This window comes from Strix aluco, chromosome 5 (assembly GCF_031877795.1).
Source record: "Strix aluco isolate bStrAlu1 chromosome 5, bStrAlu1.hap1, whole genome shotgun sequence".
Classification (NCBI taxonomy): domain Eukaryota; kingdom Metazoa; phylum Chordata; class Aves; order Strigiformes; family Strigidae; genus Strix; species Strix aluco.
In genome coordinates, this window is record NC_133935.1 from 37,755,299 (window position 1) to 37,881,363 (window position 126,065).

A 126,065-nucleotide genomic window follows, 5' to 3' on the forward strand; every position below is an offset into this window, starting at 1 on the left:
CAACTTTGCACCATGCCCAGGCCCCCCGCCACCTTGCCATCCCCCCTGCCCTGGCTTCAGCACTGCACCAGCCCTGCACCCAACCCGCTGTCCACCGAAGTGGCCCGCAGGATTTGGTGTGCTGCGGACTGTATTTCCCTCCTGGCAGCACTCCTGTGGTTGTTCTGTGCTGCCAGAACAATTGCTGTGTGAAGGCGACCAGCCCCAGACTATAAATTACAGCGCTGCCCCTTTGCACACACACACCGGTACCGTGGAAATCCTGTGCACGTACACATGCACACACACTTGGCAGCCAGGAGTGTGGCGATGTGGGCTGTCCAACCGTGCTGTCCCTGCTTGTCCCTGGCCATCCCCCTCAGATGAGGCATACGCCAGACACAGGCTTTTAGCTTTTGCAGAGTGTTGCTGTTTGCCAGTAGTGAAGAAGTGCAGGGTGAAGTCATGCTAGGAGAAAGTTGCTTAAGGTGAGGCATGCCGAAGAGGAAAAAACACAAAGATCCATGTTGGGTGGTTTCTTTGGCGCTTCTCCGCCTTTAACCTGTTCCTGGTTGTAATTGCCTTAGTGAGATTATTTCCTTCGTTGATTTTGGGGTGGATCCTGGCACCTCTTTCTAACTGAGGAAAAGGTCTTGGACAGTGATCATGGCCCAGCCTGGGCCAGGGCAGGTCAGGATGCCTCACTGGGACTCCCACCCAGGGCAAGGAAGTGCTGCCATGTGCCGGGACACCCTGGCTGGCAGCAGTGGGGAGGCTCTGCAAGCAGGGGCAATCATCCAGCCTCCCCAGCATCTGCTTACCAGCCTCAGCATGTGGAGAGCACCAGAGGTTGTGCCCTCAGGGCACCAGCCAGGGAGGAAAGTTGCTCTATTTTAGAAAAGCACTCAAGCTTGCTCCCCGCAAAGTGCCATAGCCTGGCTCTGTGGCACAGAGCTTGGGTCCTCCCTGTGTCTTAGCTCTAGAGTCAGGCTTGCCCTTCTGCCCATGACAGGTATTTTCTCCCCATGTTCAGAAGGATTTAGCATGGCTGACTGAGTTTAATTCTGGCCTAGATAGTTCCTTGTCTTATTAAAGGATCTTTGCTTCTCTATCAGCACAGCTCACTCAGCAGGTATATGCTGATACCCCCAGCAGCAGCCATGTAATGGTCCCTGCCCTGGTCCCACGAGAGGAGCATGAGCAGGGCTTGTCTTCATGGGTCCCCCCCGGCAGCATGAGGTGGATAAGGGCCAGGAGGGATGACCAAGGTGCTTAGCTGGGATGTGGTGCAAAGATCCGCCCTTGCCTCTGCGTTTGGGCTGTAGCGATTCTGCAGGTTAAATACTGTCTCTGACCTGAGTCCCATGAGCTTTTTCTTTCTCTTCTGTAGCCTGTGAATGTAGCTGTTCACTAAAATTCTTTTTAAATAATGCTCTGCAGGTTCTGTGTTGTCCCCCTTCAACTCTATCCACAAATAACGTACTTGCTCTCTGCCAGGAGTTAGATTTCATCCATATCTGTAAAAACATCAAGACAAAACACACTCAGCTCAAACAGTTGCCAGAGCTGGCACCAGACCCACTGTGTCCCCAGGCAGAGGCTCAGAGAAGCCTTCTTCTTCCCCCTTTCACATCGTGGATACATTGCACTGCTGTTTGATTTCCCACTTATTGCCCCCTCCTTGATTCCTAGTGGCCTGGAGCTCAACTTCTCTAGGCTGTGGGTTGCTAAAACTAGTTTAGCATACAATTGCAGAGGCATTTTAAGACAGGAAAATCAAGGACTGGAAGGTACTCCTTGTGCTAGCAATGCAAACAGGGGTGAACATGCAATAGACACTCAGTCCCCGCACCTCTGGAGCATACCCGCTTCACATCTTCTTAAATGTTGCAAGTCTTCTCCATTTGAAAAATTCAAAGTGTTTTTTCAAGGAGAAACTAAAATCACTGCCCCTCTTTACTGGTGAGCCGAGAGGTCTGAAGGGAAGCTATACTGAGCTCACAGCCGCCAGGGCACCCAGGCCACCAACTCCAAACTAGAACCCCCCCAACAAAGAAGACCATGGCACTCATGGCTGTTCATCCCATTACAAACACAGGAACCAACTGTGAAGTTTAGCCCAAAATGAGGACTTTTCCCAGAGCTGGGACAAGGAATGAAATGAAAGGTTTATTTTAGAGAAACCCTTTCAAAGGGAGAAAGTTGTAGCCCTTCTGAGCAGAGAACAGGAGCACGCCTTTACTCTTAGGCTTTACTCTTTACCTCCAAAGTGTGGGACTGAGGAACACTTCTCCCAGAGACACCCTCTTGGGTGGATATGGATGCCTGCTGCAGCAAGTCAGGATGAGCTTCCCTCCCTCCTTCCCTTGCCCCAGTCCCTTGGGTCCTCTCATCTACTGAAGATAACCCCAGGCACGCACGCATGGTAGACCTACTGCCATATTTCTCTAAATTCCACAGCTTGCTGTGGGATGCACCTGCTCTGTAACATTGACAAAGCTGTGGTTTTCCAAATCTATTCCTTCTAGTTCTTTTTTCATGCATTAATAAACATCTCAAATCTTCATTTGTTACTGACTTAATTACTGGTTGTCACCACTCAGCAAACATTTCAAAGAGCTGACAGGGGGAAACACCCTGTCATGTGCAGTATAAAAGACAAGCTCTCAAAAAAAAATCTCTAAAATAAAAAAGGAGTCGTTCATAGGGACACTTTTTGGGGTCCTTGCCTCCTAGTGGGTGGACATGCAGAAAAAAGTGCAAAAATCCTTTATCCAGCATTCATTCATTCATTCATTCAGAAAAAATCTTCTCAGAGACTTCGCATAATTTTCAGAAGCTCACGGATGCCTGTGGGACCATGCCTTCCCTGGGGTCTGGGGCTCCCCCCGTGGCAGGGGGAGGCTGAGGCTCCATGGTCCTCCAGGCTAGTGCAGAGCAGAGCGGTGGGAGGACTGCCTGGAGGTGGAGGCTTTCCAGGGCCATGTCAGGCTGAAGAACACACCTTTCACCTGATCTTCATGAGATCACTTTCTTCAACGTGAGACTTGCCAAGTCTGCAGTTTATGGCTAAATGCAAATAGGTTGGGGTAAGAGCGGGGAAGAGGTATAGCAGAATGGGACAGGTTGTGGTTTTTTGAGTACCTGCAGGAGAACTCATCCTCCTCTGGCTGAGAAAGAAATCCTAGCTTACCATTTGGGACAGGATTCACATGGAAGATATATCTTTTAAATCATACAGTGTTTATTAATAGAATATGCTCTTCTTCCCTAAACCTAGATTCCCTATAGCTTAGTGTCTGCTGACAAGTAGCTAACAGTCAGTGTTGCTTTGTCATTTTTGTTCAGAACTGTGGTTTTTTTAGAAGCTATTTAGAAATGTCTCTTCCATTTTACTTGCCTGTGTATCATCTCCCTGCTGTCTGGCCAGCTTGTGGCTGATAATTCTCAGTGACTCACAGATAAAAACTATTAAAAAAATCCCTAAGCAGTGATGCACCAGATGTGCAGTGAAATTTTAAAAACATGCTATGAGTTTTTAGGAATACATGCAATTAATATTAAACAGATGCCTGAAGTTTCCTGCACAGCTGTTTCTCTATTACGTGTCATGACTTTTAATGGCACTGAGGTGAGACACACAGACACGAGGAAATGCAAGACTATTCCAAATTCAAGCTTTTAAAATTCTAGCAACAAAGAGGGGAAAAAAAAGCGCCAAACAACCAAACCTCTCACAAGGCACAAAATGGAACATTTTTTTCTCTGGTGCTTCACAAAGCAGACAGTGAAGTATCTTGGTAAAGGTAATGTATATGATCTGCTGCTTGGTCATTTATCACCTTTGTTAGGCACCCTTGTCTTTATTGGCTTCCTCTGATATATCTATTCTTGTAGCAGAGATCCACTCTGTGTTTATACACAGCTAGAACTAGAACTGGATTACAAGTTTCTGTTTTGTTCCAGAATCCCTCTTGCTGTGTGTGAACTGTTTATACAAACTGAGTAGGTTTTTTTCCAGAGAAGCTTGTCTACCAAGTTCCAATTTCCTTTTATTGGATACATGATCCATTTATTACCCTCTGAAAGGCCTCCCTGAAACTCACATTGTCAGAACCTCCACAGCTGGCAAGGTGGCAGCGTTACTGCAGGGGTTGTCCATGTTGCCAGTCAGAACCATCAAGCTCCTGACGGAACACATTGTCTCAAGAAATCTGGACTTTGGGGTGGAATTCATTTAATCTGACATGAGCGATGCGATTCATCTCAATTAATGTACATACCTACAGCTGAGCTAGGCACCAATTATAGTCACTGGGGTGTGAGTTCATCTCATCCTAGCAAAAACATACAGAAAGGTAGATGAATTGCACTCAAAAGGTGCCTGCTTCTCTCCCTTGACTATAAAAGGATGTGACAGGGATCAGCTCTGATGTAGGTGTCTCTACAGTAGATGTCTAAAGCTAGATGGATCCTTCTCTGGCTTTCTAACGCTAAATGGTTGGCCAGATGAAAGCCAGAAGGGATGAAGTCAGGTCCCCATCTCATAGGGTTACTCTGCTTCAGGATCACACCCTCACTCACAACTTCATCAAGGCCTGAGCTCACCTTTTGGCTGGCATGTTGCAAATGCATCGGTGCTTTCATGTTTCCTCAGATAGCTTTTCTGACTCCAGGATTAAGCAGTTAAAAGTGACACAGGAAAGCTTCTGGATGCTAAGCAGCTCCACCCCAGGCACCCTACATGTCCTTACCTGTAGGGTGCAGTTCCCTCTCCCACCCATTGCCCTCCCTCCTAAGAGGATCCCCTGCAGCCCCAAATTCCTCCGGCAGCAGCTGCTGTCGCTCTGTGTGTCCCTTTAGAGGCTCATTATAGTTCTGATATTTGCTCTCTTGCTATTCATCGTGCTGCCTCTGGGGAGTCACAGCCAGTTTATCAGCTACCAGGAGCATGCTTTCTGGGCTGAAAAGCAATTTCCTTTTCTCCTCTTATTGCAGGAGCCTAAGAAGGGTTTGATTTATGCCATCAGTTTTAGATTTAAAAATCTTCAGTTTCACCTAGGTACATTTCCTGGAGATCGGCAATGCTTAGTATAGTAAGCATTTAGTAATGCTTAACAGATGAGCAATTCTGTTATGCCATATGATCATCTCTTACACACCAGGTCTGGATTTTTCCTACCATGTCAGTTATAGCCACTGTCAAATGGTGCCATTCATCTTTTTCTCTTTCTCTTAACAAACTTATGTTGCCAGGAGAGTTCACAGCAGCAAACATGGCAGCTCTTTGATGCTGCTTCTGATCAGCTGCGCTTCTGGCATACTTTTGTGCAGCACTCCTACTTTGTTGCTGTAATAGCCCTTAAAAACATAAGCGTTTGCCAACATGCTCAAGTACAGGAGAACACAATGGCACTATTTGAGAAATGATGGCTTTTTAATGAAAAACACTGCTGTTTGCCAGGGGAAGTGGCATTCACCACCACATGTATAGCTCCAACTCAACAGGCCACACTCGTTGTTGCTGTATTTCTACTGGGCTCATCAGCACCATGAGGGCAGTTACTCTGGCCATGCCCATACCATGACCCGGGTATGGAGCAGTGCTCCTGCGTGCTCCAGGGTGCTTGCACAGCTCACCCAGCCACCAGCTTCCATGTTGTTAAGATCAGTGAAGCCCAGGCTGCCTGCACAGTCGGTCTGTCCCACCTCGGGTGTCCAGCAAAGGGATGCCCTGAGGAGCGAGCAGGAGCATGGGCCTCTGTGTTGGGCCAAGCACTCACCCATTCCTTGTCTCTATGCTCAAGGTGCTTTATTTATAACATTTAAGAGGACAAACCTGCATTTCTTAGACACTTGAGAGAGGTTTTGAAGCAGCTGATGCTTCTGTTGACTTATTTCGGTTCCCAAGGAACCAGCTATTCAGTTGCCAGTTTGTTGAAGCAAGGCTCACAGCCCCACACCAGAGCTGGGCAAGCCCCTTCCAGCCTCAGAGCAGCAGGCAGGTTTCTCCAGCCGATGAGGCCTGATCTTCTCATGATGATCTCCACCTCCACCAAAGCTGCACCCAATGGCCTGTGTGGTTAAACAGGTCCCAAAACTGAGGCCCAAAAGCCAGCATGAGGCCTTGGATGAGGTGTCCAGGGCTCATCATCCAGCCTTGCACGGCGCATGTCTGGACATTGGCCCAGTGCTCACGTCCCTCACGTGGGGAGGCGGTGGTGGCCACACACCCCTCAGGCGGCACTGGGTGGGTGGCAGCCGTGGCCAGAAGTGTTTGCTGTTGGCCATGCTTGGCCAGGTGCCTGCTGGCGCTTCTTTCGGGTGACAACTTTGCTTCAGTCACTCATGGCTTGTCACCTCGCCAGGAGGCACGCCTGATGGGATTAGCTTTTGGAAATCGCAGTTGTGTGCCCTGTGAGCAATGTCCCTTCTAGGAAAGCATGTTAAACCTGGAACCAGCCCATCACCTGAATTTCACAGTGAAATCTGATGTCAGTTATGTCTGCCTGGGGGAAAAAAAAAAAAAAAGAGAAAGAAAAATCCTACCTGCTGTGGCGTCTGCTGGCGTCAGAGGACACGTCTCCCAGCACATGGCCTCGTGGCAGCAATGGGAAGCCAGCAGGCAGGGACCTGGGGCACTGCTGAGGACGGGGTGGTGCTGGGAGCAAGCCCTCCAGGAGCTCCGGAGGTCATTCTCTCCCAATCCCTTTATTCTTGTCCTCTACATGTTCACACACACATGTCCCTCTCTGACCTGTTTGCTTTTCCCTGTCTTTACCAGGTGCCCAGGGACTGACTCTCCAGAGCCCTGTGCTCACATGGAAGTGGAGAAGCTGACAACCCATGACACAAAGCCCAGTCTGCAGCTGAAACAGAAAAATCACAGTCCTCAAATTCACAACAGGCTGGTCAGCCAGACTCAGGGCTTTGTTTCCAGTCTGGTTTTCTTCAGATCTTTGCTATTACTCTTGCCTGCTTCTACGATCTGGCTCTTGCTTTAGGTACCTAGTTTCAGGGTTTTTTGTTGTTTCTTTTTTCAGAGTTCTGTGGGACCCAAATACTTGGTGTTGGGTAAGAAAACCTGTGTGTATCACAAGGAGGAAAACCTCTAGTTGCCTCTTCAAGGCTGGCGTAGACATGCTTTGCACCATGGCTGAGAAGCATGCCCATGCTCCTCAGAGCTCTCTCTGCTCTGCAGAGGTTTCAGTGCTCCACCCTGCTTGCCGCACGACAGCCGCTTGCTCAGACAGCAACCCCCAAGCATGCATTAAGTAAATAATCTCAGGCTCGCTACACCTTCATCGAACTCTGCTCATCAGAAGGCTGCATCGCTCTACAAGTTGCAGCCTGAAGTGGTTTCTCAAATGTTGCAAAGTCAGGACCAGCAATGGAGAAGAAGAATATGTAATTAGGCTCATTTCACATGCAGACATCAGACCCAACAGCACAGTGAGCCCAGCGCGAGGCAAGTAAAATTCCCTCAGAAGGGTTGATTTCCCAGGTCCCTACGTGGCTTGTTTGTTAATCCTGAGATTTTTCTCAGAAGTCTTTATTATCCAGAACAGGGGTGTGTGCTGTTCGCATGCTGCTTCTTGGAAATTACTGGGAGGCAACTTACTGGGAGGTAATTCTAGATGGGAATTTGAACAAAAGGTGTTGCTTAAGCATTTTGAAGAATAATTGAGCACTTGCTATGCAGTTTGTTTAATAACCTGAAAGACGGATCCTTATCAGGAGTCTCCACATGCTCTAGTTATTCAATTGCTTTCTTATTTAAATAAAGCCTAGCAAGTGTGTCCATAAAAATAAAATTACCTCATAAAAGGCAGTATCACTGAGGTCTGCCTGCTCAGATAATTGGAAGTTATATTTTTCTGTTAGTATGTCTTTATATCCTTTTTTTTACAGGGGTGTTGGGTGCTCATTGAGCTTTCAAAGGCGATGACTGTGCCATGCATCCCCAGCATGGTTCCTGTTAAGGTGCCAGGAAGGCAAATGTGGTTATGGGCTCGTCTTGATGAGCTCCTGGAGTTCACAGGGTTGTGAGCTGGGAAGTATCACCCTCCCGGCAGAGAAAGTATCACTAAAAAATCAAAATGAACATCAAAGGAGTGTAAGTCTCTCCACGTGTCTGCTTCCTCGGGAACAGTTTTCAGTGTGCGTGCAAAAAAATACCCCCACTCTAGTTTGCAATGATTCCCTTCAGGATAATCCAAATTTAATGGTGCAAAGATGTAAGATTAGAGTCAATAAAGTTCCTAATGATTGAAATCAGTGAACAGCAACATGCAGACGTCCCAGGTGCTAGAAGAGTTTGCATATTTTAAAAGTCAGAAGGGCTAATTTTGAGGCCCGGGCTTGAGCTGCATGCCATGGGGCAGGCTGACTTACAGCTGCATGGGGCAAAACTCACCCTACCAGCACAAAAATCAAACCAGGAAGCAAGTGCTGGGTCAGCTCTGAATTTAAGAAAAAAACCCCAGCATTGTTAAACAGAGAATGACTCTGGAAATGTATCTTTAACTAGAAACATTGCTGATGGGATCTGCACTTGACATCCTACTGTGCCCTGAGCCTGCTCATAGAGGAAACTCTGTCATGCAGAAACAGGACTTTGGGCAGTTAAATATTACGGCTAGACACACATTCCTCAGGAAGTGCTATGACAGCACTCACAGGAGAGTAATAGCAAGCCAGCAAATGAAAATATACCCTCTGAGTGTGTTGCTGCAAGGAGTTGTTAAGGAGGTCTCTGTGTGTCCTCCTCTGTGAATGAGCTTGCTGCTGATGCAGAGGAGGTCTGGGTGACATCCTGGGAAGCTGATGGCCTCTCTACACACACCATGTGAACATTAATACTGGCTGTGGCAATTCACATTGCCTACTTTGGGTCTAATGGGTTTGTCCCTATTCTGGGCAGAAGGCAGTTCAAGTACTTGGTTCATTCAATCCTCTATGCCCTTGTCCAAGTCTGATAGCAAAGCCTGGTGATGCGTAGGTCAGAAATGAAAGTCCTAAAGAAAGAAAATGCGTAGTTCATTTTGCACAGACTGCCATTCAGTTGCGTTTCTTTTGGGTCAGTGTGGGTTTGGATCCTTGATCTCAAGGTGGAAAACTCCATGAGTCTATTAACAGTCTCCTGAGCCATCAAATCCCACTTCTTAGGGGATTATTCACATTCCAGAACTCAAAATGATCTTGGTTTTGGAAGCATACTGATATCCTTTGCTGAATAGCTCCGCTCCTCTGTTCTTTTTCCTTCCTCATGACGCTTACTTTGAAGTGAATAGTGCAAAGTAGCACTTGAGGCAGTGAAAAGAGGACCCCATAACCTAGAGTGCTTACTACACCCACAAAAACCCCTTTCCTTTTTATTGCCCCAAATCCATAAAGACTGCTTTTCAAAGGGAGGTAGTAAAAGTACCACGCTTCAGCAGGTTCCAATTAAAGAAGGCCTAATCCAAAGCGCATTGAAGTTAATAAGAGACTTTTTGTCTCTTTGCTGTTGGGGCTTGGACCAGACATCAGTGTCAGAAATGGTATCTGTAACACGTGCAGACATTTTAATGCAGTCACTGCTGCAGGAGTGCCGGGAGTCTTCCTGCACCACTATCAGCCCTGCTGATCATTCAGCTCTCCCCAACAGCTTCAAAGGGAAATTGAAAATTCATCTTGTTTCACAACTAAAAAGCTAGGTTCAGAAATGAATTCTGCTAAAACACATACTCCTTTTTTTAATCTGGAAAGATATTTTGAAAGATTATTTCCATTTCCGGCAAATGTTCCTTTTTCTCAGGAAATCAGTTAAAAAAGACACTGTATTCAGGCCAAAAAAAGCCAAATCACTGGATTTATTTTTAGGTCTATTTATCAGGTGATAGAAAGACACCCTGAAAGTCAAAATTCTTTTCATTTAGTGAAATCTGGACAAAGCTTCTGAATTGCAAATACAGCAAGCTTTTATGAACTGCCTTTTCAGCTCTACTTCTACTATGCCTTGACATTAGTCTATTGCTATGGAGAATATGGAAGCTTATAAACCAATTAGCTCTCAGAGACTGTTTTTATTTCCAGTAAGAAACAAAACTGTCAGCATGACCACATTTAGCATCAGATGAGCGTGCCTTTTATGTTCTTTGAATATAATATGACTTTGTTTATTTTTCCAGCCTTTTACAAAATGTTTTATTCCACAGATCAATGACTGTCATAACATATGACTCAAGATGGAAATTTCCCCCACATCATCTGGGAGAAGCGGCTCAAAGATGACTGCATTTTCATTTTACTCTACAGTCCAGCCACTGTTCAACACAGCCTAAAGCCTCCTTGACATGGTTCTGCCCTGAGGACATCCCTCCTTTGTGATCATCCCTGCTCCTTTATACAGGTGGGAAGCAGTGTTCTTAGACTTTGCCTATTGCTATGCTAAGAGTCCACCTGTACTTGCAGAGTACAAAACAGCTTTTAGAAAGCCTACTTTCCACTTAGGAGAGTTAAATGGGAACTCAAAGTCTCCTTTATAGACCAAGGAAGAAAATGAACAACTACTTTTTCCAAGGACTAGAAGTTAAGCCATTCCATTTCAGTGGAAGGTCCAGCATGAGCCACTTTTATGCCTTCCTCGCTCAGGGCTCCTAAAAACTGCCACAAATAAGTCGATAGCAATAATATCATTTTCACTAGAAAGGCTTTTTCATCATCAGTTAAGAAACCCAAACACATCAGAGAGCAGTTGCTGCTGGCTAACCTTTGCCCCTGAGCCCATGCGCTATCCTGAAGCCCAGAGTGGCCACGCACCTAGATGCAAGCTGTCAGAAGTGGAAGACACATGAGTCCTTGCTCCTGGCTGTCAGCCTGCTCTGTGCACCGGTTCTGGGGGCAGGGAGGACAGGAGCCCCTGCGCAAGCCCACTGTCATCATCCAAAGTGGAGGCGTAAGGGAGTTGAGGCGAAGGGAGACATGGGGAAATTCGCTGAGTTGCTTCACTCCTGAACAATACTGAAGTTGCAGGCTTGTCTATGAGTGAGGTTGAAATAAATAACATTTGCTCCCAAATTAGCCAGAGAAGAATAAACATTTTAAGACCTTTTGGCTGTCCTAAGAGAGAATAAGAGGCTTTGCTATACATCTGAAGAATTAAATTGTCTTAATTGCATCCTTGTGCAAAATAAAGCATTACATACAGAAGAAAAATATTTTTAAGTGGATGGAAAAACCCACTGGGTTAAAGGAATACTACTGTCAAGTTAAATGTGTCCCTGCATTTGTGTGGTGCAAAAACAAGCTTTAATAAAACTGAAGAGTCTACTAGGAACATTTCCATGAATTTAAAAATAACAGCAATGGAAACAATCTCATAAAATAAGTAAACCTCTCCCTTCAATATTTGCAACTCAAGTATTACAACATTAATTTAGGGCCTGGGAATGTGAAAGTGACTATAAATTATGAATTAAGTGCTTTGTTCTACAATGCGAGAGGCCAGGTTTTAAATTCCTTGTCTAGCTGTGGCTCCTGTAATTTCAGTACCACTGCTGGGATGCAGAATTTAGCCCACCTAAAGGCCAATTTAATGGAGAAATTACCTGTTTGATACTCACCCATCAGGTTGCCAGGGGCCCACAGTAGATACACAGAAGGATGCCTGACTTGTAAGGAACACTTCTTTGGCATGACACTTCATACCTTCTCCAGACTGTCTTCTTAACCATTAAAAGGACTCTAAATATATTAGCTATGGATAACCTGACATTGGTCTTACAAATGAAGAACATGAAATACGAAGTCCACCCAAAGAAGAAGGTACCAGGGCCCTGTGGGTGTGCCCATTATACTGCTTTACCACCCGGACTGGTTGCCTTCCCAGAGCACTGCGCTCATGCTGGGGATGACTCCCTTGGAGACCAGTCTGTGTTAAGACTCGGAACAAGATAAAGTACTTGCATTTATGTTGCCAGAAGCCAGATTCTTCCTCTAAATCATGTTTTCAGTAGTTTCTCCTGCTCCCCATCTCCAGCTTTTGTTCCTCCAAACTGCTGCCACGGACACTGCTTTGCCTCTCTTCCCTAACATGCAGACAATGTTCTTGCCCATCCCACTGGCAGAATTGCTTCATAGAATTATAGAATCATTTAGGCTGGAAAAGACCTTTAAGATCATCAAGTCCAAACATAGAGAGTTTGTGACCATGCTGAATACAGAGGCTGAGTTTTGCTCTTACTAAAGAGTCCTCATCACACTACCTATGCTGGACCATGTTCATATGAATTTGACAAATGTCTGTACACATGCTCTAGGATGGTTTTCAACCAAAAAAAAGGAATATGCTGGCATTAAAGCATCATGAAACAGAAAAAATAAATAAATCCCAAGGACTAAATTGATTTATATTGTTTATTTGGGATTTGTTGATAGACTTAAACTCTGTAAGTAGCCATAATACGATATAATTAGTTAAGATCTGAGTAAGGTATAACAGGATCATGATTTACTGAAGGTTAGAACTGTATACAGAAGATTAAAAGCAAAATACCACCAGATTGCTTCAGGACCTGCAGAAGCTGATCCTGCCAGGATATGTTTTCTGTTTCCATACTTCTGAAAATCAAGGCAGACAGGATTTCCTTAAAATCTCTTTGCCCTTCCTAATTTCCTAGACATGTTCCAAAATCTGGGTATAGGAAGAATTAAAAAAAAAAAAAAAAAAAAGGCAGTAAAGTTCATTCTTGCCCCAGTAAAGACTTCTGACAAGGCTGTTAGCTGTTAAACTATATGGGGCAGATCTTGTAGGATAGGAAGTTACTTGGCAATGACTCTGTAGATGAAACAGTCTACCGTAACTTGCTCATAAATAGACCTGGAAAGCCTGTGTCCAAACTTTGTTCATCATTTACCGTACAGCAAACTGCTCAGGGAGAATTAAAACGTATTCTGTCTCTTATCATCAGGCCTCAGAGAGCAGCTGGTCACTTCCATCGTCTTTGGATACATACCCTGTGGACTGATCGCTACTTACCTGGTCAGCAAAAACCTCAGTGGGTTCTTCCAGCAGGAAGAAAATCTCCTTTACAGGAGGCAAGGAGAAAAGCCCAAGCTTTACTGTTCTTCTGAATAAAATCTAATCATCACTGGTGGTACAATTACGGCTAGCAAAGAACTGGAGACGGAAGTGTCAAAGCTGCCCCCATTAGGTGCAGAAAAGTTGGTAGAAAACAAACGAGCCTGGTGGATGGCACAAGCTGGAAGGAGAGCAGCAGGGAGTTCATCTTGACCAGAAAAGACCTGCAAGCTTCAGTACCCTGTTGGGCATGCGGTGATCAGAGAAAGGTGCCTATGGACATTTGACCTAAAACTTCTGTGAAACAAGATTGCCTGGATCCAGAGCACAGTACAAAGACCCTTACGGCACCAGGTTGTCTCCCAGTTTATTAGCAAAGACAAACATGGACAACTTAGAAGTTGTCTTATTTTTTAGGCCCCTTCTCACTTTGTTTGCCTGTTCCTGTCTATCTTCTGGTCACTTTTCTACTGCATGTCTTCCCTGAGAACTTCCCACCCATGTTATGCTAAAAGATGGCATATGAGCACAGTGCCTGTTTCCTTGCAGAAACCTACACCCATTAAATAATAACAGGAGAAACCCTCACAGGCACACTAGGTTCCTGTTACTTCCACTTAGGGCCAGTTTCAAAGGCAGACTAAGGTGGCAGCCATCTATCCTAGCAAGAAACTGTATGTGCTAAAACTTTTATAAACGTGAAATTAGCCACCTGCAATAACTGTTGTAAAATTGTTAAATTAGTAAGAGTGATTATTTGCATTTCTTGCTGGGATATCAGGGAACTAGCATGGAACGGCAGTAATAAAGGCTCCTACACAGTCCAGAAAATAGGTTAAACCAAGTGTTGCTCCCGCAATGAAACCAGACACCTTGCTGAACTCACTGCAGGGCCTCCTGCTTGCAAGGACTTTAAGTGTCACCCTATATCCCCACTGGAATAGTACAAAAGCAAACAGGAAAGAGTGATGCATTTTTTAATGCCTGCTAAAAATTAATCTGGCATGAAAAGAATTACAAGTCACAAGATGTCACAGAAAACTGGAATGTTTAATAAAACCACAGCTCCCAACCTCATTTTTTTCCAGTTTGATGCGTCAGATCTTCAACATACATTTCAGTGAAACCTTTTTATTTAATTTAATGAAGTACTTGATAGCTCCCAATCAACAGCAAGGCTTCATTCAAGCATGTAGTGTATCACAGAAGGATCCACTTCTTCTGCCATCAGACTGGCTTGTAGACTTTGGATTGTTGCTTTTTTCCCCAAACGCTGTCTCCACAGGACAAATGCAGCTACTATCTGTGACTGCAAGTTGTGAGGGTGATTGACTTTACATCGATAGATGTCAGTATGGGACAAACCCAAGCACAGAACTATATGCTCCCATTCGGGTCCCAGTCTTCTTGCAAGCTTGTTCAGCTGCTGATCTGTTGGTGAAGTCTTCAAAATACATGGTGCAATTTCAGTTATATCTGTAAAAAAAGGAAAAGAAAATGTTTTCACATGTCACTAGGCAATGCTGCAAATATTAACGTAAGACCCTGACAAAGGAGGGAATAAACAAAGTTGAGGTGAAAGAATTAATTGATAAATAGAATACATACTCACCTAGAGAAACTGATTACATAATCAACCAGAAGATTAATTAGAGGAAAACTAATGCTCAGTGGACCATACTAGGGAGCCTTGAGTTTCTGGGTGTCAATAAACCAGATACTGGATTCTACTACAAAGCAAAGACTTCCAACAGTAATTATAGAGTATGGGGTAGTGAACAAGAAAGGTTCTCAAGGACATGTTTCCAGCAGCCATCACCCTCTGAAAATCAATCTGCTTCCACCAGTATGATATAGTGACAAACGACAAATATGGGACCAATAATAACTTATTACTTCTATTCTGATTTTATTTATACAGTTCAGAAATAATCTTGATTCCTCAGTTACTAGGTATTACTAGTACTAGTACAGCTGAGGGCTGATCACAGGAAATTCTTCTGTCTCCTAAGACGCTACTTACCCTTTGTGCCCTGTCATACGGCAAACTCTTCTTGAGGAGATCAGCTCTGGGGGCTTTTCTTCTATTTAAATGAACGCATAAGCATGGTTCAGGTGAACCCAAGTAATGCGTGCTTCAACACTGTTCCCCAGTACAAATTATGCTTCCTTATTCCTTATCCTAGTTGTAGTAACACTCCTGAAAACAGGCACATACGTGCTACAGACCCATTCATCCGGCCTCCTTGAAGCTGTTTTCAGGAGAGTGAAAGGAAGTCATACATTCTCTGAGATTCCTGCCCTATATCCCTCAGTATTGCCAAAGTATTCAACATGCCCCAGAATGCACTCTTCATCTGAGAAGATGTATAGCATTGAACCTGAGGTATGGAGGACAGGATCAATACAACTACCAAAACAGTTTTCACAGGAAGCATTAAGGTAGCTGTAACTATCAGTGGTAAAAACCTCTTAGGGATGGAACCAAGTATTTCTTACAAACACAAATGATCTCTGTGTATTCCCTATGATAATCTGATAATTTTGAAGACAAAAAAAAAAAAAACATTAATACAAACAGCGTTAATAGCAGAGTGAGAATACAGTGCTATTCAGAAACATGCTGCATGCAATCCATCTCACCTAACCACAGATAGCCCCTCCTGAACTAATTATACTAGGATTAATTATTGCTAAGGAGAGAAATAGGCTCTTCTAGAATACAATCTAGCTCGCTGGAAAGAAGATGTCTAAAATAATCAGATGAATTACTCCTCTAAACACCAACATTTCTCTCCATTGACTGTAAAAGGTCTGCTGGGTATAAGCTCAGATGTTGACGTTGACACTGTAAACAGTCAGTGCTGGTGAAATGATTCTCTGCCTGTACATTCAAACCACATACCAGTTGCTTTAAAAAAGTGCATTTAGAAAAGCAGCTTATTATAAATTTAAGATATCTATAAAGCATATTTGCTTTTTGATACCCTTTGCGATCACAAACTGAAATGAAGGGTCAATGCAGCCTGCAATTGCTGCTCTACTTTTGTTGCTGAAGATACTGTGTCAAAACAGAGCAAAAATATCCCCAAGAAAATGCTAATTATAGCCTGTCGGTCTGAAGCAGCAGACTCCCTGCAGAAGAGCTGCTTTGTAAAATCTAATTTATAGCTCCAATATCATGCTCACAGGCTCCACTCCAGCAGAACAGCAACACTAGAAAGCACCACTCCTTCATTTTATCAAAAGTAATTGTTTTTGCATAGATTACCCAGAGCCTACAAACGTTTGTACAATTTTAGCCCAATCATACATAAGTACTATACAAAGCTGCTTTGAGTAAAGGGAAAATTGCTTTCTGAAGAGTGTTTAGGTCCCTTTGATCTTTTTGTCTTCAGATTGCCAAAGGAACCGAACCTGAGGCAAGTGGCTGGTTCAGGGACTGGGCTGAGGATGCACAGCTCCTGAAGAAGGCTGAGCAATATTGATGGGGCTGCTCTACACTGTCACATCACGTCGGATATCAGCTCCACAGGTAAGTCAGGCCAAGGGAGTGCCTCTCACGAATGCAAATACTTGAGAATAACTAAAATTTAAAATAAATATAGCTACACCGTGCTGTTGTCAACACTACTTTTTGTATTGTCTTATGGTCAGCCACTAAGCATAAAGCAGTGTGCCCAAAGGAGCGCTACCTGCCAGCCTGGGCTTTTTGCTCTCATGCTGGAATTTTTATACCTTGTGTTCACTAGCAGAATTATTTTATGATGCTGAAATGTGATCAAGCAGGGAGGCCTAACAATAATACATGTCAGCTTGTCCATCCAGCCTTTGATATTAGGCAGATTTTTTTACTACAACAAGTATCTTGCCTTTAGCCTGTTATCAGCCCTTTAATAAGAATAAGAATAAAACCCATCCAGGAAATCTTTTCATCTTACGCTACCATCTGATTCTAATATGGATGTGGAAGATTCTGGGACAGAAGCCAAATGTTAAATTTAATACAAAGGACTGTTATTTTAGTCCCACTTTATTTTCTGTGATAGCTCTTTTTCAGCTCTGATACAAAGTCACTGAGGAAAACCTGAGACAAATATTACATGATGGGCAATATTATTTAGAGGTACAGAGAAATATGTAGTGAGATCTTTTAGTTATGACAAATGCAAAATCACAAAAAGACCTAGGTATGTTCTAGGATTAATGCCACTCAATTTAATAAACATAATGGCATTTCAGGTAAAAGGGAAATGAGTTTGCTGTGCTCAGCACCCAAGCTGCTTTGAACACACTGTGAAAACATTAAAGAGGCCTTTTTTCAGTTATGTTTACTACAGACCCTCAGTTATAATCTCCATTTGTCAGGAACTGCCTGAAGGAGGTAACGAGCTTAGAGCAAAAGTTTCAATTATGCAGATCCTGCCGTTGCATTTGAAAGGTACGTTTAGGATACTGAGACCTCAATTTTGCAAAAGATGTGAAGCTCTTCTTGCTTTAGGTCAACCTGATGTGGAGGTGTACGTGCTTATGTTAGATATATGCTTCAGCTTCGCAAAACGAGGACTGTAGTTAGAAACAGGAAGAAGCGGGGCTTGGGGCACCACTGGAGGGTGTCGAGGGTTTCCCCAGAGAACCCAATTTGTGGTGCCATCACCTCCAGGGAGCACACCGAGTGAAACACCATGTCCAGCTGTTGACACAGTCTACGGCGCAAAGCGCCAGGGCCACGTGCTGCAGAGGTTTAGAGGCTAAAGTCTCGCTGCTTGCACTGAAGCCACGAGGAATGGGGAGCCGACATCTTTTGTGCTGGGGAGTGAGCCAGGCTGGTACAGAGCTGCTCTTCTGGGACTGCCAGCCAGCTTGCTGGCACAGTGCTTGGGAAAATCCCCTTTCTCTGGGCTGAAGGTGGAGAGGATGCTTCCTACCCTGGTTTTGGAGCTGAAACCAACCCAGAGAAAGACACACAGCTCCTTCTATTCAAAGCTGCAGCACGGGGGAACGCGCTTCTCCCTGTCTACAGCTCTCACTGGTCAAGGAAGTTCATCCACCCCAAGTCTCTCTTCTAGCCATACTAGTTAAAAAAAATGGGAGATGTTGACAATTTCTGGCCTGCGTGTACATGTGTGCTTCCAGACCACTGCACAGACCAGGAGATATGACAGTGCTGGAGAGTGTGGACAGGAAACAGAACTGGATATAAATAGACAGTATCACAGATACGTACCAGACAAAACAGAGTAAGCCAGATACCAAAGCTATATATGGGGCAAAGGCAGCTGGTTGCCACTTTTGCATTTATTTTTCTTCAGGACCTCTCCAGCTTTAAGTAGGAGACTCCAAGAAGATGTTGCAACAATCAGGGGGATGGAAAATAAACTCACCCCAGCTCTGTCCCGCTTGGCGCAAGTGGGAGGATGCAAGATAAAGTCCAGTGAAAATGGGCTTTGAATCACTGAAATACTTTCTTTTGGGTTTTGCTTTCTCATCACCATCTCTAGGTGATGAAAAAAGCCGAGATCATCTCTTAGGCTGCCTTGTACCATGGGAAAATCTTTATCGACATTGATGAACTGACCTCCCACCCTCCATGTTCCTGGAAAGCAGTGGGGAGCAAGTGAGCTTGGCTTCAACACAGGACACAGCAGTAAAAAGTGCGTAGGCATTTTTGGGTGATCTGCAAAGTACCCAGCTGATTCCTCAGAACTGACGGCAGCCCGAAATGCCTTACAGTTTTGTCTGAAGGACCCCTCTCCATGTAAGTGTGACTTCTCTGTGCATGACCAAAAGCATCTGTTGGAGTTTCAGGGAGCCTTCTCCCTTACGCAGTCAATACATTTTTACATGATGCAACACAAAAACAACCTTTTGGCTTTTGCTCTTCGCTCTGTAAAAGGGACTTTGATGGAAATGATGCACCTGAATCCAAAGTGCTGAAAAAGTCTCAGTCAGCTGCTGTCTAATCCTGCAAGGACAACTCCACAGGCAGTTCAGGAGACAGTTTGGGAGCCAGGGATACAATGACCCATCTCTTATCTAATAACTATCGAATAAAGCTGTCCTTTGAGGAAGGATGTTCTGGGGACTGGTCTCTGCTTCCAGCCCTGCCTCTTTATTTTATCCTTTTAAATGACCATGTGTATACTCATTGGATAAAAAGACAGAAGCAGCCCTGGAAGAGGAGATGGGAATCCAGATCTCTCTGAGCTACACATCCTAATGCTGAGGTGCACAGTCATGCTCCTCTTCATTCCCATTCTTCTGATAAATCATTCCAGCAAAAAATACAGAGTTCCCTGGGAAGGGTCAAGAATGCTTCCTCGTCTCTAGAATGGAGCCTGGCGGAGAGAAAACTCTCCTGGGAATCAAGTGGTATGCTGAAACAGAGCAAAACTGAATGCAAGAGCCCTTGGCAGAAACAATGCTAGGCAAATACTCTAATTTTTATATAATCACATCAGAAACAGGTAGGTGATTCCAGGCTTCAGATCCTGCATAGCTGGAATGGGACTGTAAAAAGGGGTAATTGCTTAGGCAGGCATCTGGCCTCAGCATCTCCTACTGATAGGTGTACAAGAGTCCTTCAGTGATCTGGACTCAAGTCAGTAACTGTTGTTTACTTGATCCTCTTACCAGATCCTGCTCATAATTTCTGAAGAGTTCAAAGCAAGCATTTCAGAGTCCTCTTTAATTGTCCTTCCTGGCATCTGGAGTACAGTTCTTCCCTGAGAAGTGCTAAAGTTAGATCAAGCAGTTCCATAAGCAGCAAACCAAATAAGCCTTGTTTCCCCCAGGTGTGAGTCCTACAGCTGACTTGTGCTTCAGGACTTCTCTCCTCCAGCTGCTTACCGATTCCCAAGGCACTCATGAAACTGCTCCTCTCCACAACAGCAGCTAGGCAGGCCAGGTTCAGAAGCTACTAGGGGTAGATGCAAACACACAACAACCTGCAGCAGAGGAGCACACAGCCTTGGTTACTGCAGGAAATTATGCTAAAGGGGCTTTGAAGCTCCACAGAACCATCATGGCTAATGTGCCAGCAGCCAGTGACATTCGGGGCACTTCAGCTAAAGGGAAACATATATAATAAAGAATCTAGTGCCAGGCTCTGCTTCCTTTCAGGCCCATTAGAGTGCAGTGCACTTGTTAACTAGCCTGAGGCACAGACCCAGCAGCGCGTACTGAATGGGCATGGTCATGGTTGCCAGACTGTGTGCTGTGTGTTTTGACAGCTGTGTTATGTTCCAGAAATTATTTAATGACTGTCACAATAGCAAACAACTTGCACATATCCAGGTATATTTGCTTTACAGTGAAATCCCCTTGGCCTGAGCAGAACAATAGAAGTGGGTCATGAAGCAGAACAACACTTGGTGGATCAGGTTGGGGCAGGCTTTCAAGAGCAGTGAGGTGGCGTGGCAGAATCTGAACTAGAAGGCAAGTATGCAACACTCCCACTAATAGAGAGATCAGAGACTTCTGAGAGCTGCAGCCCCCCCTTGAGCCACCAGAGATGCTGGATGAAAGTGAAAGCAGAGAATAAGTGTTTTGAGGGATCCCAGTGGGTGCTGTAGATCACTGAGGTCAAAGACCAGATCATAGTGGAGGTCCTTGTGAGAAAGGCGGAATAAACAGAAGGTGCTGGGCAACTGCAGGGGGTGGCTTGGTTCGATTAGTTAGAAAATGGGATGGGAGGTGACAGTGTGCCTCCATTTGTACAGCTGCTCTTCTGCTTTCTTGTTCAGCTGTTCTCTTCCAACCCTGTCCTAACAGGAAGAACTGCAGGCAAATGCCTGCCGTCTTCCTACAGCACATCCAAATTCATGAGCTCTAAGCCAACCTGCAGCAAGGAATGCCTGGAGTGCCAGATGGGAAAGTATCACGCTGGATATATGACACTTGGCAGGCCCGCATGGAGAATGCAGTACTTACTCCCTCCTGTGCAAGTTACAAATGATCATGAAGCATTGTAATAAGGTTATTTTGTTGTGTGAACTTTAGAAGGGCCTGATTTAGACCTGTTTAAACACAAGAAACAAGTTCAAATCGCTGATCAGTGAAAAAAGTAGAACAGACCATCCAGAAACCAACCTCTACTATATAATTTGGGTGTTGTTTTTTTTCTTGTTGTTGTTGCTAATTAAACGTCAGACTGATTCAAAGGCTGGGAAGGGAACAGTAGTGTTTTGCAACAGCTCCAAATAATCATGCTCCAGGGAACAAGGAAAAATATTTCTCTTCTATGTATCACCATATACATATCTTTTCTATACATCTGCAAACAGCACAGATTACGCAGCTCATCCAAAGTCTATTCAAAACCAGCAGGTCACCTCTTGGTATCAGTGCATTTCAAATAGTGTTTGACCAAGGAGCAAGAAAAATTACTGTAAATCCTGTACTATTTGAAGACAGATAGCTGACCCCATTATAGCTATCTTTCCATATATAAAGTTAATACACTCAGATTAAAATAATTTACAGAACAAGATTAAAATAACTTGAATAAGATGTATAGCCTTCTGCTTTTAGCACGTGCATAGCTGTTTCTCTGCCTCTCCTGCCAAACGCAAGTGGTGAGTTACATGGGTAGCTGTGAGGTGGAAGCCTGTGGCAGCTGTTCCACTCATCTGCACTGGTTGCCTCTGTAGGCTTCTGCTCACTACCAAAGAGATGCCCACCTCCTTCATCCCATTTGAGGCTATCAGAGGATACCATTTAACAATGACTGCCAAGTGTGCACTGATCTCTCTTCTCTGCTTGGGAACTCCTGCTTCCTCCTTCCATAGAGCTGACTCAGCATGGGGAAATCCTGGTGACGGAAAACCTGCACCTTTGTAGGAACAACAGGCCCAGTTACCTTCCGAAGAATAAACAGTATCTTCTATAATGCAATCAAACTCAAATCTTGGTCAGTTAAATACACAGACTAAACTACAGAATGGAATCTGTACCATAAGCACATTAAAAGAACACCTAAAACAAAGGTTTAGAAAGCGGCATATTTTTTTCAACTGACCATGTTACAGTAAAAAAAATCTAACTGAGAATTTTATGTTCATCTGAGTATATGTTGCAGTTATGCTTCACAAATGCAGGGCTGTAAAGTTTCTGTCGCCTGATAACTTCTGATCTGGTGAACGCAAACAGTCATTAAGATATAGAATGTGCATGAATAAAAGCAACCTCTGTCAATTAGTGATTATAAAACACTCATAAGCGTACTTCTATCATGGTAATTTACATTTCCATGTCTCATAATTAAAATATGAAAGGCACCAATCAAAATGAAAGTATATATGAAATAAATTTTTAAGATTGGTTGCATTCTTCCACATTGTGCTGTCTTTTATGACTTATATTAAAAGACAGGAAGTTCTCTGTCTTATTTTAAATAAAATATTATGACAGCCAATGTACAGAATAAATTGTGGCCATGATCCTGTGATAATCAAATCTATGGCAACTTTAAACAGTCTCCCTCAAGCGAATCAGAAACCACCCATGGCACCAAATTCAGCTCTTTCCTGACAAAAGCTTGCTGGGACTCTGCATTACTGGTGTAATTAAAAAGTACATATATCTTCATTCGTTGGCAATCCCTTCTCCTGTGTGAGCTATGAAGCATCACGCTTTGTGACATTAAAAACATTTTGGGTATTAGGGTAGGAAGAAAAGACAGCATAAAACTTTGTAAATCTACAAGGCAATTCAAGAATGCAGATGTTTCTATTTTGGCTCAATACCAGCAGCTAATTCGTGTATTCTTTATCACTTGCTAATGACTGCCTAGTAGCTGTGGATGTGGCAGCAGACTGCTAAAACCTGAAACATAAATATTCAGATTTTACAACAAAAGTTTTAAATTGTATTCCCACTATTCAGTTCCAGTAGCTACGCAGTTTTCCTGAACTTTTTAAAATCTGTTTTACAGATTTTGTACCTCCACAGATCTCTGCTATACTGATGGCCTTCAGTATTAATCCATGTTAAACAGATTGACTGAGAAGTCCCTAAACAAATTCATGCTATCTTAAGTTTCCACCCATTTCAAGCCATAGGGAAGAGCAGGGAGGAAGTTTCAGCAGTTAATAGTGTGCATGTTATTCTGTTTCCCATGCAAAAAATTAATTACAATCCCACCTAGTATTTCTCTGCTGTTGCATACCATGAAATCAAATAATTAACATAATAAATAAAATGGTGACTGCAGATGCATGCAAGGAAAAGAATACCTATGCAAAGAAAACACAAACACAACATACTATAATATCTGCTCTCTTTTCAAGCAGAATTACCCTATTACAGACAGGATTGGACTTAAACATACTGTATTTTTATACTTTTTTATTTTTAGCAGCATTTGATGCTGCTGTAGACACTGAAGTGGAAGTAAAATTTGCTTGGTATTTCCTATGAGTTTCTATATTGTTACATGTAAATAAGCTATATGCATCAGCACTGAAGCCACAGCTAGCGAAGGCATCCTTGCAGTGATAAATGCATGAACAGGTTCAGCATGCAGCATTACACTAAGGTAAAGAGAAATACGTACTCAGTTAGGAGGTTCTGAGGAACACCTGAGCTTTTAGGTATTATTTGGAAGAACTGCTTAAACCGAGCATTCAGACCTCGGCCAAAGATCCTTTTCCCAAATGAACAAATATGATTTGAAAAGCTATATGGAAAGAAGACATGTGACCATTTTTTGGAAGCCAGGTGCAACTAGTTGTTAGACAGGACAAAGCTACCTAATAGCCTGACAGAGCAAAGACGAGAGTCTCTGGTTTACATGCAGGCAGTCACACCAAGAGTCAACTCTAAAAATAATGCTGGAAAAATCAAATTCTGAAGTACGTGGGTGGATTTCTATATACTTCTGAATGCTCTGCAGTTCTTAGTGAATTCAGTTGAGTTTGATAATACTCATGGCACTTTCAACCATTAATTATTGGTCTGAAGCACACAGAGCCATCATTTCCCTCAGTCAAGTTTCTTCTCCAAGCTATCACAAAGAATAATTTACAATCAGTGGATGGTTGTACGAAGTCATGACAATCATAAAGCACATTCATATTTGCAGTAGACTTCTCATGGTTTCATAGGAGGCAAATGTTTACCTGGTGGCCCAGGCAGCTCTGACAGAGTAATTCATCCACTCTAAGTGCAAAACTGGAGCAATTTATTATTTTGTCAACTAGGTGACAAACTCATCACACAACTTTTGTCAGGTGATTGGAAGTTAACTTCTTTGGACAGACACTATTTGAATACTTACTTCAAATAGCCTGAGTTGTCTTTCAAAGAGCTGAGGTAAGCCTTAATCTTGCTGCTCCCTTGCATGCAAGAACCATGGCAGACTCCTTGGGCTTTTTATCTGCCGAGAACAGTAAGTGAGTAAATTTTTCACTAGCAACTTTCCTACCAAGAAATCTTTCTAAAAGCTGCAGCATTTCAACAGTGAAATCATGTGCTTGGACTTTAGCTATTGTTGTTCCTTTCACGCAACAACAAAAATCATACTGCCAGTATGAAGGATTGTTTTGTTATATAACACAACAAATCGTACATGCTTCCCTTACAGGGCTTAAACCAAGTATGACAACAAGCCATTATATTTAGCCTTGATAAAACTGTTTATTGCTCCTAGAGATTTTTTTTCTTCAAGTTGGCTCTTCATTTTGCTTTGGCTCAGATAGTTAGAAATATCAGAACCGAAGATCTGTGCAACAGATGGAGCTCGGTTGAGAAGAATGCCTTTGGCTGGTAAGGATCTTTGCCTGGCAGGTGTCAAACCAAAATTAATACTGCACATACTACTCTTTACCGAGTTTCAGATTTTAGCAAAGTGAGACTGCATTCCTTCCTGACCACAAACATATATTAATAGAACAAGCCATGCAGAGCAAGCTAAAACAGTACTATCATTATGCTGAATCCTCCACTGCTTGGCACTTTATTTAATCATTTACACCCATTCAAAGCAAGTAAACAAAATGCAATGGGTTAGGATAGTGTCTCTTTACAGACATTTTGCTCAGCTGTAAAAGTCTTCACAGAATTCTGTAAGCAATATGGACTTAGACCCCTCCTGCTTTCTTTTTTTCCTCCTTTTCTTGTGTCAGTGCCTTAAAGGCTTATGACTATTCGACATTTCAAAATCCACAGGAAAAAACAGGTACTGGTACTAAAATACACTGCTCAGCTACAGCCAGTCACTATGCCTGGCTTGCCAAGTGCAATTCAACAGGCCAAGTCAGGAGGCAGGGCTTTTCATAGGTGTTGGGAAACTGAGCTTCAGGTGGCATCCACCTGCTTCTCTCTATTTCACAGAATCACAGAATCATCAAGGTTGGAAAAGACCTTGAAGATCATCTAGTCCAACCCTAGTCTTAAACACCTCCAGGGATGGGGACTCCACCACTGCCCTGGGCAGCCCATTCCAATGCCTAACAACCCGTTCTGTAAAGAAATGCTTCCTAATATCCAGTCTAAACCTTCCCTGGCACAACTTGAGGCCATTACCTCTTGTCCTGTTGCTTGTTACTTGGTTGAAGAGACTCATCCCCATCTCTCTGTAACCTCCTTTCAGGTAGTTGTAGAGGGCGATGAGGTCTCCTCTCAGCCTCCTCTTCTCCAGACTAAACAACCCCAGTTCCCTCAGCCGCTCCTCGTACGACATGTGCTCCAGACCCTTCACCACCTTCGTTGCCCTTCTTTGGACACGCTCGAGTAATTCAATGTCCTTTTTGTAGTGAGGGGCCCAAAACTGAACACAGTCATCGAGGTGCGGCCTCACCAGTGCCGAGTACAGGGGTAAGATCACTTCCCTGTCCCTGCTGGCCACGTTATTTCTGATATAAGCCAGGATGCCATTGGCCTTCTTGGCCACCTGGGCACACTGCTGGCTCATGTTCAGCCGGCTGTCAATCAACACCCCCAGGTCCCTCTCTGACTGGCAGCTCTCCAGCCACTCCTCCCCAAGCCTGTAGCGCTGCTGGGGGTTGTTGTGGCAGAATTGCAGAACCCAGCATTTGGCCTTATTGAAACTCCTACAGTTGGCCTTAGCCCATTGCTCCAGCCTGTCCAGATCTCTCTGCAGAGCCTCCCTACCCTCGAGCAGATCAACACTCCCACCCAACTTGGTGTCATCTGCAAACTTACTGAGGGTGCACTCAATCCCCTCGTCTAGATCATCAATAAAGATGTTAAACAGGAGTGGCCCCAAACCCGAGCCCTGGGGGACAACACTCGTGACCGGCCGCCAACCAGATTTAACTCCGTTCACCACAACTCTTTGGGCCCGGCCATCCAGCCAGTTTTCTACTCAGCGAAGCGTGTGCCCATCCAAGCCACGAGCAGCCAGACTAGTGAGAGGCTTAGCACCACAACTAGCCCTCTCAAGTGCCAAGTCACTTGATGATCTGAAAGAAATCATTTTGGAATCTCATGGCTGGTTTGACAGATCGGTACAGTCCAAAAGCAATTTTAGCTGACCAATAGGGCAGTAATTTTAGAAGGTCACAGTCACAGGACTTTTAATTATCTGTAAAGCAAATTTAAGAATATATTTGTGTGTTTAAACATATATACACACACACACACATACATTTTCAAAATCTTAGTAAAAAAATATGAAAGTCCTAAGACTGCAAATCTAAGATATCTGCAAGTCAAATTCATCCCCCTTTTGATTTCATTTCCACAAATTCAGGTTAGCGAACTGTCACACCATCCTGTGAGAAGAAGGATGGAAATGGGAGCGTGGGTGAAGTCATTTCATAAAACAGAGGTCCTAATTCACAGAGCACTTTACACTACACCACGGGTTTGGTGAATTCTCCTTTCCCCTCTGAGTCAGCACTGACCTAACATCCCCTGCAATGTGCTCACCGGCGTGGCTCGTGGCTGCCCTGTGGCATGGCTTGTACCGAGTGACACGGCACGCTGACCAGCTGCAGTCATTAGAGATCCCAAGGCAGTACTGAAAGTAATGAGGTGACTCACAGCTGCTGCCACGCACATGAAGGCTGGGGACCCAATTACTCTTTTACTCAGTAATAGTATTTTGCCAAAGCAACTGAGGCAAGTTCAAAATCAAACAAGTTATTAGCAAGCATCTGGATTATTATGGTATTTGTAGAAGATTTATGCTGATTCTAGTGGGACAATTCATAAGCAAAACCTAAACATCTGAAAAAATCTTTTGCTTAAACAATTAATTTTCATGTCTCATGCATACAGAACAATGTTTTCCCTCATAATTTTGTAGTCTACTAGCTGCCAGATTTGATCCAGAATTGAAATTTCAGTCATTTTGGCTTTTGTACATAGTGAATCAGAAATAAAAATGTTTTAACATCAGAAATGAAAAGACTGGAAGATCAGACAGACCATAAAAGATTTGTTTTACTTGGTTTGGGATTTTTACACAGCTATGCCTAACCTAAGTAAGACTGAAACAAAAACAAAAGGCAAAACAAACAACTAGACAAATCTGTTTTGTCCCAGAGATGCAGAAATACAAACGACGTTCGCATCCCTGGGGGAGCCAAATCTGAAATCCTGCTACGAACAAGAAAGAAGGGCTGTTATTTCCTCAACAACTGTTCCTGACATCACAGCTACCTCCCAGAGGTAACAATGGAAAGGCAATCTTAAAAAAGGATTATTTTTTTTTTCTTAAGCAAACATCTTTTTAGTTCTACAAACTCAGAAAAAAAGAGATCAGGGGTTTCTTTTATAACGCTGGAAATTTTAGTGCCAGAACTGTAAACATCAACATCTTTCTCTTCCTTCCTTCTTCAGATGTAACTGCTATGTGTTGGTTGACTTCATTAACCTTCTAATTGATTTTAGTGTTAGACAGGGCTAAGTATTTTGAGCTTCACATTCAACGTGTTACCTAATTTTGTGTGTAAGCTCCTCAGAGAAGAGCAAAATGATCTGGCAATTCAAGGTTAACACATTCTGTGAAAGTGGCATCAAACTTCCATTTGTGGAAATGCACCATACCACATCAGCGCATGCAAACCCAACTTTGCTGTGTACAAACCACACAAACAGTGCCCAGCTACCTAACCTGACCTTCCACTTGCACTTTAGTGTGTGTAAATATGCTAATGACAGGCACGGAGGGTTCATGTCCAAGTTTACAAGTTCAAGTGCAGAAGACGGATGAAAATTGGCTGCAATGCTTTGTTTCACCCTCATTTTGGGAGATTCCAGCTTTATCTAAGTCTGTTAGCCTATGAGTTGCATCCTAAAGCCACAAGACTGACCTATTTAAATATCTTTATTCAATTTTTTAGACTGAAAACGAGGGCTTCTTGTCTACTCAAAAGAAGTTGACAAGAACATGAAGGTATCGCTATGACTCAGGCTTTTCGAGACACATTATTTACTAGACATTATTTAGTGATACTTTGCTGTATTTGAATAATTTGAGAACTTTAGGCACCCTACGAAAAGACCTTGCTCGAGGCATCCTGGAATTTAAAGATTTATGGAGGCTTTCACTTCCAAAAATTCCCAAGTGAATGGGGACAGTCAAGCTGAAAACTGTGAAGAGTCTCAATGTTTTTAGTTAGCTCTGTGCAGGCAGATTGTGAGACTTAGGGCAAGAATCCCTGGATCACCACAAGAATCCACTAGTCCTTTTTAAACAACCCAGGTCCAAAGCATTTCTCAAACAGACTCAAAAGACCCCTTCTGTAAACCAAGCAAGGAAAGCAGAAGCAATTTTTAATACTGTTCATTGTGTCATGCAATTATTTCCACATGCAAGTAGAGAAACTCAGTCAACCAGACGCTTTGTCTGTAAGTGCAGCAGGAGCACACCTTTTACAGGGAACAGAAGTGTGTTTGGATCAGCTGAACATAAGCTTAATGGAGTAGTTTCAAACAACATATAAAATTGTCTCAGATGATACACAACTGTAAAAAATTTGTAGCTCTGTAAACCCACGGATTGCTATTTTAAAGACAGCTTCATTAAGAAACACAGCTTGAGAATATCTATCAAATAAGATCAGAGCTACATGCGGGGACAGCAGGAGACAGCTGAAGCAATCTGCAGCACAGCTCTGGTGCTCATCGGTCTCTGACCCTGAGAAAAAATATAATTATTGCATGAATACACATATTAGACCAAAAGAGAAAGTGTAGGAAAAGACAAAACTCTACTAGAAAGAGATGGTGAGAACTCCTCGGGTTTTATGCAATGGTCTACAGCTCTGTATGTCCCAATCCGATATAATTTGTTAGACTGACAACAGAGCTGTGGCTTTAATTTTGAAGTCCACGTTTTTCTACAGAAGTCATTAAATATGACACACTTGTCCTGTTCAACAGAAAAACAAATCTTCTTCTACTTTTATTCCTCTGAAGCCTTAATTTAATTGTGCAACATTTGCTTTAGAAACATATTTGAAGATGTTTTAGATATTACCTCATTTGTACACCATCTCAGGCTTTCCAGGAACTCTGAACCAACAGTCTCCTAGCCTTTCTTATATCCGAACTACTGTATTTTATGGCTTCCACACTGTACTGTCTGGAAACTCCCCATGAGACTGGCCTCGTTGTGTTAAATACAAACATGTACGGAGAAGAGACACTGTGCCAGAGAGTTTGTAATCTCAGGCACGGGTTGTGAAAAAGGCTTTGCATGTATTAATTTATGTACACAGAGACTGCCATGATTATGTTCAAAGAACTCCAAAGAGTTGAGCCTACACAGGTAAAAGAGGAAAAGCACCAGAGGAGCCAAAAGTCCAGCTGCAGATCCATGCTGGATTTCCTAGTCATGACCACTGCTTTGAAAGGTGCCCATCTTCAGCTGCTGATGAAGCCCTACTACACCTCTGCAGTCTTAATCAGAGTAGCTTATTTACCAGGTCCCAGAAATGTAAATAATAAATTGTCTCAAATAATTTCAAGTATGGAATTAAGCATACTGGAATTTGGAAATCCGCTGAGGTACTGATAACCAAAGGGAGCAGACAACCAAGGGGGTCAGTAGCTATTGGAGCCAGGAAGGCTGAAATGTTATGGAGACAAATCCCACACGTATGTTTGGGACAAGGCTGGGGCTCTGACCTCACAGCTCTGTACAGAGTGCATCCTCCTGAAGCTTCTGACCTGCAGAGGTAGGAAAGCTCTGCACAGAGGAGCTCTCATGCATTTAAGATGGAGACAGTGAAGTTTTACCCTGTTCTGTTTTCAGGCATCCAATGACCACAGGTAACTCACGAAAGTATCTGAAAATATCTCCTATCTGTGCTCTGTGCATGCAGGTGCTGTCATGACCATTTCTTGAAAACTCAAAAGCTACACCAAGACCACAGCTGATCCACTGTCACTGCTTACCAAAGCATCCTCCAACGTCTGCACCTCACGTCTATACTGCCTTCACATGGAATTCAAGGCATTTGGTTTAATCTGGAAAAAAGAACACCCTTGAGTCAAATTCTGATGTCTGCATTTATGCAAAGTGATAGATTTTCCCAGACACTTCACAGTGGATTCCTTCTGGTCGCCCACTCTTAGCACTGACTTAGTCTATTCCCACCATCTGCCATTTTCTCCATCTCTCTTCTCTTCCCTGCCTTGTGCTGTGGCTACTGGAGGACCCTGGAGCTGGTGCAGCCTGCTACCACCGTGTCCCTCCATCACAGAAAGGCATCTCATCTGTATCCTAACCCACACCGGGCAGGCGTACAGCTTTCCCCCTGGACAGGTGACCTTCACTGTGTCAAAGGTATGTTGCAAGTTTTTCTGCAACAAAAATCCCCTCCTACTTTCAAATAATGAATTTGGGGTTTTTTATTTTTCTTCCCTTTCAGATTTTTCTCTCCTTCCCTGCCCTTTTCAAGCAGGAAGGAGAGTGACAGGGAGAATAATGATTTCCTCAGCTTCTGCTGGAAAAAAAAACACAAAAATTTTCCACCAAGACAGAATTTTTTTCTGTTTTTTTTTTTTTTTTTCCAGTGAGGTTCAGGAGCCATTTTTTTATTTAAAATGTCCTAAATAAGTGTCCAGTTAATACTAGCATTTGGTGTGGAAGGTAGCGGGGAGCTGGTACCTCTGTTTCATTTAGCACAGATCCCAGCCTTAAGTGTGGCAAGAGGTTAGCTTGAATTTTTCTCTTGAATTCTATCTTTGCAAACCGCTTTTGAGGGTTTCAGCTGTATAAATCAAACCCCACAGCCCAGTGTGGATGCACAGCTTGTGATGCTTTCCTCCTGCCAGTTGGCTTTGCACGCTTACGGTGTTAAACCCCACTGCCTCCACATATTCGGGAAGGAGAGAGGAAAGCACTGGTGAGCGAGGAGAGGACCAGAGCGCCCAAGAGCCAGGACAGCCTTCCCATGCACAGAGAGAGCAGCAGAGACCAGAGTGGCCAGTAAAAGAGAAAAAGGCTACTGATATTCCAATAACATTGATGGGCAGGGGTCTGAGCAGGTTTGGGACCCTACAGTCACTGATGAGAACAGAGTGCGTGTATACATCGCACGCTGTCTCTGTTTCTGCTCAAGAGTCAACCTTGTTTAAGCCGTACTTTGTCTGAGCAGATGGCAAAGCCCGATGGCTGCTGGGTTAAGATTTTGCTGCCAAACCAGCCCCCGGCTGTTTTCAAAAATAAAGACTGCTGCTCTCTTTACCAATGCAAAAATAGCCGTCTCTCCAATTCCCTCTTTCAAACTATTATTTTATGTATTACAGGAGCATGCGTCTAGCCAGACTATGTAATTAACATTACACAATTTTTAATTAACTACCTACAACAATCTTCCTGCTTTAACTGGTGGTTAATTTGAGTGGGGGTTTTTTGAGGCTACTACGAAAATCCAAATTCCCAGCTAGAAATTCACACAGTTCAGAGCAAAGCCTGCACCACCAGGTGCAGAAGGCAACCCATTGCTCTGGCTATACCATATCTCCCATGAAAAAAAAAATGCCTGTGACACAGGAACAAGCCCAAACCTCATTTGTGATAGCAAGTTCATAAGGCAGGACTGTGCCAGAAAAGACAGTGACAGAAACACATACTGATTTAGTTTATTCCTTTGGCAGCTTTTTTTTTTTTCATTTATTTTTGGCCAGGAACCTCCTATAAGGCTTGGCTGTTAACTGACCAGGTCCTTTCCAGAAGAGTCTCCAAGAGCATGCTGCGACCACAAGGCAGCATGCCTTCCTTTGGGTATCCCTCCTTCCGACAGCGTGTCAGGGCTCATCGGCACACCAAGATGTAACTCAATGCTGCCCTGACCCAGCAGCAGGGCGCTGGCCTCCTAAAACTCAACAACTATCTACAAAACATGAAATAAGTGAAAATCCAGTGACCATCACTGGCACAAGTAAGTTCCATGCAAACCAACACAAATAACAGCTCTTGGAAACATGACGGATTCTGGGGACAAACAACCATCATCCTCTTTTTCTCTGTGACTCTGAGTCTGCTTGCAACTTGAAATAGGAGTGGAAGAAACACCCCAACCGCACACACAAACACACGCAACTTCTCAGCAGACCACAGGCAACTGTTGATCCAGCAACTGCAGCTGGAACACAGCAACCCTACAGCAGTGATAAAGAGCCGATGGGTCAGATTTTATGGTGTCAGCCCAAATTCAGTATCACGGAGCATGCATCAGCCAAGCCAGCTGTTCTTTCCAGCTTCAGTGAGCCTTGAGCTGTGCTGTGTGGAATTGCTGCTTTCCACATGCAATGTCTCATTAAGAGCAGTGTCTGTCATGGCAACTGCAACAGCACCGCGCGTTTTTGGTGTGATAAGATGTATTTAGAGTGGGAAAGTATTGTTTTGTGAGCTGAAAAGCAAATCGAACAAAGAGCAATAAAGTCCAGAGCTTCAGGCCAAAGGTTTTAATATTTGGTGTCAGTCCAGTTTCCCAAAACAAAGGATAGTTTATGCACACTGTAGACATTTTCTGTCTGGAGCAATGCTAACTCATTATCTCTTTATTTACACTGCATATAAAGTGTCCTGCACCCCTACCCACATGATGGCCTGAATCTAGATCCACCCTGCTCTGGTTTGTGGGAGGAAATCTAGGTGTGTTGCAGAGCTGATGTGTCCTGATATTCTGCAACATCAGACAGGAAAGACAAGATGGGTCCTTCCTCACAAGGCTCCAGGGTCTTCCCAGGCTGATTTTAATATCGCCTGTGGCAAAGAGAGGGGGGAATGTTAGACAGATCTGTGGCAGAGCTAAAAGCTCAGGATTTCTGGAGTATCCGTCATATGCCGTAATTGCAAAATCATGCTTCCTGTCTTCCACATACACATCCCCGTCATGCTGGAGGGGATGAGATGATTAGAAAATTCCCTAAGCCTCCCTTACTTTGGTTTCTTCCCTCATTTCAGAACCTGACTTCAAAAATATCAGGCCATTGAACGCAGTCTGGACTTTTGCTTCCAAATACTTCTTTCAGCATGGAAAGGACCAACCATGGAATAACCAAACAAGTCATCCTATTATGCAACAGATGGGAAAACTATTTGTGCCGGTACGCTGTGGTTTTCATTCCTCTGAAGACTGCTTTCCTCCAGGGAATTCCAGTAACTGGACTAATTGAAGTGTGTTTGGGCAAGTTATAACAGCCCAGAAAACCCACCTGTGGAATTACATCCCGGTAGCATCTTCCAAAGTAAACTGAAATCTCGGTATCACAGCTCACTTGGGAAACTACTATGCCATAGCTTTCATTTGTTATGAGAACATAGCTTGAGCTTTTTGTAGATAATAGGTGGTGTTATACCTAATGACGTGGTTTAATCTTCCCCCATACCAGGTTTCTGTACCAACAGGGGCCTCACAGATCATCTCCTGAAACTCTAATCAGAATAAAAACATAAGGTCTTAATTTATTCTTATTTCATATGCTTTTTTTCACTTTAGATGACTCCCTCACAAAATCATCAGCTCACCCCTAAGGTTGTCTGTTTATCTCAAATAGGCAAAGTAATTGAAGAAAATCAGAAAAAGCTGCCAGCGTAGATACTGACCTGTTGGGAAGATGGGGACACTGGCAGAGTACAAGGACCAGGCAATGTTACTTCGAGAAAGCCTTCTTACTACTAAAACCAGCAGTGCCCGTGAATCCCAGCCATGTGCCACATGCCAGGCACAGCGCACGGTTCCCATCGCTTAGGTTTTCTTGGTTTATTCCACTATTCCACAAGCCTACTGGTCTCACACCGCCTTTTGCTTGCCACTGCCACGGGGAGAAAATATTTGTCTGGGGGGGAAGTTCTTATATACAAATAATTTAGGATTCAGAGGGCAGAAGCTTTAAAATGCTAGAGGTCAGAATGTTTTGGAAAGTGAGCCACAAGAAGTATGGATGGACCAACTCCGTTCCGGCTCCTGGGCTCCGCTGCAGCCTGGACGAGTTAGCACATTCTGGAGATATCTACCAGGAAGACAAAGGAGACAGAGGCAGTGAAAAGGAAGGAAGTCCCAGATTAAAATATTTCATTTTTCCATATTTTTCTTCCTGAATATCCCAAAACAGAAAGCAGACAGATTTTTTGCAGAAGTGACCAGGGTTTATTAAAGACAGGATATTGATATGAAACATTCATGACCCTCAACTTAGCAGTATTTCTCTTGGATGGGGTAACGAAGCAAATTTATTACATATCAGTGCCAAGAAGCTTATAATAAAAATACAGATTATAGTTCTCAGATTCATCAACTCAAACCAGATATTTTTGAAAAAACACTCCAGCAGGAAGAATGTAAGTCTCACAAGATACTTGAGCTACCAAAGCAGCATATGAAATACATATTTTATCCAACAATAGGATACAAAGTAAATTATTTGATTTAAAGACCCTGAAACAAAGGCAGTCTGTGAAGACATGAGAAGGAGTTCCCTTGTCATGTTATCCCAGGTGTGGGGCATGCGGAGGAAGATATATATATAAGTGCTAGACATAAACAAAGCAAGTAGAGATTTTATTGCATTGCGAGCTGATGATTTTACAAGACTTGAAATAAAATAATTAAAGCATGGATGAAGCAAGATAGAGAAATACTGCAACTTCTTGGGAAGTCAGGCTTCAGCAAAGGTTCAGACAGACCACTGCCACAGCAAAACTTCACATCAATTCTACCCTGAACATTTGGTCCCCTCTTCCCTTCCGTTTCTGACCTTAATTTCTTTCTTTACTGGGACATATCTAGAGGAGATTCAGCCAAGGAGAACCCACTTATTACATTCCTAAGAGTGAACTTCTGAATATTTCATTCTGCTTCTGCTTCTGCCACACTCCCTGCAAAAAGGAAAGATCTCTCTTCAGAATGCTCCCAGAGCTTGCCTGCGTCACATCTGCATGGTCTGTATGGCTTCGGGAAGACCTAACACATCAGCATGCTGTGAAAGAAGGAACTTGTATGTCCCTAGGTACAACTGAAGGCATTGTAATTCCCAAAAGTTTCCATAAATCAGAGTATAATGGACCAACTCTTTAACAACTCATCTCTCCTCATTTCCAGACATACTACCAAGGGGAAAAAATTATTTTTATTTTACTGCCAAGGATTTCCAGGGTTTCCAGTTCCTCACTTCTCCCAGCCCATCCTCAGGAAAAAAGAAGCAAAAAAATTAAAAAAAATCCCCCCTAAAATCCCCAAAACCCCAAAGCAAAGAAAAATAAAACAAACCAAACAAGTAAGTACCATAGTGTTTCTAATTGTCTTCCAAAATACAGCAAACAAAATAGCATTTTAAATTGCTTTAGTTTGGGGAAATTACTAATCAGGAGATCCCTAGTGTGTGTCTATGTTTAATAGAGAATGTAATGGAAAAAAAAATAGAGCATTAGTGACCATCCAAGAAAGGTTTCATGAAAAACAGGGTGGAAGGGAGTTTGTTTGGATTTAATGTTTCCCCAGAAGCATTTCTAGTCCAAACATTACACCACAGGTCAAATGGAGGGAAGCCAGGAAGTGAAACATTTTTAAAATAGCCCTTAAAAAGGAAAGTGAAAGTGGCTGGTCTAGTTCCACCTTTTGTGACCATGAAATGCAAATTTTGTCATGAAAACCAAATTTGGGCTCTGGTACCATCACTGAGTGTCAGTAAATACTGTAACCTACACATGGGAAGTTCAACAGAAAAATATAGGTCATCTTCTAAAATTCTTCCAGACTTAGCAATCCAAGCTGGTGCTACTACTTATAAGAAAGGTTACATTGAGATATTTCAGTTTGGAACTGACAGTTTAAAATACTATGACTGTCCTCAGCCCTCTATTGTAGCTCTCCCACAAGACCGACTGCCACCAAGATCAGAAAAATGGCATGCAGATGCCCTGGTAATATTTTATAGCTGTAAGGTTAGTCTTGCCAGCCTGTTTCACACATTGCAATGCTCACTTTACTTCAGATGTTCCTTCCAACAGAAGGAAAGTAACCTTTTTAATGTTTGGTAATGCTCAGACTTTGCATCCTGATGCTCACGTAGGTTCATTTCTCCTTTACAGCATTTCCCTGCGCCTCAAGGTTGGAGATGCTGAGGAAAGAGAGAAGGATGGTGATGAGCATTATGGCAATGGAAAGCACTCATGTCACCCCTAGTAAATTCTAACAGACAATCCCTGCAATACCCCTCAATGCCTCTGAAATTGGCAAGATCGCAAAATGCCTGTAAGGCAATTTTTCTCTCTTCTCCAGGTGCTCTTTGAGAAAGAGACGTGTACCACTAAACAGGGAAACAGAAGGTTAAGCATTAAATTGCCCAAAAGACAGAGCACTTGAGGCCCAAACAAGCTAAACATCTTAGTCAAAGAAAAGGCAATTCCAAACTTCTTGTCATGCGTCACTGAGAAAGAAGTGATCTTACTAGACAATGAAATGACCAGCAGTTCGCAGCACTGAAGCAAGAAATACAAGCTTTGGGAGAAAAGTCTGACACGTTCTCAGAAGGTGCTGCCAAGAGCTTTGAAAAGCTAATCTCTCCTGAGGCTCATGATGCTGAAGGGAAACCCCCTGAGAAGGCAGGGGAGGTGGCACCTATCTACTCTGACATGTTATCTTGTGGGAAAAACCATAGCCCGATAAAGTAGCAACTGAAAAAAAGACAAGTTCTGTATTTTGGAATTGACCCAGAGGGGGAGACCTGGTCCAATACTGCAAGCTGAGCATTTCAGGCTTCAGAAGCAAGCAAGCTCTGCATTTCTTAAGAGGAACAGGCAAATGTAAACAACGCTGCAGGGAAAAGTCGCTGATGAAAGGTATTGTGCTGTGTGCTTAAAAAGAAAAAGAGAAAACTGCTCCAAACAGCTAAGGGCTCCACAGAGGTCTGAACAAATGGAAAGTGGGAAGTGCAAACTTGGAAGATTTCAAAGACTGGGTTTTCATGGGACCTTCAGATGCCTTCCTGAAGGCTGAGGTTCCTTCTATGCCTTGCATGGGGCGAGTGAGACTTCTGAGAGCATGACCCACAATACCTGGCAGACTGAGCAAGAAACAAAGAAATGAGAAATGCCAAGCCATATTCCCCTCGATTACGTGAGAGCCTAACACAGGGCCACAAGGAGGTATGTCTCCATTCATGGTTCCCAGCCTAGAATCCTCTTCCAGACATGGATAAATCCTTCATTTCAAAAGCAAGCAATGTCACAGTCCTTGCAATGAGATCTGAGGACTAGTGCTACTGCTGTCCCACTCCACCTAACATTCCTAGGCACCCACAATTAATTTCTAAGAAGGTTTGAATCCACACCTCTCAGTTCCCAGAAGACTGCTCTAACCTCTTCAACGCTCCTAGTGAAGTTTTTCTTCTGGCTGCCCTCAGGCACCAAAAGAATGCAGGGCTTTCTAGTCTCCTGCCTCGGTGTTCACAATCAGTGATCATTTGAGGGTCTGCAAATAACTAGTGAAACTCAGCCTGAGCTGCAAAAGGAGATGAGTTTCGAGCAGGGCACAGCAGAACTTCCTGTCCCAGCGCAGGCAGCGGAAGCCAGGGAGGAAATGGGAAAATTGAGTCAGCTGAGGAAGCAGTCCTGCCCAGGAACGTCTTTGGTTTCTAAACTGTCTGATTTAAAAAGAAAAAGGAAAAACAGAAGAAAAAATAAAGGGGGAAAAAAAAAGGCTGTGGTAGAAAAAGCTCAGTCAATCAATTAGTCAGTCATTTCCAGTTCAAATATTTCCATAAGTGCTTGGCAGTGTTTTCTATGTAAAGGATGTCTACTGCTGGTGAAAGATTTCTTAGATGGCAGAGAATTCCCCTTGATGACAAACTCTCCTCAGACAAGCTCCAGTCTGGGCAATTTCCCTCTGGAAGCCCTCACAACTTGTTAATTTGCTCAAGCTTTCTGAGTTGTCTTAAAAGAAAAGCCAGTTGGCTATCAGTTGCATTTCCAAACCTGATACACTGAAAGAGACAGTGCTGACATGTAGGAAAATTCCTAAATTTAAGACACCAGGAGCATACTATGTAACTGACCTGAATACTCTACCTTCACAGAAAACATTTACACAAGTCCTTGATGTGACCCAAACAGATCTACAAACAAGTTGTGTTTGAGAATAATTTTGTCTGTTACTGAAATTGAGCCTCATCTGAATTATAACTTGGCAGCTGAAAGCTGGCAGTTCTTACACAGAAAAGTATATAGCTGTAAGTAAAAAGAAATATTGAAATCTTTTATATTCTGATAACCTAAACTCCCCCTGAAGTTCTAAAATTTAAATAATTTGAGACTTGGCTGTGGATTTGAATTTAGGCATCTTTTCTTACAGAAAATATTCTGGTCTTTTAGTCAGCCCTGGGAGCTCAGTAGAGATTCACAACATAAGGAGTTCATGATCTGGCTCTCCAAGCAGACAGCAGTATGTTTCACTTATTAAAGCTATTAAAGCATATATGAACATCACAGCAGTTTTGCCATCTTCTGCTCTGCTGCTGAAGGGCTATGCGCTTTGAGATCACCTTCTATACTTTGCATGTTAATCAAATTGGCCTTGCAGGTTTGCTGAAAATCTAGAAGGCTTTGCCAAGAAACTAGAAGCTGTTCTCCCCAGTCCACATCTTCCCTCCAATTCTTTATCACAGCCAGCCAGCTGCCTTACATAGTCAAGTGATGCACATATGAACACAACGCTCCTGAGTCCAAACTGGAGAGCAGGGCACAGCCAAACTCTGATTATTAATGCCAGAACAGACCATGCTTGTACAAAGGGATGTACAGGCCAGCCAGCATGCAGGTAGGATTATGATCACTAATGCCACAAAAGCAAACTTTAATTATGGTACATAAGTGTCTCCACTGTGCAACAATGTCTAAAAATATCTACTCATTTACTCCCAAACTTCAAAAAGTGGTTACAATGCCAGTAATGGAGGATCTGCAATCACAGCATTTGGTGTCTTTGTCTTGTTTTTCCTTATTGGTTATGCCGGCAAATCACATATGAGAACAGATGATAAATATTCCTCATACTGGAGAATGGTCTAAGGCTTTCTTATAAAAAGAGCTAAATGATGCAGTTTCTCTTTTTTTTTTTTTTGTTGAGGTTTTTTTAGCTTTGAAATGGGAAGTGAAGTGCTCATCAGCTGCAAAATGCTACTTTAATATCACCCATGCAACAATTACTTCTGCAATAACCTTCATTATATTAAATTACATGCTATCCTTCCTCAGCTCAGTGTGAAGACTAGCTGGAGAATAAAACAAGAAAAAAACTCAACCCACTGAAAAGCCATTGTACAATACTGTGCCTAAACAACAAAGGTGAATATACTTCCTGCAGGGAAACTAAGTATCATGTAAGAACTGGCTGCCTTTGTCTGAAGTCTTAAATAAAACCTAAGTGAAGTCCCCTCACCTATTCCAATACTCATTTCACCATAATGATGCAGTGGTATTGCTGAAAATGCATACATATTACTGTGTAATTCAAGAGTGCTACAATATGCAGTCATGAGGAGTTAAACAATGAAGACAACTTTGCTTTCAGCATTTTCTTAATTTTTAATAATTCTCTTAGAAACCCAAATATTCTCATGAGGTCTCTTTCAGTACAGAGCAGAGTTTATATATTCCATTACTTTCTCTGAATAACCAGTACTAGTTGTTTCTTTCTATTCCATTCTAAAGATATGTCTCTACTTGCTGGCTTTTAACAAACATATTTACCTATTGACATTCTGAGATTTTAAAGTGAAATTTATTCTGACAAGTGGCTTATTGAAAGGACATTAGAATTCTGCACTTATGTCTCAGTGACTTCCAGGCAAAATTAATTCCATTTACAAAGTGTAGGCTTAGGGGAATTTTTTGGTGGTGTCTTTTCTTAACTCTCAGCCTTATTTGACTGCCCAGGAGCTGAACACTCAGCTTTACTCATTTTGATTCATTTATTAACACTGGTAGTAACAACTGTGCAGGATAAGACATGCATTCAAGAGAACAGGGCAGCGTAACTAGAGGCAGAATGTAATAACTCAGAAAAGAGTTAATTCGGTGACACTGAACAGAAAACAGTTCATAGCTATGCAAAAAAATCAGCATTCTGAAAAAAAAGAAACAAAAAAGTAACTAGTGAGTTTCAAGATGTTGTGGGCAAGGCATGTTCCTCGTTGATAGATAACTCTGCAGTAAGGCCATGAACAACCGCAGCACCATGAGTGGAGGTAGAGAGAGACTGCACAACAGAAGTGGGCTCTGACAGAGCTGAATGGGAAGAGTTCTGCTCCAGATCTGCAGCCCTAGAGCACAGCTTGAATACTGAATGACAAATCTCTGTGTCCTTTGGTAGAGAAGGTGGGGTGGAGGGCAGAGGCCCTGGGGCTCTCCAACGGGGACCCTGTCTGTGGCACCATCCTGCTCCACGCTGGGCTCTGCACTGCCGAAGCCTTGGGCTTGGACTATTCAGTTATAACTTTGTGAAGTCCCAACTAAGTTGGACCAGTAATAATGATCATGTGTATAACCAATATGTTTGCTCGAAAGAACATGGAACGGGAGCTGTGGGAAATGCTCCTTGGGCGGCACAGCCCCGCCAGGACGTTGGTGCAGGGAGCCCGGTGCTGAGGGAGCCCTTGCAGTGGGGCCAGGCCGAGCTGCCCGTGGATGGGGCCCACCGAGGAGGGGCCAGCGTGCCCCGCCAAAGGTGGTCCCACCAGCAGCCCTGTCCCTGCTCTAGCTGGGGGATGTTCCTGGGCACAGGCCACCCTCGTCTCTGAGAGGAGAGAGAGGAGAAGAGCCCATCACCCTCCTGTCAGCTCATTCTCACCCGGGTGGTGCTGAGGAGCTGGACAAGTGTTGCTTGACTAACAGTTGGACTAGATGATCTTCAAGGTCTTTTCCAACCTAGATGATTCTGTGATTCTGTGAACTGCTTATGCTCTTTGACATATATTTATGCTGCGAAGCAAGCACCACCTGCTGAAGTCTCAATGGAGAGAGGGTTTTTCCAACTCCACCCCAGCCAGTTTGGATCTCTGAAAGTGGTCATGGCTTTTTCTCTTTAGCCTTTAGAAATCTTGTTGAAAATTGGGGGAACTGGTTGAGAAAGAAAAGGAGACCAAAAGCAACAAGACACTGATCAGTGTCCCTGGAATTAAAATGTTGCTATTGTTAACACCTTTGGCAGCAATGAGATCCACCACATGAAGCCCCACTGATGTTTATCAGCTCTCTATCAGCTTCTCATGAATTGCCCTTCTACTCTGAAAGTTCACAAGTTCATTTTTACCTCCTGAAAGTGAAGAGCTAACAGAGATCCTCCATCCTGAGAGCATCATTTTGGGAGTTTGAGAGCTCCTATGTTTCCAGTGAAAGGGCATCTAACTGGATTTTCTTGTCAAGCATCACAGAGACAATGTCCATGGGGCTCTGCACTGTTGATTTTTGATGAAAGTGAGAATACAGTACCATATTTATGATTCAGAGTTCTAAAGCATTCATAGGATGTGATGTCTTCTAAATGCCATGTCTGAAACCACATATTCAGCTAGGGTCCCCAAATTATTCTGGAAACATCAATGATCAAATCCTCTACTGGGGGGCTGGTGAGCTAAGAAGGAAAACCTGCTGTGGGAGGATAACTCATCTGTCAACTAGAGGACATGAACCAGCCTGAACTGTTTTCTGTATATCTACTGTTAAAATAAGGAAAAGGAGCACTACAGCCAGAGCTTTAAGAAATAGATAGTGTCTAGCAAACAGCAGCAAATTCATGAACATAAAAGTATCTTACAGCACAACAAAGCATATCGAGATTGTCATAAGTGGATTTTATTTCAGGCCATGTAGCACTAACAGCAACAATCCTTAAGAATACTTTTTAATCTGCATGTTTTTCATAGCTCCTATAAAATTTGTCATCATTGGTTGCATCAGAGATGACATTACTGCATTTTTTTAGGACACACCACAAAACCCAAGAAGAGAACATATTCTAGGCTATTTACATTTTCTCTTTCTCTTGGGCAGAATTTTCAATTACAATATTGTAAGACAGTAGGAATTTAATTGTATTATATTTGAAACCATGTTGAGGAATCATACACAAAAGTGTACCGTGGAGAAGTTGATTAGTACTTTCATTTACTTATTTGCAACATCCAAAAATAAGCAGATGAAACAAGAAAGGAGGATAATCTTTACTCATGAAACAAATGTAGAAAGGACAAATTTGAAGTCTGATAAAAACAACTGGTTCGATACATTTCAAGGTCCATCTCACTACTACAGAAAGAAAAGGGGAGCTGTAGTAGGACCACATTCACTTTATTCTTTCATATCCTCATTGGAAAGACAAGCAGACAAACAGAACATGAGTGATCCTGACAAACAGTATCATTAAAAAAAGCTTTCCCAAGTTGACACACACCTACTGCAGGATGGGACATCGATGCATGCACTGAACCTATCTTTTTGTCATCCACATACTACCGACGCTAACTGCCCTTAACACACATCAAGCTTGACACTGACTGGAATATATAAATGCACCCTGGGTGAAGTCTTGGCATAACTGAAGGGTCCTAAGATCATAGAATAATTTAGACTGGAAGGGACCTCAGAAAATCTCCAGTCCAACCTCCTGCTCAAAGCAGGATCAGCTGTGAGATCAGATCAGGGCTTTATCCAGGTGAGTCCTGAAAACTTCCAAGGATGAAGACTGCATAGCCTCTCTGGGCAACCACTGCTTGACTGTCCTGGTGGAGAAAAAGTTTCTCCCTACATCCAGTCTGAACCCCTCTTGTTTCAGCTAATGCCTGTTGACTCTTACCCTACCACTGCGCATTGCTGTGAACAGCCTGGTTCCCTCTCCTCAATTATTCCCATGTAAGCATTGAGGGGCTGCTGTCAGGTCTCTCCGAAGTCATCTTTTCTGCAGGCTGAACCAGCCCTGAGCCCTCAGTCTCTCTTCACACGGCAGGTGCTCCTGTCCCCAGTCATCTTGGTGGGCCTTCACTGAACTTGTTCCAGTTTATTGATGTCTTTCCTGTGCTCACAGGGCCAAAACTAGCTGCGGTATCTAGATGTGCCCTTGTGAGTGCTGAGGGAGATAATCACTTCCCTCGATCTACTGGCTCTGGTCCTCTTAAAAAAGCCCAGGATGCTATAGGCCCTCTTTGCTGCCAGGGCACAGCGCTGGCTCATGTTTGCTTGCTGTCTATAACATCCCTATGTTCTTTTTCAGCACGGCTGCTCCTCACAGTCAGTCCCCAGCCTGTATGTCTTCTTTTCTAGGTGCAGGACTGCACATTTGTCTCTACTGAATTTCCTAAGGCTCCTGTTGGCCCATTTCTCCAGTCTGCCCAGGTCTCTCTGAACGGTAACCTTGTGCTTTAGCTTATTGACTGGTTCCCCCAGTTTGATGTCATCTGTAAACCTGGTGAATGTACACTTGCTCTCCTCCCTCAGGTTGCTGATGTTAAACAGGGCATGTCCCAGCACACACCCTGTGCTACTCCACTTGTCACAGGCTTCCAGATTGAGTACGACCTCTTAACCACTAAAAGAGTCCATTCCAACCTCATACCACCACAGAACAAGAGCATACATCACTTATGTAAAAATGAGTGTTTTCACAACAGCAATATCTCAAACTGCTTTGTGGGCTACAGTAAGTTTCAAAAGATCATAAAAAAAGTATGTTCTTATCTTATATGAAACTGAGTCTGTGAACACTAAAAAGCCACCATCTGTGCAGAGAATATATAATCTTCTTGAAAAGATTATTTGGCCTCATACTTCCCATTTGGTAATAATTTTTTATATTTAGTACCTATCACCATGTCAGCAACACTCACTGAAAACAAAGGAACAGAAAGACAGATGCGAGCCACCCTTGAGCACAGGTGCTTACCATACAGACCTTAATGGACTGCTTGTAAGGAAAAAAATTAGCTTTTTTCCTCACTCTACAATTTGCCAAACTCATAGGCACAGAATGTTCTAGAGGCTAAAGTAAAATCTGGTCCAAAACAGAGCAGACAAATTCAGAGGATAAAGAGTCTCCAGTGACTACAAAACACAGTGATCCAGATACAGCCTTTGGACACACTGAGGACCTGTACGTCTCCATCAGTATCTCCTACCAGCCTCTTTCAGAAAAGCAACACTGCACTAGGTAGGCTCTTTTACCAAGCTAGTCCACAGCTTCTATCAGGCCTCTCTAACAAAGAGTAATGCTTAAAAATAGGGTCTTCCATAAAAAAAAACAACTTCCCATCAATTGCCTCAGAATTTTATCTTAAGCTCTAGTGGCAAGATCCTACCATTTTGTCTCAGCTGCCACGGTACTCCAGGCTAGTGCTAAATACCCCTACCAGGCTATCATGCAGTATTAGGCACTGTGACACATGAAACGAATCAATCCAAAGATCCCAGTCCAGATCATCTGAATGCCCTGAGTAATTTTAAGAATGCCTGCAGAACTTCTAGAAATGGGTATCTCTATTAACAAGTTAAGTTAGCATCTTCTAACAGACAGTATCCATTTCTCAAGGAGCTGGCTAACCTGGAGAGAAAATCTGTCATTTGCTTCAGATAATCTTCTTCTAACTTCTTCTCCAAAATCATACCTTGTTATGCTGCCTATAAAACTTCAGCAATATTCAGAGCACAGAGGTGCTGAGTTCAGTGCATACCATCTTGCTGACAAATATAATTTTATAATGCACTGTGGACCATGGTAGTTGGTTTGCTTGTTTGCTGAGTAATTGCAGTGGTGTAAATAAAGGTTGGGATTTCTGAGAGGCCCAGCAGATTAAGATCTCTGTTGGCTGACCTAAAAGACAAATAATTTATTTTTCTGTAAGTCAGAAGAAGGAATTGTTTCCTGCTAATTAGGTAAGAGGCAATGAAATGTGTGATGTGCTAATTGGGCAGCTTGGAATGTATTGAGAAGGTGGAGAAGATGATGTGATAGAGGATAATGAGAGTATCTGGGTATGACATTATGAGATAAAAAGTTTGAATAAGATATTTGTAAGGTCACTGTGACACTGATTATATTCCAAATTCAAAAGCAGGGTAAATGTAATAAAAGTAGGGTTCACATAATAAAAATAAAATCTGATGGTTTGATTTATATGGTTTATAAAAAGCCATGCATGTGGAGCTTCCTCCAAAATGGTGACTCTACCTCTTTATCTCAACAGAACAAGATGACCAAAATATAAGTATGAAAGTGACCTCAAAGCACTGCTGGAGTTATGCATTTCAAGAGCACCTCTTTGTAGTAACAAAGAATGTTTCTGCTTACACAACCTAATAACTTTCCTTTAATTATCAAATTATTTATTCTGTGCTATAGCAATTTATGTCAAGTATGACTTAGAGCAGGTACCATCTGCAAAATGAAGATGACATTTTGCATTTGCATAATGGTCCCTGGTTAGTCCCTAAGCCCACAATAAAATGTATATAATAAAAATAACAACAAAACCACACCACTTAAAGCAATGTTTCACAGTCAAAAAATAAATCTCACAACAAATACCAATTTCCCAACAACATATTACTTCCCATCATCTTCCCAGCCCTGCACAGAAGGATCAGAGCTGCTCCTGTGTTCTGAACCCAAGTTCCCAGGAATTATAATTGACTGATTTCTGAAATGCATTATAAATGCAGTTTTATTTTTAGGTCAGTTATTTGAATAAACAACTTTTCTCATAGTTGGAGTTTCTATAGCTGGGTCAGATAACAGCAGGTAATCTGCTCAGAAATTCATGCCTGAGATTTCTAGAGAAGACTAGTGGAGTTCAGTGGGAACTGAACCCTGATGCACTAACATGCCTTTGGAAGTCTCAGACTTGGTTCACAATAGTCTGCTATATCTGATTCATGGGACTGTGGACACAATTCAGCACGATGTCAAACACTGTCACTGCCACAGTGATTTAAATGGGAGGATCACAAGTGGTGACAGAGCTATGACCTAGCAGCAGGAGTCTCAGTGTACATTCTGCTGTCATAAGAAGATAATTTCACTAAATTACATGGGTTTCTTAATTGCTGCACGCATTATTAATTCATAGCTGACTCATCTGCAAGGCCTTACACACGCCCAGGATCACAAGAAAAAAACCACCACATTGTATTTGTTGTACCTTCCATCTGAGGATCAGAGGGTACCCTATCCACACAGCTATTCCTTTGTGAATCAGCCAAATGTTTTCTCCATTTTGTAAATGGACATGTTGAGCCACAGTACTTTTGCTCCTTGCCCAACCTTACCATGCACCTATTTTTCCAGAAAAGTCTGACTGAGTTCAACAGAAGTTATGAGGTTCAGAGAAGAATTACTGTGCAGAATATGTGAGTTACAATGTGGGAGGGCAGGCTAAACAATACCTTATAACTCCCCACTTCCCCTGCCAACTCCAGCCTTAAAATTACATTGACAGGATCCTTATCTCTGTTTCTTTCCTAGGCCTTAATCGCAGGACTGTTTTCTATCTCTTAAGGGGAGTTATGGAGTCCTTCAGCTCCATTCCTGTGTGGTTACACTATGCTGGTGATGAGAACTTTCCTAAGGCAATTGTTACTAGTTTCTCCCAGATTTTCCAGTCTTCAAATTTTGACTGTGGGTAGATCACCTTGTCTCTCTAAATAATTGTATCCACATCTGCTCTCTTCAATGTTTTCTGCATATCTAATCCCAGACTCCAAGCAGACATCATACAAGTGTGATACTAGCTGAACTTCAAGAGCCAGTGCAGGAGTGATTTTGCAGTGATACAGCTAGGCTCCCACATACTCTTGACTGTCCTCAGACAGTGGAACCTGGGGACAGGTTACCTCTGGTGAAACCTCAGGAGCAGATGCAAAGTGGTCTACAGGCTGGACAATTGTGTGTCTTAGCAGAAGTAGCTATTGGCCACAACCTTCCCAGACACGTGCTACTTTTCACCTCATCTCATGATGGATGAGTGCTATAGCAATAGAGAGTGGCAGGCTGGATGAGGGGCCACGTATGATCTAGACTTAGATGCTGAACCCCTAATGGTTTCATCTAACCTTTTGCATTATCACAGGCCATTTTATTTCAGATTGCTGCTCTTGCACTAGGTTCAACTGTGTTTGAATACATGACAAATTTATTTTTGGCTACTGTGCATCTTCCAGATAATCTTTCAGTCTTTACTAAAAAGAAAGATTTAATTTGTCAACCAGCAGTTTCCTCCAAAGGTTAGTTACCTCTCTTATTAAAAATATGAACGCTGCATCTACTTTGAAATTTTCTGATCTCAGCTTCCAGCCACGGATTGCTGTTATGCCTTCTACTCCTGTTAAAGTGACCTTTTAGTAACACCCTATTTTAACATCAAGTATTTTCTCCCCATGAAAGTACTTACACATTACAAATGACCGACACTCCAGTTTCATTTTAACAAAAGAACTCAAACTGTTAAGTTTAACTCTCTCCGTAAGTAATTGGAGGTCATGTAAAAAAATATCTTGTTTTCCCTCATTTCTTCATTCTCTTAATTAGAGCCAAATGTTAGAAATATCCTTAGAAAGACAGAAATAGGCAAGACATCCCTGCTTGGCCTAGTTACACAGCATGACTCAACAGTGGCCACAGAGTTGCAACACATTAAAACTTAAAAAAAAAAAAAAAAAGAAAAAGAAAAAGCACTACTTACGCAGGCAGTGAGCCAAAGTTACTCCCTGTAAATCTAGTATAGTATTGAACACGCTTATAAATTATTAACTAGCACAGAAGTTAAAAAGTTAAAGTACAACTAGAGAAAAAAAAGACCCCAACCAGAATAGCAAAACAGCATACAAAACTGCAAACTTCAGATTTCACTGATTTAGCTTACAGTATGAAAAAATGAAGTCACATTTGAAAAGCCATAATATTGCAGTGTTACCATCTTGATCCAAAGTTCAAGAATAATTTTTGCACTGAATTTATGTCCTTTTTTTGCAACTAGAATTTAAAAAAAAAAGGTTGAAAAGTTTTACTAAGTATTTGTTAAATTAAAATACATTTTTCCATCTTAAAAGTAGCCAACTTCAGGCTTAAAATTGCATCTGAGTTTCACAGTCTATTGAGATTTGGACAGCCAGCTAGCAAATTCACTGGCCGAGAAAGTAATGCCACAGTGTATTAGCTGCTGCTGTTATCCGCAATCCTTTCATGGCAACCTGATAGCCTTCTGTGATGACATGACTGCTTGGTGATGAGGGGAGAGCAGCGGATGTTGTTTATCTCAACTTCAGTAATGCTTTTGATACTGTCTTCCATAACATCCTAGTAGACAAGCGATGTGTTTTGGTGACAATGAAAGAAGCTGTTGGGCTTCAGGGGTTAGGGTTAGCAGCACAAAGTCCAGCTAGAGGCAAGTCACGAGCGGTGTACCGGAAGGAAGATATTGGGGCCAAGACTATTTAACCTCTTCATCAGTGATTTGAACAATGGGACAGCAGGCACCCTCAGCAAGTCTGCAGATGATACAAAACTGGAAGCAGTGTCTGACACACCAGAGGGTCTTGATGCCATCCAGAGGGACCTAACAGGTTGGCTAGGCAGGGCCAAGAAACCTCATGCAGTTCAACAAAGGGAAATACCAAGTCTTGCACCTGGGCAGAAATAACCCCAGGCACCAGTACAGGCTGGGAAACAGGTCCCCAGAGAGGGACCTTGGGGTCTTGATGAAGAAGCTGACCATGCGCCAGCAATGCACCCCTGCAGCAAAGCAGGCCGACAGCCTCCAGGGCTGTGTTAGGCAGAGCACTGCCAGCAGGTTGAGGGAAGTGACCCTTTCCCTCTACTGAGCCCTGGTAAGAGGGCTGGAGGGCTGGGTCCAGTGCTGAGCTCCCCAGAAAAAGAGAGACATAGGCCAAGTCCACCAAAGGGCCAGGAAGATGACGAAAGTTCTTGGAGCATCTGACATACAAGGAGAGGCTGAGAGAGCTGGGAGTGTTCAGCCTGGAGAAGAGATGCTCAGGGGGATCCTATCCACGTGGGTAAATAACTGATGGGGGGAAGTAAAAAAGATGTACCCAGGCTCTTCTCAGTGGTGCCCAGTGACAGGATGACAGGCAAGGGGCACAAATTCAAATACAGGAAACTCAAACAGAAGAAAAATTTTTACTGAGAGAGTGATCAAACACTGGACCAGGTTGCCCAGAGAGATTGTGGGGTCTCCATCCTTAGAGATGATCAAAATCTGATGAGTCACAGTCCTGAGCAACCTGCCCTGGCTGACCCTGATCTGAGCAGGAGGGTTGGACTAAATGATGTACAAAGGTCCCTGCCAGACTCAACCATTTTGTGATGCTGCGACTGTGCATGTGAAAGCAGAAATTCTTTTCATTAGGGATACAATTTTGCCACTCTGAGAAGTCATGTGCCCCTCATTGCAAACGAATGTGTTTTGAAACTTCCATGCTCTAGAATTTTGTTCTCTTGGCCTTTTTGATAAACATTTCGTTTTTGGTGCCTCATCCACTCTGTTAAGAGGAATGAAATCCTTTCTGTCTGAAAAAGCCTAATGTGTTCTGGGGATGAAAAAGCAGGAAGAGGAAGACAATACAGGAGGAACAGTCAAATATCACTTCTTATGCTAGCAGGAAATACAACAGGCTATATTTAGAGAAGTCAGCAAATGGACTCTTGGAGACGGCTTTGTCAACACCCATGATAAGTGGGACTATCCATATGCTTGAAGTTAGACTTGTGATTAAGATCTCCATTGAATAAGGGCCAGAGTATCGAACAAGGAAGCCCCTTGAATTCTGCTTAGCATATGGACAAAGTTTAGAGCAATAAAATCAGCCAAACAAGCCAGACTAACTCAAAAGCAGCCATATCCCTTGCTGACTTTTCACTAATTGTTCCTACTAATGAGGATATACACATTAGCCCTTGAAGCTACACCTAATTTACTTACAGAGTTTCTATGCCACAGATACCAAGTCACAATCAGTTTGGACTATGTTCATAAAGCTGCTAAGAAATTATTTCCATTTCAAACTCCTAAACACAAGTAATTGGAAAAAGACATGAAGGTTCCTGGACATGTCCAGATAGAGCCAAAATGGCAAAATAGCTTTTCTACCAGGAAACTGATGTCATTCTCAAACACACACATACCTGCCTTACAATGCAAATCGTCCTGAGACATAAACTGATGTGCACCAGTCATATGACAAATAGAACAGGCCATGCATGCATCACATGTACAACATGCCATAGCGGAAGTACCACAAGTAGTTTTATTCATTATACAGACATTTTAGCAGAAATGGGGCATCAGGGAATCACAAATGTTAATTTCCATTGTGCTTTAACATAAAATTGGCCCTTAAGGTCAAGAGGACTGTGTGAAGAAGCACAGGAGATTTCTAACCAGTTTCAACAGTGCTCACTAATGCATCAGCTTAGCAACTTGTCCTCATTTTAATTTAGACATTCTGGAGAGAAAATAATATTATAATTTGGGGATAGAACATTTCAGAACAGGTAGCTGTGTTGCTAGGGAGTCCCACTCTGGCTGCAGTTTGGTTTGGAGAGTTGGATGTTTTGGGTTTGTTGGGTTGTTTTGAGTGTGCATGTTGCTTTTCTTGTAACTCTGAGAGAAGTACCTGAGAACTGTGTGTTTTTATGCCACACAGAAAATACCACTTCCTACAGGGCCTACAAATATGCCCTAACCACACTCAGAGAGCTCTTTTTTATTATTATCTTGAACCACATTTGAAGAGCTCTTTCTTATTATTATCTTGAATAAAAGAAATACGGGAGGAATCAGTTTCTCCCTTGCTTGTTTTCTCTCCTTCACATAAAAAAATAAGACAGCCTCAAGATTAATTTTACCATTTAACACACAAATCAAAAGTGTAGCTCAGGTTCCTTATCAAACACCAGGAAATTTCCTAAAGAAAGGACTGATCAGTCTTCCCCACCTTCCACAGGCAGCAAAGGGCCCCAAGGGGCCTCCAGTTCCCCTTATACTCTGGTAAAAGCAAACTCCAGTTCAGAGAGGAAGAAGAGAGATATTCAGTATTCTGGCCTTGATATACGGATTCTATTAAAATGAGCAAACAAACCCCAGGGAAAAAAGAATAACAGGAATGGGGGGGATGCTCCGAACACCTGCTCTAGTCTCTCTAACCTCAATGAATGCACCTAAATTTCAAAGATTTCTTTATTAATGCTGGCTTTAGAAAGCTCTGATTTACTAGAGATAAAAAGTACTTCAAGTCACTTCAAAAGCCTAACCGTATAATAAAAACAAAAAGCAGAGCAGAAACTATGGCTGACAGTCCCTGGTTTCTGCAAGCCCCTCTGCTATTTGTATCACTCCACCAAGCAAAGCTCACACCAAATGGATGTTCTGGCAGAGGTCCCAGATACACATGCTACCAAGTCACAAGCAGCTCACCCTCACACCACTCTTACTAATGAGAAGGAGAAAACTACAGCAGCAGTTCTTCAACATCCTTTCCTCTCTGCTCTCCTGCGATACATTCCTCTCCTGCCTTCCCCAGCCAGCTGGAGAGCTGCTGACCCTGGGAGAAATACGAATGGGAGAGATGGGGAACTGCAGACTGTCCTATGAGGAAGAAGCTGCTCTTGCAAGGAAAACCATGGGGAGGGCATCTAGCATTGACTGGACACGGGTGGCAGGAGATAGGCAGCCAGAACTGACCATAGCTAGAGGAGGGTAGGCTGGCAGCCTCCAGACGAAAGACTGATACTGCATTAGCCACTAGTTACCATGCGCTCCTGCTTCTGCTCGCTGTGTTGTCTACCCTCCTCCTTCATCTTCCTCATACAATTGAAGACGCCCCCACCCCTCCACCAGCCACTTCTACTCAGGTACTCCCTTTGCTCTGCTCCATGAAGCACAACACAGCACAACCCGCCCCAGTCCCCGCCAATATATTCCACATTGCCTGTCAGACAGAGGTGTGTCCCGGCTTGGCAAGCCACTGTGCTGCATCGCTGGGAAAGGAGAACAGCAAAATATTATATGGTGTGAAAAGCTGCTTGGATGGGAGGGTAGGCAGCTGGTATGTGAGAGTAGGAAGATTCAGAGGGAAAAGTTGCAGAGCAAAGCCAAGCCCAGATGAGACACTGAGTGGCAGGCACAGTAACAGCAGGAGAGAGAAAAAGTAAAGACAAAGATCTTCCTTCAAAAGAGTTGGAAAGGATTATGTAGGATTGTGACCACATCTTCCCTCAATCATCCAGGCCTGCCTTCCAGCTAAGCAGAAAAAAGGAGAGCTTATTTTTTATTATGCACGTGGAAGCTCTGGGAAGTTTCTTTTGAGAAGAGTGGCTATTCCTCATTCAGGGGAGAAGAAACAGACTTTTCTTTTGCAGATTGCTTCAAGCACTGAGAGAATCCAGGTGTTGGTTTCTTCCTGAAGTCCAGGAAGAGGCCTAAGCATGTACAAAATATTCACGAGCAGTATGGTTAGCTCATTCTAGAAAGCAATGGGAAGGAAGAACAAACAGATCCACCAGACTGTGACGGCATCTGTGCATGCTGGGAAGTGAAGTGGATGCTTTTGGGAGCAGCCAGAAATGGGGATGGGTGAGGACAGAGGCTTTGGCCACACTCAGGGCACAGAAAAAATCTAATAGAAGGGATCGAGAGTTTGAAAGCCAGGGAATGGGAAGCATGAGCAGCTTGAGGTTTCTAAGAGGGGAATCATGAAGAGAGTCATGACTGGGGAAAAATTGAGAGAGGTCTCTAAAGAAGGCACTGAAACAAATATATATTCATCACACCATTGTCTTCCCCTCTAGGCAATTAGCATCTCTTCTCTATGCTTCATGCTGGGTACCCAGGTGGGGTTGGGGGTACACCGTATCACCAAGAGGTGGGAGATCCCGATGCTGAGTAAGCAGGATCCAGCACAGGTCTCACTGTGCAGTAGAAGTCACCACAGCTCTGAAGCCAGATTCATCATTCTGCTAAATAAGTGCAATTTATGCTACATACAGGGCAAAGACAAAGGAAGAGGAAGGCAGTTTCTCAATGCTGTTTTAGGGTGTGGCATGAGCCATGTTATACAGCCTTGAATCAGCCTCTCTCCTGCAGAAAAGAGGTCCCTCTTCCCCACAGGCTCACTACTTGAAGGGACTGGCAGATGAACTCGCTGGCACAGTCTGGGGAGGGTGGCAGCCATTCAGAGGATAGGCAGCATGAAAAATCACTGGGCACCTCTGGGTTACAAGATTTTGGATGGTTTACCCTATCCACCTCTGTGGTCAACATTGCTGAATGAGAGAAAAAGCTGTGGTGTGTTCCAAGGAAAGGAAGGCTCCAGGAGAAGAAGGGGATGACAAGCTCCAGACAGACATAGTAGGTGCCAGCAGAGGTACCGTCAGCACAGGGACATTGTAAGAGTAGTGATTCACTGCCTTTTCCTATGCATGTGCAAGCCTAGCAGGGCTATGGCAATGGCAGCCAGCATCGAGTCCTGTACGAGGCGCTCAGGAGTGGTACAGCTTCAAGGATCCAGCATGTCCCACCCTTGAAAGGTGTTGTGCAGATTACATCACATTTTAAACACATTTCATTTCCGGGGCATACCCTCATTTTCAGTTATCTATCAATAAGTCATTCAAATAAAAAATTACTCTCCAAGAGAGCACAGGCACTTGCCATGCCCAACTTCAATGCCTGCTCCCAGCAACACAAGCACAGAGACATTTTACAGGTAGATCTTTTTTCTTTTGTTATTTTTATGCATTCCAGCTAGCCAGAGACTTCTGACCAGAATCATGATATGTGAGAAAACTCTTAAGGTTTAAATAATTAATCTTAAATATTAGAAGTTTAGTACTCAAAGGGAACCTGATGGGAAAAGCAAAAAACTGGTATGAGCATTATAAGTAAATCTGCGCTAAAAGGCTGACTCTGCTGCTCCTCGGCAGGCAGAAAATTGCAGGTTAGGAAGAAGAAATGCCTTGCAAATACAGAGCTTCATTCAAGTTACCTGTTACAATGAAGTGAGAAAATGGTTGTTACTCCTGTCACCTGTAACTGCTACAGAGTGGACTCAAGCCAGTCTCTACACACAAGTCCAAGTGCCAACACGTCAAGCTAAAGCATGCGTATCAACAGGAAAGTAGTTTTCTCAGCACTGAGAAAACTATAATTTAATTTACTATGGTCAGCATAAAGCAAACACCAGCTATCAGAAAGGAGATTGCCTGTATCATTAGAATGTACTGAAGAAATTCAGCTGGAGAAAAGGAAAAGCTTTTACCCAGGAAAATGCAAGTGAAGAATAAGAAGAGCAAGGCAATATTCAAGATGGCAGTAAGATCAATTATCTGGCCCATCAGTCTAAAAGAGCAGTGTTAAATCTTGAAGTGAGTAATTACATATCTGGTTCTGAAGGTATGCTGCAGAACTTCAAAGAAATGCAGGTATTACATACTGCTTACTTACTGTTCGCTTGGCTAACAGCACACAGCCAGTACATGCTATAGAACTGGCCCTCAAATGGGAGGTGTGGAATGTATCCCAGGATGCACGCCAGGACAAGGCGTAGCAAGGTATTGCTTTGGGAGGCAGCAAGTCTTAGGTTTTTGAGGGCCATTTTAGGGACGTGGGATACAGGCTCAAATGAGCAGCCCGTGCCTGCTGGAGGAGAAGCTGCTAAGACCCAGGTCTGATGCAGAAGGAAACGGTCAACCTTCTGCGGAGCTGTGGGAGAGATGATTTTGCTACCAGTTGTTGTCTGTTTTGGACCCGCTCTCCCCTTACAGACTGTCAGAAAAGATTATCAGTAATTCTTACTCATAAAATAAACTGGGCTGTGATAAATAAACTATTTGTCACCGCGCACTGACTGACTACTGGGAGAGCACTTGTACTCTTGATTGACGACTCAATTAAACTGAGCTCACAGTCTTTCACCAAAGACATTATTCACTTCTCTCAGATGGCAGAAACTGTTGTAATCCCAAACAGGATTAGCAGAGCTATATTGTTTAACATCATGTGGGAGTCAGCCTATTTACCTTAACCTGCATTTAACTTCATATGCTACTTATTTCATCTTTTCCCAGGAGTGATTATTATGATCCTGAAAAGAGAAGGAGGAAAGCTACACTGGATATTAAAACCCAACAAGATATGTCTGGCAGCTAAGAGATACATTCTAAGATAACAGGGCAAGTGAATTTCAGTTCCTAAAACCAAACTTGAATTCTGCTGATGCGATACCTGCTTGTGTTTCACATTTACAAGCCCACTGCTTCCTTTACTCTCTTTTTTTTTCATTTAAAATAATTTTTAAAATAGTAGGCATTAATAATAGATTTCTGTTTGCAGCCTCCAGTGCTGGTGACTGAGGGAGGGATGTTTTCTACTCTTCCACACTAAGAACAGGATGGGACCTGCAAGCCTAAGGAAAATACTGCCATGGTTTCCTCTGAATACTGAGCATCACTGGACTTAGGCCCTGAGAAAAGAAGGATGAGGGTGGAGAAAATATGAAAAATGCAGAAAAGGACTAAAGATAGAATACTTCTACAGAAACAGCTGGAAAAGGAAAAGAATAAAATGAAAGAAAGGCCAAGTTTTGGCATGTTTAACGTGAAAAATAATAGGAAAATGATAGGGAAGAAGGAACATCCTACTTTCACAGAAGTCAGTGAGAATAAAAGGCAGATATGTTTAATTCAGGCACAGAGGAGAATGGCAACAAACTAGTACATAATTTCTGTGTTTTAAAAAAATCAACTTTTATTATTTAGTTACCCCTTCCTTTTTTCGTTTTGTTATTAAAATCACTCTCTTTCGGAGGGCAATGTTTGTTTGTTTAATGTAGCAAGAATGTATCTGCAATTACTGTTTGCGGTTTTTTGCTCCATGAAGTGCAATTAAATTATATTAAACAAGTTTATAAGATAGCACACAAAGTAACAAATTAGAAACCTCTATTTCACTGCTTCCACACTTAAAAACAAACTCACTGAACTGAAAGCTTTAGGTTTTCAAATTCTAAGTAGAACATTTCTTAGTTCCAGAATTCCTGGAAAACAGAAAGAGTAACTGAGAAAAAAAAATAGGAACAGCAAAAGCTCAACAAACAGCAACTGTAACTTAATTAAAATTTACTTAATTTCATACTGACCTGCAGGAAACACCTGCAATTGCAACAGAAATCTTGGTCTCTTATTCAACTATCAGACTGAAATAATTCATCAATATTCTATACTTTAATATGATTTTAACATAGGTTTTGCTGAAGAGGGAGGATCATCCATGAATTTTTCAAAATTTTTAAACTATGATGTTCTGTAGCTAGAAAAAATTCCTCAGTCTTGAGAAAGAATAAAAATGTAAAGCTCTATGACTCCACCAACAAACAAGCTTTAATAATTTCCCAATTACTGTAAAAGATTTGTATGAATAATAAATTATTCTGAACGTAGCCTGCACTTTTTTGATGCTCAAACATACAATAAGAATTTAATCTTGTTAGAATCAGCCATATTAAAGGAATATGCTCCTTTCGTCTACTACTTCGATTTTTCGACAGCTTCAACCAGAAGAAGTTATAGAAGCATCTTCATTCTTCAGGAAAAGAAAACATTCTTTGAAATTGCAGCTTTAAAGTATCTCTGTTAATATGCACAGTCAAATATTAAAATGCTTTCCTGCAATGCTGCTATGCTGGGTTTTTTGGTATGCATTGTAGTCAGATGTTCCTTTAATACAATAACAAGAAATATTAAATTCATCAACTTTTACTAAGCTGCGTGCAAGTCCTCAATGCAAGTCTTTCTATTAAGCAATTCACCAACTGATTACAGTATGTATTTTCTCGAGAAAGAAGCCGTGGACCAGATCCAGCAGCCTTGGAGCCAGCAGTGGAGAGCAGGAAAGAGGGCAGGCTGCTCAGGAGCTTGGGAGGGGAAGGTTTTTCTCATTGGTTTTGTTGTTACAAGCTCAGGGCAGGAATGAGAAAACAACGGTGACTACAGCAGCAGTGGGGCAGACCCAAATAATTACAAAGACAACAGAGATGACTGCATATAGAAAGTGAGGTGACCCGCACCCTTGACGGGGTATTTTACAGGTGCTTTTTTTACCAGCACAGCGCAATACCATGGCAGGGACTGGGCACAGATTTGCCAAAATAAAACAAAACAAAAATCCCCTAGATAAGGGTGACCATGTAAGCAGAGAATGAGACCTATGAGCAGCAGAGGGAAAGGGAATGAGCCAAATAGCATTACAAGAAGAAGAAAGAAAAGAAATATCAGGGGACTGGATGCTGACAGTGTACTGAAGACTGCAGCTAACACAGCAAGCAGGATGCTCCACTAACAAGAGAAAGGATGGAAGAGAAAGGAGTCAGATTTGTACCAACACCAGGCAGAAGAAGAAGGTACACACAATGGGAGACTGTCCTTAACAAGAGCTGAAAATCTGTCATCTGACTGGATCAACAAATATGAATGGTGTAGCAATTGGATATAGGATATGGAGTTAGGTTTAAAAATTATTCTGAAAAATCTTGCACTTAAAAGATACGGCAATGGGCAAAGGAATGTCAATGAGTAAAAATATGAGAAAGAAAACAGATTCAATACTGCAGAGTGCAGTAATTCAGAGGAAACACAGGATTATGCCTAATCCAGTAAGGGAAATGGATGTGGTTAGTGAGAAACAAGTAAAATGTTTGTGTACTAATACTTAGGCCACAGACCAGAAAAGAAAAAGTGGAATTTTAATTGCTGGTGCAAAATGTGAAGCAATATGTTGTAGGAATAACAGAAAATGCAATCAGGATTAGAACATGACTGTGTTCGGGAAAGGTAAAAACAGAAGTAACAGTAACAGATGGACAAGAACCGAACATGAATAATATCAATGGCAAAGTGATAAGAAGGAATAGCATCAATAATACAAAATCCATTTAGGAGAAAGACACTCTCCAGTAGACTCTCAGTTCCTTTGCAGCAGATTTCTTCCATTTTTCCTCAGAGAAATTTTTTACCTGCCACTTGAAAGACGCAATTCCTAGTAGAAAACAGGACTTTAAATTATGAGATACAGATACCAGAACAATGGATCTAGTAACAGCAGGGGCCCAGTTATTTCTGGATGTGAGATTCTATGTATTTCTTTACCAAACACTGGTTAAACAAGAGGGTATGAGTGTATTCTCAAGGTTGATTTTGGGAGTAGCAAAGACAACTTTAATACTATTAGATTAAGACAATAATCATGAGTTGCAAGACCATTATTTGCTTTTGTTTAAACTAAACAGAGAGATAAGCAAAATGCCTGTAATAAAAGTTCAGGACTTCAAAGAGGCAAGTTTGATAGACTAAAAGAAACCAGTTTATTAAATAATCACCTGGCCTGAGGAGATATCAAATAGAAAGAACTGAGCTCATGAAGCATTGCTATAGAAATGCAACTGAAAAAGCTAGATCATGAACAAATGAACTGAAAGCAAAATTTCTGCCATAAACTGGAAATTCATCAGCTGCAAATGTCAAAGAAGATAACCCATAAAATCACAGAGAGAGTCTCCCTGATATAATCATAAAAGACAAAAACACTGCTAAAGTGTATCAGATGTGCTTCTGCTAGATAAAGATCACTGCAGTGCTCTTGCTCAACGAAGCAAGAGCTCATCTGGAGCACTGAACATAGGTTTTCATTACCCATATTGAAGGAAACTGGTCTCAAACTGGTGCAGAGAAGGGTTATTGGGGTGGTCAAGAGAACAGACAAGCTTCTTCTACATGAGAAGAGACCCTGAGGAGCTTGGCTTGGTTAGCCTTGGAAGATGTAGGCTGAGAGGGCTACAAGATTTGTTTCTATAAATATATTCCAGAGGAAGTAAAACAGCTATTTAAGCAAAATGACAATGTTAACTCAAGAACAAGTGGATATAAACAGGCCACAATGAAATTCAGGCTGAAGTTAGAAGAAGGCTTCTAGCCTGACCGCACTGAGGTTTTGGAACATATTTTTAATGACAGTAGTGAAGACAAAGAACTTAACGGGATTTTGATCACTTTGCAAATGGCATAGCAGGAGGAGGTTGCCTGAAACAGTAAGAAAACGAATGCTAGGTTCAGGAAATCTTTTCCATTCCTAATTTAAATAAAAATTTGTTCACTGAAACTTGGCAGAAGTTATTCAATGCTGTCTTTTAATGGCTGTCTTTGTTACTTCATTAAATACACTTAAAAGGATTGTTAAAAGGAAAACCTTTCTGTTGAAAGACAGCATGGTGTTTTTATGATGTACAAACAATAAGTATCTTGGAATCCTAGCCAACACACTGAAAGCCTTTAAAATAAGTTGCAGAAAGTTCATTAGGAACAGTGATAACTAGAAAAATGAGGAATTATTGAAACAGCTTAAAGTTCATGCATTCTAAAATTATGTATTTTGGTAAAATTTTCCAAATCCAATTCCAGATTCCAAGTGAAAATTCAATGTAAATAATCTGATACCTATTCTTCATGCCCACTGGAATCTAATGTTCAGACATGTACAACTGTACTGCAGAAGAATTTATCTTTTTTTAACACATTCATCTCTGTACCACCTAATCTCCAGAGCAGAAATAAGACCCTGAATTTACAAGGAAGGGAGCAAGAGCAATAGGAAGAAAAATATTTAGAGCTAATATAGTGTTGCAATCTTTTGGGATTTTAAAGAATTGCTTTACCAGGTTTTCTAGAAAACATACACACTGATGGTTTTGAAATACCACCTCAAGTAATTCTCTACAGGGGAAACAGCAATTTCTATCTTCTTTTGAGGACTATGGAAGAATTCAAAAGTGAGCTAGTAAGAGACTTACATCTCAGAAGTTAAATTCCTGAGAATTTTTAAGTAAAATAGATACCAGACATTAAAGCACTCAGAGGTTAAGATGGACCAGCACCATCAGCTCTGAGGTGTCCCTGAAAAATAGCCCTGAAAGCTTTCAAATTATTTCATTTAATTGATGATAGGAAAAACCATCTGTGGTTAGGACAGTGGACTGGGACTTAATAGTTCAGTTCCTGAATCTGCCATAAACTTTAGGGAAACTATTCATTCTGCTGCTTAATTTGTTAGCTGTAAAAGTAAAACAATAATCTTTTCTTTTCCTTGGCCTACATATCGAGGCCTCCACACCTGGAGACAGTGACTGCTGGGAACAACAGGGCCAGTTGTCATTTTACATTTCTCACATTACTGCGACCAGCAAGCTGATCATGCAGGACGACTTTGGCTCCATAGGCTCATTCCCACTGTGCCAGCTTCTAGTGACTGACCGGGATGCGCTTTTACAAGTAAAATCGTGCAATGACCTGGAACCCAACAGAAGTTGACATATCAACCATATCAGGTGTATATCAACCTGAAAGATCAAAGCACTGGCTTGTAAATGAATTATATGTAAATGAAAGGCAATGCAATTATAACCAAACTTCACGCAGTCAGTCACAAACCCTCACACTAATAACCCCTAGTCTTCAAGTTCAAAGGTCAAACTCAGTCATACTGTTAATATTTAAGTAAAAATAAAATGTACATTTTAACTTCAACTTTAATATCTTTTCTCTTCACAGAACATACTCTACATTTTAAGGCGTCTCTCTGCAAACACTAGTTTTATTCAACTTCAGCACCTCTCAGCAACGGAACAAAAGGAAACGGGATAAAAACCAAGGATCTCAGTGTGAGCAGAAAACCCTGCTGCGTGCCTGAAGAAGTTTTTGTGAAAACAAGGATTACCATATTTGCATAAAAGTTGACTTGTTTTGATCCATATTTTGTAATGGGAGGCCTTTCATAATTTTCTTGCTGATTATTATTCTTCTTACAACTGATAGGGCAACACAGAAACCCATTCTACCTCCTGTGAATTAAACACCTTCAAATTTTCACCTTCATTTAAAAAAAACCCAGCAGCTATGAATTAATAAGCACTACTTAATATGACGCAGGACAAATTCTATGTGTCTGGTATGCAGAGAGCACAGTTTTATTATCTTCCTTCTGACTGCCAAGAAATTCAGCGAAGAGATGAAGCGGCAGAATAGACGAAGCGGCTCTTTCGATAGATCTGGAAGACCGCCCGTGTTAAGCAACTTCCACATCACAGAACATATTATTTTGCATTACTGCTGAACGACTACACAAACAGCACAGACTAATCCTACGCAGAAAAGAAATAACCAGTGCTGAAAGTTGCGCCAGCCAGAAGGCAGCTGCTCACAGTAACACTGCTGGAGACTATTTTATACAGGGGAGACAGACATTGCCCCTTTGCCCATGAAGCTGGTTTGTCATGCATTGCACATGACAAAAGGAAATGCTTCAAGTCTTTGATCGAGGTTTTATGTAAATAACACCAAACTGACATCCTCAGGCAGCTGGGTGCCATTATTCTTTATCAGAAGCGTTTGTCAAGACTAAACCAGTCTCACTACATGAATTTACAGAGCCAATCCTAAAAGCAAAAAAGGCTCACTTTGGTCTTCTAAGCCTAGAAAGAGCCCTGGTGAATGAAGAGGAGAGGACGACTAAAGAGAAAGGGTCTTCTTGCATGCATCTCTTTGTAGAACTTTGGAATGTGCCTTTGTGCTTGAACGTAGAGGGCTTTATAGCATGGTCTACACAGGCTACATCCTTACAGAGAGCACGCTGCTTTCTCTCCTTCAAGCCAACCATGTTTGGGGAACAAAAGTGCACCAAATGCAACCGAATGGGAGAGTAGGTCAAAAGTTAAATCTGTTACAATATTCAGGCTCCAGATTTCAACAAGCACATTCTCAAATTAAGTGCGAGAAAAATCCATGAAGGGCTATACAACACCAAGATACAAATTGCAGCTCATGAAGCCTCCAAGCCCTAGCATGCAGGAAGAGCATGGCAAGTACCTACTGCTATGGGCAGGTCCTGTTCTTGCAGCTTTCCCTTGGCCACTGGGTTACTGAGACAGATAGGCTTTGGTCTGGCTTCATATGGCCATCCTTAGACTATCTTTATGCTCATGTTTTCTCAATGTCTGTTCACACAAAAAAATATACACACTATATGCCATTTCAAATAGTTAACACACCGATTATAAGAAATCAGTGATACTTTGTACAACACTGACAACCCTGAGCAGCTTACACACCAGGATGACGACAGAAAAATCTGGAAATGGCAGGGATGGGAGAGGAAGTTTATTTTGCAGATTTTTGACCCAGTAGCCAATTTGTGTTTCAAAGTTTGTTTCCATAATTGATAGGGGCAACATTTTGACATTATCAAGAATTCTTTGTGGGATTCAAGTACCTTTGCAAAAGGAAAATGAAACCAGAAGCTCTCAAATTGCTACAAATCTGAGCAACACAGTATTCAGCATGTTAATATCCTCTAAAATCAGAACTTCCTTGTTCTTTTTTCTCTCCCAGCACCCCTCAATATCAGGTCATCTAATGCACACTGCAAGCATAACCTGAACCTGCTGATGAAATGGATGCAGAGCTCTCCCTACTATATAAAACCCAGGAAGGAAGGTTTAGGAAGAAAGTCAGGGCAGTGATTTATCTACCGCGGCATGAGATTTGCTTCCTTCAGTTTATATGGGATGAACAGCTGTCCCTAAAGAAGATTCCCCAAAATATTTCCTTGATCTTGGAAAATCTCTAAAGTGCCATGACATCCCATTCTGGTGTTGAGCCCACAAACTACCAATTTCATAGCCATAAGCCTAAAACATGAGCGTGACTCTAAGGGAGCTGCACCTTCCCTGGCTTGGCAGCAGGATTCTTGATGGTACACCTACAACTGTTTGCTAAATTTTCTTTCCTAAGCTGTATGGCTCCAGGGGTGGGGGGCGGACCAAGAACATATAATATAGGGCAATGCTAAATCTCTGCTCCCGCCATGTGAATCTGAGATCCTTTTGGCCTACTCAGGGACCCGGAGAGGATACAGGTCAGCCTTTGATATTCTCCCTGCCTTTACACAGTAATGAAAAAAACTCAATGACCAGAGGACAAGTATCAGCCTATCAGGATATTCTGTACCACAACAAGAACGAAGTTCCTGAAAATCTCTTCCCATGCCAGGCAAACTACAGACAAAGACAGAAGAGCCTGCTGGTTATAAAGCATACAGTTAATATTTGCTTTTCCCTTCCTCTTGCGGACGAAAGAGTCACAACTCTGGGAATTTTACTTAATTCTTTTTATGGCCAATTAACACAAAGTTTTAATTATGGATTCAGATGTTGGGGGGCAGGGGAAAGGGACATGGACTTCTCCCCCTTCGTACCTTCAATTTCCCTTGTTTTCCCCATGTGCCATGCTCGGTCTGTGGGAGGACAGGCAGCACAGGCAGCAGGGGACAGGCAGATGTTCCTTCCTGCTGTGCCTCCCTTACCCCTTCTCCTCCACATATCATGTTCTCCTCTGCCCCGCCAAGGACCAAGAGTGGGTCCCCAGCCATGTCCCCAGTGATGGTCCCCTTCCAGATGTCTCCTGCTCGCTCGCGGCGGCTGCTCTTCCCCCAGCACATGTGGGCCAGGTGGCGGGGACTGCTCAGGGATCGGCAGCGGACGGTCGACTGACACCCCTCCGTGGAGCACCCCACAGCTCCCTCTGCCCAAACCCTGCAACTTACACCCCAAACCCTCAGGGCCAACAAAACCCCAGAATCCAGGGCTGTTGTCATTTCAGAAATCACACTGTGAACTCTTTTTTTGAACTAGCAAAATGAGGAAAAGAAACAGCGAGAGGCCAAAACATGCATTGCCCAGGCATCTCCTAAAGCTGCAGCAGCACGGCTGCTAACACGCACACAGCTGACATCAGCCAGGCTGGCTTTTTGCAAGCAACTCATTCTATTTTTTTCCAGACAAAATCAGTTGCTCAGGTGGGTGTCTCCGGTTTGGGGGGAGGAAGGGGGTGTTTCAAGCATGGGGAAAACGCTCTGACAGGGTTTGGGAAGCGTTGCATCTGCGGGGGTTGCAGCTGGCACAGCCACACCGGCAGGAGTGTGAATTTTGTGCCAGTTAAAACTTTCAGGGTAATGCTCCAAAAGTAATAGCTGTAAATATTTATCTTCTATGCTTAAAAAACCTGACTGCACAGAACTGCTAGATGCTGGTGCATGCACTGGAGGGACAGAAGAAGGAGAGGAGAGTCAAGGCCCTGAAGGTTGTCTCTGCTAAGCTCCTTCTAAGGTAAATTTTCTGTAGCCTGTTAGCAAGAAATCATCTGCTTTAGAGAGAAGCACGCATTGGCGTGTTTTGTTTTCTCAGAGAAGTGTGGAATTTGAAGCCAGATCCTTTGGCTTATCTGTTGTAAACCATGACTGCTTCTCAGCGCCACACCACTCAGTATTTCCTAGAGAAGGGATTCTGAGAAAAAAGAAAGAGCCCCAGTTCCCTAGAAGCATTAAATTAACACAAGGGATCTGTAAACGAAACAGCAGAGGTTTGAAAGCCTTACCCTTTACTGTTTCCTGCTTTCTTGGAAAAATCTCAGTATTAAAACAGATTGGATTACATTACAGGACTATTTGCTGCTGAAGAATTTTATTTTGGGTTATAAAACACAATGTTTGCTGTTTTTCTAATTCAATTTGCTTTTACCTTCGTTATGTCACACTGTTACTAAGGTTCCTGTGAGAAAATGCAGGTTGTTATTGCCTGCAAACTACCGCAATTATCATCTGCGCTCACTTTGCAAAGTAATAGTGGGTAGAAACTGTGTAGTAAGTATAATGCTGACCTAAAGAAGTATGTCATAATTTCATATCCATTTACAGCTTTTGCTTTGGACATATAAAAAAAAGTACATTAAGAACTTGTTTCCCCAAAAAAAACCTTAAAAGGTTAACAGATCTCTAAATTAAAACAAACACTGATCATAACACTTACCAACCAGTTCACATCTTTTGAATTATAAAATGTAAACAAGTGATCTTTCAAACTTAATTTTCAAGGACTTGTGCCTTTGTAGTGAAGTTTTCAGCTAGAATAACAACACCAGCAGCCTCGAACAGGCTCAGAATAATTTCACCATGAAGGGCTGACTGTAACTCCAGCCCTACTCCTGCAGTCCTGACATAAGGAAGACTTGCATTTAATACAGTGGGAGTTTTTGCCAGGTGATAGCCACAGGATCAAGCTTCCTGGGTAGGATAAAAATCCAAAGCAAATTTTTATATTCACGTTTAAACATTTTAAGTAGGTGAAGTGAAAATTCTTGGCACTCCCAAATGACATCAAAGATTGAGGGAGGAAAAAACCAGAAGATTCTTGGTAGCAATATATTTAGCACCTTTCTTGGAATGTAATTGTTACTGGAAACTTTGGGGGTGTATCCATATGCGTTAACCTCTCTTGTACAGTAAAGTCCAGTCTCTGAACTCATAAAAGTATTACACAATATTCTAACTACCTCAAGAGGCCTGATAATAATCATAAAATCATAGTGTTCCACATCAATAAAAGATAAAGGGAATAATTAATTTGCAGCTGGAAAAAATATGCTACTGCATATGTTTCTGCAATTACAATTTCTCTGCATACTGCAGTGATGCTTCTCACATAGCAAGTAAGAACAGAGTTAAAAATATAAAAGTAGCAGGCCCAGGCAAGTAATTGACTCTGCCAAATTTATAGATGCATGTAAAAATTTGATTTAACAATGCTTTTTTCCAAGTATTCATGGGCTATGTGAAAAATGCAGGGTCGGGGGGAAGTTGCAGTGAAAACAAGTGATACAGGTCAGGATCAGATTGGTTTTCCTGTCATCTTTTAGTAATATTAATCTGCTTGGTTTAATCTTCCTACTGCCACCTGTATGCTAAAACAGTGAAGTTTTAATGAAGAACATTTAATGATACTATAATGCTTGTAATCAATATTCCTTCTTGAAATGGCACAGCACAGCACTATCAGATTTGAAAAAGAGGGAATTGTGTGAGTGAAAATCTATAGCCACTGCCCAGTCTGTGTGCTTGTTCTTGAGTGTTTGCAAGCAGTTTTGTTTAAAGGTAAGAGAACAGGACAGTCCATCAAAATCCCCTATACATTCATCTTAGCAAATATTTTACTACCACCATCTTTATATTTAGAGAAGATATACATCAATCCAAAACCAGACTGTAAAACTAGACATGAAGAAAATATAAATGACATGAACTAATGAAAATGACATGAGAGTCCTACAAATTTTTAAATTATTTATTCTTGTTCCCTTTTACATACTAATGTAGTTTCTAATACCACAAGCAAAAAATATAGACATCAAAACATACAGTTATTACCATATTAAACAAATACCTAGATTGTAAAATATTCTGCATTTCAAACTGAAATATTGAGATTTTTTTTTCAAAAAATTAAATACAAAAATTATATCTCAGACCTGCCTACAATTTGCAGGTGACTTAAAATGACTTGAAAAATAAATTAAGATACTATTCACCCAAATGAATTCCTAGTTGAGTATTCAGATCAAAGAGCAACAAGGACAGTAGCTCATATCATCTTTAGGATGTAATTTTTAAAACACAGCCACAGAAATACAGCAATTTTGACAGCACAAGGAATATAATTATGGTTCATACAGAAGCCTTTCTATCTACCAACTGCACATGTATCTATTAAGTTATAATAAGGTAAAAAGATACTTGCTGAAGGAAAAAATTATTTTAATTTTTGTTGTTCCATACACAATATTCTTGTTCAGCTCTCAATACTTTCAGAATTATTTTCTTTTACCTCATCTCCTTCAGAGTACATTTACCACTGACCATCAGATTTTTCTAAGTGCTGCCACTGTCTGCCTCAGGACATCAGGGGTGCTCCTTATTTTAACAATTATGCCCCAACTACATAAAAAAAATCACGTAAAACATTAGTGGACCAAAAAATATTCTAAGCTGTCACAACCAATAAATATCCATGTCTGAATGTTTTTAAAGGAAGTTAATGTTAAATCTAGGTTAAATGTTAAATCTTTGAGCCACAAACATACGCAATATAGTGCAATTCAAGTAGAAAGGAAACAGTCTGAATATTTCCCTCTCTTCTACAACACAATCCCTACCAACTTCCGGGAAACTTTGGATTTCAGGAAAATCAGACCAACGTTACAGGAGCACATTGAATTTCATGGAAATAAAACATTTAAACTCCTTGTACGGTTCTACACCCATTTCTTTTTTATATATATCTCTGTGTGGGTGGGTGTATATACACATCTATTTTAGACATCTGCATACATCTGACTTTTTCAAAAGTCTTAAATATTGATCACATATTGTGTGATAACCATGAAGTGCTAAGCTACCCACAGCCAACAACAATAACAAAACTATTCTCAGAAAATATTTTTCTTAGGCTTTTGTAATACTTGAAGAAACAGTTCAATATTATTAATAACTAAAAACTATTCCACTAGCAGATTTGTGTGAAAAATACAGACATAATTAATATTTGGTACAAGTCTTCAGAATAAACATTATTAATGAATATGGTATAGCATCAGTTATTTCATATAAACATTCAATTTTTGAGACAATGATACACTTTTTTTTTTTAAGAGGCTGCACTAGCAAATAGGTTTTAAGAACTTACTGAATATATAAAATATATTTATCATGAAAATTATATGTTTGGAGGAATATACTCCTGATTTAAATGTGAATGATATGACAAAATATTTGCTTTGAGGAGAGGGAGGGACAGAATTAGAAAAGCAAACTCATTCTGTCTGAAATATTTAAACAATTTAGTGAACTTCCTACTCACGATATTCAGTATGAAAACAAGTCAACATAGCTTGATAATAAAACCAGAGGTAGTGCTGTAACTGGTAGCCTTGGGTGCAAGGGAGTAAGATGCTTAAATGCAGAATGTGGGACAGGTTCTCAGCTGATGGTCCACTGGTTTAGTTGCTTTCAGTGAGACTATGAAAATTTAAACCAGCTGAAGGGCTACCCCACCATTTTGTTGTTCAAACAATTCAATATGATCCCTGCTTCAGGGAGAAGAGGAGGGCAAGATTTCTAATAAAATGAATACCACCACCTGATTTTGTGTTTTCTTTATTTTTAAAATAGGCAAAGCTCTAAAAGTCAATAATAATATCACATTGTAGATGTGGGACTGAAGTCAGTAAGACACAGTAAATTCAGTTATGGGAAACAGCTTTGAATGGTTTTAATTATATTTTCCTAGAAAGGCTTATAGAATGTTATTGATATTTGACCTGGATAGTTCTGTTTTCTATTACAAAGTACATAATATCAATACAGCACCATATATGTCTGCATTCAGCAGTCCTTAACCCTTTGCAGGTCCCAAAGGAAAGGGGAGGCAGGTGGATATAGTTATATTTTTTTAATCTGGGAAAAGCAGATGCCATCAAACCCATCACCTGTCATAAAGCATTAGACCTCAGCCGAAGTAAAGAAGTAATGAGGTCTGAAACACCATCTCATTCTAGCATGATGAAGAAAGAGAGCAGACTATTCATTTTGTGTACAGTATTTGTATATTAACTGCATTAGACATCTTTTTTTTTTTTTTACAGTTGCCTCATTCTTTCTCTCTCCTAAAGCCAGCTCATGCGCCTGGCCTCCCCTGAAAGCCTCTGCTGTCTGTCACTTTCCAATGTGCACATTCCAGCTGATTGAATCCTTTATTAAATTAGATACCCCCATACTGAAAAAAAAAAAGCCAAAAAAAAAAAGGGGGGGGGGGGGAAGCTATACAGTATGAACAAAGGAATCCAGTTTCTCAGAACTATAAATTTCAAATCCATCTGGCCTGGGAGGGGGACAATAAAAATATACAGAAAGTGATTAAGAAGTACTCCACGATACCCACTGCAGCTAGTTACCGCAGGTCCTGTGGGTCCATCCACCCTGTGCATTCATACCACAGCTGAGCAGCTCCAGGAGATGCATAAATTAATATCATTGCCTCCAGTGAACGTAAGGGAAAGCAGACCAGCAGTCATTTGCCCAAGGCCACGCTTTAAATCAGTGCTAGAACTGGGAATAAAATTCCCAAATCATTCTGCTTTCCTGGTTCAGGCGCCATTCAGTAGATTGCAGCACAAAAAAAACAAACAAGCACACAGACAAAATTAATGGTTTGGTGTAAAGGGAAAATTATTTCAAGATAGGAGCATTGTGACACAGCTAACAGCAGCCAAACAACATGCATTCGGGCTCAATCAGAGCACCTACATGAAATGGGAGTGCTGATAAACCTCAAAGAAAAGTGGGTAATTTTAGGAGGTCTGGGCATTATCATCAGCACACCAGTTCAGGAAAAAAGCAGGATTTTTACATGCTGCGGTCAACAGTAACCACCCCACTACTTACAGTATATATTCTGTATATATACTTGTAGATATATACAGACATCCATGTAGACACAGAAGACAGTTCTCCATGCTGATTCAGTAAGGTTAGAAGTGAAAAGGAACTGCACAGCACTTGACATGACGACAGAAATGAGCAGAGACAGCAAGGTTCAGATACATGCCCCAGTCAGACATCAGTAGGATACAGAAAATCAGAGCTACAAGTTTGACAGATAATATAGATTAGAAATACACAGGAGTGACTGGCGGAATAGGCCAGGGGAGTTGTTTCAACACACTGGCATGCTGCTCAGAATGATCTTTAAAATCCATTAAGAAGGGAATATACAGTAAGAGTGAAAAGGCAGCAAATGTAAAAGAGTAAAGAAAACAACCTCCTGCCCGGTTAACATTCTGCTGGGCTGTGTCCTGCACCGACACAGCATCAAACTGAAACCAAGGGGGCACCAACACACACAGCAATTTTTCTTCCTGTTTGATTTTTTGTTTTAAATACCAAAACAAGCTTTCTTGTGCTCACAACTTAAATGAATCCATTAACCCTAGGAAGGCAGGGAATTTTTCATGGGAGAAGTTTTATTCATAACTCAGTAATATGGGGATTCTTTCATGTTTCTCAAGAAGCTCTAAAACTAACCAGCCTGACGTTATTTGGATTGATGGCACATCTGGGAGTGGTTTGAAGAAGCTATCTACCGAAAATGTAAGCAAAAGGCTCTTAGGGTAGTTTTTTGATGCTCGAGGAGGAAGTCTCTCATATGGAGAGACCACATGCAGTGATTGTAAGGGCAGAGAGCAAATTCAGCAATCTTAAATGGGGAAGGGAGCTTACCGCCCTCAAACTACAACAGGATCAGTCTTTGGAAGTGTAAGACGTACGGCATTTGGGAAAGAGCACCAGATCAGGCCAAAACATAAAACAAAACATAGATGAGATCACACAGGGGGTTCAGAGATGACTCGAGAAGAACACGTCAAGAGACGGTTTGTGACCTGCTAGATGGGCTTTAAAAAGGCAGAGTTAAGCCTGGGTGAGCAAGCCAAGAATTACCAATGCATGAGAGCTACAAGAGCATTCTTTAAAGAATAAAAATCCTGCTCATTACCACAAATAAACAGAGATCTGCATGTCAAGGAAGGTGTGAATTGAACAGGTCATCTGAGCAGCAGGGCTGCAGTCTGGAGCAGGAGCTAACGGGCTCTCTCCAGGCCATGGTGTCCACATCCCACCCTAACCTTTGCTACTGACCCAGCATCAACAGCTCTTTTTCCACAAACGCTCTTTGCTGTTTTGCCTAAATGCCCAGCTCCTGGCATCATTTTGCCAAACCCGCTGCTCTTGGTTTTTGTGAAGAAAAAACCCCTAAATTCTTCATGACGAAGGGAGGGGGGAAGACTGCAAAATGTTAACCCTCAAGAGTGAGAAATGAAAGCCATGTGTTTCCCCTTTCACCATGCCCGTGGCTGGGCACCCCAGGCAGAGACAAGTGGTCTCATGCATGGGCTCAGGAGACAGCAGATTTCTGGGATCTTGTTTTGGCATCCACACAAAGTTTAGTCATCGTCCAGATCAAGACCAGAGTCCCCTGTTTAAATATTTCTTCTGCAGGCACAACTGTCATGTAAACAATCATCTAAAACCCATTTTCTTTGGTAACATTTTTTAGGAGGAGAACAATAAGATGGCATGTGTGACTGTAGCCCATCTCAGCCACCCATGGGACCAGAGCAGACAGTTACATTAACTTTTTTACATCTTTCTCGCTATTGAGCTAAAAAGGGAAATGCCTTTTCCAAACAATTTTTATGAGTAGTCAGTGTGTCCTGGACAAAGATTAAGACCCACATAGAGTAAATTACAAAATAGTTTGGGAAGTTCAAGTGCCATAAATTAACTCCGATCAGAAATTCTAAAAAAACAGCATAAAGCAGCAATGACGCCTGATGATAGAGCAAACTGAACCCTTTAAAAGAGCAACTATTCCTGAGAAGTCAAGTATGCAGTGCCATTTTTAAAAGTAGTCAAGGCGAGGCAGAACATGACAATTAACACACCAGACGTTACCAGCAGCAAACCTTATCTCAGTTCCAGGGGAGCAGGGCAAGACAAAAACATTAGGTTACACATAATACCAAACAGTCAAATCAAAACAGGTTGAATAAAGGAAAATTGATGTTTCTGCAGCTACTGAAACCATGAGCTCAGTCAAATGACAACATATACTTTAGACCAGTTTCTTCTTCTCTTCCAAATACAATACAAGGTGCTGATCACAATCTGCTGAAACCCTAAAAAAACTGTGCTATAGTTAACAAAGATGTCTCGCATGGTAAGGTATGAATACCTGGCACTTCCAGGGTCTTCACCCTTGGTGTTAAACTCCCCTCCAGCAGTGAGAGGTACCTTGCAAGTTCAAATCTTTGGAAAGTGCATCCTCTGAAACATGGGGCCCCTGGGTCCTGAGGATCTTCAGTATTATACCAGTCAGCTGTATCTTCTTTTATGAGTTCTAAACATTAACTACTGTAAAAGTTTCAGGGCCTAAGAGTAAAGTGCCTACACAAGATCAAGGCTCTCAAGGGTTTTTTTCATTTATTTATGTGCTTCTTAATAAAAAAAGATATCACTGCTAGACTTTAAGAAGCCTAGGAGCTTTGTCCCTCTTAATGAGAGCTCTCTCGCTAGTCCCAGCACCTGGTGGGAATACGAGATGTTTCTACTCTGAGATGTTACCTAACACTAACTCGGTTTGAAGTTCACATTTCCCCTGCATATTCCTTAGGGCAAGTCACAGAGTAGACCTGAAATCTAGCACATTCACCTTGAGATGTATATAATAAAAGTCAGCAGATGATGCAGTGACTTCTGCTCTATAGGCAAGGTTCTTTACAGCAATTTAAATAAATTATTAGCAAATTAAATGATTCTTCATGTCACTGTCTAAAGGTCCTACTACATATTTTCCTTTACAGATTACAATCCAACTGTTCAATCACAGTAAGAACAAAAACCAAAATAACACATCATGGAAAGACAAAGGATTGACAAAAAGACAGCCTTGCCTAGTTCCCAGAGGTTTGTTGGTTTACCAAAAACTTTGATAAAAAAAAATATATTCTACCTGTGGTTCATGTTTCTCATGGTCCACAAGAAAACAAGAACTACTCAGAAACATGATGAGAAAACACAGAACGGACAGGACTTCATACAGCAAGAGCACGTTTTCCTTAATCTTTCCTGATATTAGAAGAGTTTATTTGAGTTCAGAACAAAAATGAAAAAAAAACCCCAAACAAAAACTTGAATCTTCAACTTGTAGCAGAAAGAGTTATGACTGGTTTTATCTCCAAACAAAAATGATCCTTTAAAGTTCCATTTCAAGACTTCGTAATGAAACTAGACCAATTACTAGACTTTGAAGGTTAATTGAAACGCTACAAAACAGCTGTAGACAAAGGGCAAATTTCAGCTTTTCCTCTGGCTTTAGTCACAAAGAAAACTACCCTGAAATTAAGTTCTGATGTATTTTGTATACAATGTATAAATGTAACACATACACTTTCTGTACTGGGGCAAAGCTCCAGCTGCTATGTACTGCTTGTTCAAAGTGCAAGATGCTTTTCTGGGAAGACAGCTCAGCTGGGTGCTGCATAAAGCATAACACACCCAACTTGTACGGAGGGAAGAAAGTGAGTGATATAAAACAATTCTAAAGACAAGCCATTTAGCTTTCTTCTGTACCAAATATAATCTAATCATGCAGATTTCCCTGTGAGAAAACACCAAGAACACCAACAGATTCAGCTATTTTTCCTCCCAAGGCCAAAGGTTCACCAGCCAGCCTGAATACACCACAAGGTAAGAGAATCACTGTCTGCCAGAAGCACCAATTCTTTTGAACAACCTCTTTTCAGCTCCTTAAACACATTCATTTCCCATAGAAATAAACTTCTTAGGTATGTATGTATATTCTGAATTCAGCTACCAAAACAGGGTGACCCACTCAAAGCTGAGAACAGCTCTCAACACTTCCTCATAACCTGTAGGCAAAACCAAGCATAGAATCAGTTGTAGTTCTGTCAAATAGCTACATCCTCTTTGGCATTACTAAAACACCAACCACCTTTGTGTGCAGATGCCAATACTTATTTTATAAACCTGGAATGGTGGGGGAAGATTATCTAATAGTGCATTTCCCGTATCTTGATCCTAAATCATACCTTGTTTTGAGTGATTCCCTTCTGCCTCTATGTCTGAGGTAATTAATTTTGGTGTTCCAGACATGGCATATGCACTTTCTTCAGGTATGTGTTGTATTATCGCTTTGCATGACAAAAATGATGACTGTGGTGTTAAAAGATAGAACTTTGATTAGCTGCCTCCTGTCAAATAAAAAAAAAAAAATCGAACTGAGTACTAAAACCTATGCCTAAAAAGGCAATCACTGGAAACCCTGGGATTAAATGCTCACTCTCAGCTTACCTTTCCTAGACCACTGTCCTGACTGGCTTTCCTACCTGAGACAGGCAGCAGAGGGCTAGAGGTGGGGAAACCAAGAAAATGACTGCATATGACAATCAAGGAAAAAAGAGAGAGGCTTGAGGGTCAAGGGGTTCAAAAAATGTAAGAAAGGGGAGCCTCAAACAAGGCATTCCTGACACCATTTCCCAAAGACACATAAGAAACCAGCAGATGCCACCTGGCACCTCTCTGTCTGGGGGGAGAAGGGACAGCAAAAGGGAGTGGAAAGAGGTCCTACTCCACTGTTGGGATTCTCCCAGTCAAACTTCCTTCTCATGGTGCTGTGGATGTCCAGCTTGACAGAGCCTGGCAAAGGTTAATGGTGAGTTCCTTGACGCAGTGGGTATATTGAGCAAGACAGATCCAGCACGGCAGTCCTTTTATCATCTCGCATCGCAGTGGCTATATTATGGAAATCCTCAGGCACCTCTCCTTTTACAGCTAGAGACTTCATGAGTAAGGAAGTTTTCTGAACAACTGCAAGACTACTATAGGAGAAGGAATATTACTAATAACATAATGGATCCCACCGGTGGGAAAAAAAACCATCAAAGCCTATATGCCCCTACATATAAGGTAGTAAGGCAAAGAACACTGATAAGTTTGTAATGTAAACAATACAATGATAGGATAGGATTATGACTAAGCCTTGAGAAAGCCCCTTTTTCAAAATCAAGGTGAGGAAATCTATAAAACATAGTATGACAAGTAAGCCCATCATCAGCTGTGGTCAGGAATCAGTGGGTGTCTGCTACACAGCTGCAGTGATTTAAGGACAAGGCAGTAATCATAGCTGTACATTAGAATTTATATCAGATATATTACAACCTGCAAAAGATAACAGACCACAATGGCAAGCATGAATGTTACCACTGCAAAAGACAAACAGTTTTGGTAGAAGGAGGATACTTCAGGCTTATTTTGGTGTTGACAATTTTTAACACAAGGAAGACATATCCAAAAACTCAAACGCGATATCTAATTTCAGTGTCATGCAGAAAATAAGCATGTACATAACTCACAGCAGTTCCCTATGGTGAGGCAAAGCAGTCAGTTCTTCATACTTTACATATTCCGTGTGCCAATGACTTTTTTTTTTTAACCTTGTGATACCATTGGACTCAGAAGCTGCTAAGAAAGGACATGAAATAATAACATAACCACTCCAAGCATCCTGACAAAGGCAGAACTTGCAATCCTAGAGAAAGGTCCCAGTAATAACTTTGCTTTTAGATCTTTAAAGAAGATGCAATACAATGATGTTTGCTTTGTTCATAGAAATGCTATTAAACTCTCCTCTGGTATGTATGACCAAGGTGCTCTGTGTCTCAGAGTTAAATCAACTATATGTTATAATGTTAACTGATCTGTGAAAGGGTTATGCATATGGAAATAGGAAACTGGGAAGGAAAAAGCCATCCAGAATGGGGAAAAGGCTCAAAAGTGGTGGCTCAGACATGACTGGAAACAGATAAGGAGAAAGGGAGCCATTTAGAATTAGGTGTGCATGGAAGGGGTATAGGATCACTAGTGGCTTTCCAGGGAATTTTATACCCTGCTCCTGTATTAGCTTACTCAATAAACCAAAGGGCTTAATCTATTCAGAGAGTAATTCTTCATTAATATGACAATATAAATGCTTTTCCTGATGCACAAGATTAAATTAGCAGTCTGAGTAACTAAATGGGGGTAGCTCTATGGGAAGAGAACGGGCTACGGCAACAACTTGTACAGTCAGTAGGAACTGAACAATAAAAAAAGAAAAAAGCCACACCTACAGCACAGAATAGGAGAAAAGGACTTTGTTTATCAGTTCAAACTCTAGAGGTGTACAAATGTTAGCTGGTGACAAATCAGAAGGCTTATTAACACCCGGCAGTACAGAATCTCTTACTACCTCCCCTTCCCCACCAGGAACAGGCATACTTTGGGACTGTGTGCCCGATCTGATGCTCCAGGATTAACAGTTACAGATGTCCAATTCCAGGACTTCTGGTATTCTCCAGCCTCGTGTGGAAAGAGTTCATAATTACCCTGTAGGCAGTAATGCAAGGCAGTGATGAAGTCTGAAGAGCTCCAGACGTGTCTGGGTATGTATATCTCAGACAATGTTGCTGACATGATGACAGTTTCCCAGAATGAACCTACAAGGTAAGGACAGCACATATAAAAAATTGTGTCTGTCTGTACATAAACTGGAGAATCCGCAATTTTAACTGGACAGGATATTATTTAGTACAAGAAGCACTAGTAATGCTGTATTCTGCACAAGTAATTCAAAAACCTTCCTCAATTCACACCAGGAGGAATCAGTTGGCATGAAAGCAGTATCAAGATGTGGACATCCTGTGTATTTCCTTAACTTAGACCTCTGCAGCTTTATGGACAAAAGTTACCCAATATTTGATAGTACTCAACAAAAGAATGCTGAAGTTGAAAAACCAAGCTGAACAAGTGTACAATGGTGAACTTCATCTTGGGGGACACTATCAGGATGGCTAGACACTAACAAGTAGACACAATCTAGTTTAAGAACAACATGAAAGGCTTATGCACAAAAGCAAAAAGCTAGTTCTGCCTTTCCTAATATTTACAGATTATTACAGAAGACTTGCAGAGAATCTCATGGAATTACTGTTGCTATCATTATCAAGATTGATTTTCATTTTAAAAAGTTCCAAAGTGATTTCAGCACTTACCAAAGAGGTTTTGAATGGGAAGAAGTAGCACATTTGTGCAGGCAGAACAAGAGGAGGAAAACCCAGCACACTGCTTTCTTAATCAGGATATAATCCCTGTCAACAAAAATACTCAGTGATACAGGAGGAGTTTTACCAAGTGCATGGGCTACTGAGCAGTGGAAGTGAAAGCTGTTAAATTTACGGCTGGACTCGATGATCTTGAAGGTCTTTTCCAACCTAAATGATTCTATGATTCTAAATCATAAATTCATGGCTGTAAATCACAGTTCCCTTCTTACCTGGCTTCATAAAACAAACGGAAAAACTTCTAAACCAGAGCCTGGTATGTCAAGAATTTTGTCAGAGGGTGCACACAGCAAAGGCAAAATGAAGACTGCAGTGGACATATAATCACACTAGGAATGCCTCTGATCAGCATTAGCCAGGAAAACACCTTGTCATGCAGCAGGCTGGAGCATGAAAATCAAGTGAACAGCAGGGTTTATACTCCAATTCTTCCTGGTATTAGTCTGAACAGAAAGGCACCACACTACTGAGATTCACTTTTTCTCCGAATGACTTGATGTTTATTCTTTACGCTACTGTAGGTGACAAATTGAAAAACAAAAGAAAAATGCTAACAGAACCCAAACAAGACACATAGAACCCTGTAATATCCCCCTGGACTCCCTGTGCATCCTTCAGTGGAAACACAGTTGTTTTCAGTCTTACAGACTGTTTATATATTATGGCCCAATCCTGTGGATAATTAAAGTAAATTTAGATGCAAGTAATCCGACTGAGGCCAACGAGCATGCTAACATGCATACAGTCACACAAACAAATGTTTGCAAGTTGTGTTTGACAATAAAAATATATTAGCTCAGGTCTCTTAACTAGCTATTCCAATTAAAAGCAAACTTAGCAATGCATGTATTTCCACTAATTCAGATATGGATACCATGTAAGATGACCACTACTTTCTGAAGACTGAGGAGATCCTTTCAGATCAATGCAGTGCCATGCTAGCAGCTGGCCAACTTAATCTTACCTAAACAGAAGTATGGTAACAGCCTTCTAATAAAAGGGTACACATTTGGGCTAAGCATGTATTACACATTTCTTTCTTACCTATATTCTACCCACTGATCATACTGGAAGCTGAAAAATCCCTCACACAGGTAACAACTTTAAATAGACAAGTGAAGTGTATGTATCTGTAGTTTGCATAGGAGAAGAAAGATCTTGCACATAGTTTAATAATTTAAGGATACAGTAACATTGCTATGTATGAGAACTAGGATAAATTAAATATATAAACAAATAGTGATAAATGAAAACGAGACTCTCAGTAACAGGGTTAATTCTCCTGGATTCGGATGCAAGGAAGAGACACAGGTTTATCATCAATCCCCTTCCTCCAGAACAGGTCTGAATTATTTCACTAAAATCCATGCACAATTTCTGGGGAAAGTTAGAAGCATAAGAAGGGGATTCACAAAGACCAGTGTGCCAACTGAGAAGCTGCCTCAGTTAGCCCAGATGAAACAAGGAGGAGAGGAACTTAAGCCCTATCTTATGTCTTTCTGGGACATAGATAAGTTTCTTTCAGCTACTGGGAAGGACTTTATTCTAGTCAAAATTCAAGATTTAAGCTCTCTCTTGGAGTAATGCCTTCACCAAAGATTTATAAAACACAGCTGAGGGGACACCACTCATAAACTGTAGATGCGCTTACTTGAGAAGTGTCCAAGGTGTCAAGTCAGAAGGTGGTATCCTACCTGTTACACTGTGGGGTCATATTAATATTAAACTATTCCATGGAAAGAGCTGCACCTCACTGCCAGCAGCCCCACCTGACAGGCGTGTGCTGTGAGTGCCCACAGGATTTGGCTCGCAGGCGAGATCGACGAAGAAATGCCTGGCCACGTGTCCCGACACCAGCCGTGAGCGAGGCACTGCACTGCTGGGCACTGTCGAGGGGCGGGCAGCCTGGGACCTGCCCAGAGCAGGCTTTGAAGTGCCCGAGGAGCTCCGAAGGCAGAAGCTGCAGTGCCTGGGGACCTGGCTGCGGGCACAGCCAGCGGCCCAGTGGGGAAAGATTTAGGGCTTCCCATTTTGGATCCAGGTGCCTGCAGGAGGAATGCCCTAAGAATCCCGAGTTAATTTCTGTTGCAAACAGACAGCTAGCATTTCTAGCTATAACCTGATGTTGCTTTTAACACAAGCATTTTGTAGGTGAGCTTGTCAGATCCACCATGGCACATGAACCAAGGGGATGATGACAGCATTTTGCAACCCTAACTGCAGCAATCGCTGTTCAAGGATATGAACATGAAACTAAACTCCTGTGGGATGTGGCAAAACTGGATCACAGAGAAATACATGACTTCTTAATTAAACAGAAGAGGAGTAAGAATAAAGCACATGTCTTGTTGCTTTGAAAAGTTGAGCAAACACAGCCATCACCTACACTAAATAAAAACATATTTAAAGAAATACTTTCTTCACATAGAAATACTAGAAAGTACTGGTTTTCCTTTCTGTTTCAGCTTTCCTTTCTCAGCAGTTATTTTGCTGAGGATTCATATTCCCCTGCTTAAAGGCAGCACCAGCTGCCTGGGGAGGAAGCCTACCTCCCACCAGAGCCAGCCAGAGACCCCAGGGCTAGCAAGGGCCTTAAAGTCAGCCCTTCACCTGTGTCAAGTCCTTTCACTCAAACATAGCACATGTTTTATTAGAAGGATCCAAACACTGAAGCAGGCCATTTGTTACAGAGCTCAACATATTAACTACAAATGAAAGGTAAGACTTTCAAAAGCATCAGCACAGGACTAAAATTGCCTCCTTTAAAGCCAAGGGGAGCTTACCCTTGACCTTGACGGGAGGAGGGTTGGGTGAGCTTGGGTTAACTGTGAGTGCTTTTCAAAATCCCAGGCAAGGTGATGAAACACTAAGATAAGAAGGCTGCCAGAAGAAGTGGTGCACTAATGGCAATTTATTCCCCCTGACCCAATGCATTAATGCTTATTTCCTGCACACACAACCTGTATAGTATAAATCAAATCAGCTGCTCCTCTAAATGTAGATCGGAAGAAACACTGAAGCTTCACTTCAGTTTGCAGCAGAGGTGTTTGTCAACACACGTGTACAACTCCTTGCCAATACATCAATACATGAAGGCACACATATCTATTCACAAAGCAAGAGCAGCAAGAAAGCTTAAAAAGAAAATCTGACAGTATACTGAACCAATAGTCCAATGGCTAAAAGAAGCAACAAGGCTGGTTTTCTGTTTACACAGACAATTGTCAAATAGATAAAAATTGGCTTTAGAAGTCTTGTATACAAAACCATAAATCTTCTAACAAGATAAACTGCAGCTGCATCACTCTGAGGTAACAACAGAACTTGAATGAGAACTTGGGTGCTCTAGTTCTCAGTCATGTAAACATATATATATGATCATAAACAAATCTGGAAGGAAAGCTTAAATTGCATATGGCAATGCAGGGAGGACTTCAGGATATAATAAGCATGCATAATTAACTGTATCCTAGAGGAACTTCCTGACCTTTGCCATACAAGTGACATTTCCCAGTGAGAAGTAAATCACACCGCTGCTGATATTCTCAGTTGACAGGCAAAAGGAATGCAGAGTCTGAACTAGTAATAGCTTTTCAGCTGCAGAAATAATTTTTCTTTGAAGGTCGAGACATGCTGCCATGTCAGTGTAAAGAAGACAGCAGAGCACCCATTCCTTCACCAGAGAGAACATTTCAGTCATCAGTGCCAAGACCTTTGTCCTGCTCTGCTTAACAGGAGTCTGGCCTCTGACTTCACTGGAGTCAGGCTTTCACTGTGAGACACTGCTTAGTATTTTTACTGACTTTGGATGGCTATGCAGCCTCCACAACACATGTAAGCTAAGGTGGGTCCGTTTGCTGTTTGGTGGGTTGGGTTTTTTTTAAAAACAGCATTCATAGACTTACTTTATGAAAGACAATAGATTTTCCCCATGCAATGGGAATACAGAAATTAAACATTTTCAGATGGATCTCCAAGGCAATTCTGGAGGTGCTAAAAGAAAAGCTGGCCAGCTGTGAAGGAAAATATTAGTGAAGAAAAATTTCATGAAAAGAAGTCTATAAAGTCTTAAGTAGGCAGTTCTCTCAGTTACTCTGCAGCATATATTAATGTACATCTGTGGGCCACAAGGGCCATTAATTAGTATCAATGGAATGCCTACACTGATGACATAATGCAAAAATAACAACTGCATCATGCTTTTTCATGTTTACAAGTGGTTTTATCAAGCTGCAGGATCAGGTTCTTACAAGAAAGTTTCCAGTCTGTTCTAGAAAACAATTATTATTATCTGTACAAATCTTTTTCAATGGTTCCCTTGCCACATCCTGAGACAAGACCAACAGTGGGAAGCTTGCAACAATTAACTAAAGATCTCAAGGATCATAGAGGACTGCAACTATACATGTTTTTGGAAATATAAGACACAGGCATGATTTTATCATACTGTGATGCAAGTTGAAAATAGACAGAGAATTAAGATATTTTTTCCAGAGGAAAACTACAGGTGGTGAACTCTGTGAGCCATTTAGAATGGACATACCCCAAGATGAGAAACAGTACTATAAACTCTGGGAAACAGAGATACTTAAATAATCAAAGAAGAAAAAAAATGTATGCAGCAGTATCCCTGATATGATGCACATCTGCATCTATATGTATGTATGAACACAGAATTTTGGGAAGAAAGGATTCCAAGACTGCAGGTGTTTATGGACAAAACCACCTCATCCACTGGCCAGAAAAGACTATGTCTATATTAGCAAGCAGTACGGAGCAATAGGAGAGGACCTATGGACTGATACAGATCATGCTGAGGACCTGGCATTCAGACTATACACAGCTGGAAGGCTTCACTTCTAACTGGCTGTAGTCTGGTCCTACAGACTCTGTGAACACCTGGAACACATTTTCCTGTTTAGATTCACCTGAAAGAAATCTAATTCAAACACTCCAATACACTTAAAAAGCACATTCCTAATCTGAACTAGAAGTCATGCATACATATCCCAAGTGTCCTATGCCAGCGCCAGTTATATTTGTATTAAAATCACACATATTAAGTGTACAGAGTGTGATGCCAAGCTTACAGAATCACAGAAAAATTTAGGTTGGGAGGGACCTTTGGAGGCTACTTAGTCCAACCTCCTGCTAAAAGCAAGGCCAGCTTCAAAGTCTGATCAGGTTGCTCAGGGTCTTCTACTGTTGAGTGTCGACTGTCTTCAAGGATGGAGATTCCACAGCCTCTTTGGGCAACCCTGCTTGGGCCGCGGCCTCTGGAGGCCAGTGCTTAACCCATCTTGTGAAATTTTTTTCCTTATATCCAGTCAGAATTTCTGTTGCTACAACTTGTGGCTGCCACTTCTTTTCTTTTTGCTGTGCAGCTGTAGGAAGAGTCTGATTCTACCTCTTCTGAGCCTACTTGGCCTTCTCTTCTCTGAGAACAAACTCAGTTGTCTCAACCTTTCCTTGTACATCATGTTAAACTAACCACTTTAGTGGTGCTCCAGAGGACTCTCTAGTTTGTCAATCTCTCTCTTGTATTGGTGGCATAAAACTAGACATGGTATTTTAAATACAAACTCCTAGTACCAAGTACAGGGGAATAATCACTTCCCTCAGCCTGCTGGATTTGCTGTTGCAGACCTGTGTGTGGTTAGTCTTCATCATCATACTTGCTGTCTATCAAGACATCCAGCTTCTTTTCTGCAAAGTTGCAACTGGCCAGCCAGTGCGCATTTTGTGTTATTTTGCGGGAATTTTGTATTCCAGATGCAGGACTTTACACTTACTTCTGCTGAATGTCATGAGGTTCTTGCTGGCCCATTCATCCAGCTTGCTGGGATCCTTCTGAGAGGCAGTCCCACTCTCTTCACAGAATCAACTAGGTTGGAAAGGACCTTGAGATCATCTAGTCCAACCATTAACCTAACACTGACAGTTCCCATCTACACCATATCTCTCAGTGCTATGTCGACCCTACTCTTAAACACCTCCAGGGATGGGGACTCTACCACCTCCCTGGGCAATCCATTCCACTGCCTAATAACCCGTTCTGTAAAGAAATGCTTCCTGACATCTAGTCTAAACCTTCCCTGGCGCAACTTGAGGCCATTCCCTCTTGTCCTATCGCTTGTTACTTGGTTAAAGAGACTCATCCCCAGCTCTCTGCAACCTCCTTTCAGGTAGTTGTAGAGGGCGATGAGGTCTCCCCTCAGCCTCCTCTTCTCCAGACTAAACAACCCCAGTTCCCTCAGCCGCTCCTCGTACGACATGTGCTCCAGACCCTTCACCAGCTTTGTTGCCCTTCTCTGGACACGCTCGAGTAATTCAATGTCCTTTTTGTAGTGAGGGGCCCAAAACTGAACACAGTCATCAAGGTGTGGCCTCACCAGTGCTGAGTACAGGGGTAAGATCACTTCCCTGTCCCTGCTGGCCACACTATTTCTGATACAAGCCAGGATGCCATTGGCCTTCTTGGCCACCTGGGCACACTGCTGGCTCATGTTCAGCCGGCTGTCAGTCAACACCCCCAGGTCCCTCTCTGACTGGCAGCTCTCCAGCCACTCCTCCCCAAGCCTGTAGCGCTGCTGGGGGTTGTTGTGGCCCAAGTGCAGCACCCGCCATTTGGCCTTATTGAACCTCATACAGTTGGCCTGAGCCCATCGCTCCAGCCTGTCCAGGTCTCTCTGCAGAGCCTCCCTACCCTCGAGCAGATCAACACTCCCACCCAACTTGGTGTCGTCTGCAAACTTACTGAGGGTGCACTCGATCCCCTCGTCTAGATCATCAATAAAGATGTTAAACAAGAGTGGCCCCAAAACTGAGCCCTGGGGGACGCCACTTGTGACCGGCCTCCAACTGGATTTAACTCCGTTCACCACAACTCTTTGGGCCCGGCCATCCAGCCAGTTTTTTACCCAGCAAAGCGTGCGATCATTTAAGCCTCGAGCAGCCAGTTTTGCCAGGAGATTGCTGTGGGAAACGGTGTCAAAGGCCTTGCTAAAGTCAAGGTAAACTACATCCACAGCCTCTTGTGACACATCATCCCCAAGGCCCGGAGTCATCCTGCCTTCCTGCTTTAGGCACAGTCCAGAAGATCCCAGAACATAAACTGGCAAGTGTGCAAACAAAGTTAATTCACCTACAAACTTCCTGAAGATACAGTCCCTCTCATCATCCAAGTCACTGACAAAAAGGTTAAACAGAACTCATCTCACTGTCAGCCCTGAGGAAGATGACTTGTAACTAGCCTCCAGTTAGATGGATATTGAACTACTGACCACCACCCTTTCAGCCTGGTGGTCTGGCCTTTTTATTTCACCTAGTGTGCAGTCCACCCTTTCAGTCCATACCTTCCCAGCTAGCCACAAGAATGCTATGAGACTGTGCTGAAAGCCTTGCTGAAGTCAATTAAATTAAACCTCCTGCTGTCATCCACAGAGGCAGTCACTTTATCACAGAAGGCAAGAATCAAGTTGGTCAAGCTTGGTTTACCTGTGGTAAACCCAAGCTGGCTGTTCCCAGTCACTTTATTGCACTTTGTGCATTTGGCTTACCATAGTCTACCAAACATGACAGAAAAGAGCCTCTCAAAGACATAGGCTGGCTCCCTCAGCACTCTCAGACACATCCCATCTAGCTTCGTGGATCTGCGTATGTCCACTCTACTGAGGTAGTTCTAACTCGATTCTCTCCTACTATAAACAGCATCTCCCTCCTCCAAATTCCACTTCTAGGCACACAGACCAGGGCCGACTGACAGCAGACTTCGCATATGAAGACCCAGCCTTTTCCATGCCCTTCTTCAGTGGTTGCCTTAGTCTTCCTTCCACTGCCAATGTACCTGTAGACACCCATCTTGTCCTTCACATCCTTGAATGGTTTCAAACTCAGATGAGTTTTGCCCCTCGTAACTCTATCCCTGAAAGCCCACAGAATGCTTTTATATTGCTCCTGAGTAGCCTGCCCTCAATTCTATCTCCTAGACAATTCCTTTTTGAATTGGACCTTGGCTAGGAGTTCCCCTTTCAGCCAAGCTGGCTTCCTGCCATGCCTGCTGCTTTTCCTGTATGTAGGAATGGACCATTTTCGTGCTTTGAAGAGGTTTTCCCTGATGATCAGTCAGGTCTCCTGACTTGCTTTTGTCCTTCAGAACAGTCTCCTACAGTGTCCCATCAACGAGTTTCCATGAACAAGCTAAAGTCCAGGACCTTTATTCTGCTATTTGCTTTCCTCTCTTCTCTCAGTATCTTAAACTTGAGCACTGCATGGTGACTGCAGCCAAGAGAGACATTAACAAACACATCCCTAAACAGTTGCTCCTTGTTTGTGAGTAGCAAAGCCAGTAGAGCACCTCCCTTAGTCTACTCATCTAGGACATTCATCAAGATATTGTCCTTTCTGCATTCCAGAAGGCTCCTGGATCACCTCACTGTGTCACATTCCCAGTAAACACCAGGATTGTTCCCTGAGAACCAGGGCCTGCGATAGAAGCACTCTTTTAAGAAGGCTTCATAGCATCATAGGGAAATTTGGGTTGGAAGAGACCTCAGGAGGTCTCCTGTCCAACCTCCTGTTCAAAGCAGGGTCAGCTCTGAGATCAGCCCATGTTGCTCAGTATTCTATCCAGACAGGTCTTGAAAATCTCCAAGGATGAAGACTACTGAACCTCTCCGGGTCCCCGTTCCACTTCTTGACTTCCTTTATGATTAAAAACTCTCCTTATAGCCAGTCAGAACCTCCCTCCTTTCAACAAACACACTTCATCTCTCATCTTCCCACCAGGCACTGCTGTGTAGAGCCTAGCACTGTCTTCTCTTGATATCCTCCTTGTCAGTATTGGAAAGCTGCTGTCTTCCCTTCTCCAGGCTCTGCTCCTTTTGATCAGGAAGCCCTATAGAAGATGCCACCACAATGTGTCTCTTACTAAGATCCCTTCTGACCCTAACCCATAACAGCTCTTGACCAGCCTGTTGCCTAGGCAATAGCAAAGCTCTGTGCATTCAAGACACTCCTTTGAAGAGACTGCAATGGCATCCTTGTCTAAGAACCTGAGGCCATGAACTACAGCACAGCAGTTGTGTGAACTATCCCACTGTGTCTCTGCAAATCCAATGACATCACAGCGCTGCAACTGTGCAGACTTCCTACCAGCACACCTGCTGGTGAAGACACTTTCACCCCATGCTGTTGAGTTGACCCCTTCTGTCCCTAGCAGTCCCCATTTCTTGAAAAGGGTCCTGTGGTCATAGAGTCCAAAGTGCTGCCATGACATCAGGTGCACAGACAGGTGTGAATATGCAGGATGCATCCACCCCTGCCCAGGTGTTTGCCCTTGAATGGCAAGATGGAGAACACTGCTTGGGCTCCATCCCTTCACATAGGATCACTGAGCCCCGTACTCATCCTTAATCTACTTAAGTATTACTAGTGCCCACATGAGAGAGTAGCAAAGTCTGATGATTGGCCAGGCCTTGGTAACCTCTGTGATGTCTTGTTTCCAGTCCCTGGGGAAGAAGCAAACTTTGGAAGTCATCAGGTCTGGTCAGCAGCTGGATTTCTCCATTCCCTACACCAGGGAGTCTTCAATCCCTGTTACCCATTGCTTCCTCTTAGTGGCACTGGTTATGAGTAGCTGATCAGACACAGCTGGCCCAAACACCTCTCTTGACAGAACTCACTCTTCCATTCCTGTTTGCAGGGACTATATGTTTTATTAAATCTATATTATTATTAGCCTCACATATTTGTGATACTGAGGATGACACCAAGTATGGTTATATCTTTCCATCAACTTGCCTGAAAGAAACTGAGACTGGACAGGAAATACTATAGTTCTTAACAATGACACCTAAGATTCAGTCTTCTCAAAGTGAAAACCAACACAGCTGCTTATTAACACTGAAAAAAAGCAACAAAACAAATATTCCTTAAACTGAAAAAAAAAAAAGGAAAATCTTACATTCATACACGTATTAAAACCAAAATACATACACAGAATGCTCTGTAGAACCAGGGAAGCTGATTACTTGTCCATGTCATGATGCATGCTGTTAATATTGAGTGTGTGCACAAACCTTTAATGCCAGACTTCGCAGATCTCGCTGCGGTCAGGAACAAAGCCAAAGCTGTAAATGTAACACCCGATTTTCAGGGGAGATGGGAATGTGGAAAAGAGTTTGGGAAATTCTCCTACAACGATGCATTTGAATCTCTCCAGAGAACCAGAGAACATTTTCTATAGCCTCCAGGCATTGGGATGTGGTACAAGGGCATTCCTTCATCTCCAGGTCAATCCAGAGCAGCCAAGGCTGCTAAACCCATCCCTTTTCTTCAGACATATGTGGGAGGAAACTCCCCCTTCTGCCACTGGACTATACAAGAGAGGGGAGGGAAAGAGAAGAAAGAAAAAACTCACTGTCTTCTGTTCACCATTTTAGAGAAAGAAAAGGAATTCATCAACTGCTCTCCTATCTGACATCCAAATGGAAAAGGCGAGAGACCAGGCTGTTTCCTCACTGCATCAGACGTAGGAGGAAGCAGGACAGGAAGAAGGCAGGAAGCAGTCAACAAAAGGTAAGAAGAGATGCTAAACTTCCCCATGTCCTAATGCTGTTGCATTTGAATCCAAATTCTTAGAAACCTACAACCCAACTGTGGAAAAAGGACTTTGGGAAAGCTTGGGGGAGGGAAGGATGGCTTTCTCGGCAGAATTACACATTTTGCTTTGTTTTGTATATGCATGCTTCATCCAAAGTGTTACACAACATGAAGCTTTATATAGTTATACAAGAACACATACTCCCCATGCATCCAGGGGAAAAAGCCCAACCACACCAAAATCTGTTCAAATCAAAAAACCTCACCCAAGTCTAACAGGAGCCTAATGCAGACTATTGGTTAGGTACCACAACAACAACAAAATATGCATTAGAAAATATTCCTTGCTTAATTGCGAGAGAACAGCTTTCCCATGACAATTCTGTGTAACTCCATGCCCCAAATTCACTAACATTTGCCAGATAGCAATGGCTGCTGCAGGATTCCTTTGGCAAATGCTGTATCTCAGACTTTTCTCTTTCTCAATATGCTGTGATTTCCTGTGGAATGGAGAAATCATCTATACTACAAAGAGGTGCAGTACTAACACTTTTAGAAGTAAATAATTTTATAGCAACATATAGTATATAGAGAAATATAATACTTGAGCAGAGAAATTCCCAAGCAGAGAGAGATTAGAAAAAGACTCTGATAAACAAATGCTATCGAAGTTTATATTTTTTTAGTCAGTGCGAAAAATATTGGGTAACTGTTTGCTGTTCCTAGAAAGAATGGGATTCTGTTGCCAACAGCTGTAGTTTCTTGTAGGAATTATAATACTATATTGAAGATTTATGTTTCTGACAAAGGCATAAAGTTATCCAAACTAGGGCAGAAAAAACAGAATAGCTTTTTCCCAATGAAACAGACCCACATTATTTTTGTTAACTCTTACTATGGCAGAAGTTTTGATCTTCAAAACCTGAACTCATGCTGCAGTTGATGTTTATAATGATTAAGTCTTGCAATGCCACTCTGCACAAGGTGAACTGTTTTACCACAGGTTCTTACACACGCAAGAAACACACCCTATCATCTTGAAATCAATTACAGTTATAAATATTTACCTCCAAAGCACATGACTTTAAATTTTCTTTTTGAGATTTTGGGGTTTTACAGTGATGCTTTCCCAACCTTAAAAAAATGTTTTCCCAAAGCTGTAGTCATCTAACAGATGCATATGAGAGGAGAAAGGTGACCTTAGGCTGTCCTGTGCGTAAACAATCAAGGGGAAGGAATCTTGGGGGTCTCTGCTGCAATTATACAGATGCAGTGCCCCTACCTGCCTGCACGTCACTCTCCTGATTCCCATGGAAAAACTATTCCTCGTGCTCTGCAGGATTAGGATCTTCTGTGTTCCTTGGAACTACAGCACATAACACTATACAGAACTATTATTTTTAAGTCAACTGACATTCAGCAATAAAACTCAGGATATCACAGCTTTTGAAGTTCATTTATTTGCAAGCAGCCAAACTACATCCTCTGGGTTGAATCCTGGGCCAATTTACAGTTACACTCTATGCTGCTCCATGAACATTAGACCAAGTTATAGAACTTAGGAATCAATAAACCCATTGCCTTGGAAGAATTTGCCCAAAGGCTCCCGATGAGTCAGAGGCAGGTGCCTTGTTTAGGTCTCAGACTTTGGCTTCCATTTTGTAGCTGCTTGGTCCACCAGATCATATTTACGCTACATCACCAAAAATGTTTTTATTTCTGTCCTTCTGAAATTGCTGTTTGTTTGGCTTGCTGTTTTGGGGCTTTTTTACTAGGGGAAGAAAATAAATGAAAAGCTTCTTAACAATTACTACAATTGTGATTTTTTTTTTTTTTTTTTTAACTGGGAATCAACAAACTATATTTCTCAGCTGAAGCAAAGATAGAAAGCCTGATCTCTTTGAACAAAATGCACAATAATCCAAAGGCCTACATAGTGTGCACATGCCACAGTTTTTACGTTCAGATAGAGAAAACCTAACAGTCTACTTTTACTGACTTTAAAAATCCGACGTGTAGTCAGTGAGAAGTGAAAGACTATAAAATAAAACCTTCCTTCAAGGAACTTGCCACCAGTCCTTAGTCCTGCAAAAGATATGCAAAAACTGAGGATATTTTGCTTGAGTAAACAGAATTTTAATTGAGCATAAACAAGTGAATAGCAGGCATGCGATTTCCATAAGTATGCATGATTCAAAGAAAAAAGAGATTTAAAAATCTAGAGCCATAGAACCAACTTTAATTTTAAAAGTTTTAGGGTCTCAAAAAAGGTAGTGTGTATTTGGCAAGCTTTTTACACTACAAGTGAATTCTTTAAAATAAATTGCCACTGACAAGTCATTATTTATAGGAACTGTTTCCAGTAAGGCAGAAGCTAAGTTATCTAACATGGAGCTAAAGAACATATTTAATTTTAAGTATGCTTATAGTTTTATTAGAGCCAATGGCTTTTTCCATGCTTAAGGCCAAGCATATGCTCAAGTACTCTGCTGAGACAAAAGCCTACAAGTTTGTTGTTTAGAATGCAAAGCGAGGCTTTTTATCCCAAACCACATTTTCTTGCATGTAATCAGCACTGATGATGCCGCCATAGTTTCCAATTCATTCCATGCACTCAGCATTTATTAGGGCACAGATGGTGCTCTCTTTCTTTGGCTTCTAAAGAACATGCCTAAATATTAAAACAAACTTGGCTATCTGCCTCTTATCCTGTTCTTACACTCTATTGCCACAGTAAAAATAACAGTAACCTTTGATCTAATCTGGAAGCCTTTTCTAATTTACACACAAAATTTGGCAATAGGATTATCAGTCAGTCCACTCGAAATTGGAGAACCTGATATGCATAAATCCAGCACGTTAGTCACAAGCGATCAAGAACAGGAACAAGCAATCCACAAAATAATCAAAAGAAGAAAAATCAGAAACAATTTTGCTAGTAACAAGCCACGCAATCCTGACTGTACACGATGGCTGTGTGTGCATTTCTGGAACTGTAAGGATTATTCAACATCTTAACCAGCAATTAGCAAACGGTCTGATTTGTAAAGGCAAATAAAGAGTATTAGCATGACAGGATTCCTCATAACAGTGAGAGTGGTCTTTTCCAACAAGTTTGCACTGTACTGAGAACTTGCAGTGTTTTTCCCTAAGGGCAGGACAGGACATTTATTTCCCAAATTCTGAAAATTATTTACCCATTTCTGAGCCAAGCATAAAGCAACCTCCACAGAGACCCAACAGAAAGACAAGCTGTCACAATATTCCATTAAAAATGTCTTAAGGTAAGATAACGTCAGATTTGTCCAGCAGATCTTGACAAAATGTTCTTGAAGGTGCAGCCAACTGGGACGCAGGTGCACATGATGGTCAATGGGTCTTAATCACCCATCTTTACAGGCTTTCAGTCTCACGAAAAGCACACTGACACTGGAAAAATCACGTATCATGTGCATTAAAATACATATGACCAAACTCAAATTGGGGGAGGAGGAGTAGAGAGGCTTGGAGAAAGGTTAATCAGACTGCTCAGAAACGATGTTCCCAAGTGAGAACTATTTCACTGTCTCGCTGGTAACATGAGGATAGCTGCCAGTGCATGCTGCCAGAATCTAGAGCAAGAAACGTGCATTTTAAGCAGTTGTCTTGACTTCAAAACAGCTCAACAATTGTATGCACATATTGATAAAGAAATCACTTCTGAACAAACATCAAGGCCAGAAAACTAGTTTCAGAAGTAAAATGTCAGAAAGCCAAAGATTTGTCTAAATAAGATTATGTAACACCCACCAAATCAGTTAGCTCCTAAATTTGTTTTAAAGCTAAGCAATGGCTAGTAATTTTGAAGTAATGATCCTAGATATCTGCACTCCAGTAAACTTAATAAATGAAATAAATCTAAATTAGCATACGTTACTAAATCAAAATGACATTAAAATAATAATAAAAAGCAAATAAAAATTCTGTCAATATGAACAATCCAGAAACAAACCACTGTAAAACATACATAAAACAAAAAATAATCAGGTATGCATTGAGAAGAGACCGTTCTGCAGCTAGTCAAAACTACTTTTTATTACTGTTGAGGCAATGGAGTCTCCTACATCCCAGCCTCTCCCAAAGCAGTCTCTCCTGGTGTCTCCCAGTCTCCTGAAACTCAGCCCTGCTCACTCCCCAATCTCTGCAATACTTCCTGGCATTGGGCTGGCTTCCAGGAAATTCAGGCTGTCCCCTTTTCTTGGTATCATGCTCCATATCTACACGACGCACAACTTGAAATTACTGGTACATTCAATACTTTAAAAATTATGGCTTGAGAACAAGCTTCAAAATATCAGCAACAACAATCCTGGCCTTACCTGCAGGATCTTGTACTGCCATTTCCTTACGCTTCACCATCAGCTTGTCTTTAACCCATGGGAACTCCTGTAAGGAATCCAAGAACGCATCAAAAGCTTTGGGTCCTCTGGTGGGGAGAATATCAAGGAGCATCATGGTTTTCCTCTGACTGGTGGTTTGGGATTTTATTTCTTGAACATGGCTGTCTGTGAGAATGCCTTCTTGGTAGAGATACTGAATAACAACTCCATCCACCAGCACCTCTGTGCAGAGCTCCAGGCGCAGGGAGCGTAAAAGCTGCTTGTCTCTGGCATCCATCTGACAACCTAGAGCGTGAGAAAAGGAGTAGGGAAATGTGTGAAGATTAAACTACTTCAACCTTTAACACCCAGAAGTGATGCCTGATACCTGACAACCTTTAGAAAGAATGACAAACTAGGAGTCACCGACCTGGGAAAACTATTAATGATCCCCACCATCTTCTTCCCACTCAGATTTCACCATCTCACGAGCTAAAATGCAGCCATTTCTGAGAAACATTAGACAGGAAGAGAACCTTTGGCATTGTGAAGACCAGTCCTTTGCTGGAATAAAAACCATGCCAAATAATCCCGCTCACTAACTGGCCAAGGTCCACACTAAAGGCAGCCACGGCATTTGCCACTCCTTAAGAGGCTCTACCCCCAAAAAGTCAGAGATATGTCACACCTGACCTCTGCCACTGATGTCTCTGATGCTATTGCAGCAGTGAAAAAGCAGCAGCAGGAGCGGTAGATGCACCACAGCCAGACAGCAGCAGCAGGGACAGTCAGCAGGTAGCTTTGGCCTATGCCAAGTGTTTTAATTTCAGGAGGCGTAGAAATGTACCTTATGCACCAGGTCGTTCTTCCCCCTGACTCATACTGGAAGGCTGCTCTGGAACTCAACTGATCTGATGATGAGAAACTTTCTTCGAATTTCCATCTCAAATTCATCCACCTTCTATTTATAGGCATTTGTTCTGCCAAAACTGCTCTTTAGCTGAAGTAGCTCTTCTCCCTCCCTGGTATTTACCCTTCTAATGTGTTCACAGGAAGCAATCGGATGCCCTCTGCCAGCTTCCATTTCACTTGACTAACACTCTGACTAAACAAAAGCTGGAAAAGATGCACTTTATAGCCACTCTACAGAAGAGGAATCAAGGTCCGGAGAGACCAAGCAACTCATCCAAGATCATACCGGCAGTCCGTGCCAGACCTATGAACTGAATCAAGATGTCTAGCCTAGTCCTTAATGACAAACATATCCCTAGGCCCATTAATGGCACTTGAAAAGGAAAATGACAGAGTAATACAATTAAATACTTTCTCATGACTAAATAATGAAGTCAAAAAACTTCAGCAGGTGTTGAGTGTGATTACCAAGAGAGTTTCCGATAATTAAACTAGATGCTGCTGTTTGAACAGCTAGACCTTGCAGAAACTGTACTTCATTTAGCTTGAGGATACAAAGAGAGGCAGAGACTTTCAAAGCTTTGTAAGAAACCTGCTAAAGTCTTTATATTGTGAGCGGTGCTTACTGACTCTCAGGGCCCCATCCAAGGTTGGTTGGTTGGCCTGGTTGTTAAAATCTAGGGCAGGTGACCAACAGAACATACAGGCACATAAATGACACCTTGGACAGAATGCAAGAGCCTAGGATCCCTAGAGAGACTGGAGAATCCCGGCTGTGACAACTTCTGCTAAAGCCACTCTCTGGAAACACTTCCCCCAAGTGCTGAAAGGATTGATGGGCAGCACCTTCCCAGGAGGACTTCATCTTACCTGGGCTATCCAGTACATTTCTTGTATACTGAAGTGAATTTTGAGGTGCCTACCTCTGTCTCAAGGTCACTGGGGAATCAAACAACAGCTGTCCTGGCACATGTCCTTAAAAAATTCTAGTTTGCTAAGCATAGCTCAAACATCAAAATCCATCATGGAGTGAGATGATAGTTGCAAGCAAGAAGATGGAAAAAGAACAGGCAAGAAAGAGAATGGGATTTCCTCATTTGATGCTCATTTTGGACAGGTGATACTGAAGATCCTGGTCTCTAACACACACTACCTTTACACTACTGGGATCAATCAGTGGTCTAAAGCAAAACCAGGCAAAATTCAGGCAGCTGATCCCTGCCATTTCTCCCTTCCAGGATTCCCTGACCCTCCCTGGTCTCATGAAGCACTTACAGAGTTCAAGACAGGCACCCAGCAGCAGCTCTAAGGGCGTTATCTAGATCAACCCAGGCAGAAAACTGTTTCAGATGCTACGAAGCTCTTGTGTTTCACATTCTGCACTGGCCACTAAGAGTCCCCATCCAGGAGTCTCCTCACCCGTGTGCCGGATGAGGAACATCAACTTCTCCAGTCACTGTGTAGTACTTGATGAGTTGCCCTTCTTCGTAACCAGTGGTCAACACTTCTCAAAAATAAGGTCCTTTCAAACCATCTCAGTTTGCACCTTTGTGCACTGACAAATGCCTCTCAAGCCATGAATCTTAAGGGGGAATTTCTGCTGGAAAAGGCCTTTGGCGCCCTGACTGCAGAGTGAGCACCACTGTGGTTTTAAAGCCCTTAACACCAAGGTCACTGGCCCAGTAAACTTCCAGGATAGCGTGTATTGATTTTTAAGGTCTTTTTAAAGATTAAGCATTTCTTTGTGCATGTTTACCATCAGAAGGAAATGTCCGAGTCAGGAACTAAGCAGCCAGATATAGAAATGTATCCGGATTTTGGTGTGTAACAGTGTAGGGAGGGAGTTTAGTGCAACAGAGAATTAATTTAAATTTTAATCGCAGCCTGTATCTAGGGATCCAAAATAAGCTCTGAAATAAATTTTCTGTAGTAAAGTTGGTGCTAAAGTAAAAAGATGAGACTTCCATTTACCCAAAAGATGGCATGGCCCAAACCTTCCCCAGATACTTCTAAAAAATGCCTCTTTTACATTGTAGAGCCAAATTTTAAGAAACACACCCCCACATCCTGCTGAATGAGCACAGTCCTTGACTGATCACCACACCAACACAGGCAGGTTTGCATTTTCCTGATCTGGCACTGAATTTGTCCGTGAATGGGGATAAAAAACTGTTGAAAGCCTTGACCCTAAAAAGACCCCTTCTGATTCTAAAAAGAACATTCACTTAGTTCTTGGCTAGAAACACTCTGGCATTTTCCCAAACACCAACTGCACGAGGCTGCTTATGACTCCGACTACGTTCCCCTGTGCCTGCTTAGCTGAGAATAAGGTCCGCCCTGCCCAATCCACGAGTGAATGTGGCTTTTCACATGTCTGCAGGTTAAAAGCCTCTTCCCCACCCTCCCCCCCCAAAAAAACCCAAAGTTTTTCTCTTAACTTCCTCCCCGTAACCGAGATCTGGAGGCCGCTGCTCCCGCAGCACTCGGGGGCCGGCTGCCCGACCGCTGGCACCCAAGCCCTGAGCCTCCCGCCGCGGCTCCAGCCCGGCAGGCATCGGCACAGCGGCACCCCGGCCGTCCTCGCCCCCGCTCCGCCTGCCCGCCTGTTCGCCCGCCTTCCATCCATCCCTCCGGGCAACGCTGCTGCAGCGGAGGCGGGCGCTGCCGCCGCCGCCGCCAGCCCGCGGCCCCGGGCCGCCCCGGCCCGCCCCGCGGAGGCCCGGCCCCTGCCGCGGGCCCGCAGCGCGGGGGGCCGCCGCCAAGCGGCCCCTCGGACGGCCGGGGTTGACGCCGTTACTCCCGCTTCCCCCTCGGCGGCAGCGGGCGGGGGGAGCCGGGCCGGGTCGAGCGGGGCCGCCGGCACCGCACCGCGGAACGGGCGAGAGAGCGGCCGGGGCGGTGAGCGCTGTGAGGGGAGAGCCCCCTCTGCCCTCGCCCCGTACTTACGAGAGGGAAGTGGGGAACTACACAGGGCGCCCCGGCGCCCGCGGAGCCTGCGCGGGGAGCACCATCTTTGTTGAAGGCAAGAGGGCTTCGCCGGAAGCCGCCGCCGCCGCCCTGCTGCGGGCCGGCCGAGGAAGGGCCGCCGCCGCCGGCCCCGCTGAGGGCGGGGAGGCGGGAGGGGAAGGTGGGGGGGGGAAGCGCCGCCGCGGTCGCCATGTCAGCTGTGGGCAGCGGGGCAGGGCGCACCGCCGCGTCCCGCCCGCCTCCCGGCCGGGAAGGTGGGCCCCGGGGCGGCGGGGGTGCGGCGGGGGCTCTGCTGGGGGGCTGGGCCGTTGGTTTGGGGGGGGGGCTGGGGGGTGCTGGCAGCGCGGAGCCGCCGCTCGCGGCGGGACGGGCTGGGGCGGCCGGCTGCGGCGAGCTGCGCGGGGGGGCCCCCGGCCCGGGGAGCGGACCCCGGCCGGGGGGGTCAGCCGGGGCGCGGCCGCCCCGCGCCAGCCCGAGCCCAGCCTGAGGGAGAGGGGCCGCCGGGGTGCGGGGTGTCCCCGCGAGGGGCGAGGCTCCAGTCAGGCGTTTGGAGCACCTGCTGCGCTCTCAGCATCCGGGTGGTGGGTTTTTATTGTTAGCGAGTGGAGGAGTTGTATCTAAAATTAAATCAGGAATGACAAAAACTGAATTTTTGTGACAGTAGAAGCAGCTGTTTTCATAACTCTCTGGGGATACTGGTCCTATTCACCAGTATAGGCTAAGACAGGCTTCATCCAGGTGCTAGTGTCATCATATCAAACACACAGCAATATTATATCGAATACTGTGTATGTGTAGCTTCATTACTTTCCTCAGAACAGCCTAAAAGTGAAGAAACTTTCATGGGTGAAAACCATTTAGTAAAGTAAGATCCAGCCTGTGTCTACCACAGTGCTGTGCACATTCTCATAGTTTTATTCATCTATTATTGAATACAAAAACATCTCTTTCACATCATTTTATACGAATATTTGAAACCAAAGTACAGTAGAAGAGAGAAAACTGTAATCCACAGCTATAAAAATGAGGCAGTGTCATTTCCTATCACATATCATAGAAGAACTCTTTTTTCCATCTTTACATAGGTATCAGGTGTCACACGGGCTTGAGCAGTGTCAGCCCTTTTCTTTCATGTCTGGACTGCAATAGTGATGAAAGAAAAAAAAAGATCCTGCAGAGCTGGAACGCGCTACCTTGAAGCTGCAGGCAACCACAACGAGCTGGCTGCGGTCTGCTGGGTTTGCTGATGCCTACCCTCTGGAAAAGCGGGAGAGGTGGTTGCTGCAGCTGCTGCTAGAAGAGTTGCCACTGTGTGAATCCATTTGTACAGTCAGTTTAGACTAATTGTACAGATTTAAGGGTATTGGGAAGATTTAAGGGTATTTGGAAGTTAGTTATGGAAACCTTTGCATGCCTTTCCTAGATATTGTACATGGAAAATGGAAAAATACAACTGAAAGTATTATTGGTAGAGCTCACGTACTGCCTATGCTTAACATGGTATTTATCTACAAGATTTTGCATAATGATACACATTTAGTCACACTCAGAAAACTTAGATCCTTTTCCTTTGATTTTCCTGTGGCTGACAGCAAAGTTGAGAATTTATGTGGATGCAGAATGTAAAACATAGTCTTAAAAGCAAAGTTTGTAGGCTGGACTTAAGAAATGTTTAAAAAGTTATATACATTTATTATGTGGCCAGCTTCTGCAGAGATGCTACTTATTTGGCAATTTTAAAGCAATATTTTGGTTTAATTGACATAATGTTTTTATCTAGGATTATTTCCAGACAATAAATTTGATACAAGGGGTTTAAATTGCTTTTAAATAATTGATAAATAATATCTTATTCCAATACATCTATTAAACCAAAGTAAATGTTTTTTGTCTCAGGCACATGTGTTAGTCTTCTAGGAACACAGACATAAAAAATTTAAATACTCCTGTGGGTTGTTTCAGTGATGCATTAACATATTTACTATGACCTTGACAACACTGGAAACCACACAAGTAGGTCATCATCAGTGACTCTAAGACAAGAAGTATGCTGCTGTTGTAGCCAAAGTACAGCTGAGGTGGTTTTAAATTTTCATATCATGGATAGTCTGTAATACCAGTTCTGAGAAAATACATTTGTAAATAACACAAACCGGCACCAGGGAGCAGAGAACAGCACAAACCATCTATATGATCGTTCCTCAGCACAGCGCTGTACAGCTACTGAAAGTTTCCTTTCTTAGCTTCTTGTATTTCCGATTGCCAGCTTTTTTTTTTTTTTTCAGTCACAATCTAAGGAACTGTATTATATCTGGAATTGGAGTGACCAAACTTGGGAGACTTAAAATATCACATAATTGTAATCCTGACAGCTGCATTTAATGGCAGATAACATGCCTACATTTTAAAATAGAAAATGAAGACAAGCCATTACATTTACTGTATCTTTTTGCCAGATGAGGCAATTAGGATTATTTATTTTATACTGTCCAAGAATACCTTACAAAGTTAGCAAAACATATGGATATGCACAGAGCAACTCCAGTTCCTGCTCAAGAAAATGGTGGCAGTCGTACAGCCAGCATTTAGTCACGTCTTTGCTTACAGTCTAAACAAAGCTGCAAAGAAGGAAAGCAGTGAAAGGAAACAGATAAGCCTAGGAAGGAAGAGGGTGACAGCAGAAGTCCAAATCTGGTTAAAGGGAAAATCTGATGTTTCCTTTTCCTTCCACTAGTTTGTAACTAGAGCTGCAAATTCACTAGCGGAAACTGTAAATGTGCTACTGGTGTTTCGGGTTCATCTTTAGCCATGCACCCCAGGTGTTGATTATACTCTGCAGTTACAGAATAAGGATGCGCACAGGGAAGTCCAAGGAGAGAAGCCCTTAAACTTTTCATTTCAGTTCTGTTTGGGTTCAGACCTGACTAAACTTCTTCCAGTTCAGTTCTGGTCTGAGTTCAACAAAACTTCAGAAGGGTGGTTCAGTTCTATTCCAGTTTTAGGGACAGACAAAAATACATATATGTACACACACACATATATATTTGAGCCAGTTTGGGTTCAGCTCAACTCCCCACTGACTCGACTCAAATCTGAAAACTAACTATGTAGATTACAGAAGTATTTCCTAGACTTTGTAGATGAATGGACCACAGTCAACCCTGCACATCGGTATCATCAGACTTTTAGACTTAAAACCTTGTTCTCTCTGGTTCTGTGGATTGGGGAATCACCGATGGTCATCAGGCCACACTTTTGAGGACTGCTGAATTCAGGGTAGCAAGTCCAAACCTGTGGGAACCAAGCTAAACAGCATCTCTTCTCACAATGCTGTTCTCCTTAAGTGTGGGTTATTCCAGGTCAGAATACCAGATTTTTAAATTTACCATACACTTTTTTTAAAGCTCGCTTAAAAGTCCCAAGTCTTTTTAGAAACCCTGTACAAGTATAGAGACTTTTTTAGAAAAAAAGCTTTTGAGAGGATCCTTTATGCTAATCAGAGTCAAGCTGTATCCTAGCATGTACGTAGTTTCTTTGTTTTCTACAGACTAATTTGTTTCTGCTGATAACAAGAGCCAAAATGTCTTTTTAAAACTAGTGCAAGCAGATTTAATCTATTAGGACTATGCTGTTTTCAATTGTCTGTAGGACAGCATTCCAACTTTAAGGACAAAAGAAAAGAAATACGAGCCTCTAGATTTGTTTATTAAAAACATCTAATTGGTTAAATCTCTCACAAAACCTCTGAAATGAAGAGGGGAAAAAAAAGAAACATATATGGTTGCTTGTGATTTTTAGAAAGAAGAGCACAGAAAACATTTCCGAATTTGATGTATCTCAAAAACACTGTTAAAATGTGAGTCAGGGTGGCCCAAACTCCATGGCCTGAAGACCAGATTAGGCTCTTGCAAGCCATTGCCATCCACTGCCGTCCCAGGCAACAATCCCTTCCCTTCCTCCCTCTCCTCTTCCTCCTCACCCCGGTCCCCATTGCACTGCCCTTTGCAAGCGTGGCCCTCCCTAATGCCAACATCCAGGTCTCCTGCACCAGCCACCAAAAACCAGGCTGATGCCATGGAAGGGAAGGTTTTGGTATGGAAGGTTTGCCCAACTTGTGGACCGGGCTTAGGACACTGGATTGTGGGTTGGGAGAGGGTGTCACTCTTCAGGTGGCATGTGCTACTCCAAAAGAGATTCCTTGCCACTCCAGAGAAAAGGTGACAGGCAGGACTGAAGGGCATCACTGAAGGGGATCAGCCCCTGCACTGCTGCTTAGAGTATTCTGATACTTCATAGCTTCCCATTCACTGAAATAATAAAAGCTTTAAATTAAATGCAGTTTGAAGACAGCAATGAATATAAAATGTAGGTGATGTGTGGTGAACTTCCTTAAAAGTATTATTTTATTAAAAGGCATGTCCAGCATATAGGTGAAATATATGAAATATAGCACAGAAAGTTTCAAAACATGTTAAACCACGGGGTTTGAAGTGACCGAGTAGTGTCTATACATTCAGATTTGTTTCAGTAATAAAAATGTGTTTATTAGCAGTACTGCAATGAACTAATTCTTAGTGCTGTTTACTTTGATACAAATAATCTCTAGACAAAAGCTGAGTGCAGAATACTTGTAAAAGAAGCATTCATCAAATGTGAAACTTTTGTATTCATTACAGAAAAAGAAAAGAATCTCTGCAACGATTGTAATAAAAAACCTGCAATTAATATTTGCAAAATGTGACTCAGTATTTCTCAGATTTTTTTAGTCCATTTTCTTTAAATATATGAATTAATGTAATTCTCTGTTTGTTTTTGAAGTTCAATTTAAAGATGCTTTGTGGAGACAGATGAAATATTGCAAGTCTCTAAATATTTTCCAGACTTATAAAACTATTTTTTAAATGTAAAGCAACCATTTTAATAATGTGAGAACAAAGAAAATTCACAAATTAGCCTGAAAATCAAACACTGACAAATAAGTAAAAGGAATTTAAGATTCAAGTCTGAAACCTTTTCACAAAACCATCTTCTTTTGTTTGCAAATTAAAGTGTATGAAATTGTTGTCTAGCATTTTAGATAAAAGACTGGAAGGTTGGTTTTATTTAGGAGAATTACTGCTTTTTGTAATCTTCAAAGGCTTTGAGCTGGACAAACTCATACATAGTACCTATATTTTTTAAGTTTCTTACTTTCAGGTTAAGCTTTTCAGGAGCTAGTAATGATTCATGGGAAGTTTTTACAGGTAGCCTAGCAAAGGATTTGCCACTGCTTATACTTTTTCCATATGCCCTGTTTTCAAACAAAAAATGCCCTTTGATTAAAAATTCACTTACTGTATTTTGTTCCTTTTCAAAACGAAACCTGTCTGCATGCATGGTTACAGTGGGCTAGTTAAGCAGCCTGCAGTAGGCACTGCATCCTCCGTCAGGGGAGTTAAACATGAATTTCCAGAAAACAGTTATCTTCTCACGGGCAGTTTCCCTCACAGACAACACGCGTCTGAAGCGCTGCAGCTCACGAAGGATCTGTGATGCCACTTCCACTGCAATCTAGTTAGACAAGAATCTCACTTTCCTAACTTATTTTCTTTTCTCTTCCTAGCAATGCAGCCAGCCAAAGATATTACCATCATTGCAGCTTAAGTTCCTATCAATGTTAATTGACATATAAGTGACTTTTCACCCCACGCTGATAAATTACAAAATGTTAAGTCTGCTGCCCACTTTACAGATGGGTAAATTGCAGCTAATATAGGCTCAGTCTTGTTTAATACAGTTCTTTCTAAAAGAAAATGAACCATCTAAAAATCCTATAAACACTAACAGTTGATCCACAACTTATTCTGCCCTTCCAGACTGTGTCAAGCAGCACCCTAGGTATGAAAAAAGCAAATGCATGATGTGTTTAATATAGGTGTCCAGAGTGATCCCTCAAATTTGGAGATCCCCCCTGAGACAAACTGAGTGTGGGTACAGAGATTCAGCTGAACAGATGCTATTTCAGAGCTGCAACCTAAAGAGATACAATTAAATTGTAACCATTTTGAAACTGGGTTTAACAGCTTTCAACTATCAGTCTTACAACTGTTTTTTATATAATTCTTGTTATCAAGCCTGATCCAAATAACCTCAATAAAGCCAAAAGAATTTCCACTGGGCTTTGAATCTTTTCCCACATTTAACATACGTCTGCATTTACTATTTGTTAACGAACAGTGCACCAAATTGCAATCCTCAGCTATGAAACATCAATTATGGAACAATTTGACTGAAAACAAAAGGATTTACTTACATAAACCCTGCCTGCCAGTGAAAGAAAAATTAAGGCAGGAACATTGAATTTGGGGTTTTTTAAATGTATTTTGTTCTTTGCAGCACTCAGCACTAAACTTTTCCTGGGTATTATCTGTTTGAACATTTTCCTACTAAATGCCAGTTTATTCCTTATGCTAATATAAATAGCTTTTGCTCCTGCATTTTATTCCTCCTTAATGCCGTAGAAAGTAATGGTATTATTTTGATATTTCAGTTTCTGGAGAGTTAATGGCTCCAACTCTGGAAGAAAACAAAACAAACCAAATCACAGGTGCAATCCTCCTTTTAAATAGGACTTAAGTGGAATAAATCCTCAGTTTATTGGGCAGATTAGACACCATAATTATGGTGATATGTTTTTACGTTTCCCTAGACTTTCTCAGAGGCACTGGCTACTTCAAAGCCCTGTAGGTAACCTAATTAATAAACACATTTAATCCCTTCCCCCCTTGGCAACCCTGGGACCAGGACCGACTGATTTTGCTATAAGCTGCTTTTTTTTCCCCTGAAATCTAGTTATCTAGCCAGACTTTGCTTATACGTGATTTCAGACTGTGCTGATACTAGTTACTGCCCTGGACCTTTCAGCTCTACTAATGCACCTTTCAGCGTTGTACTAGTCCTGATGGTTAGATGCAGCTTGTGAGAAGTGCCACCTCTCATAGGAGCTGCTGGCTTTTCTTTCCCTTCAGTCCCTCCTCAAACACCAAAAGCCAGACAGATAATTCCCTCCTCAGCAAGCAGAACAGCTTCTCATCTGGTTTCCTGGCAGCTGTGTTTTACCTAGCTTGTAGCATGCCCTCTGTCCAAGACAGCAGATAAAGACCAGCGATGGTCGGCACCGATGCCCTTCACAGCCCCTGGCAGCACCAACTCAGCCTCCCAGTTTCTTTGACTGATCTTCAGCCCGTTGTAGAAATTACCCGATTTCAGCAATACTATGGCAAACTGCCATGTTGTTGTAAAGCGAGCTCAGACCTTGGTGACTGAAGTTATGTGTCGGTGCAATGTTGTTTCCAGGCATTTTCACTCATGCTAAGGGCTTAGTAAAATACGGAGACCTGCCGAAGTTAACACCAATAAAGAATCGGTTTCCAGAAGCTAGGCTGAGATACCAAAGTAGCTTGTCATCCCCCCTTCCTTTGTGTATAGAGCACTACTCAGCTCAGACCTTTCAAGTAATTTCTAGTTATTCTATTTGGAAATTTTATGGTTTATATACTAAAAGTTTCCTTTATTTCTACAGGTTTTAAAAAATAAAACAGAATAAACCAGAAGAGTTTCTTATAAATATTGAGAAGCAGTAATACAACTTTTAGAATTTCCTCTTATTTCCATTATTTCCTCTAGCAGTCAATATGATACTTAAGATTTATTTTAATGACAGCAAAGTCAGCAGACATTTTATTTTACTTTATTTTAAATGACTGTTAGACACAACTCCCACGTCTAAAGGTATCTCTTCCCATTTCCATCATGTGTTTTAGCTTAAGAAGAACAAAGCCCTGATACCACTCAGCTTACTTTCTGCTAGATCCTATGCTTATAGCCAAAGGAAAAATCCATAGGAATTTTATCAGGTATACAACAAAAAACTCTTGAATAGAGCATGTAAGTAAATAAAGTTTTTCTATGATCTTCAACAAGGTAATTTACCTACAGGAACACTTTGCTAAGACACAAGAGGTGACTAAGATACAGGAAATCATGCTACTACAGAACCCTTTCCTTCCCATTGTATGTAGACTCAGTTTTCATAAGGTGGTGAGACTGAATAAGAGTCTCAGACTCTAAAGCTCCACAGTTTTTAGTGAGGAGTAAGTTCTAGATTGTTTTAAGATGTAAAAATAAATGCCTCTGCCCCCATAGTGAACAATCTAGTGAACAATTTTTCCCTCTTGCTAATAATGATACATTGTTTATCTAGAATGTGGTTACATAAAATATAATTAGGACAATACTGACAAGATCAGATTAAAATAAAATTACTTCTAATGCAATGGGTGCAGCTGCTTGGTTACATTCCCACTCTACCCACCCATCTTGTACTTGAACCATTTTCTGTCTCTGGTGATAATACCAGCAGCAGGAAAATGCCTGTACAACTAAAATGGAGCCATAGTTCACACTTCTGCTAGGTTTAATGCTAAACTAAATATAGTCACCAATGCCATTTTCATAATTCATCTTGCAATTATTTTTATTTGTTTTTCAAGTACCAGCTTTTAGGACTGTGGGATTCTCAGCTTTCCTTTAATTAAAATGAAGAGGTTTTCAGCAACTAACATTCCAGGTATAAGCTGGAAAATCTGAAACCTCAAGACTCAAAAATGAAAAACCAAACCAACACATGGGCTGAAAAAAAAGGCTTAGGATTAAAGTCCTTATCATGATTTTTGGTTGACTCATGGGCATTGAACCTGTGAAACTGGCTTCACTGAACACTCTGTACTAGCAATTCAAGATGACATATATCAGTTAAAGTAATTTTTGGAATCTGAAGGGCCAGCAATTTAAAAGCTAGTGCTACAAACAAGCCATAACAACATCCATAAAGTAAAAAAAAAAAAAAAAAAAAGCACTGGAACTTTAAAAAAAATGTTTGGACAACATGATTGTGCTTGAAAATTCACAAGGTCTACATGGAAGATTTTTGCACCACTGTAATCTAATCATGTGCTATCCTTGGATTTTTTGTCCCAGAACAAGTCATTCCTCTGTGTTGTGTTAGAATGAAGCTGAGCTTTCAGCAAGCTATAGTGTGGTTTAGTTTTACTAGTGCAATGCATCAACCCTAGGGCTGGCATCCTAATGAGGACAAGAACTGTGCTTTCATACAAAGAGGACTAGTTCCCCCTCCAGTCTGTTCAAAATATTGTTCACTGCTTTGAGCACACCACAGCCGCAGACCCTACTTTTCCTCACAGTAACTAACACAAATGATACAAAGTACAAGTCAGTATGCTCAACATTTGGTGACTTAATTCCGCATCACAGTAACTACTCTTGATTATTTACAAGGATCACCACCTTTCACTTTACTAGCACTCCTTGTCTTTAGCCTGGCATTTGCCCTTGTCCTTTGGAGAATTGCTAACAAAAAGCCCAGCGAGCTGCCCTGCATCTGCCCCATGTTGTTCCTCAGAGCTTGGCTCTGCCGTGGGGTATACCTGGCCTGTGACTGCTTACAGTAGGCTGACAGCCACGAGCCATAAATTGTTTCTTATATGTACAACGCAACTGTCTCATTACACCCCAAAGCTCTTATCTTCTCAGTCTGCTTGTTCCAGCGTTGGTGTTCGTGATATTAAATGCCCAGGCCAGGGACTAGCCTGGAGGGAACTTATTTTAAAGGATCTTAGTATAATGTGTTCACCACTGAGATCCCAAGCGTATCACAGCCAAGTATCACCTTGGCTAAAAAAATGTAGCAGCAAATTAGAATGTTTCTTACTGTAACAGAAGTTATTCTGTATAGCAGCTATCTCATCTCAAGGTAGAGCTAGGCAAGAACTGTAAGAAAAACAGATTTGTCAGAATGAAAAGTGTTCCCAGGAGTGCGGTTCTTTCAGAGTCACTGCTCACAGGAAAAGCTCCTCAGCTTCAGGGTGGCAGATCCTAGCAAGACAGATGACAAACACAGAACCATGTGATTACAACACATACCTGGAATACAAGAGCTCTTCTGGGACGAGAACCAGAGGGTGGTCGCCATGTTATGTGAAAAACTTCCAACAATTTGCTACATTTTGGCAGGGCATGGGGAAAAACTTTACATAACAAAAGCTTTTGTTTTGTTTTTCAGGAGAAAACTCCCCCCATTTCTATTCTAAAGCTTGCATTAAAAATGGGGAGAGAGGATTGAAGCCGTGGAGGAGGAGGGAGAAAAGCCACCTTTTCCACAAAGAGAACAACAACACACCAAGTATTTGCCATACCAAGGGACCATCCCCTCTGCCTCAGGTTCTTGGTGTCTTCCTTGTCCCAGTGGCCGTGCTACTCATTTCTGCCAGTACGTTAACAACAAAATGGAGTGCATAACACTGGGAGTTTACATGCAACAAAATAAGATGGTCAGTGCCCCAGAGTTCATGAGAAGGGACAGAGCATCTTGACAGTACTACAGAGCAGTTAATTCACAAGGAAAACAAGATTATTTTATGTTGTTTCTATTTCAGCCTGGGCAGGGCTAGATTACAGCAAGTCTTGACAACCCTCCTTGTTCAAACACAGGTCTATTTGCCTTAATTAAAAAGTCAGCTAGGGAAGGAGTTAAAACTGTGAAATTGTTGACTGAGGATGATTCTATGTTGTTGTTTCTCTCTTTACTGCTCTCTTGTTACTCTCATCCTGGGTATTTCTTCTATTAAATACTCTACATTTACACTGAGGAACAGGTACTGAAGGTCTTAGTCCCTTCTTCCCATTTGGAGGGTCGCTGTAACAGAAAAAGTAACGTCCTATGCTAATACCTACCTACGAGAATTCAGCAGGCAGCCTCTAAACCACTAGTCTGAACATAATCCAGTTATACCTTTGAGCAGCACCACAAAGGCAAAGCAGGGGTATTCATCCTCACCGATACATATGCATTGATTTGAGTATTAGCTGGGAAATTGTATAGGTTCATAAGATCACTGTTTCCTGAATAGTAGCAGATCTATACATACAAAGATTGGGAGATTGTTGTGCAATTTGATTTACTTTATTGAGTAATAGTCTGATAGCTACAATGGTGAATTAGAAGGGAAAAAAAAAAATAGAAAAAACCCACAACCCCCTCCAAAAAAAACCCCCAAATCATATTTCCCCACATTTTGGGAAACAAGCTGAAGAGAACATTCTACACTGTAGAAAACAGCTGTAACTGCTGATATCCATGTTTTGACATTGGAACTGAGCAACTGCAAGTCTGCAGCATACAGTCCTAAACCCTCAACCAAAAGAGGCTTAATAATAATAACATGGATATATCACCACTGGGAAGATGTTGACACGTTAAAGATTCTGGGATACCAATCTGGTATAATCAGCAACATACTGGGTTCCTATGAAAGATGTGGCATTTCTCCTTAAGGTCAGCTTTTAGAGAACTTTGAAAAACAGTGTTTTAAACTGATTACTTACAGTACTCCCTTGCTTGCAGAAAAGCACAAGAATTATAGTTCAATAAAAACTGAATACATGATCACTTTTTGACTGGATTTGATTAGTTGCATAACTTTGGCAAGATTATCACAATGTGATCCAGTTAAGCTTTGAGGATTATACAAACACCAGCACCAAATTAATCTTGGAATCAGACAAGTGAGATACTTATGCACTCTCATATGTCTCTGACCACTCTGCAGTCTCTCCCGGTCCCACTACTTCAGTTAGCATTTGATAGCGCAGTATTTTATGCCATTGACAAAGCAACATAATCTGGACAGATTCCTGGCTTCTCTCTCCTCGCAAGAATAGCATGCCACCTTGTCAAACCCCCGAGGATGCAAGCTGGGATTATTCTACATAAAGTCTCCCTTTGTGGCATCTGAAATAAAAAACCTTTCCCCCAGAACTGCCACTGTTTTGATAGTGAATTCCATGCTGAGTTGAACAACTGGTTACTCAGTTCTTTGGCTGATTTTAAGAATTGCATTTAAAAGTTACTCTACATTAGAGGCATTTAGCAAAGATATTTATACCTGGTATTGGTACTCTTTCAAGTACTCTTTTAGTCTTGTTGGCAATGGCAGCTCCCAGATCTGATTTGTGCATTTGTTTATAGTTATTCTGCAGCGGTGTTGCAGAGATGGAGCGGATGTATAGAGAGGCTTGTTCAAGTAAAGATGAACTGTTCCATTTGAAGGTGTTTCGGTTCTGTCCTTGCACATAAGAACATAGTACTCAATCAAATGCACAACACTGTTGAACTGTTTAAGTCTAGATCTGACACAAGTGATAGAGTCCAGTCTAAACTTGCCATCTTGATATTCTATACGTAGATTGGTCGGTCCCGCTGATGTTTTTACTGAAATAGTCAGTAGATACTCTGAATGTGAACTATCCCTAACCAAGAAGGTCCCTTCGGGGGCATCCTGTAATCTCTCTTTGGCTTCAGCAACAGTCATGTTGCCCCAGTACCAACCTGTTAAAAGAGGAGAGAAAGAAGGGTTTTGTTTAGTCTTGTTTGTTTGTTTGTTTTAAAAGCTCCTCTTTGGCTGGTACACTTGTAATAACCCACTTCTTTTGTTGTTTGAGAGCAAAAGTCCTGCAGGCATTGTAAATTTTCATTTGCTATTTAAATTCATTTGCTTTACAATGCGTCTCGTTTTGACAGAGCCTTCCAGGTCACTGTTTATTTTCATATCTATGCGTATACACGCACAAACTTTCCTCCAGCGTCCTGCGAGACTAACGCCGAAGCCGCCGACCCCACGGGCCGCCCGTAAGGGAGCAGGGACGCGGCCCGCGGCCCCGCGCCGCACACACGCCGGGGCGAGGGCTGTGTCAGCACGGCACGCGCCGGCAGCCCGCAAAAAGCCCGCTGTTGGTAACTGTCGGCAGGCTGCTGTTGAAATGAGCTTTGTCTAGCAATCGGAAGCGGAGATGGGTAAGAAAACAACTTCGGCGCTGTGGCTGCGGTCCTAGCCGGGAGGCGACGACGACAAAAGCTCTTCCCTCCGCCCGCGGCCAAGCCCCGCATCCTGCGGGGCCGGGCGAGCCGCCGCCACGCCGGCCAGCGGAGCGCAGGTACGCGGGGCCGCGCCGCCGCCGCCCGTTCCTCACGCCGCGGCCGCCCCGGCCGGCGGCCGCGCCCGGCCCGCGCCCGGCCGCCGATCCCGGACCGCCGCCGGGGCGCGGCGCTGCCGGCGCGGGCGGCGCTTTCGCTTCGGCCGCCGCAGCCCACGGAAGGTCGGAGCCGCCACCGCCCCTCGCCGTCGCAACCCCGGGTGGCGACGACAAGCGTCGCCCCGCCGCCCGCTTCCCCTCTCGGTCCGGCGGGGCTCCGCTCCGCCTCCCCCGGGACCGCGGGGCGGCGGCGAGCCGGGCGCCCCGGCGAGCGCCGGCCGCCCCGGGCGCTGCCGCACTACCCAAGCCCCCACCCCCCCCCGCCGGCTCCCGGCCGGTCAGCCGGGCTTACCTGCCCGCCGCAGCTCCTCCATAGCCGCGGTCAGCTGCGCCGCCTCACGGGACTCCTCGGCAACAGGCGCCGCCGCCCCGGGGTGTCCCCAGCGCGCCCCGGAGCCCTCTGCGCTCTCCAGGGACCCGGCGGAGCGCAGGGTCATGGAGGGCGGCGGCGGGTGCGGCCCCGCTGGCGCGCAGGTCGGGGGCTGCCCGCGGGGAGGGGGCTCCGCTTCGCCGCCGGGGCGCTCAGCGCCGCGCCGGGTGCATGGTCCCGGCCGCCGGCCCGGCCGCCGCCTGCGAGCGGAGAGAGAGCGTGGTTAGCGGCGAGCCCCGCGAGAGGCGCTCCCGACGCAGCCCCTACGTTTCTGGCGCTCCCGCTTCGGAACTTCCCAGCATCCAGAGGAGGGACCCGAGGCGAGAGATCACCTCCCGACGGAGCGGGGGAGGGACATCTCCTCCCCCCGCCGCCGCCCGGCCTGTCCCCGGCTCCCCTCCGCCCGGGACGAGGCGGAGGCGGCGGCCCGGGAAGGTGGTCTCGCCTTACGGCAAGGGCAAACCGGCGGATGTGCCGCTCCCTCGGCCGGGGTAGGCGAGCTCCGGCGGGGGGAGTGTTTGGGGATAGGAGGAGGTCGTGGGGGAGAGCCGAGCACAAGGTACGAGTGGGGAGGGGTAACCACGCAGCGGGGCAGGTCCCAGCCCCCGGCGCTGCCCGGTGGCAGCCGCGGTGCGGAGGAACGGAACGGTCCGGTCCGCCTTTCAGTAAGGTCATACGCCGAGTCGTACCTCTAGGAACGGGGAGCCCGGCATGGGCCGTGCTCCCGGGGTGGGGGTGAGCCTCTCCCGGGCCGCCCGAGGGGCTGCGGGGTGGGTGCGCGGACAGCGCCGGCTCCCGGCACTGGGTGGCCGCTTGGCTACGGGAGGAAGGGGCAGCGCGATGGAGGGCGCGATGTATTTAGCTCGGGGCAGGAAACGTGCTTTTCCCGTTCCATTAAATGCTGATATTCTAAAAAAATTACCTTTCCGCTCGGCTGAAGCGAACGGGAGGGACAAAAGAGCCCCCCGCTCTCCCACCGTCACGCCGGGAGCGACACGAAGCCCGGCAGCGCCAGCGCGGGGGAGCGCCGCCGGCTTGGCCGGGGGCGGGGAGGGGGCTGACGGGGGGGACCGGGACCCCCGCCGGTGCTTGCGAACCGGGCAGAATCTCTGCCTCCGTGAGCGCAGCAGCCGCCAGGTGAGGGGTTACGCCGAGGTGGCTCCTCCCGTCACGAGTTCCGCGGCGGAACTCAGAAACTTTTCCAAATTAAACTTCAGTGGCAGCGGATAGGTTGCTCTGCTGGGTTTCTATCGCAACATGCGCAGGCACACACGCGGCAGCCCCCTGGCAGAGCCCATCCCCGTCCCCTTCTCCCCGCGCAGGATCTCCCGGGGTCGGCTCGGGGGCCGGTCGCAGGTGCGCCCGTCACCGGAGCGGCTGCGGGGCCGCTGGCCGCAAAGCGCCGAGCGCAGGTGGGAGCAGCGTTGCCGGGGGTGCCCGGGCGCGACCCCTTGTGAAGGAGAAGCGCCGAGAGCGCCCGGCCGCGAAGTGCCGCCCGCCCGGCCGCGGGAGCTTGGCGAGGACGGAGGGTTTGCGAGGCGGTGGCAGCCAGCAGCAGCGGGGCGTCCCCCGCCAGGGGCGAGCAGGGGAAGCTTTCATCCCGCCCGTCGGCAGCTCCGTCCCGGGAGCAGGGCGGCAGGGTCCCCGCTCTCGAGGAGCGGCAGGGCAACGGGCGCGCGGCGGGGGGGGGGGGGGGGGGCGACGACGACGACGACGGGGGACGACACCGACAACGGGACTCACCCGGGCTCGGCGGGACTGGGCTGGAGCCGCCGCTGCCGCCGCCTGGAGGTGGGGCGGTCAGGTCGTTCTCGCTCCCGCCGGCGTGGAGGGACCGCGGGGTGCACAGCACCCGCCGCCGGGGAGAAGCGTCGGGGCTGCGCTGGGGTAGACAGACAGGCTGCCGCTGCCAGGGGAGGATGGTGCTCCCGGGGAAACAACACCCTCCGCTCCCCCCCTCTCCCCGGCGCGGGCGGTCTGTTCGCCTTTGATTGCGAGGCGAGGGCATCCTGCCCCCGCGCTCCCCCCTCCCGGGATGGCTACATACAAAGGCTGCTTTCCAGGAACTTTCCAGGAACCGCATCATGTGACAGGACCCGCTCCGGCGCCTCCACCGCGATCGCGGCCAGCCGGGGCCGCCGCACCGAGCCGCCGCCCCTGTCACGCCGGGGCAGCGGTCGCCTAACCCGCCCCCGCGTCCCCGTCCGTTCCCCCCCCCCCCCCCCCCCCCCTCGACCCCGCGCCACCTCCGCCCGCAGAGCCGCGGGAGACGCGCGGCGAGCAGGTCAGTGGCCGGGGCCGCTAAGGTACCGGCGCGCGGGCGGCCGTTGGAGCCCGCCGGCGGGGCCGTGCCTCGCGGGGCGGCGCGCGCCGCCCCGCGAGGCACGGCCCCGCCGGCGGGCTCCAACGGCCGCCCGCGCGCGGCACCTCCTGAGGTAACCGGGTGAGCGCGGGAGCGCGGCCCCCCCCCACAACTGCTCCGCGGCGGCCGTGGGGGGGGGGGGGGGGGGGTGGCGGCGGGGCGAGGGGGGTGGCGGGGCGAGGGGTGCCCGGCCTGCCCGGCGCCGGCAGCCGGGGGCACCTGAGCGCGGCGGCGGGGCCCGCCCTCAGTGCCGGGAGCGCGTCAGGAGCCGGTGCCAGGAGCTCTGTGCCAGGGACTTGTGGCGGGCGAAGCTCCTGGGACACCCCACCCTGGTCTCCACCCCCCTTCACCCTCCGGCGCTAAATACCTCGTTGCTACAAACAGCCATTACCCGCCGATGCGCGCGCCGCTCCTTTTTCCCCCCTCCGCGATTTTTTTTTTTTTTTTTTTTTTTTTTTAAATAAACCCGAAGCTGTTTTTTGGCGTAAAGATGATTGATTGCGCCGCGGGTGCTGCTCGGTAACCAGCCACCTTCCGCCGCTGCGCAGGCGGCCTCGAGCCGACTTTAGAAAGACCAAAAAAAAAAAAAAAAAGAAAGAAAAGAGGGGAAACAAAGCAAAAGTAGCCGTATTAGTCTCGCCCCTGCCCCTGGCTGCAAGTCAGGGCTCCCTGCAAATTGCACGGCGGTGTTTGGGAGGGAGTATTTTTCGGGTTTGACGGGAAAAGGACTAAGGGGTGTCATTTTAATACCCTCAGGAAAAAAAATAATATAAAAGAATCTGTTTAAAAATCGGGGGTGAGCCTTTGGTATCAAAGAGATAAATGAATATGTATTAGGCTGGACGGTCTAGCTGAGGGAGCGGGGCAGCAGCTGCACGCCAGCTTCCCTGCACAGAGAAAGCTCCCACAGGGACACTCCTGCCTTGGGTTATACTCCCCAGTAACTCCTGAAATTCAACGTTTCTTTAAAGATTAAAAAAAAATAAAAAAAAAATAAAAAAAAAAAAGGGACCGTGGAGGACAGTTCCTGAATGCTTTTGTAATAGATATTACTTAACAATTTTTAAACATCAGGGGATGAGTGAAGAGTATTAGAGTTAATAGTTCTCATAAAAAATAAGTGCTGTATTTAGTAATTAAGCAGATTCATCGGAGGAAAAAAAATGTTAAGTGAATTGGTCAGTATGGTTTCATCTGTAATGCCTGGGTGCTTTTGAATTTAATTTATTCAGTTTATGAAAAAAGGTGGTTTTAATCACTGACAGCACTGCAGATTTAAAATGAGGTCTGAGAAACAAACATGGGCTTTCTTACTTAAGCATTCTCAGAAATGGTTTAAAATAATTTAGGTCTTGAAGGTCATTCTTGTTCCTGTTTTCGTCCACGCAGTTTAGATAGCCTCAGATCCAGCCTCCAGAGGTTCTTGTGGAATCCCCACTAACTTTTCATTGGATAGATGTGAAGAGGGGAGAGAATATGTCTGTGTCCTTTGAAATTTAGTTGACAGCTCTGCTACCGATGATGTGAGATCTTGCATAAAATCTAATTTCCCTTTTCAGAATTGCTCTGGCTTCACTATGTTCATAAGAACAACAACAACAAAAAAAGGAATACAGATCTAATTTTATTACTAAAATATTTCTGTATATGTATATGCAGGCACAGAGCTTTTGCTCAAAATTATGTTATTTTGATATAATAGTGTTCAAATTAGGGCTATTCATTTAAAATTCACTAATTCATCTTAGAGAAATGGCATGCATCTTGTCTAGATGCAAAGCTGCTTTTTTCAGCTTTGCTGTAGTTGTCTTTCCCTATGTTATTTGTTAATGGCATTTTCATGTGGATAGTATCTCAAGACTTCCTTTGCTTCTGCTGTTTATTCATCACTTGAAGTCATCATAATTTGTTTCTAAAACCACAGCTGGCTGCTCTAAAGGCAGAGAGAGGAAGACCATGATTTATGTGGTGAATGAGAAACAAGAACAGAAGAATGTAATAAATATTTGTTACTTAAAACTTCAGATATTGTTATGAAAAAGGTAGCATAAAAATTAAATAGGCAGTATATCAGCAGGATCCTTCCTAAACAAGAGTGCTGTTAATTTTTTTTTCATGAGAAGTTAATGTCTTTTAAAAATAGTAGTAAAGATCTGATAAATTTACAAGAGTAATGAAATTCAAACTTTAAAACTGCAAATCGATCTTTAAATGACACTTTTGGCACCTCATAAGAGTACTTCGGTTCACAGTTACCTTTATTCTCTGGTATGAGACTTCCACCAGTACTACAGGCTCCGTGGAATAAGTTAGTATTTCACTGTTTCTTTCAACAATGTTAGTTAGCTGGTTTTCTCCTCTGTGTGAGTCTTTCACACAGTCACGGGGGAGAAAAAAAAATTATTTTTAAGGGTAAGAAAAGGTGATTAAATTAAATTACTTTTGGGATTATGGGCCACATGTGGTGCATGAAACTACTTTATGCTACTTTTTAGCTACTTTGGCATTAGGATGTTTAATACATGCTTGGTCTGCCTTAAGTGTTTTACTATATAAAAAATCAGAATGGAGTAGGAGAAGGATGTGAAATGGAGAAAGAGAAAAGAAACAGCAGACTCTGAAAACTTAGTTTTCCATCATGTAAACAGTAAATTTTCTAATCTGCCATGTAACGAACAGTAATTCTTCTGAACAGAGTCACTAATAGGAAAACTAGTTTATACAAATGGGGATTTAAAATTTGTAAGTACAATTCAAACCGAGTACTTTATTTTTAGTCTGTATGTTTTGGGGTAGCAATTCTAGGACAAATATTGCCTGTATGTATACAGTTATGAATGCTTCTGAGTGATTTTAGAGCCGTATCATCCGACTGGAGATGAAAGGTACAAACTTAAGGAATCTCTGATTTCCAGATACTTTCTACTGTGCGTGAAAATTTTGGTTTGGGCAGTATATCATCCATATAGTAGATATTTTTAATCGAGATTTATATGAATAGTGAAAACATGAATATTAAGAGTTCCAGAAAATCACAAGCAGAACATATTATGTTTCTGACTTGTTTTCAAATGCATGTGCTCAAAAAGAGAAGGGGAGCAGTAAGTGGATTTATTTTTTATTTTCCCTTCAGGCAAAAATCCCTTTCATGACCAAGGAAGGAGGTAACAACGTTTTTACAATAGTGTGAAGTGCCTGTTGCTAGAAATTATTTTCACTTTGTTCCTGAAAAGTATGCCAGATTTACTGGAGAGCTAGCACGCTGATTTATTTATATAATATGACGTGAGTGGAGGAGGGGGTAGACATTTTTGACCTAGCTGATTTTGCTAAATTTTCTTTGATTTGCTGAAAAGGTTTGCTGATCTGTTTAGCTAGATTTATCTGGCTACCTGGAAGAATACAAAGGGCCTTTCCTTGCTCTCTGCATCCTTACTTCCTGAAGATGCAGCACAGAATATCCATTAGCCATGACATACCATTTGGTCAGATAAAATCCGCTTTAGTTACAAGGCCAGCTATTGCTTGTCACGTATGTCCATTTATTGATCATATTTTGACAACTGTTTACCTGAAGTGATCTAAATAGCAGTGTATAACTGCCACAGTTCCTCCCTGTCCTGTGATTACAGTGGTCAGGCAGCCTGTCTGGTTCTCGAGCAGAGAAATATGAATATTGAGCCTTTATCTCAAGCAAATTAGAACAAGTTAATTGTAGCTCCACACCATGAACAAGGTCTGCAACATGAGCCCTTAGAGAATTTCTCACTCAGCGGTCAGGAGGAAGGTTTGCTTATTTCACAAAGAGTTCCTAAAACATAATAAATACAGCAGAGAGAAAACAAGTATTTTCGTAAATAGGATCAGTCTGCTCTTTCCAGCTGCCTGAGGAACAGAATGTTTTGATGAAATAAATTATGATGTATACCGAACAATTTCAACCAGCTGCCACCTTATTTCCAGCCATTTTTGTCTATTCAGATGTGAATGCTTTATCTTTCTTGAGAATATACATTTGGTAAAGGAGAATAATCAAAAATTCAGTGAATAATTTCTATGAATCAGTGCTGTTCTAAAAGAAAACAGCACTTGTAATTTAAAAGCAAACCATCAAGAAATAGCACTAAGAGAGCAGTACTCTGAAATAACATCCAGATTATTTTATTTCAGAGACAATTGAGAAAAAGAAGGATCATTTCCTTTAGTTCAGTGGATAGGTAGACAGATAATCCCCGGCAAACATGAAACTGACCATAAAAAGGTGGCATTTAAATCCTCTCTTCTCATCATGTTCTTTATACTGTTTAAAACTTATGGTAGCATCTAAAGGCCTCAACTGCATTGAGTAAGAGGTTGTCTCGACACACTTAGGATCTTTAATTAAAAACATTAAATGTAGTGCTTTTATAGTTTTTCTAATTTACTATTTACAATTTAAAGTAAAAACAACATAAAAATAATTTGGCTGGACTTGTTAAGGAAAAGTGGCACGTGGCAGCACAGGGTACTAAGGATAAAAAAAATATGATAATTTACACAGCAGTTTTCAGTTTATACTATGTTAGGCTTCTTTATAAACAGCTGAGTTCTGGTCTGTCACTTTGTTATTTTGTGAGTTACCCAATTTCAGTCTGACTAGAACTAGTTAAATATTGCTGAAAGTTACCTGAGGATAATTTGGAAATACACATGCTTTGATGGTGCTTTCTTCCCTATCAGCTTCCTGCTTATGAATACCATAGCAAAAAAGACTGCTGGCAAGAATTGTTTTGATAGCAGTCATTTTAAACAACTACTAGGAGAATATTTGCTATGGATTTCAGTATTCAGATTATAGTATAAGATGCGGTGACTAATATTTATCTTGGGTTTTTTTGCCAGGAAAGTGTGTATATGCCTGAGAAAGAGTGTATAGGTGTATGTATACACATACACCTATACATACACATGTTCACAACCACGCTCTTTGAAGTTCTGGATTTTTGGAGAAATATACACTCTTGTCTTTGTTTTAGAAAAATCCTAGAGATAGCACAGCTGAAAGCACTGTAAAATCTTGCATTCTTGTCCTAGATGCTGCCAGAAAAAACAAGCCTTTTATGCTTGAGGAGGCTTGAGATGTTTTCTTGCCAGTTGCGAGTCCTACTTCTCAAAGTAAAAGAGAGCAAGTAATGTCTGTGAAAAAAGTTTTCCTGACAGACGGCATGCAGGCAGCTCTCCTGTGCTCTGCCAATCCATAAGTAATTAAAGTTCCTTTATTGGAAAGGAGTCAGTTCTGAAACAAATAAGGAAAATCAAAACAGGTGATGCAGTGGCTATCTCCAAAGGAGAGGGTTTTGAGTGCAAGGTAAAAATAAAACAAAGATGAAGAACTAGCTGGGTTACGTGTCTCTGAATAAATGGTCTCCCATCAGAAAAAGATTAATTTTAAATCACCATGCTAGTTCTTATATTAAAGATGGTTTAATTCACCCAGAGCTATTTGGCCTTGAGGATAAATTCCTACAATTAAGTGTTTATGATTGAAAGTGCTGCCATGGAAAGCAGACAGATGAATATAATTTCAGGAGTACTGTGAATCATTAAATGAGTTGTAGAACCTTTTCCTTGGCATGAGCCACTTTTAAATTTCAGACTAAGGCTATAATAGACTTCAGCATAAGGCCTGACGTGTTGCTGTATTTAGGAGTTTGAATAACAGGATAATCAAAATGTACTAATGTGTTTATATAATTTTAAACTTCTTACCATTAATTGAAAATATGCTGCCCATGGTATGTGTATATGCTGCTTGGATCAAATACATTTTTCAGATTAGTGCGTTAAGTGTTAGTGTCAGGTAATGAGCTTAACCTGCCCCTGACATGTTGGCTTCTTTTGGCTCAAGACAGGCATGGCTGCTTTCCCCGCTTCAGTATAAGGAGAGGCTGGACGTGGAATGTCATACAAACCTGAACAGACGGCAAGAAAAGAGTGCTAGCTGCCAACTAGCTTCTCTCTCTTTATTTGTCATGATTAGTGATTGGTTTTTTGTCAGGAAGAGGCTCAAGGCATCGTCCCGTAACTGATTGGCATGTTGGGAGGATGTAAACTGAAATATAGGCCACACAGACAGACTGGCATTTTTTGGGGTCAACAGAGGAAACAGACACAGGGCTATTCTTCCTGGTTAAGGAAAGAGCATTGGTCCATAGCTCGCCTTTTCTTGGCACTGCCTGTCCATTCCCAGGATTGCTTGCCCCTCCAGTTTTGCCCGTTGTGTGGCAATTAAAGCTCAAACAGTGGTAGATAAAATTGGATAGGCTGCTTGAGGCAGTTACTATGGCCCCTTATAGGGCACCTGAACCGTCCTTCCCGTGGCTCTCACTGCTGCCTGCAGCAGGGATGAGAAATTAACTCGCGCATCTCCTCCTAAACAACTCCAGTTTTCAGCCTGGTGTGTTAAGATCAACCCCCGTTTCAGCGTGGCTCGGAACTGCAGCCGTTCAGGAGCAGCTTCATGAGCTGTTTGGTCGTGAGGTGGCAAATTCTGTCACGGGGTGGGGTGAATGGTTGGGGATGAGAGTAGTAACTCCTTCAGCCATCTGATTTTAATCCCTCACCATATGTGACTTGAAGTCCTTAGATGCCCTCTGCTGCCATATACCAGAATTAACAGATGGCTGTTGTAACCAAATTCAGATTTGCTGAAGTTTGTTATTATCTCTCTGTCTTTGCAAATGAATGGGGGAGGGGAAATAATATCCATAATTATTACAAAATATGCAAAGCCTTTTATAAAGTGTGAGTTTGGGCTAGACATCTTTTCTTTCAGTGCCATTGCCCTGTATTTCAAAATTTTAACACTATTTTTAGCGTTCTCTTCAGAGATCATGTCTCTGATAAATTATCCCTCTGGGAATAAATTTGATCCAAAAAGATGCCTGAAGCACAGCAGAATTTTTCCCCAGCATTTCAGGCCACATCATGCTAGAGGGAAGGAAGCTGCAAAACCTGCTGGTGTGGATCAGTCTCTGTCCTGGGAAGGAACTAAAGGATGCATTTAGCCATAGGGTGTATCATTTGCGTAAGACAGAACAGCAGGCAAGAGCCTATATCTAAAATGGAATAAGAATGAAATATCTGTCCCACCTTTGCCTGTGTTATGATAGGTCTTGTGTGCTGGCAGGGACAAAGCAATCCCAAGTCAAACAGAACTAATCCTGGAGGGAATCACTCTGTGGGCTCCAAGAATCGAGTGTTTCTGCAGTGCTTGAGCTTCAGCTGTGTTGGTTGTATCATATCCTTTTCCCTTCTATAAGGTAGAACCCAGCAAAACAATCCCACCTTTAATGCCCCAGCCCAGGTTCCTAACGCTGATTTGACTGACTGGGTTTGGTCCAAATGAAATTAGCAGCCACGTTTTGTGTACATTTTTAAACATGCCTAACCTTTTCCGAGGGCAGTCCCTTACTGTTCATTTTACTCTAGGTGGTTGCCAGTGATGTTACAGATAGAAGCAGGCATGGCAGGAGGGAGCGTGAGCTTTCCGGTGGAACACGTGACAGCGGGGATCTGCTCCAGGTGAGTGAAGGGCGCCATGTACAGAGGACATGCAGGAGAGCCTCTGCCAGGCTAATAAAAAGGTAAAGCTTGGGTTCACCGAAGGAGTGGGCTTTCACACTAAGCTTTCTTTTCCCTCCAGCACAGTCCCCCACTTTCAGGCACGCTGGTCTAGAATATGCTACTTACATTTTTCAGGAGCTTTTGTAATTTTTCCAGAACATAATCTCAAACTAACAGGAGCCCATAGCAAAATCTTGTTGTGAATGGGGGCTTTGTTCTGTGAGACTGTTTCTGAAAACGCCTGCCTCTCTTAGCCATTGCATAAAAGGCTGAAACATGAATTTTTTTATACGCTTTTGTTTTCAGCGTGTTCATTCCTTCAACTCCTCCCCCTCCACCCCTTTCTCCAAGAAATACATGAAGCTCTTCAAGTCCTCCTGGCAGGTGGGCTTTATATTGTTATGGGGCAAACCTATGAAGCTGTACCAATTCATACCACCTGACAATGTGGTCCACTGCATATATTTTCACTAGATCCACATTTTTCCAATTTCTTTATGTTCTTTCAATGGCACTTTTTTTTTCAGTCCATCAGGGAGTGGAATCTTGCGTCCAGGGAATGTAAATAGCAGCTGTTTCCACTTAATTTGCATTTATATACTTAACACTTTGAAATAGATTATTGCTAGAAGTTTTACAATCTAGTCAAAATTCCTACTTAGTCAGAGCTACTAGTGAGATGTTAATGAAATCCCTTTGGACTGGCTGATGGAAAAGACGCAGCAACAACAATGAAATTCCTCAAATGATGGATCAGTTATGCTTCTGACATTTATACCTCAACAATCAGTTGAAGCCTATCTTTTAGTCTTCTTGGGCATTTTCAGGAGCAGTTCCCTGGGCTGTTCTAATGGGGTGAGAATATGCCAGGTAAGGAGATGGATTGTTAAAAAAATCTGTGCTGAACTGGTAGCGTATTTCTAGCAAAATTGATTTATCCTATGAGTACAGTTAAAAAAAAAACCAACCCAACAACCAAAACAACACCTGGCAAGCTATTTAAAGTGAACAGCTTATTTGCCAGTGTCACAGATTTAAAAATAAATAAACCTCTTATGTCCTGAGAAGAACTGAAAAACAGCTCTTTGGTTTTTATACCACTATTTACTTTCGTTGACATTTCATAGCCATGAATATATTTTGGCCATAGCATTTTTATTTAGTAGCCAATATATATTGCCATAGCATTTTTATTTAGTAATGCCTAAATGAAGATTTTAAGAATTATGTCCAATTACTGTTTTTTTTTCTCCAGAAAACTTTGAAAACCTTTCACCTCATTATTTTGTCAAATGCTTCAGCTCGAACCATTTCTTTAGATTTCTTTGATCCTCTGAAGGCTGGGAATTACAGAACATTGACATCTAGTGACCTTTGGTACAGTTCATTTACTCAGACATGGACTGTTGAAGACGCTTGCTCCTAAATCCAGATTTTGTTTGAAGTTACAGAAATGCACTTTCTTTTCTGCATATTTAATTTTGTTTATCCAGAAGAAAAATCCTTTTATTTTTACAGGAGTCTCCACTGGGGCATCTCAGCACTGGATTGGACAATCTTGATGACTCAGGTTGTTTAGAGAACAGCAATTACGCATGTGAGCTGCTGGTTTTGCATGTCTCGATAAGCCTGTACCAGGCTCATCCAGACTCAGTAGTCCAAACAAAGACAATCTGAGCTCCAGTTATTTGTAAAAATGATGTGGGTCCCAACTACCTGATTCCAGAGGGCGTGCTTCTGTTTCTAAATAAAAAGAAGTCCCTGATGCCAAGAGGCTTGACTTACATTCACACTAGCTGGGGCTAGTTTCCTTCTCCAGAGCAGACTCCTATGTTCACATCCCACAGTGCTCCTTGGACTCTTTCTGGTGCCCCTATAGACCCAACCTGTAATTCTCATTTTTTTCTGTATCTTTCAGTTTGAAGTATCTGAAATTATGTGGAACTGGACTGCAGCCTGCGAGAATGGGTGCTTTTCTAGCATGAAAGCATGTGTTACATATTTTGGGATGCAGTAATGCTTGAAGGTGCACAATCAGCTTGAGCAGCTTAGAAGAGCACACAGGGTGAAGTCAGACAAGATGTGATCTCGGGAGCAGTGCTTGGTGTGACTCTCCCTGCAGGGGTGGGCAGCCATTGCTTTAAAGAGGGCTCAGGGGAAGTAGCGAAGAGGTGCAGGGACCAGCAGCCGGAGCTGGAGCTTGCTCCCAGGCCTGCTCAGTAAGGACATGCTCAGGGGGAGCCGAGTATAATCTGCTGCTGGGGAGCACCTGCCTGAGGTAAAGTGTAGACACAGGTATTTTGACTGCAGGATAAACACATCACACAGAAATACAAGGCTTCTCGTGTATCATTTCCACAAAGTCATGAGTTAAAATCTTGGTCATATTGAAGCAAAACATTCACCCAGTTCCAACGATTCAAGGTTTTGCCCTCTGTCTGGACAAGGACTGGCTGAGCACCGTGCAGGTACTAACCACCACTGCTCTGCTCTTCTCTTCACAGGCCATTGGGCCACTTTTCAGCCTTACCAGTGGCCTTTTTGGGCTCATTTCAAATCTTTTTTCTTCAACAAATATGGCCATATGAAATCAATGAATTGTAACCCATGCAGCATGTTTCTTTTAGTAGATTTGAACATACAAATATACATGCTCTAGAAAGGGAATTTCTGTGCCGTTTTTCTTATCTCTGCTTACAGTGAACTTACCATGAATTTTGTTTGCACTGTGCCTCTACTCCGGATAGGAAATCCTTTTTCTTAATCCAATTCTAAAATTTGTGGAACTCCCTGCCACCCTGTTTCCCTATCACTAATGCCAGCATTTTAACTGTATGGAAAACAGCGTGGGGAAAAGGGAGTTTTATAAAGATATGAATGAGGTATTCTTGAAAAATACAAGGGAACCCATACCTAAACCAAGTCAGGATTAAAAATTACAAAATAACAACAAACTATAAAAAGGGAGGTGAAGCCTTATGCTAATATACAACAACCAACTGTTAACTAATTAGGGGTCAAGGAAAATTTTTTCCTGGCATTACTTTATTATTCAGTTGAAATCCTCCGTGTGTCTTAAGTGAAGCAGAAGGTGAAGATGAGTGCTGTTACACAGCTCTGATCCAGTAGAACTCTGACAGATGTGGCTTCAGAAAGATGCTACTTAGCTTATTATTTCTTTAAACAAATAGAACAAATTTGAATAATGAGAAAGACTAGCAGTGTTTAAGAAACACTAATATTTACATGAAAATATAAAGCTGTTTTGTTAGCACTAGTGAGTAGGAAATACATGTTTGCACAGTAGCATCATGCTTTAATTGTTTAATCTTTTACTTCAGTTAATTTTTATTCTACATGATAATGGCTTAATGCAGTAGCCTAATTTAACAGTCACTTTTCATTTTTAAATTTTCTGTGATACTTACGTGGTTAAACTTTTATTAGTTTTGGCAGAAAACATGCTAAAAACAGCTCTTCCAGAATTTTTTTTCTGTGATATCTCATATTTTGCTGGTAGGGAGATTCTTTTGCTGAGGAATTGTAAACTTTGGTAGCAGTCAAAACTGGCCTTAGTTCAAATGGTAAACTGCCTCTGACCCAAGACTGTTTTGCATCTTGACAAGCAGTAAAGCCAAATATAAGCACAACTGTTTTCTGTATTTATTACTTATCTGACTTTTCAGAACGACTAGTTGGTAAAGTTTCTCAGTTCTATTGGCCATTCCAGCCTCCTGTGGTGCCTCTAGGTGATGAAAACCTTTATGATACATTGATTATTGTTTCTCACCTAACACCATGACACTTTACGAAGTGGTACTCCGGGCCATAAACTTTTACTTCTCTAGAAGCAGTGCAGTGCAAAACTGCTGACCAAAGATGCCGTTTGGTTCATGCAGCTTCCACATAGCTCCCACCTTCTGATGTGCAGTGTCCTAACAACTGTAGTTATATACAGTGGAACTAACATGCTGTGTAAGTTGTATTTAAATTTTCAGATAATTCTGTGCAAATTACCCAGTAAATTATCATTGTGTTATATTGTGTTCATTTTTCTAGAGGTACCTAGAGGGAGCTCATTAGAGGAGGTGCTATAAAGATACATAAAACAACTCTCTTATTTCTTCTGTGACTACACACCGAATGAAACAAAAATATCATCTTAAGTATCGTCTTTTAGCATTGGAGGGTTGATTAAATATAAGGGGGTGCGATTAAAGTTCTACACACAATTTATGCAAAATTACAAGTTAAATGTGTGCAAATTACTCTCTACAGACAACAAAGAGTTCCTGCAAATGGACTACATGCTATTGAAGGCTAGCAGAAACAGCAAAAATGTTTTTATCTTACAGTGGAGTATTTTTCTTTTACATATATGTTCTCAAATTAAAAAAAAAAAAGACTGCTTTCATTTGCTTTGATACAGGCATCTGAATCTCAGCTAAACTTCATCCTCCCTTCATAGACGAGAAGGGAAAAGGCACTTCCAGAGAACGATGTGTGACACATTCTAGATAATAAGATCAACTGCCTTGTGTAGGTACTTTTTTTTGTGTCAGCTGACTGTAAGGGGAGCCTGCAAAGATTAACTCCGGCTTAGATGTCTAATTGGTAGCTGTCTCAATCTTAGAGATGAATCCAACTTTTATGTATTATATGATATTTATGCTAGTGACTGGTGGGCTTTCAGTCAATTTTATTATATTGTAGCATTAAAATGAAATCTACATCCTCTATTACAGAAGAGGAATGCAGTCTACATCTATTTGATCTCTTCATTATCTAACTCTGTACTGGTTTTGAGGATGGAATGAGCACATGAGAAATTACAGCACAGCAGCTACTAAAATTCATGAAGTCCGAAATAACTGAGAAATGCAGTGTTGGCTTTAAACAGCAATCATCACTGTGCCTTATAACAGAGCTGCAGCAATGATCTACTCTGCTACAGCAGAATTTCACCATGGCAGCTGACATTCAGAGCTACTGCAACAGTAAATGGACAAGAAGGGAACTTTCCTATAGGACTGAAAAACTGGAGGGGCAGGAAGGGTTGGATGGATGGATAACTGCTCACCCTCCGTTATAGTCACGAGGAACAGAAGCACAAAGACATGAAACTTGTCACATGGGCGTATTTGGCAGTTGGGTCCCATTACTGCTTCACTGTTGGATCATTTTTTCAAAACCAGGAGGGTGGGGCTTTTTTGTTTAAGTGTGAACATACATTTCTGCTACACGTTACAAAAGACAAATCAGTCAATGCAAACAGGCAAGTCCTGAAAAAGAACCTTTGCCCCTTTGAATCCAACTACCTTCAGACCTGCTGGGGAGTTCCTTTTTCTTAAGTACTTCCCCATTTAATGAAAAAGCAGCTGACTCATGTCTCTCAGTGTTAAATTTGATGATACAGCTAAAGCCTCTATGGTTTCAGACAAATCCAGTTGAGTTGTTGTGCAAGATTGCCTCCTGGTGGTAGCACCAACAATCTGCAGAACAACGTAATTTGCACATAGAAAAGACAAAAACGTGTTTTAAAAGCATGCTTCCTTTTTTAATTCAGGTCTAACTAGAGGAATTGAAAGAACTTTATTTTCCCTAGGACATCAGGATAAATTGAACTGCGATTTGAATGGTCTGAATGGAGGACAAACCTTTTGATACTTGACTGAAACGGAGTTTTCTAACAGCATGCTAGCAAGCAAAGCCTAAGAAGACTTTTAGTGAGACATTTAAAAAAAATCAGTAAGATGCACCCAGCTGTACAGTATCCACAGCAATGAGCTTAATCAGGTCTGAAGCACTTAATAACTACTAGATACAAAGCAAATGGCAAAGTGCCTGAAATTGGATACAAAGACACCAGAACAGACTTAACATTCAGTGAATTCTATGCAACTAAAGTTTTCAATTACAAACAAGAGCAACAGAAAACAGAAATCCCAAACTAACTTTCAATGGATTATTCTCTTGCATAGAACTGGGACAAGAATCAAATAGATGGATTTCTAATTCCAGGTTTTCAAGTGAAGAGAAGCAGATAAAGACAGCTTTATGTAGTTGTTCAAGACCTAGAAAATCAGGACAGCTTGGAATTACTGAGAGTAGTATTTTAATTAGGTCATGCTTCAGATGACCCAGGAGAAAGATTTAGTAGAAGAGAAAAGAGCAAGATTGAGTGTGGCAGTGTAATGCAGGGAATGATTTTAAAATATCAACTTCATGAATTAACATAGTAACAAAATGGCAGAGGGTACATGTAATGAACATGTGGTTTAGACTCAGTTTCCAGTAACTGGTCAGAAGAGGAAGTACTGTAAAGATAGCGGTCCAGCACACCATAGATTTTTTAGCCCTTAAAATGCCTGAAAAGCATCCAAAAATGTTTGGGAAACATTGAGAAATCCAACATTTCTACAGTGATTGTGAATGTTTGACCATAAACAGGGTTTGACAGGCAAGAACAGACAAATGTGATAACAGAAGTTTTCTGTAAAGCAAAATGTCTTAACAGTATCAGGCAGAAATTAGCAAAATTATCGAGGAGAAG

The 126,065-nt window shown here is 42.6% G+C and overlaps 2 protein-coding genes and 1 long non-coding RNA gene across 4 annotated transcripts; 1 reads left to right on the forward strand and 2 right to left on the reverse strand.

Moving 5' to 3' along the window:
• Nucleotides 1–14,073: 14,073 nt before the first annotated feature.
• CRADD (CARD and death domain containing adaptor protein) lies at nucleotides 14,074–96,154 on the reverse strand. 2 transcript variants are annotated; one of them, XM_074827063.1, is made up of 3 exons: nucleotides 96,006–96,154; nucleotides 92,148–92,453; nucleotides 14,074–14,518 (listed from the first exon to the last, which is right to left on the reverse strand). In XM_074827063.1, exons 2-3 carry the CDS (start codon nucleotides 92,443–92,445, stop codon nucleotides 14,223–14,225), a joined length of 594 nt encoding a protein of 197 aa, XP_074683164.1. In that variant the 5' UTR covers nucleotides 92,446–92,453; nucleotides 96,006–96,154; the 3' UTR covers nucleotides 14,074–14,222. The 2 variants fall into 2 exon arrangements, with proteins under 2 accessions (XP_074683164.1, XP_074683165.1); XM_074827064.1 differs by lacking the exon at nucleotides 14,074–14,518 and adding an exon at nucleotides 76,207–76,563.
• Nucleotides 95,942–100,767, forward strand: LOC141924500 (uncharacterized). Its single transcript, XR_012623560.1, has 2 exons — nucleotides 95,942–96,081; nucleotides 97,112–100,767. It is a non-coding gene; the product is annotated as an uncharacterized LOC141924500 (long non-coding RNA).
• A 5,604-nt stretch (nucleotides 100,768–106,371) lies between these two features.
• On the reverse strand, nucleotides 106,372–111,495 carry SOCS2 (suppressor of cytokine signaling 2). The gene is made up of 3 exons (XM_074827065.1): nucleotides 111,289–111,495; nucleotides 109,468–109,745; nucleotides 106,372–108,471 (listed from the first exon to the last, which is right to left on the reverse strand). The coding sequence occupies exons 2-3, from the start codon at nucleotides 109,610–109,612 to the stop codon at nucleotides 108,023–108,025; spliced, it is 594 nt and encodes a 197-aa protein (XP_074683166.1). The 5' UTR covers nucleotides 109,613–109,745; nucleotides 111,289–111,495; the 3' UTR covers nucleotides 106,372–108,022.
• Between the last annotated feature and the right edge of the window lie 14,570 nt (nucleotides 111,496–126,065).

Excerpts from the sequence above, each read along its gene's own strand:
- CRADD (XM_074827063.1), bottom strand. The coding sequence starts at position 92,445 with ATGGATGCCAGAGACAAGCAGCTTTTACGCTCCCTGCGCCTGGAGCTC. Across the intron at positions 14,519-92,147 it reads GGCAGTACAAGATCCTGCAG|ATATAACTGAAATTGCACCA; the intron begins GTAAGGCCAGGA and ends CTTTTTTTACAG.
- SOCS2 (XM_074827065.1), bottom strand. The coding sequence starts at position 109,612 with ATGACCCTGCGCTCCGCCGGGTCCCTGGAGAGCGCAGAGGGCTCCGGG. Across the intron at positions 108,472-109,467 it reads GGAGGAGCTGCGGCGGGCAG|GTTGGTACTGGGGCAACATG; the intron begins GTAAGCCCGGCT and ends CTCTTTTAACAG.